At 44.7% G+C, this 144179-nt stretch overlaps 4 protein-coding genes across 10 annotated transcripts in view; 1 reads left to right on the top strand and 3 right to left on the bottom strand.

Moving 5' to 3' along the window:
• LOC109867986 (zinc finger SWIM domain-containing protein 6) overlaps window positions 1-44309 on the bottom strand; it is a 51783-nt gene extending 7474 nt beyond the window's left edge. Inside the window, exons 1-8 of one of the 2 annotated variants that reach the window (XM_020457332.2) lie at window positions 43834-44309; window positions 7574-7930; window positions 7044-7192; window positions 6580-6730; window positions 1737-1907; window positions 829-1020; window positions 546-692; window positions 314-460 (exon numbers count right to left, since the gene is read on the bottom strand). In XM_020457332.2, coding sequence (XP_020312921.1) covers window positions 314-460; window positions 546-692; window positions 829-1020; window positions 1737-1907; window positions 6580-6730; window positions 7044-7192; window positions 7574-7930; window positions 43834-44260 — 1741 coding nt within the window. In that variant the 5' untranslated portion in view covers window positions 44261-44309. Of the gene's footprint in view, window positions 1-313; window positions 461-545; window positions 693-828; window positions 1021-1736; window positions 1908-6579; window positions 6731-7043; window positions 7193-7573; window positions 7931-23208; window positions 23382-43833 lie in introns of those variants that run through there. The other variant, XM_031802947.1, reaches the window with a different exon arrangement.
• A 38235-nt stretch (window positions 44310-82544) lies between these two features.
• Window positions 82545-121390, bottom strand: LOC109868195 (uncharacterized). Of its 3 annotated transcripts, none has more exons than XM_031802958.1 (10): window positions 121052-121390; window positions 120858-120921; window positions 93696-93814; window positions 93516-93605; window positions 91264-91384; window positions 90999-91138; window positions 89348-89550; window positions 87691-87800; window positions 87342-87483; window positions 82545-87231 (listed from the first exon to the last, which is right to left on the bottom strand). In XM_031802958.1, exons 2-10 carry the CDS (start codon window positions 120904-120906, stop codon window positions 85641-85643), a joined length of 2565 nt encoding a protein of 854 aa, XP_031658818.1. In that variant the 5' UTR covers window positions 120907-120921; window positions 121052-121390; the 3' UTR covers window positions 82545-85640. The 3 variants fall into 3 exon arrangements, 2 of the variants coding, with proteins under 2 accessions (XP_031658818.1, XP_031658819.1); XR_004205006.1 differs by having other exon boundaries at window positions 84145-84435; window positions 84560-87231; window positions 120858-121390; XM_031802959.1 differs by lacking the exons at window positions 120858-120921; window positions 121052-121390 and adding an exon at window positions 120344-120394 and having other exon boundaries at window positions 93516-93814.
• A 7628-nt stretch (window positions 121391-129018) lies between these two features.
• LOC109868536 (vesicle-associated membrane protein 8) lies at window positions 129019-132352 on the top strand. 3 transcript variants are annotated; one of them, XM_020458165.2, is made up of 7 exons: window positions 129019-129145; window positions 129414-129556; window positions 129631-129701; window positions 129783-129879; window positions 130283-130384; window positions 131549-131710; window positions 131910-132352. In XM_020458165.2, exons 2-7 carry the CDS (start codon window positions 129479-129481, stop codon window positions 132051-132053), a joined length of 654 nt encoding a protein of 217 aa, XP_020313754.2. In that variant the 5' UTR covers window positions 129019-129145; window positions 129414-129478; the 3' UTR covers window positions 132054-132352. The 3 variants fall into 3 exon arrangements, with proteins under 3 accessions (XP_020313754.2, XP_020313753.2, XP_020313757.2); XM_020458164.2 differs by having other exon boundaries at window positions 129044-129278; XM_020458168.2 differs by lacking the exons at window positions 129019-129145; window positions 129414-129556; window positions 129631-129701; window positions 129783-129879; window positions 130283-130384 and adding an exon at window positions 130688-130850.
• Window positions 132353-139737: 7385 nt separating this feature from the next.
• Window positions 139738-144179, bottom strand: part of hnrnpdl (heterogeneous nuclear ribonucleoprotein D-like) — a 5173-nt gene continuing 731 nt past the window's right edge. The window contains exons 2-9 of one of the 2 annotated variants that reach the window (XR_002251871.2): window positions 143913-144081; window positions 143572-143733; window positions 143198-143329; window positions 142888-142999; window positions 142480-142641; window positions 141372-141478; window positions 140848-140951; window positions 139738-140093 (exon numbers count right to left, since the gene is read on the bottom strand). Coding sequence is in view for 1 of the 2 variants with exons in the window: in XM_020457358.2 (XP_020312947.1) it covers window positions 141408-141478; window positions 142480-142641; window positions 142888-142999; window positions 143198-143329; window positions 143572-143733; window positions 143913-144081 (808 nt within the window). In the remaining variant the exon portion in view is untranslated. The remainder of the gene's footprint in view (window positions 140094-140847; window positions 140952-141371; window positions 141479-142479; window positions 142642-142887; window positions 143000-143197; window positions 143330-143571; window positions 143734-143912; window positions 144082-144179) is intronic. The other variant, XM_020457358.2, reaches the window with a different exon arrangement.

Genomic DNA, 144179 nt, shown 5'->3' with positions numbered 1-144179 from the left:
ATGGGCCCACAGACATAACCCCCAGGAGGGGGGTTATAAGGAGGGGGGTTATAACCCCACAGACATAACCCCCCCCCCACACACACACACACACATACACACAGTTTCCAAGGCCATGGAACGCAAGTATCTATCTGACAGAACCAATCACACCCAATCATCACTGATGACATCACTAATTGTTCCTCAGCCATCCTCCAATCACAGCTCATGAATAAAAGATGGTGCAGGAAAAAAAACGATCCAATTAAAATGCAGAAAATATGCAGAAAAGGGAGAGAGAGAGAGAGAGCGAGGGTGTGCGTGCATTTACCTGAGAAGTCTAGGAAGGCGTTGCGCCCCTCCTCGTCTCCCCGTCCTGTGTCCAGTAAGGTGCTGAACAGAGTGCCTATAGGGTCCAGGGGGTGTCCCACCCAGCCCTCCATGTTGGTGACAGATGTCATGCCTTTATGGAGCAGCTCTGGAAAGGACAAAACCACACGCTGGTATTACTCTGCATTTACACACTTCATACCCAATTAAGACAGATGCAAATTCAAACAGACCTTTTTTGTGGCTGCGGAAGAGCTCAAGATGTTTCTGTTGCTGCCGTATGAGAGTGTTGACGATAGCGATGGCCAACAGCAAGGCCTCCCTGGGATAACCATGTGACCGCAGCGCATCCACCCTCGCACACGCTGTAGGGATGTGCTCTGCGAGAGGGAGGCGGGGCGGGAGGCTGTTACTTCCAACGCTACTCTAAATCTTTTTTTCTTCTTCTAAAAACGGGTCTTAGAAATCTAGCCCTCCTTTGCATTCGTCACTGCCAACACAAACACACACACTCACCGTGCCAGAGGGGCCAGCCACGGGCGTCGAACAGTGCCCCTGCACTGCCATGGTTGTCGTGGTGACAGTGTGCGTGTGAGTGCGTGTAGAGGTCATGTGTTATGATGCGCTGCAGGTGCGTGTCCTGCCAGTGCAGGTCGCAGGCCTCGATGGCCCTCGTAAACACTGTCCTGTGAGGACGAGACGACGAGTCTGGGAGAGAGGGAGAAAGAGGGATTACGGAGGGGAGGTGGTGAGGGAGGGAGGGAAAGAAGAGGACAAAGTTCCATTGAAAACATTTCTCTGATCGGCCACCTAAATCTACCTGGATGAAATGCTCATTCACTGCACTGTTGCTATTCAGAAGCCTGATAGACATTTTTTAAGGGCTTATATTTTCTAATTTAGCTCAGGCACAGACAAGGGGAGCAGAGGGCAGCCGTAACTGGAGGAACCCTCATGGGTTATTGGGCTTATTCCATCAGTCACACAGAAAGTAATAAGAACAGCTCGCAGGGCAGAGACATGGAGCGAGAGAAAGTTGATTAAAAGGCATGTAGACAGATGGAGAAACAGAAAAAGAGATCAACAGAGAGAAAATAGAGAAATAGTTGATGAAAAGAAAGTGGCTTTTCTCGCACAAACTTAGTGTGGTGGTCCCACTTGGTTTGGCCCTGAGGCACTGTGTTGGTCAGGTGTGTGTGTCTCTGTGTCTGTGTTTTCCCACTTGGGTTGACCCTGAGGCTCTGTGTTGGTCAGGTGTGTGTGTCTGTGTTTTCCCACTTGGGTTGGCCCTGAGGCACTGTGTTGGTCAGGTGTGTGTGTGTGTGTGTGTGTGTGTGTGTGTGTGTGTGTGTGTGTGTGTGTGTGTGTGTGTGTGTGTGTGTGTGTGTGTGTGTGTGTGTGTGTGTGTCTCTGTGTTTTCTCACCTGGGTTGCCGTGAGGCAGTGCGTGTGTGAGGTTGGGCAGTTCGTTGCTGTGGTTTCCGTCCTCCCAGGGACACACGTCAACACCGTTCCACCGTCTCAGCTGTCTCAGCCACACACACTTCTGCTCCGACTTACAGTGGGGGTTGAGCACAATACACATCCACAGGGCACCTACACACACACACACACACACACAATGTTTCTGTTATTGTTGTTCATCCTTGAATCATATAATTTGATTCTGTAAAAAGGAAAAAATAGATGCCATTAAAATGTTCCGGAGCATCAACAGTCTGTTATCTATTCAATAAACACATGCCTGCCGCACTCACGCTCACAGATACTCTAGTGACACACTGTGATTACCTGAAGCCTGAGCTGAAAGGGAGATGGGGTATGGATGAAGGGAGTGAGGGAAGGAGAGAGAGCTGGAGAGTGGGGGACGGAAGGCATGAAAAGAAATATGCCTCGAAAAACAGGGGTAAAGAGAAAAATGATGGAAAATGAAAACAGAACAGAAAGGGGGGACAGATGACAGAACGAGACAGGAGGAGGCAGAGAGAGGTGAAGCGAGAGAACAGGAGGAGGAGGAGAGGGGGATGAGAACAGGAGGAGGGAAGGAAGACGGGGGTGGGGATAGGAGTCGTTTTATCCTCTGTCTTTGTTTGGATGGCCTCAAGGACAAAAGAGGGATGAGAGAAGAGAGGGAAGAGAGAGGAGAAGGGACCAACAGACTGGCGATGAGATGGGAAGAGAACGGTGGGGAGTAAAGGAAAATAAAAGAGAAATAATAAATAAGGGGAGATTTTAGAAAGGAGAGGAGAAGGTGCATCCAGCAAGCAGGGCAAACGTGGAAAACATTCAAAACGTGAAAATGCATTCAAATTATACAGAAATAAGAGATGTACTTCCCTTAAAACAGAAAGAGAGAGAAACAACCAGCAAAACAGACAAAGAGACTGGGGGGGATATATAATACAGTTCCAACAATCAACTACCATGACAACAGGGTTGTGGTTATGGGATTTTGTTGCTAGGGTAGGTTACTATTGAATGTTGTTGCTAGGGTAGGTTACTATTGGATGTCGTTGCTAGACTAGTGTCTAGAGTCTCCCCCAATTACATGGAATAATCCCGAAAGCTGCCGTTTCGCTTTCCTGCTTATCCTGAATATGGACAGTGCACTGTTCAGTGTTCACACACACACACACACACACACACACACACACACACACACACACACACACACACACAAACACACACACACACACACAGTGGTGGTTCAATTATGACAGGATAAAGATAAGCCAAGGAAAGGAGGCGAGGACAGAGATCACAGAACAAACACATTCAACACAAATAAATGACAAGCATGTTCTACTGTTCATCACTTGCTAGCTGGCTGACGCCATTTGAAGATGGAAGTTTCAAGTTTTAATGCCTTGCCTCAAAACCCAACAATGCAATCATCAATAACAATGTAATACTCGGGGGGAAAACAGACGAGAAATAAGAAACACACAATAAGTAAGTAAGTAAGCATACAATATACAGGGTCAGTTCCAATACAGTGTTTACAGGTAAGGGGACTAGGCAACAGCATATAAGATAAACAGAGTAGCAGCATCTTGTATGTGAGTGGGGGTGTGAAGAGTCAGTATAAATGAATGGGCATGTGTGTGAGTGAGCAAATTATGGCCTTGTGAGCTTACACACATGCACACACACACACACACACCCGTCAGTAGTGAGAAAGCGTGGCCTATATTTCTCCCTCTCCAACCTAAGCCAGATGGGAACCGCTGTCTCAGACTACAAAGGATCAAACACACACATTCATTAAAACAATATTGGGTTCATCAAGATGGATTTAGCTCCTGACACACACACACACACACACACACACACACACACACACACACACTTCACCCGATCCCTCCCTTTATTTCCTTTGATGGGCCTACTCTGAGCCTTCAGTCCACATCTAATCTGTTCTGAGAGAGAGAAAGAGAGGGAGAGAGCGAGAAATACCCAGCTCACAATCTCCAAATCCATTTTAGGCTGTAAAAAGCATATATTTCACAAACCATCCAGCTCACACCCTACAGATAATGCCCAAAACATAACAGACTGACTAGGTCTGTTCAACGCTGGTCCCACCAATCTGATTCCACGCTTCAAGACTGCTTCGATCACGTGGATTGGGATATGTTCCGCATTGCGTCCGACAACAACATTGACGAATACGCTTAGTCGGTGAGCAAGATCATTAGAAAGTGCATTGACGATGTCGTACCCATAGCAACAAGTAAAACATTCCCAAACCAGAAACCGTGGATTGATGGCAGCATTCGCGTGAAACTGAAAGCGCAAACCACTGCTTTTAACCAGGGCAAGGTGACCGGAAACATGACCGAATACAAACCATGTAGCTATTCCCTCCGTAAGGTAATCAAACAAGCTAAGCATCAGTATAGAGACAAAGTAGAGTCGCATTTCAACGGCTCAGACACAAGAGGTATGTGGCAGGGTCTACAGTCAATCACGGATTACAAAAAGAAAACCAGCCCCGTCGCAGACCAGGATGGCTCCCAGACAGACTAAATAACTTTTTTGCTCGCTTTGAGGACAATACAGTGCCACTGACACGGCCCGCTACCAAAACCTGCGGACTCTCCTTCACTGCAGCCGACGTAAAACATTTAAACGTGTTAACCCTCGCAAGGCTGCAGGCCCAGACGGCATCCCCAGCCGCGTCCTCAGAGCATGCCAGCCAGCTGGTCTGTTTACGGACATATTCAATCAATCCTTATCCCAGTCTGCTGTTCCCACATGCTTCAAGAGGGCCACCATTGTCCCTGTTCCCAAGAAAGCTAAGGTAACTGAGCTAAACGACTAGCGACCCGTAGCACTCACTTCCATCATCCTGAAGTGCTTTGAGAGACTAGTCAAGGACCATATCACCTCCACCCTACCTGACACCCTAGACCCACTCCAATGTCCACAGACAACGCAATCGCAACCACACTGCACACTGCCCTAACCCATCTGGACAAGAGGAATACCTATCTGAGAATGCTGTTCATCGACTACAGCTCAGCATTTAAACCATAGTACCCTCCAAACTCGTCACCAAGCTTGAGACGCTGGGTCTCAACCCCGCCCTGTGCAACTGGGTCCTGGACTTCCTGATGGGCCGCCCCCAGGTGATGAGGGTAGGTAACAACATCTCCACCCCACTGATCCTCAACAATGGGGCCCCACAAGGGTGCGTTCTGAGCCCTCTCCTGTACTCCCTGTTCACCCACGACTGCGTGGCCATGCATGCCTCCAACTCAATCATCAAGTTTGCGGACGACACTACAGTGGTAGGCTTGATTACCAACAATGACGAGACGGCCTACAGGGAGGAGGTGAGGGCCCTCGGAGTGTGGTGTCAGGAAAATAACCTCATAGAAAATAACCTCATAGTCAACGTCAACAAAACAAAGATTGTGATTGTGGACTTCAGGAAACAGCAGAGGGAGCACCCCCCTATCCACACCGACGGGACAATAGTGGAGAGGGTAGTAAGTTTTAAGTTCCTCTGCGTACACATCACGGACAAACTGAATTGGTCCACCCACACAGACAGCGTCGTGAAGAAGGCACAGCAGCGCCTCTTCAACCTCAGGAGGCTGAAGAAATTTGGTTTGTCACCAAAAGCACTCACAAACTTATACAGATGCACAACCGAGAGCATCCAGTCGGGCTGTATCACCGCCTGGTACGGCAAATGCTCCGCCCACAACCGTAAGGCTCTCCAGAGGGTAGTGAGGTCTGCACAACGCATCACCGGGGGCAAACTACCTGCCCTCCAGGACAAACTACCTGCCCTCCAGGACACCTACACCACCCGATGTCACAGGAAGGCCATAAAGATCATCAAGGACAACAACCACCCGAGCCACTGCCTGTTCACCCCGCTATCATCCAGAAGGCGAGGTCAGTACAGGTGCATCAAAGCAGGGACCGAGGGACTGACAAACAGCTTCTATCTCAAGGCCATCAGACTGTTAAACAGCCACCACTAACATTGAGTGGCTGCTGCCAACACAGTGACTGAACTCCAGCCACTTTAATAATGGGAATTGATGGAAGTTGATGTAAAAATATATCACTAGCCACTTTAAACAATGCTACTTAATTTAATGTTTACATACCCTACATTACTCATCTCATATGTATATACTGTACTCTATATCATCTACTGCATCTTTATGTAATACATGTATCACTAGCCACTTTAAACTATGCCACTTTGTTTACATACCCTACATTACTCATCTCATATGTATATACTGTACTCTATACCATCTACTGCATCTTGCCTATGCCGTTCTGTACCATCACTCATTCATATATCTTTATGTACATATTCTTTATCCCACTATTCCCCTTGTGTGTATAAGGTAGTAGTTTTGGCATTGTTAGGTTAGTTCACTCGTTGGTTATTACTGCATTGTCGGAACTAGAAACACAAGCATTTCGCTACACTCGCATTATCATCTGCTAACCATGTGTATGTGACAAATAAATTTGATTTGATTTGATTTGATACAATACACTCCTGATACATACACACATACACACACCGGCATACAAGCAGCCATCATATCAGAAAGCATAGGGAGACACAGGTCTAACACAGCTGACCAACACACAAATCAAACAGTCAATCATAGCAGCACTTGAGTGACCGTCATATGTGTGCGTGTTTACTCTCTCTTGAACGGCTAGTCCGTCCAAGTGGTGTCTGTCCTTGTGCACACGCTTGTGTGACTTTGTGTGTGTTGTCTCTTACCTAGCTCATCCCACAGCTGTCTGTATTTGTCAGTCATGGTGGTTCCCTGTTGTCTCCACAGAGCCAGGCGAGGGTCGCCCATAAACTGTTCTGTGATCAGCGTTAACATTCTGGCACCGTTGGAGTCACGCATCTTCAACATCTCTCTCACCTAGAGGAGAAGGAGGGAGGGAGAGAGGTCATCAAGGGTGTGTGTGTGTGTGTGTGTGTGTGTGTGTGTGTGTGTGTGTGTGTGAGAGTGACAGGGTAGGGGTCAATTCAAATTGAGGGCAGTCAATTCAGGAAAGGATTTGAATTTAAAATACAAACAATTAAACACATTTTGAAATACATATATCTTCTACTTTTCAATGTATTAAGAAGTCATTGGAGAAAAAAAATCCCTTTTTTTCAATTATTGAATTGGAATGTCAGTTTACTCTGCTTCCTGAATTGACTCACTTCAACTAAAATTGATGCGTTACCTTGCTGAAGAGAAGGTTGAGTTGTTTCCCAGAGCCGTGGTAACCTCCCTGTGAGAGGAAGAGTTTCACCTGCTCCTGAACCTGCTCCTCATCCAGGTGCCAACAGTTCTCATCATCTACACTGGCCCCTGCCGTGGGGTCCGGGGCCCCTGCGCACACACACACACACAGGTTAGTTGAGACACACACAGTGCTCATCGTTTAGGCTGAGAAATGGAAAATGATTCAATGAAAGCACTGGGCTCTATGTCACAAACAAAAACAGAACAAGATGAACACCATGATATCGGCTTAAGTAAAGTGGGTCTAAAGTATCATCACACACTCTTCCCCACATCCTACATTACCGTTGAGCTTTCACACGGACGTGACTTGATCAAAGTGTTTCCCTCTCCAGTGATCTGCTTTACTGGAGCCAGACAGGGGGGAATCATTTCCAGGCACACACACTCACGCAAAAACACACACACACACACTTTTTCTTCCTCACACAATCTTTCTCTCGTCTACACATCATCCACCCCACTCACCGTGGACCTGGTTGATCTCAGAGTTGGTAGACAGAATCTCATCAGCTAGTTTCTGAGCCGTGGGCAACACCTCGGTGTGGTGTACTGTTATCAGGTACTGGACAAACTTCTGCAGCTGGTCTCTATTCATCTGGAACAGAGTCTCTGAGATGGGCAGGTGTAGTTTGACCTGCTCGGGCTTCCGTACACGGTACAGGGCCAGCGCTACAACGTGGGCGCAGTAGAAGATGTCCTTGTTGCCGCAGCCGCACGTTACCGCGGTGATCTTGCAGCGGTCGAAGCTGACGCTCACACTGCAGACGAGCTCGGGTTCCGACGCTGTGGCCGGTTCTGTTACCGTTCCACTGAGGTGGAACCCTGCAAGGAGAAAAACAAGAACCATTAGGCAATCAATCAAATTGTAACAGTTTTACACAAAAGTACTTGACAGAAGCTTACGTTCAAAATATTTGAACATTACAATGGCATTAATGTTCTTGTCATAACAACTCTGTGAGTGTGTGGCTCACTAGCCTACAGCTTACTACAAGCTCTTTGCAGACGCAACATTCTGTTTTGCAATTTCGATTAACGTCACAAAAGGGGCGACTCCCTGTAATTACAATCGAGCATTTGATGTACTTTTTTGACTACTTGAAAATTGAGACGCGGGTATCGTTCTTCCGCAGCCGTGGGGGCAGTGTTGTTGCTATTCATCAAAGTAGCCTATTTTGCATTGATAACCAAATATAATCTCAATGACTGTTCAAACAGTAAACCAAACATCAAGAATCCACTCAGAAATCAATTTGGTTGATATGTAATAACTAGTGATTACTAGGGCTGTGAATTGCCAGGGACCTCACGATACTATATTATCACGATACTTAGATGCAGATACGAGATTCTTACGATTCGGTCGCACCTCTGTCACTCGGTCGCGTCACGAATGTGCAATAATGGTGCATTAAAGTCTTGATAAACCCAGAAATTCTGGATGGAGGCTAACGACTGTTTCGTCTAAATTACACTACAGTGCCTGAAAATACGATTAAATTGCTAAAATAGTCAAATGTTTAGTAGGAAACAATTTTAGACAGATGGCAATGTTGTCATTAGCTAACAAAGTTTGTAAAAAAAAAAAAAGCGCTAGCAATGCTAACTTTAGCTAATTCAAATCCGGTTTCCTCCCCTCAATCTTAACTAACTAGCTAACGATATACCACAGATAGGACAACGAGACAGATATTTCACTGGACATATAAAAGGTGAAGCATCCGCTAGGCGTTTCCACTCACTACGAAACATGGTAGTGAGAAGAAGCCCAGTGGCCGGCAGCGGGAGAAGATGGAACCAGATGGATTTTGGCCGAAGTTCTGCAAATGTTCTCATTAATGAAACATTTGATCTCGATACAGTTCTGTTCACAAAACTAAAATCTGTTTCGAGCAGAGTGGACAACGTTTTGTAGACTTTACCCTTTGTCAAAGTTTTTTAAAATTGCATTGTTTAGAAGGAGTGCAAAGGCGAATTGAGCCATTGCACACAGGCACTTCACAGTAGGCGTTGACTAACGGAAATATGCAAATGTATGCTAGAAATCACCAAAAGGAACTAGCTAGCTCGTGCTTGGCTCTGTCCACCTCCTTGCTTGTTCTGCCCACTATGACTTGTTTGTTCCCATTGGAAACGACAGGCTGTGGTCTATCTTAGTTATACAAATCTTTGGTTATATACTGCACCTAAAGTCAATAAAGCGACATCAAAATGGTGACAAAAGGTTTTCCTTCTAATTATTTGCCTGTTTTGAATGGCATTGTATTTCCAAGCCACTGATGCGCTCATTGACAATGCATTGAGTAGAATTCTCAATTGGGCATCAGTCCAAACCGAACGTTCAAAACAATATTGTGACGAAACATGCAATCTATCAATATGTATTGCGATTCGTTGTTTTGATCAATCATCGTGGAAATAAAAGTGTTAAAAACAAATGTGCTCCTGATGAAAAAATCTGGAGTTAACTATGATGGAAAAACACTGGAGTTTTGGTGCAGGTGTAATGGATGTGAAACTGCTAGCTAGTTAGCGGTGGTGCGCGCTAAATAGCGTTTCAATCGGTGACGTCACTTGCTCTGAGACCTTGAAGTAGTGGTTCCCCTTGCTCTGCAAGGGCCGCGGCTTTTGTGGAGCGATGGGTAACGATGCTTCGTGGGTACAGCCAACTAGTGCAAAAATGATATTGCGAAATTGTCCCCAAAAAAATACATCAGCAAAAAGAACATCTGGATATGTAACTATCTATTTCCCCCCATCCCTAGTGATTACAGGCTATTCTGAAATGGTAGAACCTGTTGTAGCCAACTAGCTAGCCATGTACTTTTTTTCCTCCATGACAAAAACATTAAATACACAAGCAGCATATCAAACTGGGATAATGTTTTAGGTTACACCCGCAAGTATAAGAATATTTGTCAGGGCATGTTTTTTAGAATAAATCTGATTATTTCACATGGAGATGTGGGAAGCTAAAAAGGCTAGTTAGCTTGCTATGTTTTTAGCTCGGCTGCCACCAAGGTACTTCAAGCAAGGGAAGGTGACTCTTCCTTACTTTCACAAAACGAAGACCATTTTTTAAACTTTGCTATCGCCCCCTAGTGAATGGGAGTGGCACCGGCGAGGATATCATGTCATCAAAAGATGTCTGCTACTCCAACAATCCCACTTCACCCACGTGGACGTGGAGCTATGCTTGTTGTAACCTTAAGTGTGAAGAAGACCCATGGTACCAGCTAGCTACTAGTCAGACTATAACAGCAAGAGTGAGAGGAAGAGAAGGAGCAGTCCCTGAAGATGTCTCTCCTTTCTCTCTCTGGGGAAAAGGGCAAACTGCTGATCTCTAGAGGCCCTCAGTGTATCGACCTCCTAATGCAATAGAGCTCAGCCTTCACACACACACACACCCCACATGCAGCCCTGCGCGCACACACACGCACACACTTGGCCCCATGCAGCCCTGCACACACACGGCCCCCACACAGCCCTGCACACACACTGCACGCGCACACACACCCTGTTCTCCACTAGTTAGCACCAGTCTTCTATTTTCTAAAAACATGAAACATGAAATTCTCTGGTCACTCACTGGTCACACACACGCAGACACTTTCAGTCAGGCAGGAGAGCCAGCGAGATGTAAGAGTGAAACATTCTCATTTCCTTTCCACAACACGTCCCAATGCTTACCTGGTAATGCCTGGGTCATTAAACCTCCTCACAAACACACACCACCACACATACAGAGGCAAGAAAAAGTGTGTGAACCCTTTGGAATTACCTGGATTTCTGCATAAATTGGTCATCAAATTTGATCTGATCTTCATCTAAGTCACAACAATAGACAAACATAGTGCGCTTAAACTAATAACACACAAATTATTGTATTTTTCTTGTATATATTGAATACATAATTTAAACAGTAGGTTGGAAAAACTATGTGAACCCTTGGCTAATGACTTCTCCAAAAGCTAATTGGAGTCAGGAGTCAGCTAACCTGGAGTCCAATCAATGAGATGAGATTGGAGATGTTGGTTAGAGCTGCCTTGCCCTATAAAAAAACACTCACAAAATTTGAGTATGCTATTCACAAGAAGCATTGCCTGATGTGAACCATGCCTCAGAAGACCTAAAATTAAGAATTGTTGATTTGCATAAAGCTGGAAAGTGTTACAAAAGTATCTCTAAAAGCCTTGATGTTTATCAGTCCACGATAAAACAAATTGTCTATAAATTGAGAAAGTTCAGCACTGTTGCTACTCTCCCTAGGAGTGGCTGTCCTGCAAAGATGACTGCAAGAGCACAGTGCAGAACGCTCAATGATGTTAAGAAGAATCCTAGAGTGTCAGCTAAAGACTTACAGAAATCTCTGGAACATGCTAACATCTCTGTTGACGAGTCTACGAAACATAAAACACTAAACAAGAATGGTGTTCATGGGAGGACACCACGGAAGAAGCCACTGTTGTCCAAAAGAAACATTGTTGCACGTCTGAAGTTTGCAAAAGTGCACCTGGATGTTCCACAGCGCTACTGGCAAAATATTCTGTGGACAGCTGAAACTACAGTTGAGTCGTTTGGAAGAAACACACAACACTATGTGTGGAGAAAAAAAGACACAGCACACCAACATCAAAACCTCATACCAACTGTAAAGTATGGTGGAGGGAGCATCACGTTTTGGGGCTGCTTTGCTGCCTCAGGGCCTGGACAGCTTGCTATCATCAACGGAAAAATGAATTCCCAAGTTTATCAAGACATTTTGCAGCGGAATGTTAGGCTAATCTGTCCGCCAATTGAAGCTCAACAGAAGTTGGGTGATGCAACAGGACAAAGACCCAAAACACAGAAGTAAATCAACAACAGAATGGCTTCAACAGAAGAAAATACACCTTCTGGAGTGGCCCAGTCAGAGTCCTGACCTCAACCCTATTGAGATGCTGTGGCATGACCTCAAGAGAGCAGTTCACACCAGACATCTAAAGAATATTGCTGAACTGAAACAGTTTTGTAAAGAGGAATGGTCCAAAATTCCTCCTGACCAGACACACATGGAAAATGAAGAAAAATGTTGCTGATAATGCAGCAGGCCTCTGAAAACCACACTGAGAGCCAAAACTTATGGGATATGGACATCACTGAGAAACCCTCAAAATGGCCACCACAAATCCTGTCTGGTTGGGCCCGGGATCAGATCAGTTAACTCCAAAGAGGACAGAAGACAAACTGGATATAAAATGGCCATGTTAGAGAGAACATGAGACCAATAGCTCTAGATCAGGGAGGGGCAACTTTGAAGGGGGTGGGGGCCAACAAAAAAAAAGGAACTCATCATGAGGGGCTGCAGTGGCTCCTGGGTCTGCACCCCCCCCCCCCCCCACACCATTAGCAGTTTTACAGTGGCTAGGCAATCAGGATAGATAATAAACAGAGCGGCAGCAGCGTATGTGTAGTGTGAAAGTGTCAGTGTAGTATTTGTGATTGTTTGGGAGTCCAAGTGGTGACTGTGAAGATTTTAAAATAAAAAAATAAAAATTGTATACAATTCCATGGCCTGCATACTCATTTCCTGCAATTATACACATTTTGCAGCAAGCCACTAGACTAACTTATCAATCTGAAAAAAAATTGCTGACATGGGCTAATAAGTGACTGCTGATGCACAACTGGATTTCGAACTTCTTTCTGAAAGTAGCGCTCACGAGCCAAAAGTGGTCCCCGAAAATGGCTTACTACGTCACATCTCTCTCTCTGACACACACCACACACACACTCTCTCACACACACCGCACAAACACACACAACAGTAAAACAACCAATCCATATATTGTACCAATCCATGTGTTTTCCCTCCACTGTATTCAGGTTTCAAATACATTTTTATTTGTCACATGCGCCGAATATAACAGGTGTAGACTTTACCGTGAAATGCCTACTTATGAGCCCTTTCCCAGCAATGCAGAGTAAAAAATTAAATGTTGTGTTTGTGAGTGTGAGTGTTTTGTGTGTGTAAGCGTATGTGGTGTGTGTTTTGGAGTGTCAGTGCAGTATGTGGGTGGGTGGAGTCCAGTGAGTGTGCATAGAGTCAGTGCAAATAATAAGGGGATCAATGATTAACCATTCAGCAGTCTTACGGCTTGTGGGTAGAAGCCGTTCAGGAGCCTTTTGGTCCCAGACTTGGCTCTCCGGTACCGCTTGCCACCCACTCAACTACAGCTCCGTCGATGTGAATGGGGGAGTGCTCGGCCCTCCGTTTTCTATAGTCCACGATGCGGCCACGCAGTCGTGGGTGGCACTCTGGGTGGTCTACAGCTTATCATGAGGTATTGTAACTCAGGTGAGCAGAACCTCGATACTTACTTAATATTAGAGATCACACACCAGCTGTTGTAACCCCCCCCCCCCCCCCCCCTCCCAGAATTTGCCCAACGCTGCCATTCTGTCCTGCCGATGTACAGAAAGAAAATGATAGATTTGTCCTTGTTCAGCCACGACTCGGAGAAACATAGGATATTACAGTTCTTCAGATCAAGTTGATAGGCTGGTCTCCAGTTTATTCTCCAGTGATTGCATGTTCGCCAATAGAAGAGAGGGTAGAGGCGGTTGATGTCGTCTCGTCAGGTATCCTGCCCCGCCGACCTCAATAACGACGCCTCTTCCTTCTTTGGGTGTCAGGGATTCGGGCCTGGTCCGGGATGAGCAGTATGTCATTCGCCTCTGACTCATTGAAGTAAAAATCCTCATCCAAATTGATGTTAGCTGTTCTGATGTCCAGAAGCTCTTTTCAGTCATAGGAAATGATGGCGGAAACATTATGCACAAAAAAAGTTAAGATCAGCGCCAAAAACCCCCACAAAATAGCACAATCAGTCAGGTGACTGTAAAACGGTTGCTATTCCTTCCAACACCATTATTCCCTGAGGTGAAGAGGAGAAAGGAGAACACCGAATTAAGTATTTCGTTGTATTTTGGGCTTTCTCAAAGAACACACACATACTATACACCAGGAGGAGAGCGGGTCTGCTTCCCAGTACTAGAGGGTCTATCTCAGGTTCTTCTGTGTAGTGGGGCTCCCCTGGCCCCCTATGATATTGTGGCAGTCTATAATGCTACAGTATCACATTGCTACTTTCATGACTCTCTACCGAGAATCCTTGACAAGCCTCATATTGCCGAAATGGTACCTCTATACGACCGACCGTCCATAGTTTAGTGTGAAAAGCCTCAGATGGTCCTACAGCGTGGATCTAAGGTCAACTTTGCCTTAAATCTCTTAAGGGTTCAGGTTAGGCCTTGATCTGGCTAAGCTGATCCTAAATCAGTCCTTAAGCAGGGGACTTGAGCCTGGAGCAATGTTAAGATGGACAGCCCAATGGGAAACAAATAGTCCTAATGGTCTGAGATAGATTGAGCAAGTGAGATTTTACAAGAATTCAGTAACGGTCTCAAGGGAGGTCTGGGAGACAGCACACACACATACACTACATGTGTGTGCAATGAAAATACACACGCAGAAGAAAACAACGCACACATAGGTTTCGGTTCTCTCAACAGGCTTTTGCTCAATCAGAATGCTGGAAAGTCACACTGACAAACTGGAAGAACTGACTAACAGAAGACGGGGGGGGGGAGAAGAGAGATAGAAAATCATGTGACAGTTTCAAAGAGAGCAGAGAGAAAAGAGAGACAGCGGCTGCAGTCCAAACATATTTTTTACCCCCTCGCACTAGCCCCTTTCCCTTGGGGGAATCCCCGTCGAAACCGGATGCAGTTTGATTGCTATCTTAAGTGGAGGTCCAATTCGCAAACTTTGGCCCCTCGACCCTCGATTTAGTTTGAGGGAGCGAGTGAAGAACTTTGATCACTTGTGGGGTTGATATGACCTTCAATTCAATGCAAGCCTATAAAACGTAGCTAGCTTCGTAAATATATTTTTGGCAATTCTGAAGTGTATTGGAATAAATTACCAAAACTATAAAACTAGCTAGCCAGCTATGCATAACTGTAGCTAGCTAGCTACCTGACAGGAGTGCTAGCTAGCTACGTTAGCTTGCTAGGTACAATAATAGCTTAATAATAACCAATAATAGTTGGTTGTTTTTAAGTTCAACTTCAAGACTTCCACCAAGGATGTTGCCTCTCTGATCATCACTCTCCCTCGCTTGGGCAAGGGACATTTAAGGTACACTCGGATATGACGATGTAAAACGTCATTCGAGGGCTGAGGGTTGAGGGCCGAGGGCTGTCTACTTTGAGTTTGGACTGCAGCCAGAGAGAGGTTTAGAGCAAAAGAGAACCCGCCTTCTTTAACTCCTCCATTTCCTGCCTAGCAGTCAGCTGACACAACACCACAGGGGATCACATTTCACACACAAACAAATCCACCCGCTCTCTCACACACTACACCACATCACATCTGCTTGTGTAACACACACCCACACAGGCACATACTGTACATCCCCGGTTGGCAGTTGCTCCACAATGTAACAGTTTGCACGTGCGCAAGCGCGCGCACACACACACACACACACACACACACACACGGTAGTCCCCTGTACTGTATGGCCCAACCCGAGTCCTATATGGCCCACAGCTGAACTACTGACATCAGAGAGAGAAGAGGGAGAGGAAGGGAAAGACATAGGGAGGGAGAGATGTAAGAGGGAGAAAGAGAAAGAGGAAGGGAAAGACATAGGGAGGGAGCGGTAGGAGGGAGAACGAGAGAAAGAGGAAGGGAAAGACATAGGGAGGGAGCGGTAGGAGGGAGAAAGAGGGAGAGGCAGAGATAATTCCTAAACAGGGGAGGAGACCGCTGGGCTGGTGGGAAGCTTGGAAAGCCCTCAGCTGAGTGTGTGTGAGTGTATGTATGTATGTATGTATGTATGTATGTATGTATGTATGTATGTGTATGTGTATGTGTATGTGTGTGTGTGTGTGTGTGTGTGTGTGTGTGTGTGTGTGTGTGGAAAGGCCTGGCGGAGTGCCAGAGCCCTGAGCTCAGCATTCTGTAATGCACTTCCACTCTTCCTCTCTCTCTCTCTGCAGCTTGCATAATACTGCCAACCAGACTTAACCCTTAACTACCTACCATGGAAACCAGACTTAACCCTTAACTACCACTACAAACCATAATACTGCCTAACACTGCACGGCAACCAGACTTAACCCATAGCTATCAACCACAGAAACCAGACTTAACCCTCAGCTACCACTACAGACCATAATACTGCCTAGTGATGCACAGAAACCAGACTTAACCCTCACATACTATCTAGCAATGCATTAACCCTTAACTGCCTACCACAGATACCTTTTTTAATTTGTAATTTTAAGTAGGGGCGTGGATCAGAAAACCAGTCTGTATTTGGTGTGACAGATCTCCTTTGCATAGAGTTGATCAGGCTGTTGATTGTGACCTGTGGAAAGTTGTTCCCCTCCTTTTCAATGGCTGTGTCCGAAGTTGCTGGATATTGGGGGAGAACTGGAACGTTGATACAGAGCATCTGGTGAGTATGTAGGCCATGGGAATTGTGTACAGATCCTTTGCGAAATGGGGCAGTGCATTATCATGTTGAAACATGAGGTGATGGCGGTGATGAATGGCACGACAATGGGCCTCAGGATCCTGTCACGGTATCTCTGTGCATTCAAATTGCCATGGATAAAATGCAATTGTGTTCGTTGTCTGTAGCTTATGCCTGCCCATACCATAACCCCACTGCCATCACGGGGCACTCTGTTCACAACGTTGACATCAGCAAACGCCTCGCCCACACGATGCCATACACGTGGTCTACGGTGAGGCCGGTTGGACGTCTAAAACAACGTTGGAGACTGCTTATGGGTAGAAAAATTTACATTCAATTCTCTGGCAACAGCTCTGGTGGACATTCCTGCAGTCAGCATGCCAATTGCACGCTCCCTCAACTTGAGACATCTGAAGCATTGTGTTGTGTGACAAAACTGCACATTTTAGAGATGGCCTTTTATTGTCCTCAGCACAAGATGCACCTGTGTAATGATCATACCTTTTAATCAGCGTCTTGATATGCACCTGTCAGCTGGATGGATTATCTTGGCAAAGGAGAAATGCTCACTAACGGGGATATAGACTAATTTGGGCACAACATTTGAGAGAAATAAGCTTTTTGTGCGTGTGGAACATTTCTGGGATCTTTTATTTCAGCTCATGAAACCAACTCTTTACATGTTGTGTTTAGATTTTTGTTCAGTTTCCGATGTTATATCTGAATCGTTTAGTTATAACATTATAACTCCACATACAATGCAAGTCAAAGGATGGTTAACTATAGCTCCAGCAAATGGAAAACTGAGAAGGGTTTTTATTCTGGCATAATAAGGGTCACCCCGTGGCCTGTGAGATGTCAGTGGCACCCTATGGGGCGGTCTGTAAGGACCGTGTCATGCCAGAGGTTGTCCAGTTGGTTGCCCGTCGAGACGGCTGGCTAGAGTCATTCTGGTTCTCACAGCATTGTAACAAAGACCGCCTTTAACTTTGTATTTATTATACAATGGCCAGCTACCCTTCCATTCCTTACTTCTGCCACACAGCCAATAGGAGTAGAGCATGCTCTGTAGACAGAAACATTGAGAGGTGTGTGGAGGACAGGGGAGGGTGTGTGTGGGAGTGCACTAGCGGGAAACAGTGCATGGGGGGGGGGTGGGGGAATGCTCCGCTAAGCTTCAAATTGGGTCAATAAGGATTGGAGTAGAGTAGGCCAATCCGTGTCCCCCTGAAGACATCTCCTGGTGCTCCTCACTGTGCCTACCAATCAACACACACACACACACACACACACACACACACACCAATTAACAGAAAGTAATCTCTGACAGAGCTTCTGCAGTCGCTAAGTGTGTCATATTCAACCACTCCACCGAGCCTTTTCTCTTGAGTAATTTGTTTTCCTTTACACTGCTAGTCGCGAGTGGACTAGTCTGCAAACCCCACCGTTTGATAGACCTCAGAGAAGAAGAGATTCTTCACAACCAACCGGACAGAAATCCTGCAGCTCCATCTGAAAACCTCAGAAACAAACAGGAGAAAGTGGAGATAGACACCTGTAAATGACCTCAGGAAAAAGGAGGAGAGACAGCCTATTCCAACAAGCTCGACTCAAACCCCACACAGCGCTGGTTTAAAACCACCTCAGAAAAGGAGAGACACCGTGGAGAAAAGAGAGAAAGAGAGAGAAAGGTCCTCAACAACAGTGGAGGTGGTGTAAAGCGTTGGGCAGCTCAGAATGGACACAAGTGTAGCTGTGTTTTTATGGCGTCCATTTCACTGGCCAGAAAAGGGACCTACGGGTGAAATTTTGTGTCTAATTGAGAGAGGCCATTGGGGCTCTAGTGAACCCTGCCAGGTCTCTCTCACACACACACACTTTGATGAAGGAGCACACAAACAGCTCACTTAAACAGTGCTTCCCACGTCCCACTCGGACTGTTGCCCAACCCTGACACACACACACACACACGCACACGCACACACACAAGTTAACAAACAGTGAGTGCACTTCTCTCTCCAAGTTTCACTAGACAAGGACAATGGTCCTAAAGAGCCGAGGACAACAGACACTCAAGACTGCATCTCAATAGAGTGCTAGCAGGACAGAAAGCAGCCGGGATAGAGAGCAGCCGGGACAGAGAGCAGCCGGGACAGAGAGCAGCCGGGACAGAGAGCAGCCGGGATAGAGAGCAGCCGGGATAGAGAGCAGCCGGGATAGAGAGCAGCCGGGATAGAGAGCAGCCGGGATAGAGAGCAGCCGGGACAGAGAGCAGCCGGGACAGAGAGCAGCTGGGACAGAGAGCAGCCGGGACAGAGAGCAGCCAGGATAGAGAGCAGCCGGGATAGAGAGCAGCCGGGATAGAGAGCAGCCGGGATAGAGAGCGAGAGAGGAGAAGGAAATCAAGGAAACAGACAGAAAATGACAGAGAGGGAAAGGAGGGACAGATGAAGAATTGATGAACGAGCGCTTCAGCTAACCAACCTGAGAACAGCACAACGACATGTAAATCAGATCTGTCACACACATACACACGGACTGCACTGATTACCAGTCCAATTCCCGGAAACAACCAACTACTGAAACATTCAACTGTCAGTGGATCAGGTGGAAGAGGGGAACAAAAAAAGGCCGCCATTCGTTTTTACTTCTCTTTTTATTCAGTACCGCCTCCGTTCCCTGACCTACGCTGTCCAAGTAATTTGTTCAGCCTTCGAGTACCTTCACCAGGCAAGGCAACACACACACACACACACTGTGCAGGGAGCACAAATGCGTCTCTTCCCCAAAATGTCTCATTCCCACCACTCACCTAAAAAAAACAGTCAATAGATCCTTTCTGGTAGTGTTGTCAGGGGGAGCATGTTAAAGAATCTAAACTAGCTAAAGCGTTTTGACACAATAACAGATGAATGGCACCACAGAACCATACAGCGACCAAACAGTAACTACGCAGCCAAGAAATTTTAATGAGGCTGGGAAACATATTATATTCCGGAATCTGAATTAATTACACGAAGGTGTGACAGAAAGAGCAAGAGAGAGAAGGTAGAGAGAGTGTAGAGAGAGTAGGGAGAGAGAGAGAGTAGAGAGAGAGAGTAGGGAGAGGGAGAGAGAAGATAGGGAGGGTAGAGAGAGAGAGAGAGAGGGTAGGGAGAGAAAGAGGATAGGGAGAGAAGAGAGATAGAGTAGGGAGAGAGAGAGTAGGGAGAGAGGGAGAGAGTGAGGGTAGAGAGAGGATAGGGAGAGATAGAGGGTAGGGAGGGAGAGAGTAGGGAGAGGGTGGAGAGAGAGGGTAGGGAGAGAGAGGGATGGGAGAGGGTAGAGAGGGGATAGAGAGAGGGTGGAGAGAGAGGGTAGGGAGAGAGAGGGTTGGGAGAGGGAGAGGGTAGAGAGCGGATAGGGAGAGGGTGGAGAGAGAGAGTAGGGAGAGAGAATATGGCGAGATAGAGGGTAGAGAGGGAGAGAGTAGGGAGAGGGTGGGGGGAGAGAGAGGGTAGAGAGACAGAATAGGGAGAGATAGAGGGTAGAGAGAGAGGGTAGGGAGAGAGAGAGGGTAGGGAGAGAGTAGAGAGAGTGGGTAGGGAGAGAGAGGGTATGGAGAGAGTAGAGAGAGGGTAGAGAGAGTGGGTAGGGAGAGAGGGTAGGGAGAGTAGAGAGGGTAGAGAGTGGGTAGGTAGAGAGAGGGTAGGGAGTGGGTAGAGAGAGAGTGTAGGGAGAGAGAGAGAGGGTAGGGAGAGAGAGAGGGTAGAGAGAGTGGGTAGGGAGAGAGAGAGGGTAGGGAGAGAAAATATGGAGAGATAGAGGGTAGAGAGAGAGAGAGAGAGAGAGAGAGAGTAGAGTGGGTAGGGAGGGAGAGGGTAGAGAGAGAGTAGAGAGAGGGTAGGGAGAGAGTAGAGAGAGGGTAGAGAGAGGTGGTAGGGAGAGAGTAGAGAGAGGGTAGAGAGAGGTGGTAGGGAGAGAGTAGAGAGAGAGTAGAGAGGGGGTAGGGAGAGAGTAGAGAGAGGGGGGTAGGGAGAGAGAGGGTAAGGAGAAGGTAGAGAGGGGGTAGGGAGAGAGGGTAGAGAGAGGGGGTAGAGAGAGGGGGTAGGGAGAGAGAGGGTAGGGAGAGTGGGTAGGAAGAGAGAGGGTAGGGAGAGTGGGTAGGAAGAGAGAGGGTAGGTAGAGAGAGTTGGTAGAGAGGGAGAGACTAGGGAGAGGGTAGGTAGAGAGAGTAGGTAGAGAGAGTGGGTAGAGAGGGAGAGACTAGAGAGAGGGTAGGTAGAGAGAGTGGGTAGGGAGAGAGGGAGAGACTAGGGAGAGGGTGGAGAGAGAGAGGGTAGGTAGAGAGAGTGGGTAGGGAGAGAGGGAGAGACTAGGGAGAGGGTGGAGAGAGAGAGGGTAGGTAGAGAGAGTGGGTAGGGAGAGAGACTATTGGCACACTGTTACAACTGTCACGTTCTGACCTTTATTTCCTTTGTTTTGTATTTATTTAGTATGGTCAGGGCGTGAGTTAGGTGGGCAGTCTGTTTGATTTTCTATGATTTGGGATTTCTATGTTTCGGCCTAGTATGGTTCTCAATCAGAGGCAGGTGTCATTAGTTGTCTCTGATTGAGAATCATACTTAGGTAGCCTGGGTTGCACTGTTTGTTTGTGGGTGATTGTCTATGTTAGTGGCTTGTGTCAGCACAGGTCTCATTTCTGGCTTCACGGTCGTCATTGGTTTATTGTTTTTGTATAGTGTTGCAGTGTTCAGTGTTTTCTTTATTAAAATTCATGATGAACACATACCACGCCGCATTTTGGTCCTCTGATCCTTCTCGCCTCTCCTCTTCAGATGAAGAGGAGGAAGACCGTGACAACAACACTGTACATAGCCATAATATGACATTAGAAATGTCTCTATTTGTTTGAAACTTTTGTGAGTGCAATGTTTACGGTTCATTTAAAAAAAATGGTTTATTTCACTTTTGTTCATTATCCATTTCACTTGCTTTGGCAATGTAAACATATGTTTCCCAGGCCAAAACGGCCCTTGAATTGATTTGAGAGAGTGAGAGAGAAATAGAAAGAGAGAGATGGGGAAAGGCTGCAGGTCTGGGCTCTATAACAGAGATGTGTTTGCTAAACCACTCCAGTGTTGAGCTCTGGGACATGGAGCTCCCACAGCCTCTCAGAGCACAGCAGAGCAGCCTCCCAGGGAGCCGTGTTTGATCAGCTGTTATAATGGCCAACTGCAGAGAGGGGTCAATGTGTGTCTGAGTGTGCATATGTTACTGTCCATAACCTCGGGTTCTGTCCTAAAGTTGAGAAAAGTTAGGAACACACACACACACACCACCAAAACACACACGCACACACACATCTGCTGCACTGCATTTGAGAGGAGGGGTGGGGGGGGGGGGGGGGTCGCCCACATTAACTTTAACCTTTTCAACTTCAACAGGTGCTCATAAACAGATAATGGCGAATCCATCCCAGTGGAGGGGTGTGTGTGCATGTGTTGGTCTGTGTGTGTGAGACGAGGGTAGCACCTGTGGCCTCTTTCCATGATACCACAATCCCACCAGTCAGTTGACACAGAGCACCGGTGTCACGTCATTTCACTCCCCCCCCCCCCCGTTTGTTCCTGCCACCATGCAAGCTTCCACATGCATCCTTCAGTGTTAGGGTCTAGCCGTAACAACAGCAAATGTAATAACACTGGCAAGAGTAATAACTTCTAGATTTGTTATGTAATAAACCTAGTAAATGTAATAACACTGGCAAGAGTAATAACTTCTAGATTTGTTATGTAATAAACCTAGTAAATGTAATAACACTGGCAAGAGTAATAACTTCTAGATTTGTTATGTAATAAACCTAGTAAATGTAATAACACTGGCAAGAGTAATAACTTCTAGATTTGTTATGTAATAAACCTAGTAAATGTAATAACACTGGCAAGAGTAATAACTTCTAGATTTGTTATGTAATAAACCCAGTAAATGTAATAACTTGACGGTAAAGGTAATATCTTTCCCTGCTAAATGTAACAAGTTGATACATTAACCAGTGTTATTACATTAACAGGTGAGTAACAACCTTTTTCATGAATAATGTAATAAACGGCAACAAATCATGCAATAAATGTTTTTTTTTCCAAATGTTATGTATTACTTTGCTCTATTTGATGAACATACACCCCCCCACCCCCAATCGTACATAATCTAGACAGTCACAAGCACACATTGATATGCAGTCACACACAGGCACACGCACACACAAAAGAAAGACCTGAACAATCCCCGGGGAGTGTGCACATTTCAATGTGTGCTTGTGAGTGCCTAAATGAGTATTTCTGTATGATGTGCATGTGTTTGGATGTGTTGTAACTGGCAGTGGGTGGTGGGTGGTTTTCTGCAGAAAAACATTGATTTTGGTATGCTACTACATGATTGGTTGAAGTCATTACATTTGGTCAGAAAAACGTATTGCAGTCAGCGGGTTTATGAGATAAAACGTGAATAAATAGAAAAGCTATGACATTTACCGTTGTTTACAAGCCTCTTCCTCCTACTTGTCTAACGTTACACCAACATCCTGGTACTTACCGCTGGTATCCTGCTGTCGCAGAAACCCTTAACTGAACCGTCTCATGTCTCAACAAGCTGGAAATGAATGAGTAACTTATTTTTATGGCAATGACAAACCCCTACCCACAAGCATATCAGCTTTTGTTGATCTAATGCAAACGCACACAAGGGAGGGCCAGAACCGTACGGTACGCGACAGGGAGAAAACAGCGCGAGGCGATAAGCCACACGTGATGACAACACCCTAACATTTCCTCTGTGTCTCTGTCGTGTCATTCTGTGACTCAGATATGCTGACTGCCGTGTGTGCGTGCGTGTGTGTGTGTGCCCGCGCGTGTGTATAGGTTCTAACAGTGCGAGCGTGGGTGTGTGTGTATTCGTTAGTGATAACTCAGGCAGTTTATACAGTAGTGTTCAGTGGAACAATAACTGCCTGTCAGCCAGATGCCATTATAATGTAACAGAAAGCAGGCGTGGAAACACTATGGCTTTTGAGTATGACTAAGAATAACCGGTTCAACTGTGTGTGTGTGTGTGACATCAGAACGTCCAATGACACACCCAAAGATAACACCTTCCTAAACCATCATCATGCCCACCCCCACAAATACACAGGTGGGAGGGGTACAATCTGTCACCATTAAAGTGGGTCACATGGTTTCTCAATTGTACTAACCCCTAAACCATATCACCAGCTAAGCACTTCCCCTCCTTTCTGCTTTACTCAGTTTCGCTTCGGGCTGCTCTGGTTCTTTGATTCATGCATTCAGTTGACAATATGCATTCAAGCTAAGGGTGTGTGTGCGCGCTCCTAATCTCCAATTTATCCTTCATGAGTGAGTGAGTGAGTGAGTGTGAGTGTGAGAGTGAGGTCCCAGGTGGAAGTGATGCGTTAAAGCAGGAAGCAGGATATGACTGCTAATAGGTAACTGGGGGTTCCGGGGGTCAGTGAGCACACACACACTGGTGTGTTTGACGAGGTAATGTCGGCCATCAGGTCTCTCCATAGGCTCAGTAGAAGTGTTCTATAAATAAAGAGCAGGAACAGACGGAGTCATACACAGCCAACACCAGAGTCAAAGTACGGTCCAAACACCCGAGGCACCTACCTGGTACCTACCATCCTCTATGGCCATCCCCTGTCCTTCCCCCAGGATGCTGGCTAAACACACCGGTCATACGGCTGACATCCTGACGTGTGTGACGCACAAAGTGTCCCACACACACACACAGAGAAGGGACACAGTGGGGTAGAGATCTGGCACCTAAACATGCCAGCACTGTTTCTATTCCGAGAGAGGAGAGGAGAGCTAGGGATGTGTGTGAAACGAGAGGATGGAAAACCCAGGGTGACATTCTAAAATAGGTGTTGGGTGGATAGAGGTGAGAGAAGAGGGGGGACAGAAAGAGGGAGTAGTTGTTAGAGGGTGGATTTACTCATTCCGCTCCCTCCTCGACACACACCCCTCTCTCCCCCTCCCTCCCTGCAATAGTGATAAGGCCATCAGTCTTCATTAGGAAGAGCAGCAGCGGTAACATGCCTGTGATGGATCACTCTGCTAAGCTCCCATTAACAGGTAAGTATTGCTCATAAGCACCTTCTGATTAACAATCAGAGAGAGAGAGAGAGAGAGAGAGAGTGCAACACATCTCATTAAAAAGGTAAGCATTGCTCATAGAAGCTCTCATCTGCATCCCAAACTGTGGGGCGAGGGGTAAGGGACTCAGTCCGGCTGTTACGGTTTTCTTCCGTCGAAGGAGAAGCGGACCAAAATGCAGCGTGGTGGTTACTCATGTTCTTTAATGAAAACATGCACTATACATGAAATAACTTAAATATACAAAACAACAAACGGAACATGAAAACCTATACAGCCTATCTTGTGACAACAAACACAGAGAGACAGGAACAATCATCCACGAAACACTCAAAGAATATGGCTGCCTAAATATGGTTCCCAATCAGAGACAACGAGATTCACCTGCCTCTGATTGAGAACCGCCTCAGGCAACCATAGACTTTACTAGACAACCCTACTAAGCCACAATCCCAATACCTACTAAAACCCCAATACAAAAACACACCACAAAATAAACCCATGTCACACCCTGGCCTGGCCAAATAAAGAAAGAAAACACAAAATACTAAGACCAGGGCGTGACAGAACCCCCCCCAAGGTGCGGACTCCCGGCCGCACACCTAAACCCATAGGGGAGGGTCCGGGTGGGCGTCTGTCCACGGTGGCGGCTCCGGCTCGGGACGTGGACCCCACTCCAACCAAGTCTTAGTCCCCCTGTAACGCATCCTTTGATTGGCGACCCTCTCCGCCGACCTTGGCCTAGTAAACCTCACCAAGGACCCCACTGGACTGATGGACCGCTCGGGACTGAGGGGCAGCTCGGCACTGAGGGGAAGCTCAGTACTGAGAAGAAGCCCAGTACTGAGAGAATGCCTAGTACCAAGAGGAAGCCTAGTACTGAGAGAATGCCTAGTACCGAGAGGAAGCCCAGTACTGAGAGGAAGCCCAGTACTGAGAGGAAGCTCAGCCGGTTAGTTGGCTCTGGCAGATCCTGGCTAGCTGGTGGTTCTGGCAGATCCTGGCTGACTGGCGGTTCTGGAAGATCATGGCTGACTGGCGGATCTGGAAGATCCTGGCTGACTGGCGGATCTAGCTGCTCTGGCTGCTCCATGCAGACTGGCAGCTCTGGCTGCTCCATGCAGACTGGCATCTCTGGCTGCTCCATGCAGACTGGCAGCTCCATGCAGACTGGCAGCTCTGGCTGCTCCATGCAGACTGGCATCTCTGGCTGCTCCATGCAGACTGGCAGCTCTGGCTGCTACATGCAGACTGGCAGCTCTGGCTGCTACATGCAGACTGGCAGCTCTGGCTGCTACATGCAGACTGGCATCTCTGGCTGCTACATGCAGACTGACAGCTCTGGCTGCTCCATGCAGACTGGCTGCTCTGGCTGCTCCATGCAGACTGGCTGCTCCATGCAGACTGGCAGCTCTGGCTGCGCTGAACAGGCAGGAGACTCCGGCAGCGCTGGAGAGGAGGAAGGCTCTGGCAGCGCTAAACAGGCGGGAGACTCCGGCAGCGCTGGAGAGGAGGAAGGCTCTGGCAGCGCTAAACAGGCGGAAGACTCCGGCAGCGCTGGAGAGGAGGAAGGCTCTGATAGCGCTAGACAGGCGGGAGACTCCGGCAGCGCTGGAGAGGAGGAAGGCTCTGGCAGCGCTGAACAGGCAAGGCGCATTGAAGGCCTGGTGCGTGGTGCTGGCACTGGTGGTACTGGGCCGAGGACACGCACAGGAAGCCTGGTGCGGGGAGCTGCCACCGGAGGACTGGTGCGTGAAGGTGGCACAGGATGGACCGGACCATGAAAGCGTACTGGAGAGCCTGAGAGCAGGACTGGCACAGGACGTGCAAGACTAGGGAGGTGTACAGGAGGCCTGGTGCGTGAGGCTGGCACAATCTTCACCAGCCGACTAACACGCACCTCAGGACGAGTATGGAGCGCTGACCCAGGTGCCATCAAATCCCCGACACGCTCCATCGGGCGAATATCTTGCATACTACGCCAAATCAACTGCTCTCTCTCTTCACTCTCCTCCAATTCTATTAACACCTCCTCGAGTGTCTCATCATCTCCCATCCGTGCACTCTCCTCCATTCTGTCCAATAATTCCTCGACCCTCTCAGACTCAGCCCTCAGCTTCGCCGATAGCTCCGATAACATCCATGGCTCCTTACGGTAAACAGGGGGAGTTGGCTCAGGTCTGAACTCTGACTCTGCCACACTCTCCCTGAGCCCCCCCCCAATACATTTTTGGGGCTGACTCTCGGGCTTCCTTCTGCGCCGCCATGCTTGTCTCTTCAACTCCATTCTCCTATAGCCCTCCTCGCACTGCTCCAGCAAATCCCAGGCGGGCTCCGGCACTCTCTCTGGGTCGACCGCCCACCTGTCTATTTCCTCCCAAGTCGTATATTCCTACCTTCGTAGCTCCTGCTGCCGCCGCCTGTCACCACGCCGCTTGGTCCTGGTGTGGTGGGTGATTCTGTTACGGTTTTCTTCCGTCAAAGGAAAAAATGCACTATACATGAAATAACTTAAATATACAAAACAACAAACGGAACGTGAAAACCTATACCGCCTATCTTGTGACAACAAACACAGAGACAGGAACAATCACCCACGAAACACTCAAAGAATATGGCTGCCTAAATATGGTTCCCAATCAGAGACAACGAGAATCACCTGCCTCTGATTGAGAACCGCCTCAGGCAACCATAGACTTTACTAGACAACCCTACTAAGCCACAATCCCAATACCTATTACAACCCCAATACAAAAACACACCACAAAATAAACCCATGTCACACCCTGGCCTGGCCAAATAAAGAAAGAAAACACAAAATACTAAGACCAGGGCGTGACACCGGCTTTAAACTAACTCTTGAACGTCGTAATAGTAGCATGTACAAGGTGCAATTTGGAAACGAGGTAGTGCATCATCAGTTCCTCTTGTCATGTTAGTCAGTACTTAGAGTGGCAAGAAAAAGTGAACCCTTTGGAATTACCTGGATTTCTGCATAAATTGGTCATCAAATTTGATCTGATCTTCATCTAAGTCACAACAATAGACAAACACAGTGCGCTTAAACTAATAACGCACACATTATTGTATTTTCTTGTCTATATTGAATACATCATTTAAACATTGTCAGTCCAAAAGCTAATTGGAGTCAGGAGTCAGATAACCTGGAGACCAATCAATGAGAGGAGAATGGAGATGTTGGTTAGAGCTGCCTTGCCCTATAAAAACACTCACAAACGTTGAGCTTGCTATTCACAATTATGATGTGAACCGTGCCTCGAACAAAAGAGATCACAGAAGACCTAAAAATTACGAATTTTTGGCTTGCATATAAAGCTGGAAAGGGTTACAAAAGTATCTCTAAAACCCTTGATGTTCATCAGTCCATGGTAAAACAAATGGTCTATAAATTGAGAAAGTTCAGCACTGTTGCTACTCTCCCTATGAGTAGCTATCCTGCAAAGATGACTGCAAGAGCACAGTGCAGAACGCTCAATGAATTAAATTGAATCAAATTTGATTTGTCACATACACATGGTTAGCAGATGTTAATGCGAGTGTAGCGAAATGCTTGTGCTTCTAGTTCCGACAATGCAGTAATAACCAACAAGTAATCTAGCTAACAATTCCAAAACTACTACCTTATAGACACAAGTGTAAGGGGATAAAGAATATGTACATAAAGATATATGAATGAGTGATGGTACAGAGCGGCATAGGCAAGATACAGTAGATGGTATTGAGTGCAGTATATACAGTGCCTTGCGAAAGTATTCGGCCCCCTTGAACTTTGCGACCTTTTGCCACATTTCAGGTTTCAAACATAAAGATATAAAACTGTATTTTTTTGTGAAGAATCAACAACAAGTGGGACACAATCATGAAGTGGAACGACATTTATTGGATATTTCAAACTTTTTTAACAAATCAAAAACTGAAAAATTGGGCGTGCAAAATTATTCAGCCCCCTTAAGTTAATACTTTGTAGCGCCACCTTTTGCTGCGATTACAGCTGTAAGTCGCTTGGGGTATGTCTCTATCAGTTTTGCACATCGAGAGACTGAAATTTTTTCCCATTCCTTGCAAAACAGCTCAAGCTCAGTGAGGTTGGATGGAGAGCATTTGTGAACAGCAGTTTTCAGTTCTTTGCACAGATTCTCGATTGGATTAAGGTCTGGACTTTGACTTGACCATTCTAACACCTGGATATGTTTATTTTTGAACCATTCCATTGTAGATTTTGCTTTATGTTTTGGATCATTGTCTTGTTGGAAGACAAATCTCCGTCCCAGTCTCAGCTTTTGCAGACTCCATCAGGTTTTCTTCCAGAATGGTCCTGTATTTGGCTCCATCCATCTTCCCATCAATTTTAACCATCTTCCCTGTCCCTGCTGAAGAAAAGCAGGCCCAAACCATGATGCTGCCACCACCATGTTTGACAGTGGGGATGGTGGGGTCAGGGTGATGAGCTGTGTTGCTTTTACGCCAAACATAACGTTTTGCATTGTTGCCAAAAAGTTCCATTTTGGTTTCATCTGACCAGAGCACCTTCTTCCACATGTTTGGTGTGTCTCCCAGGTGGCTTGTGGCAAACTTTAAACAACACTTTTTATGGATATCTTTAAGAAATGGCTTTCTTCTTGCCACTCTTCCATAAAGGCCAGATTTGTGCAATATACGACTGATTGTTGTCCTATGGACAGAGTCTCCCACCTCAGCTGTAGATCTCTGCAGTTCATCCAGAGTGATCATGGGCCTCTTGGCTGCATCTCTGATCAGTCTTCTCCTTGTATGAGCTGAAAGTTTAGAGGGACGGCCAGGTCTTGGTAGATTTGCAGTGGTCTGATACTCCTTCCATTTCAATATTATCGCTTGCACAGTGCTCCTTGGGATGTTTAAAGCTTGGGAAATCTTTTTGTATTCAAATCCGGCTTTAAACTTCTTCACAACAGTATCTCGGACCTGCCTGGTGTGTTCCTTGTTCTTCATGATGCTCTCTGCGCTTTTAACGGACCTCTGAGACCATCACAGTGCAGGTGCATTTATACGGAGACTTGATTACACACAGGTGGATTGTATTTATCATCATTAGTCATTTAGGTCAACATTGGATCATTCAGAGATCCTCACTGAACTTCTGGAGAGAGTTTGCTGCACTGAAAGTAAAGGGGCTGAATAATTTTGCACGCCCAATTTTTCTGTTTTTGATTTGTTAAAAAAGTTTGAAATATCCAATAAATGTCGTTCCACTTCATGATTGTGTCCCACTTGTTGTTGATTCTTCACAAAAAAATACAGTTTTATATCTTTATGTTTGAAGCCTGAAATGTGGCAAAAGGTCGCAAAGTTCAAGGGGGCCGAATACTTTCGCAAGGCACTGTACATATGAGATGAGTATGTAAACAAAGTGGCATAGTTAAAGTGGCTAGTGATACATGTATTACATAAAGATGCAGTAGATGATATAGAGTACAGTATATACGTATACATATGAGATGGATAATGTAGGGTATGTAAACATTATATTAAGTAGCATTGTTTAAAGTGGCTAGTGATATATTTACATCATTTCCCATCAATTCCCATTATTAAAGTGGCTGAAGTTGAGTCAGTGTGTTGGCAGCAGCCACTCAATGTTAGTGGTGGCTGTTTAACAGTCTGATGGCCTTGAGATAGAAGCTGTTTTTCAGTCTCTCGGTCCCAGCTTTGACGCACCTGTACTAACCTCGCCTTCTGGATGATAGCGGGGTGAACAGGCAGTGGCTCGGGTGGTTGTTGTCCTTGATGATCTTTATGGCCTTCCTGTGACATCGGGTGGTGTAGGTGTCCTGGAGGGCAGGTAGTTTGCCCCCGGTGATGAGTTGTGCAGACCTCACTACCCTCTGGAGAGCCTTACGGTTGTGGGCGGAGCAGTTGCCGTACCAGGCGGTGATACAGCCCGACAGGATGCTCTCGATTGTGCATCTGTAGAAGTTTGTGAGTGCTTTTGGTGACAAGCCGAATTTCTTCAGCCTCCAGAGGTTGAAGAGGCGCTGCTGCGCCTTCTTCACGATGCTGTCTGTGTGGGTGGACCAATTCAGTTTGTCTGTGATGTGTACGCCGAGGAACTTAAAACTTACTACCCTCTCCACTACTGTTCCATCGATGTGGATAGGGGGGTGTTCCCTCTGCTGTTTCCTGAAGTCCACAATCATCTCCTTAGTTTTGTTGACGTTGAGTGTGAGGTTATTTTCCTGACACCACACTCCGAGGGCCCTCACCTCCTCCCTGTAGGCCGTCTCGTCGTTGTTGGTAATCAAGCCTACCACTGTTGTGTCGTCCGCAAACTTGATGATTGAGTTGGAGGCGTGCGTGGCCACGCAGTCGTGGGTGAACAGGGAGTACAGGAGAGGGCTCAGAACGCACCCTTGTGGGGCCCCAGTGTTGAGGATCAGCGGGGTGGAGATGTTGTTGCCTACCCTCACCACCCGGGGGCGGCCCGTCAGGAAGTCCAGTACCCAGTTGCACAGGGCGGGGTCGAGACCCAGGGTCTCGAGCTTGATGACGAGCTTTGAGGGCACTATGGTGTTAAATGCCGAGCTGTATCGATGAACAGCATTCTCACATAGGTATTCCTCTTGTCCAGATTGGTTAGGGCAGTGTGCAGTGTGGTTGAGATTGCATCGTCTGTGGACCTATTTGGGCGGTAAGAAAATTGGAGTGGGTCTAGGGTGTCAGGTAGGGTGGAGGTGATATGGTCCTTGACTAGTCTCTCAAAGCACTTCATGATGACGGAAGTGAGTGCTACGGGCGGTAGTCGTTTAGCTCAGTTATCTTAGCTTTCTTGGGAACAGGAACAATGGTGGCCCTCTTGAAGCATGTGGGAACAACAGACTGGGATAGGGATTGATTGAATATGTCCGTAAACACACCAGCCAGCTGGTCTGCGCATGCTCTGAGGGCGCGGCTGGGGATGCCGTCTGGGCCTGCAGCCTTGGGTTGACACGTTTAAATGTTTTCCTCACGTCGGCTGCAGTGAAGGAGAGTCCGCATGTTTTAGTTGCGGGCAGTGTCAGTGGAGCTGTATTTTCCTCAAAGCGGGCAAAAAAGTTATTTAGTCTGCCTGGGAGCAAGACATCCTGGTCCGTGACGGGGCTGGTTTTCTTTTTGTAATCCGTGATTGACTGTAGACCCTGCCACATACCTCTTGTGTCTGAGCCGTTGAATTGAGATTCTACTTTGTCTCTATACTGACGCTTAGCTTGTTTGATTGCCTTGCGGAGGGAATAGTTACACTGTTTGTATTCGGTCATGTTTCCGGTCACCTTGCCCTGATTAAAAGCAGTGGTTCGCGCTTTCAGTTTCACGCGAATGCTGCCATCAATCCACGGTTTCTGGTTTGGGAATGTTTTAATCGTTGCTATGGGAACGACATCTTCAACGCACGTTCTAGTGAACTCGCTCACCGAATCAGCGTATTCGTCAATGTTGTTGTCTGACGCAATACGAAACATATCCCAGTCCATGTGATGGAAGCAGTCTTGGAGTGTGGAATCAGATTGGTCGGACCAGCGTTGAACAGACCTCAGCGCGGGAGCTTCTTGTTTTAGTTTCTGTCTGTAGGCAGGGATCAACAAAATGGAGTCGTGGTCAGCTTTTCCGAAAGGAGAGCGGGGCTTCCTTATATGCGTCGCGGAAGTTGGAATAGCAATGATCCAAGGTTTTTCCAGCCCTGGTTGAGCAATCGATATGCTGATAAAATTTAGGGAGTCTTGTTTTCAGATTAGCCTTGCTAAAATCCCTAGCTACAATGAATGCAGCCTCCGGATATATGGATTCCAGTTTGCAAAGAGTCAAATAAAGTTCGTTCAGAGCCATCGATGTGTCTGCTTGGGGGGGAATATATACGGCTGTGATTATAGTCTAAGAGAATTCCCTTGGTAAATAATGCGGTCGACATTTGATTGTGAGGAATTCTAAATCAGGTGAACAGAAGGACTTGAGTTCCTGTATGTTGTTATGATAACACCACGTCACGTTAACCATGAAGCATACGCCCCCACCCCTCTTCTTACCAGAAATATGTTTGTTTCTGTCGGCGCGATGCGTGGAGAAACCAGCTGGCTGCACCGACTCCGATAGCGTCTCTCCAGTGAGCCATGTTTCCGTGAAGCAAAGAATGTTACAGTCTCTGATGTACCTCTGGAAATGCTACCCGTGCTCAGATTTCATCAACCTTGTTGTCAAGAGACTGGACATTGGCGAGAAGAATGCTAGGGAGTGGTGCACGATGTGCCCGTCTCCGGAGTCTGACCAGAACACCGCTTCGTTTCCCGCGAAGCGAGGTGGCCATCTCTGTCGGCGCCGGAAGTGGTCTGATGTTAAGAAGAATCCTAGAGTGTCAGCTAAAGACTTACAGAAATCTCTGGAACATGCTAACATCTCTGTTGACGAGTCTACGAAACGTAAAACACTAAACAAGAATGGTGTTCATGGGAGGACAACACAGAAGAAGCCACTGTTGTCCAAAAGAAACATTGTAGCACGTCTGAAGTTTACAAAAGTGCGCCTGGATGTTCCACAGCGCTGCTGGCAAAATATTCTGTGGACAGCTGAAACTACAGTTGAGTTGTTTGGAAGGAACACACCACACTATGTGTGGAGAAAAAAAGGCACAGCACACCAACATCAAAACCTCATACCAACTGTAAAGTATGGTGGAGGGAACATCATGGTTTGGGGCTGCTTTGTTGCCTCAGGGCCTGGACAGCTTGCTATCATCTACGGAAAAATGAATTCCTAAGTTTATCAAGACATTTTGCAGGGGAATGTTAGGCTATCTGTTCTCCCAATTGAAGCTCAACAGAAGTTGGGTGATGCAACAGGACAACAAAGAAGTAAATGAACAACAGAATGGCTTCAACAAAATACGCCTTCTGGAGTGGCCCAGTCAGAGTCCTGACCTCAACCCGATTGAGATGCTGTGGGATGACCTCAAGAGAACAGTTCACACCAGACATCCCAAGAATATTGCTGAACTGAAACAGTTTTGTAAAGAGGAATGGTCCAAAATTCCTTATTGTGCAGGTCTGATCCGCAACTACAGAAAACGTTTGGTTGAGGTTATTGCTTCCAAAGGAGGGTCAACCAGTTATTAAATTCAAGGGTTCACATACTTGTTCCACCCTGCATTGTGAATGTTTACACAGTGTGTTCAATAAAGACATGAAAACATATAATTGTTTGGGTGTTATTAGTTTAAACATACTGTGTTTTGTTGTGACCTAAATGGAGATCAGATACAATTTTATGAAATCCAGGTATTTCCAAAGGCTTCACATACATTTTCTTACCACTGTACCTTAGAGAGCTATTTTTTACTTGTCAGAAATGTCCGCTAAAGTCAGCTAATATTTTTATTTTATTTAGTTTTTTTAGCCCATCGATATTGTTGTAATTTTTTTGTCACTCAAATATCGCATGAATACACAGACGTGGCAAAATGTATAGAATGTAACATTCTCTCCACCAACAAGGGGGGTGTGAAGAGTTTGTGTCATGAACAGTGCTTGTGCCCATAAAAATACATGTGGGATGTTCCCCAATGCTGGAAGGGAGGACCCTGTTCCGGAATAGTGTCATGCATGGTGTGCTTGGAATGTTGCAGGCAGGCAGGTAGTTGTTGGCCCAGATAGGGGTTCCATAGTCCCAGAGTTCCATGCTGCCAGAGTTGGATGGGTGTTGCGTTTGTTGTTCTTTGGAGACCATTCCATGGGGCCCAGTATTCCCATGATGCTTTAGGAGCGGCAGGCTTTGACTTGCTCAGCGCTCTGTGGGAACAAATAATCCTCTACAGACACACATTCCCTTTAAGGGAGGCCAATGGGTGACAGTGTGTTTACTAGTTGTCAGTAGCAGCACCCGTGTGTGTGTGTGTGTGTGTGTGTGTGTGTGTGTGTGTGTGTGTGTGTGTGTGTGTGTGTGTGTGTGTGTGTGTGTGTGTGTGTGTGTGTGTGTGTGTGTGTGTGTGTGTGTGTGTGTGTGTGTGTGTGTGTGTGTGTGTGTGTGTGTGTGTAATAATGGGGTAATAGATGGGGTCTGTACATCTGATAAGAAGTGAGAGATAAAATCTAGACTGGGGTACATCTGCTTTCCCCTCTCCCATCCTCCCCTCTGATGAAGGTTAACGATGGACAGAGTTATGGTGGAGGGATACAGGTCAGGATGAGAGGGATGGAGAGATAGAGAGGAAAACAAACCTTCAGGTCTATGAGATTGATCAAACAGTAGCCTAACAAAAGAGAAAAAAACCTACCACACACACACACACAGCTAAAACACACATACACACACACCTGCTGACTGCAGAGACAAACATTCACCTACCATTATGCAGTGTGTATGTGTGTGTGTGTGTGTGTGTGTGTGTGTGTTTGCTTTCGCTCTCATCTGTACTTTTCCTCCTGAATCCAGGACTCAGGGGGTAAATTGTGTTGTTTGGGAATTTCAGCCACATTCCACACAGAGTCTGACACAGAGATGGAAAATACCTAGGCAGAACTCCAAAACTCAGAACGAAACAACAGGAAAACTAGACAGGATTTACACACGGGACACAATACCAAAGGAAACTTTTCACCTCCACCTCTATTCAACAGAATAAGATGGCGCTGACGGATGGCGCCTCCCCTCCAGCTCCTACAAAACATTGCGAGTTTCTACTTTTTCTAGTGTTGATCTACATGTTCTTACTCAGTTTGTTTTTGTGCATTACTTCATGCACCCAGGTAGAACTATTGGAATATGCATCAATGGGTGCTACGGTCTACCCGACCTTCCCAGAGACGGCGGAACAATGGTCTAGCTGGTCTGACCAATTAGAATCCATGCTCCAAGACTGTTTTGATCACGTGGGCTAGAATATGTTCCAGGTCGCCTCTGGGGATAACATCAATGAATACACCAACCCAGTTACCAGATTCATTTAAAAAATGCATAGATGACGTGATAGCGACAGTGTCTTTCAAAACATACCCGAATCAAAAACCGTGGATTGATGGCAAACTTGTCAGGGAACTGAAGGAGAGAGATGCTGCTTATAAACACAGCAAGCTGACCGGGGACAATTGTATGGTTAAACAGTACAAATACGACCTGCACAGATCGATCAAGATGGCGAGACACAAGTACAGGGACAAAGGGGACGAGCAACTCAGAGGGATGGATACGAGGCGTATGTGGCCGGGGCTTCTAACGATCACAGATTACAAAAAGAAAGCCAGTCCCGCCGAACACAAACGCCACCCTACCGAACAAGCTAAACACCTTTTTAATCGCGCTTCAAGCAAAACGACTGAGCTGCCGAGGAAAGCCCCTGAAGACAACCAGGGCTACGCGCTTACGTTCTCCACGAAGGACGTACGTAGGTCATTCAAACGTGTTAAGCCTCGCAAGGCAGCTGGCCCAGACGGCAACCCTAGCCGCGCCCTCTGTGCATGCGCAGGCCGGGTAGCTGTTGTGTTTTTGGACATTTTCAATCTCTCTCTGGCTCAGGCCGTTATCCCGACCTGCTTCAAGACATCCACTATCATCCCAGTGCCCAAGAAAGGGAAAGTAACTGAACTGAATGACTACTGACCCGCAGCTCTCACTTCTGTCATCATGAAGTGCTTTGAGAGGCCAGTCTAAGACTACATCACTTCCTCCCTCCCCAACACACTCCACCCTCTCCAATCCGCTCTCCTGTACTTCCTGTATACCCTTGACTGTGTGGTCTCTTCCAACTCCATCATCAAGTTCGCTGACGACACGACAGTAGTAGGCCTGATTACCAACTACGACGAGACGGCCGACAGGGAGGAGGTAGGCACTCTGACGGTGTGGTGCCAGGTAAACAACCTCCCCTTCAACATCAGCGAAACAAAAGGAGCTGATTGTGGAGTTCAGGAGGTACCAGGCTAGTAACCATCCTCCTCAACGGGTCAGCCATGGAGACACGTCTCTGAGGATCTGAAATGGTCAAACCACATGCCCACACCCCAATGGACATTTACATGTATCATTGTCAGTTGTAAACATGTATATATTATTATTATTATTATTATTATTTTATTTTTTTGGTTAATTCACACCTAAACTGTTGGAGCTCATGTGACTAAATAAAAATCTATCCTGGCAGCCTCTCTTCCTCCCCCTCTCCTTTCTATACCTCTTTTCCCACTCGCTTTTACTGTAATCCCTCCCTCCCATTGGCCTCTCTCTCTCTTTCATCCTCCCACTTGAACTAGCACTACTGCAGAACCACTACAATACTACAATACTAGCACATACAGTATTTTCTTTGCCACAATCTTATGAAATATTTACCTATCTAAGAAAAGACTAGATAGGTCCACATCTCCACCTCTGCCTGTTGGTAATGTATTTCAGACTAACTTGGAAGTCTCGAAAATGCTTCATATTTATGTAGGTTGTCCAGATCTATACTTTTCTGCTATAATGTGAGTGATGCCCCTTTCTGTGTGGTGCAGTTATGCCTCGGTTCACTGCCTATTCCTACTGCAGCTTCAATACAAATTGATCATATGAGGCACAAACAAAAGAGTCTCCATTTGCTCTCTCTCTCTGTGTGTGTGTGTGTGTGTGTGTGTGTGTTCGTTCGGAGGGTGCACTCCAGAACATTGATTGGGCAGATAATTATAGCCAGCATTAAATCGGTGCATATACTGTATCTGGTAGGGCCGCGGGGTTCACGTGCACTGCAGTGTGTGAATGTAGGTGTGTGCGTGAGAGAGAGAGAGGGGAAATGTGTGTATATCACTACTACCATTCTGGTCTTCTGAAACCCTATCCAAACAATAGCCTCATTAAACAAGTCTGTCTAGACGATCTGCATTATCCTATCTACATTCTATTCAGTGTACACTATTCTCTAGTCTCCATTCTGTTATGTACATTATATTGAGTGTACACTATTCTCTAGTCTCCATTCTGTTATGTACATTCTATTCAGTGTACACTATTCTCTAGTCTCCATTCTGTTATGTACATTCTATTGAGTGTACACTATTATCTAGTCTCCATTCTGTTATGTACATTCTATTCAGTGTACACTATTCTCTAGTCTCCATTCTGTTATGTACATTCTATTCAGTGTACACTATTCTCTAGTCTCCATTCTGTTATGTACATTCTATTCAGTGTACACTATTCTCTAGTCTCCATTCTGTTATGTACATTCTATTCAGTGTACACTATTCTCTAGTCTCCATTCTGTTATGTACATTCTATTCAGTGTACACTATTCTCTAGTCTCCATTCTGTTATGTACATTCTATTCAGTGTACACTATTCTCTAGTCTCCATTCTGTTATGTACATTCTATTGAGTGTATTCTATTGTGTGTTCAACGCCATCATTTCAAAATCTCCCCCCTCTACCTACCACAGTGGAATTCACCAACAGGCTGGGCCACATCTCTCACATAACAATCAGACACACACTACTAAAGCCTAGCCAACCTCCCCCACTCATACCGTACATATCCCCATAAGGCATTGTCTGGTGTGTGAGCCATAACCGGCTGTATAGAACTCTGCCATATGTACAGGTGTGTGTTATATAGATTCCATATGACAGGCCACACTTCAAAGCACTTGGGTTGGGGGTCAGGGAGCGTGCGTGTGTGTGTGTGTGTGCAGACCTCTTAACTGAGGTACTTAGCTGCTAATGAGTGTGAACAGGAGCAGCCATAATGATAGGAAGGGAAAGGTCAACACTGGTCTGACTGAGACACGATGGAGGATATGAACGTGTCATTATTAAACAATGTGACATTGTTCTACCATTATAGCATTATTACTCTGAACACTGGTCTGGTAGCTGGAGATCATATCAAGCCTGTTCTGCCATCCTGGTCTTCCTTTACTACTAAACCTTGTCTGGATCAAAACGTTAGCCTTCTGGCACACTGAACATTGGCCTTCTGGCTAACACTACAATGAACATAGGGTTCTGTGTGCCAGTAGCAAAATGGCATTCTAAATAAACGCATGGGATAAATAAAGGCTGATCTGTGCACAAAAAAAAGGCATCCTTTAGGTCAGGCTACGATTCTTAGGTCCAGAAGGAGTCGTCAGAGGTCCTTTCAAGAGGAACAAGGAAGGTAGCTGTAGGAGCTCCAATCTAAACGAGTGCGAGTGTACCGCGCTGTAGTCTGGTTTTAGCTAGATGTAGCAGGGGGACATCGATGCCCCGTGTGAGAGTCTGTGGTCTGAAGACGCGAGGTGAGATTTCACTGTGGGGTGACACTCCGCCATCCTCCACGCCAGGACCCGACCACAGCTCCCAGCTCGAACCACTGACCAACAGGATGCACTGAAGCCTCACATGTCAGGATGAAACGGAACCATGAGGAAGGCTGGGTCTATCTATATCTGCACCAGTGTGCCTTCCTCTTTCCCGTGTCTATGAAACATCAGAGGACTACCAGCTATAACAGCTCCGGCTTTGATACTGAGTTCCCAAGTATGCCCTTCATACCTTGCCTGTCCTCTCCTCCCCTCAACCCCATCAGCCCAGTGCCCCTACAGCCTCTACCTCAACAGGCCCATGCCAGATTTAAGTGCCAAGTATTAAATTCTGCACTTCTGTGTACGAAATGTCAGAAATGTCCACGCATGCCTATACAGGGCCTTCTGGAGGGGTAGCGCACTGGGTTAGTCGGGGTAGAGTCAGGGTAGAGACGGGGTAGAGTCGGGGTAGAGTCAGGGTAGAGCCGGCACACACACACACTCCTTTTAAATGAAGCCACGTCTTCCTCACAGTGAAGCGCTGCAATATAATATTGAATGAGTGATGATAACCTCAGTAATCTCAGTGATGTTCTTATGACGTTAGCCTGGGGTGAACAGAACAGAAAGTAGCTGTAGGCCTGAATAAGTGAGGTGTACAGAATAGAAGCTCTAAATAAAGAAGTATCTAACAGAAACACACAAGACAAAGTGGTTTTATTATGAGTTGCCAAACGCACTATTCTTAGCTTGGTGAAGCAGGGAGGGACAGTAGGAGCGGCACAGCTGACTCATTTATCTCACACACACACACACCCTCTGCGTCCTCTCCAACTGTACAGACCTGAAAAGAGTTGACGGGTCAAAGCGGCACGGCGGAGGCCCATCATGCCTTTCACCGGCTCATCTCTCTCAGATCAGCACAGAAGAAGGGCGGGAGACAGAAATGAAGTCACTTCAGAGGACAGAGAAACAGCCAGGCAGTTAGGTTCAAGCCTGTAGACCTTGGCCCTGATATGTGGATTCTGGCATTTCTGGGCTTAAAATGGCAGTGTGCTATGCTGCCATGCATGACTAGCGGTGCGTAGGGCCTGCATGGTTATAAAGAGCTCAGCCCACTGACAGAGAAAAGTGTAAATGCTGCTGGGGTTTACACAACAACTAAAAAAACAGGCCCGGCTCCCTGTCTGATGATAGGCTGGGTCTACATCACTCGCATATCTTATGTCGGACAGCCTTAATGCCAATCATTTCTGGATGAAGTTGCAACCCCAATGTTCCCCTTTCTGGCCCTGTGTCATATCGTCAGAGGCAACGTGGCCGCACGCACGTCTTGTATCTTTATGCTTGTATCTTTATCTAGCAACATATTCACCTGTAATGTCAGGTCATGTTAAATCTCCAAACAACACTATTGATACTGGTCAATGAAGAACTGAGAGCGAGTCACAGGTACACGCACTTCCCACTAGCCTGCAATCTGTCGACAAAAAATTTGTAACGACTTCACTAAGAGTAAAACTTCCCTATAAAACCTCTCTAGAATGTGATAATCATAACCAGAAGACGACATCATCCCCCCCCCCATACGCGCACACCACAACATCTCACTCGAATCCCCCAATGTTCTGACTCAGCAGTAGATGAGTAAGGAGTAGGGGGGAGGAGCTAGAGGCCATATTTCCCATCAATAAGACAGACACTCGCAGCTAATAGGATCAGTGTTGACAAACCCTGGCCTCCTAGAACAGATGGAAACAGACAGAGAGAGAGTGCGGGAGACAGAGAGCAAGACGGGTAATGGAGGTAAAGGAGAGGGGGAGGGGTTTAACGCGGCCCTGTGGGGTGTTGTGGGAGGGGCGTAAGAGCTGCTCTACAAGCTGAATAAATGTTGACGAGACATATGCTCAGAGAGGAGGCCAGGATAATGTATTTATAAAAGGGGATAATGAATATCAACTTCTAATAATGAGGTTATAAATGTTTGATCAATGATATACACCACAGACATTAATAATATATTTGTGAATAGAAAGACAATGGTGTATTACACGTTTATAATATTTCTAGCCCGTTATTGGAGGATGACAAGATAATGCATAATAATAACCTTGTAGGCCTGTATGAATTCATTGGTTATCAATAGGCTAATAGTTCTCTCTTCATATTCTTTATTTTCCGCCCACTTTCCTTTTCTAGATCCGTCTTATCACTGTACTGTGTGTCACATGCCCATATGGAAAAGGCCTCTGGTTGGCCTGCACGTGCTTGCATAGCGAACACACAGACACACGTGTATTTATTCACACAGACACACACTGCAACGTGTCGGTGTTCATAGACTGCTAACAGCAGTGGATAGATCTCTGAGAGAGAGAGAAGCGCCGGGCAGCCATATCCTGTCGGGTGTGTGTGGTGTGTGTGCGCGCGTGCGTCGAGGCAATCGTGTTCATGACATGTTTACTATGGGTTGGCTATCAGATAAGCAGCTTTCCAATCAGCAGGACCTGAGCAGGCCAGATAGGTAGAGCCTCTCCTATGGCCCTGGGATGAACCATACTGCCTGGGACACCTGACAGTGACCGTCAGGGTGTTTAGCGGAGTCATATATACCATAGAATGCAGTATGTCCTTTTTTCATCCAAAACCATGTTAAGGAATAATGTAATAATAATAATAATATGGTTGTTAAGCAGGCAGTTAACCTACACATATACTGTGTGTGTGTGTTTCCTGTGTAGAGAGGTTGTGTACTGTATACTATACTGTACATATGGATGTGTGCCAAACAGATGTGTAACTGATCTTCTCTCCCAGGTCTGATCACAGCGACCCAGTCTTTTCTTCTCTCCTTCGCTCTCTTCTCCCTTCCCTAGCTGCAGCCCGCGAGGGAAGATTGCATCTTTTATTTATCACTTCCTGGCACAATTTCTTCTGTCATTCTCCATTGCTAGCATGCAGATTGAGCACTATGTGCTATCGTGTGCAAGCTCACACACACAGAGAATATGTTTAGGTTAACTGCCTGCTTAACCACCATATTATTATTACATTATTGGCAGGCAAAATCATATTCCTTAACCTGGTTTTCGGTGGGAAAAAAATGACACACTGCATTCTAATGTGTATATATACACCTTATTATTTCTTCCCCAATAAAGAGTAGAGAGACAAGAGTAGATACTGTAGCTGTGCTTTGCCTATTTATTCATTTGTATTTTATTTAGCATATATACTAGACAAAGACACAGGCCTGCCTGGGCCTATAGTATCTGTTATATAGTCAGCAGCCTGGCGCCCTGTTGGCACTGTGGCTAGGGCACAAAGCCCAGCCAAGCCACTGCGACACGTTCAGAGGGAGGAGGGGACAGAGAGGGATGGATGGCCATGCAGAAAATTACGTTTGCAGATTGCATTACAATTCAGATTAACCACATAGAGTAATGGGATTAGAACGCTGAACGCTTTCCCAGGGCGGGGATGGAGAGCCCTAATGAACTAACTAAGGTGGTATATGAGTTGGAATACAGAGGGAGCCCAGCAGGTAGCTTACCATCAGTCAGGGGGTAAAATACATGGCCATGCGTTCATATGAGTATATATGCTACGTTTTGGTAGGTAGGGCCTGCTGGTGATTATTACAATTACGTGTCGGTGTTTTCCTGGTGTCAGAACATTTAGTAAAACAACAGTGAAAGAAAGAAACACACTTGACCCAATTAGCTGCAAATTGGTGCATTTCAATGTCCATTTAGAAATAGTCTATGTGGCTTTAAATCACCATTCCTCCCACCCTTTTCCAAAATAGCAGTAAAAATAAATTAAAAGACGCGTTTGTTGTTTGCCTTCCCTTTGGAGGATGACAGGAAGCTGAAAAGACACAAATGAACATGAAAATGGGAACAAAGTACCAATGCTTTCATTCGGAATGCCTCACGGCTGTTTGATATGCGCACTGGGTAAATACGACACCCAGTCAAGGCTGTGTTACGAAAACAACATGAAATACTGGTATTTCGCAGCTACTCAAATAGAAAATGCTTTGAATACACGACAGGTTGCTGTGTTATTGTTTCACTAAACATATTTCTAGTTATGAAATAGTTTGGCATATATGTAGAAAGAACTGTCAATTCAGCTGAGAGCTCTATGTTCTAGCTGGCTTAGCCAGAAATCCTCCCCCATGCCTTTCACTTCGGAAAATAAACACAGTCGACAAGGCTCAGCCCTGAACGTCTTCTCGACACACAGTGCCCAGAAAAGCATCGCCCCTTTCAGTTGAAAGTATACAAAAAAAACTATTTGAGGCTGGCTAAATGCGTATATGAATCAAATGTTCGAATGCGAGCCAAGTATACGGGCACATTTATTAAATCCCACCGTTTACTTCCGTAATGGTTATTTTTCACCCAAGCAACAACAACAAAAAAATCCCGTCATGCATAAGCAAACACATGTATTATGCTACATAGACATTTGGGCTAAATGTATCGACATAGAACATAGACAACTGTGCATAGGCTAATAATAGCTATTTCTATTGTTAGAGGAATGCATTTTGGTTTTAGTTTAAAAAAAGGAGCCTCGCCAACGTATCCGCGATGTAAAAGCTCCCTTTGTCGCCTCATTCAATCCTTTGTTGAAACCTAATTCAACACACTTCCTTTTTCATTTCTTGGTGCTTTTGAAAAATATTTCAAACTCTGGTTGTTTGCCATGAAAACTCCATAAATAAAATAACGTTATTTTTCATACGCTTGGGTCCATCCACTCACCGACTTGCAATACGTTGTCCACACAGTCGCTCTCCAACAGAGCGATACCTCGTCTGAAAGGCAGCCGCGTCTCATCACTATTTTCCCCGCTAGTTCCACTGTCCTCTCCCCCCGTATTGAACGAAGAATACATGCAGATCTCCCGTTCACTCCTGGGGAACGACCAGTAAACGATCCTTCTCTGTACAGGCTCCGGGATCCGTTCAAAACGCTCCTCTACCCGTTGAAACGGCCACTTCTCGGCCACTTTCCGGGCCGAGATATCCAACAGAGACTCCGGACTCAGGGTTTTGCTCGACCCACCTTGGGCCGCACCCGAACCGCCACATAACGTACCCCCGGCCCGTTGTCCCTGTCTACAATTCGTATTATAACCCGGTCTACAGCAGAGCCGTTTGGCTGGGGGCTGCTGAACGCGCTCCGCCATGATAGCACTGCTTTAACATCAACGGCGGAAGTGAACCTACCATATAAACGGGATAAGGAAGGGAAAATGTTACACTCGAATCGATTGTTTGCCGTGTATGGGCAAATGAACCTTATTTGGGCATGATGGGCGGTCCTTTAGCAGTGTTGTCAAATCCTCTTTGTGTTGACAAATGAAGAAAGGGGCGGGCCTATCCTGCTCTAAAAAAAGGAATGAAACGCGGAATTCCCGAACGTCGGCAAATCCTTTGTGAGGCGGACGGCTCGGACAGGAGCTGAGAGGGGGCCGGGAAAACGTAGCTTTTTCGTTCAGGATTTAAAGGCGGTGTAGTGAAATTGGTTGGCGCCCATGGATATTTCCCTCGTGATTGACAGACGGAGAAGGCATTCGTGGCCGCAAAACACGACAAAACGGAGGTGAAGGGGGGGATTAAAGCGGGTGAAGCCGTTGGGTGAAGACAGTGATTGTAACTGTCAGTTGGCCAGGCCTCGTGGAGAGGGGGCGGGCGTGCTCGGAACACAGAGACGCCCTCTGTGACGTAGGCTACAGTTCCAAAGGAATGTGGTTATCAGGCCTGAAGGCTGGAAGGAGACGTTCCTTGTTGGGAAACAAAAGCTGTGTATTTGGATCATGGCACAGCTGATTGGGTCTCTCGCCTCCTTTAACCATACCATAATGCATGTTTCTGAGGGGAAAAGACTGGAACATGGCCCTTGACAAGATTTATAACAGCTTAATTATTAGTGGATACACCTATATAATTACCCTGTGAAGTAGTCCTAGCCTTTTGCTTAGGCTGCAATATATCACAAATTGATTCTGGAACATGTTTTTGGCCTGTTATCAGTGTATGGAAATTAAGAAAAGGTGAAGAGGGGGAGAGAGGGAAAGTGAGAGAAATGAAAAAGAGGGAAAGGGAGGAGTTTGTGCAGAGAGGGGGGGGGGGGCATGGAAAGATGGAAAGGTAGAGAGAGAGAGAAAGAAGCATGAAAAGAGGGAAGGGTAGAGTGAGAGAGAGATGCAGAGCGGGGTTAATCTAATCTGGTGTGGGAGTCTCAGTGGTGTTCAGTAAAACCCTGCAACCAGGAGCCAGGCTTAATTGATTAGAAAATGTGATGTAACTAATTGCAACCGAAATAGGGAGTGTTGTAATCTTTGGACAATCAATGCAATGTCATTCGGTGCATCAGATTCAGACAAGTCTATTTTTCAGGATTATTTACGGTTATCTGTAGGTTATTTACTGTATGTTTCACAATGAATATTGACCCATCTGCATATCAGGGCAGGAGAATTCAGCTCTTTCTCCCTATATCTTAAGTCTTATTTTATTTTCTATGGTTTATCTTCATATGTTTTATTATTTTTATATTATTTATTCCAATCAACAGCAATGTTACACAAAGACAGATCCCCATGTTACCATTTCTCCCCTTACTGAGATGAGTAATTACACAGGAACAAGACAGACCAAGTCCCCCAGCTGCTGTCACTGGGCCTTAACGGACAGCCCTGCCCTGCCTCTCTACTCCCCTGAAGGCAGGCAGGAATCGACGGTGCAAAAGAGGTCATTTCTCATGGTTAACCTGCAGAAATGCCAAGGCATCTCCCAGTGTGATTCACAGCTCGATAGAGTGTGGAGAGAGCCAGGGGGAACCCAGAAGTGTCCTTCTGTTTTGTCCCCAGGGGAGAAATAAAGTTGTGTTGTACTGAATTGTTTGTGTGTTGGTGACACGGGTCAGCCAAGTGAAAGCCATACAGAAAAGAAAGTACATTTTTAACAAGGGGGACAGCGCGTGCATTTTTGTGTGGTTTTGGATATTTAGAAAAGTGTGTGTGTGCTTGGGTCCAACTCGGGCCTCATAAACACCACCATGCGGGTAACTTCTGCCCTAATCAGGATAATTGATCTGAGTATTTCCAGCCAAAACAAACTCATCTGATCTGACAAGTCCTGAAAGCATTTAAATGAAGCAACAGGGAACTTCCTCCGAGCTGGCCACTGATGTGTTGGCAAACCTCTGATCATAGTCGCGGGAAGTAGTTGAGTAGTTGGGGGTGGAGGTGCTGCAAAAAAACTGCAGAAAAATAATGCCTGCACTGAAGACGTCTATATTGGTCTTCTAATGCAGGACTAGTAATGGCCCAGTTTTTTTTATTTTTGTGAAAAAATGTCAACTAAATATATTTGGGTGTTTACCAGTATTTGTAACTTGAGTCTGATAATTATCTGTACAAAAGAGTTAATCTGATAATACATAAATACGTGCTTGATATGTTTTCCAGTTTCTTGACATACTTTGCTAGTGCAACGTATTTCAATGTGAAAACTGAAAAGTTTATTCTTCTTCCATTTTAGTAGACACTCTTATACAGAGCTACTTCCAGTAGGGAGTGTATACATTTTCATACTGGTACCCTATGGGAATCAAACCCACAACCCTAGCATGGCAAGCACCATGCTCTACCAACTGAGCCACATCATATCATCACAAACCTCTTGATGTCTCAATGTATTCAATGACTTTATTGGTCATTGTTTTTCTTCATGGTGATGGAAAGTCTACAGGTACAACCATAGATGACCAGCCTATGTACAGTGCAGTAATGCACATTTTCATTAAGTGTTGTTTTAAGGATGGTAAATTACTGCTGCACAAAAAGTGGTTGTTTTCCATGTTATTTGATCAAGAAAAATATTTAATTTGATGTGGATGTTTTGTGTCTGCCCATAACTTTGCATCTTTAAATGTTTGAGGACAGGGTTTTGTTCTTTCTGGATTCCATTAGGATGACAATAACAGAGAAATGGACAGGCAGGGCCATCCTTGGCGTTTTTCCGCCATAGGCCAGACCAAAAAAAATATTTTCCCGTGGCTATGCCTCTGATCAGCTTAGTATTGTTTGATTTCTTCATTGTGAGACAGGCAGCCATTAACTGGACTATGTTTGTTTACAGACCCTACTCTGGCTTTTCTGTGTCATCGGCCATTTTGATTCTCTGTTTTGACTTTACTGTTTTATTTCAGCTCTGCTGGTACTTCCTTCAAATAATTGAGTATACCTGGCACAAAATGGTGCATAGTGATGTTTATACAGTAGTTATTATCATCATCATCAATGCCCACAGAGCTAGCCTTGTGCTGTGTTGGTGTTGGCATACCTCTGGTATACCTCTGTATGTTACTTCTCTTATCAGCTTCATTTCATCAGCTACAATAAAAACCCTTCAAAATTCTTATGTTCCATCTAATGATTTTCCTCTCGTATATGTTAACATCCACTTACAGTTACATTACCGTCTGCCAATGCTTGCACACGGCAGTTTCTCCACGCTGGGTGAGTGATATGAGCCTGGTGTCTGAATATTTTCCCATTGTCTCATCTCACCCTGCAGTGACAGGCAGACACAGCCAGGCAGGCTCTGGGATGACTGAGCCTATTCCCTCAGCATGGGAGGAGCAGTGGGGTGCTGGGGAGAAATATACAGTGATCCACACATACAGATAAATGCACGTGCGCGCAGACACATGCAAACACACACACACAAACTTTATAATAAATGCACAAATACACATATTACGGATATCTTTTCTCAGAAATACAGCCGTTCGTGTTTTAAATATAATTCTGTATATTCATGTCATTGTACAGACTCTCAATTTAAATTAATTACTTTTTAATTATGGTAATATGGTCCTTACAATCTTTTTTCCACCCTGTATCTTTTCATCAGGCTGAAATCCCATTGAATAAACCATGCACTGTCCTCTCTTTCTCTCTCCAAGAATCTCACATGCAATGAGAACATGGCTGACATGAATCTGGAAATTCTGTATAAAATATATATAGATTTTTTAGTACTAGTCTAAAGTTTGGACACATCTACTCATTCAAGGCTTTTTCTTTGTTTGTACTATTTTCTACATTGTAGAATAATAGTGAAGACATCAAAACTATGAAATAACACATATGGAATTATGTAGTAACCAAAACAGTGTTAAACAAATCAAAATATATTGTATATTTGAGATTCTTCAAAGTAGCCATCCTTTACCTTAATGACAGCTTTGCACACTCTTGGCATTCTCTCAACCAGCTTCATGAGGTAGTCACCTGGAATGCTTATAAATTAACGGATGTGCCTTGTTAAAAGTTCATTTATGGATCTTCTTTCCTTCTTAATGCGTTTGAGCCAATCAGTTGTGTTGTGACAACTTAGGGGGGTATACAGAAGATGGCTCTATTTGGTAAAATACCAAGTTCATATTATGGCAAGAAATGCTCAAATAAGCAAAGACAAACGACAGTCCATCATTACTTTAAGACATGAAGGTCAGTCAATCCGGAACATTTCAAGAACTTTGAAAGTTTCTTCAAGTGCAGTCGCAAAAACCATCAAGCGCTATGATGAAACTGGCTTTCATGAGGACCGCCACAGGAAAGGAAGACCCAGGAAGACCCTCTGCTGCAGAGGTACAGTTCATTAGAGTTAACTGCACCTCAAATTGTAGCCCAAATAAATGCTTCACTGAGTTCAAGTAACAGACACATCTCCGCATCAATTGTTCAGAGGAGACTGAGTGAATCAGGCCTTCATGGTTGAATTGCTGCAAAGAAACCACTACTAAATGACATCAATAAGAAGAAGAGACTTGCTTGGGCCAAGAAACACGAGCAATGGACATTAGACCAGGGGAAATCTGTCTTTTGGTCTGATCCGCCGTGTCTTTGTGAGATGCAGAGTAGGTGAACGGATGATCTCTGCATGTGTGGTTCCCACCGTGAAACATGGAGGAGGAGGTGTGGGGGTGCTTTGCTGGTGACACTATCTGTGATTTATTTAGAATTCAAGGCACACTTAACCATCATGGCTACCACAACATTCTTCAGCGATACGCCATCCCATCTGGTTTGAGCTTAGTGGGACTATCATGACCCAACACACCTCTAGGCTCTGGAAGGGCTATTTGACCAAGAAGGAGAGTGATGGAGTGCTGCATCAGATGACCTGGCATCCACAATCACCCGACCTCAACCCAATTGAGATGGTTTGGGATGAGTTGGACCGCAGATTGGAGGAAGAGCAGCCAACAAGTGCTCAGCATATGTGGGATCTCATTCAAGACTGTTGGAAAAGCATTCTAGGTGAAGCTGGTTGCGAGAATGCTGTCATCAAATCAAATCAAATTTTATTTGTCACATACACATGGTTAGCAGATGTTAATGCGAGTGTAGCGAAATGCTTGTGCTTCTAGTTCCGACAATGCAGTAATAACCAACAAGTAATCTAACTAACAATTCCAAAACTACTGTCTTATACACAGTGTAAGGGGATAAAGAATATGTACATAAGGATATATGAATGAGTGATGGTACAGAGCAGCATAGGCAAGATACAGTAGATGGTATCGAGTACAGTATATACATATGAGATGAGTATGTAAACAAAGTGGCATAGTTAAAGTGGCTAGTGATACATGTATTGCATAAGGATGCAGTCGATGATATAGAGTACAGTATATACGTATGCATATGACATGAATAATGTAGGGTAAGTAACATTATATAAGGTAGCATTGTTTAAAGTGGCTAGTGATATATTTACATCATTTCCCATCAATTCCCATTATTAAAGTGGCTGGAGTTGAGTCAGTGTCAGTGTCAGTGTGTTGGCAGCAGCCACTCAATGTTAGTGGTGGCTGTTTAACAGTCTGATGGCCTTGAGATAGAAGCTGTTTTTCAGTCTCTCGGTCCCAGCTTTGATGCACCTGTACTGACCTCGCCTTCTGGATGATAGCGGGGTGAACAGGCAGTGGCTCAGGTGGTTGATGTCCTTGATGATCTTTATGGCCTTCCTGTAACATCGGGTGGTGTAGGTGTCCTGGAGGGCAGGTAGTTTGCCCCCGGTGATGAGTTGTGCAGACCTCACTACCCTCTGGAGAGCCTTACGGTTGAGGGCGGAGCAGTTGCCGTACCAGGCGGTGATACAGCCCGCCAGGATGCTCTCGATTGTGCATCTGTAGAAGTTTGTGAGTGCTTTTGGTGACAAGCCGAATTTCTTCAGCCTCCTGAGGTTGAAGAGGCGCTGCTGCGCCTTCTTCACGATGCTGTCTGTGTGGGTGGACCAATTCAGTTTGTCTGTGATGTGTATGCCGAGGAACTTAAAACTTGCTACCCTCTCTCTCCACTACTGTTCCATCGATGTGGATAGGGGGGTGTTCCCTCTGCTGTTTCCTGAAGTCCACAATCATCTCCTTAGTTTTGTTGACGTTGAGTGTGATGTTATTTTCCTGACACCACACTCCGAGGGCCCTCACCTCCTCCCTGTAGGCCGTCTCGTCGTTGTTGGTAATCAAGCCTACCATTGTTGTGTCATCCGCAAACTTGATGATTGAGTTGGAGGCGTGCGTGGCCACGCAGTCGTGGGTGAACAGGGAGTACAGGAGAGGGCTCAGAACGCACCCTTATGGGGCCCCAGTGTTGAGGATCAGCGGGGAGGAGATGTTGTTGCCTACCCTCACCACCTGGGGGCGGCCCGTCAGGAAGTCCAGTACCCAGTTGCACAGGGCGGGGTCGAGACCCAGGGTCTCGAGCTTGATGACGAGCTTGGAGGGTACTATGGTGTTGAATGCCGAGCTGTAGTCGATGAACAGCATTCTCACATAGGTATTCCTCTTGTCCAGATGGGTTAGGGCAGTGTGCAGTGTGGTTGAGATTGCATCGTCTGTGGACCTATTTGGGCGGTAAGCAAATTGGAGTGGGTCTAGGGTGTCAGGTAGGGTGGAGGTGATATGGTCCTTGACTAGTCTCTCAAAGCACTTCATGATGACGGAAGTGAGTGCTACGGGGCGGTAGTCGTTTAGCTCAGTTACCTTAGCTTTCTTGGGAACAGGAACAATGGTGGCCCTCTTGAAGCATGTGGGAACAGCAGACTGGTATAGGGATTGATTGAATATGTCCGTAAACACACCGGCCAGCTGGTCTGCGCATGCTCTGAGGGCGCGGCTGGGGATGCCGTCTGGGCCTGCAGCCTTGCGAGGGTTAACACGTTTAAATGTCTTACTCACCTCGGCTGCAGTGAAGGAGAGACCGCATGTTTTCGTTGCAGGCCGTGTCAGTGGCACTGTATTGTCCTCAAAGCGGGCAAAAAAGTTATTTAGTCTGCCTGGGAGCAAGACATCCTGGTCCGTGACTGGGCTGGATTTCTTCCTGTAGTCCGTGATTGACTGTAGACCCTGCCACATGCCTCTTGTGTCTGAGCCGTTGAATTGAGATTCTACTTTGTCTCTGTACTGACGCTTAGCTTGTTTGATAGCCTTGCGGAGGGAATAGCTGCACTGTTTGTATTCGGTCATGTTACCAGACACCTTGCCCTGATTAAAAGCAGTGGTTCGCGCTTTCAGTTTCACGCGAATGCTGCCATCAATCCACGGTTTCTGGTTAGGGAATGTTTTAATCTTTGCTATGGGAACGACATCTTCAACGCACGTTCTAATGAACTCGCACACCGAATCAGTGTATTCGTCAATATTGTTATCTGACGCAATACGAAACATATCCCAGTCCACGTGATGGAAGCAGTCTTGGAGTGTGGAGTCAGCTTGGTCGGACCAGCGTTGGACAGACCTCAGCGTGGGAGCCTCTTGTTTTAGTTTCTGTCTGTAGGCAGGGATCAACAAAATGGAGTCGTGGTCAGCTTTTCCAAAAGGGGGGCGGGGCAGGGCCTTATATGCGTCGCGGAAGTTAGAGTAACAATGATCCAAGGTCTTTCCACCCCTGGTTGCGCAATCGATATGCTGATAAAAATTTAGGGAGTCTTGTTATCAGATTAGCCTTGTTAAAATCCCCAGCTACAATGAATGCAGCCTCCGGATAAATGGTTTCCAGTTTGCAAAGAGTTAAATAAAGTTTGTTCAGAGCCATCGATGTGTCTGCTTGGGGGGGGGGAATACGGCTGTGATTATAATCGAAGAGAATTCTCTTGGTAGATAATGCGGTCTACATTTGATTGTGAGGAATTCTAAATCAGGTGAACAGAAGGATTTGAGTTCCTGTATGTTTCTTTCATCACACCATGTCTCGTTAGCCATAAGGCATACGCCCCCGCCCCTCTTCTTACCAGAAAGATGTTTGTTTCTGTCATGGAGAAACCCGTTGGCTGCACCGCCTCGGATAGCGTCTCTCCAGTGAGCCATGTTTCCGTGAAGCAAAGAACGTTACAGTCTCTGATGTCCCTCTGGAATGCTACCCTTGCTCGGATTTCATCAACCTTGTTGTCAAGAGACTGGACGTTGGCAAGAAGAATGCTAGGGAGTGGTGCACGGTGTGCCCGTCTCCGGAGTCTGACCAGAAGACCGCCTCGTTTCCCTCTTTTTCGGAGTCGATTTTTTGGGTCGCTGCATGGGATCCACTCCGTTGTCCTGTTTGTAAGGCAGAACACAGGATCCGCGTCACGAAAAACATATTCTTGGTCGCACTGATGGTGAGTTGACGCTGATCTTATATTCAGTAGTTCTTCTCGACTGTATGTAATGAAACCTAAGATGACCTGGGGTACTAATGTAAGGAATGCGAAGCGAGGCGGCCATCTCTGTCGGCGCCGGAAGTCACAGGCAAAGGGTGGCTACTTTGAAGAATCTAAAATATATTTTGATTTGTTTAAAACTTTTTGGGTTACTACATGATTCCATTTGTGTTATTGCATCGTTTCAATGTCTTCACTCTTATTCTACAATGTAGAAAATAGTAAAAAATAAAGAAAAAGCCTTGAACGAGTAGGTGTATCCAAATATTTGACTGGTTCTAGTTCTAGTTCTAGTCCTATGACTTTGACTGACTTAATTCATTAATGAATTTGATTTGATTTGGTAGATTCCTATTCTTTCCCGACACTGTTGTCCCTTATTGAATAAGGACATATACAGTATTTTCCGAAGAGCATATCAGTATTTTAAGCTTATTCAGACATCAAGGCTCCTCTCAAAGCTACATTAGAGATTTTTTCAATCACTTTGGTGCTATTCTCTCAAGTATGTGGTGAATTTCAAAAACTTCAACCCAGCAAGTCTCATATTCAAAGCGTATTATTGTGCATTTATTTAGTTTGAAGACATCTTTCACCCCACAACCATTGATTAAAAATACAAGTTTAGAGTGAAATGTCATGAGATCATTGATTTAATAACCAAATATTTTCAATTTAGTTTTTTTTAACAACCAGTTCAACCAATCGCAAAAAAAAACAAGATACAAGGTTCTACCAGCATATTTTGTGTTATTGACATAGCCCTGTTCTGTTAAACTTTCTCTACATACATAGTACTCCAAATTATCCAAATTCATGTTAAGTTCAAAAGAATACATGGAAAACAATTCTGACACTGTAACGGCTTTCTTCCGTCGAAGGAGAGTCGGACCAAAATGCAGCGTGGTTAAATCGAGACATCTTTAATGACGATAAATACGAAACATACAAAAACAACAAACGGAAAATATGAAAACCTAATACAGCCTGTCTGGTGACAACTAACACAGAGACAGGAACAATCACCCACGAAAACACTCACAGAATATGGCTGCCTAAATATGGTTCCCAATCAGAGACAACGATAATCACCTGACTCTGATTGAGAACCGCCTCAGGCAGCCATAGACTACGTAGACACCCCACAAAACCCCTAAGACAAAAACACACCACAATAACCCATGTCACACCCTGGCCTGACCAAATAATTAAAGAAAACACAAAATACTAAGACCAAGGCGTGACAGACACCATATACAAATCAACAAGGGTTTGGAACTTTAAAGCCAATTATTTCAGAATCATCTTTTTTTTGCAAACCGTAGTCTGGCTTTTTTATGGAGGTTTTGGAGCAGTGGCTTCTTCCTTGAAGAGCAGCCTTTCAGGTTATGTCAATATTGGACTCGTTTTACTGTGGATATAGATACTTTTGAACCTGTTTCCTCCAGCATCTTCACAAGATCCTTTGCTGTTGTTCTGGGATTGATTTGCACTATTCGCTCCAAAGTATGTTCATCTCTAGGAGACAGAATGCGTATTTTTCCTGAGCGGTATGACCACTGTGTGGTCCCGTGGTGTTTATACTTGCGTACTATTGTTTGTAAAGATGAACGTGGTTTTCTGGAATTTTCCAAGCTGTTTAAAGGCACAGTCAACTTAGTGTTTGTACATTTTTGACCCACTGGAATTGTGATACAGTGAATTATAAGTGAAATAATCTGTCTGTAAACAATTGTTGGCAAAATTATTTGTGTCATGCGCAAAGTAGATGTCCTAAACGACTTAACAAAACTATAGTTTGTTAACAAGAAATTTGTGGAGTGGTTGAAAAACAAGTTGTGTATGTGTGTATGTAAACTTCCGACTTCAACTGTACATTTTCATTATGTAGGTCAAAATCTTTATTAGACAAACAGATTAAAATCTATAGATTTAATAAATGGTTTAGTGATGATCAATTAAGAGGAGTCAGATAAAGTAATGGTAAAATGTATTTTTAACAAATGGCAAGAAAATCATATCAAAAGTCATGTGAGCATTGCATTGTGAAAGGCAATGACTTCATATGAATATGTACTGCAATGTAAAATATGTATTTCTAGATGAAGAAGTGACTGTATGATGTTGTTTTGCTGCAACTGCCTAGTTGATGATTGGTTTTGAGTTTTGTACTAAGAGTTGTGAAAATGTACCACATACAGTGCTTGTGGTTACATGATTTTTATAGCCAGACCCCTCTTACACTGCGGCTGAGACGGCTACTGAGGGAAATAACAGACGACACTGCTGCTGGCTCCAGGGGATCACACACACACACACACACACACACATACACACACACACATACACACACACACACACACACATACATACACATACACATACACACACATACACACACACACACACACACACACACACACACACACACACACACACACACACACACACACACATACATACACACACACACACACACATACACACACACACACACATACACACACACACACACATACACACACACATCCAGAGATCCTTCCTTTCATGCCGGGCTCATTTGCATCCTCATCAGTATGCATGAAATCTCGGGCTGAACTTTAATACCCTAACTGATGCATAATACACTCTAATGAGCATAAAAGTGAGCATGACAATTAAAACTCACATTAATCACTAAACGCTACTCTCAAGGAAGAAGGGCGAGAGGGGGGGGGGGGGTAGCAGAGGAGCAGTAGAGGGCGGGAGATAGAGAGATAGGAAGAGAGGTAGAGATAGAAGGATGGAGGCAAGAGAGGATGCTGGGGATAGGGGATAGAACGCTCTCTGGAGAGGAGAGGGAAGGAGAGGAAAAGAGATATGGAAAGAAGGGAGGGAAGATGGGAAGAAGTTTGGTAAGAGAGAGAGAGTAATAGAAGAATAAAGACAGGCCAGTGCTATGGAGGAGGAGGAGAAGAAGGATGAGAAGGGGAGGAAGATTAAAGAAGGGATGCTGAGAGTTACAGTTAAGCAGCAAAGTGTGTTTAGGGGCTGACAGAGTGGTCGCCACGGGAAAAGAGGGCTGTGTGTGGGTGTGTGTGTGTGTGTGTGTGTTTGTGCCCCCCCCCCCCCCCCCAGCTCTTTTCCTCGATTACTGAACACGGCGTGAATCTCTCAGGATGCTTCTATCATGCTCTCCTCCTCTCTCTCCCTCAAGCTATCTTTCCCCGTCCCGCACGGGTAAAATAGATACTCGAAAACGCCACAATTTCCTAATGAAACCATGAAAAGCTGTGCGTCTAAACTGAGATTTGAATGGGGGGTTTGAACGTAAGCCCAATGTTAGGCCTTGATTCAATCAGATCGAGCTTTGATCCAGCGTTGGCAGACATCTGCACAGCAGACGTGTTGGCGTGTTGCAGGTGTAAACGCGCTATAAACTGACATATCTGTGAGCGGCTGCTCTTGTGCGTGATAAACCATTCCTTTCCTCATCATCCCTACGGTGTCAGAAGTTGGAAAGTGGAGGCTAACGCGTGTCTTCCTGTTCATTTGGACGGTGGGATTTCAAGCCTATATCAGTCTAAGTCAGGTGTAGACAACAGAACATCACGCATTGTTTGAACTTGTGGGCTGCATTGGTTTTGTCAGAGTAGAGTCTGGGGTTTTCGTTGTTTCCAGTGGCAGTGTCCGCGATAAGTTAACGCGAGGAGCCGCTTGTGGATTTAACAGCTCTAACGCAGTTCCACCCCCGTGTTTATGAAGTACTCTGAAACATCCTAAATGGTTCCTCAATCTGACTTGGTGCTTGAGTGTTGTGAAATCAATCCGAAAAACGATCTGAATATTTGTGTTGGTGAAAAAAATATTGGTGATAAACAATCTGAATATTGGTGTTTGAGTGTTGTGAAAACACTTCTTCATGAAAGGGCATTCTGTACTTACAAACAGAGGCGAGTGGGTCTTCTTGGCAAAGAGGATTTACTCCAGTTCCGATATGAGCTGTTTCACTGTGACTTCTGAGGAGAATTCGTTTTCCTACCTTGAGGATTTACCATAATATGTAAATATATATTAATGCTGAACACATTTCATCATTCTCACACCTCACACACACATCCCCACACACGCACACGCCGCTGTTATCTGCGTCGAGGAGCTCACTTGGCTGAATCTTTCATTTCATTTTCCACTCTGGTCTTGTTGGATGCGTTCACACATTTGCATTTTGAGATTTGTGCCAAAATATGCAGTGCAGCCAGCAATGCATAAAAACACACTTACTCATTGTACACACACACACACACACACACACACACACACACACACACACACACACACACACACACACACACACACACACACACACACACACACACACACACACACACACACACACACACACACACACAAGGAATCCCTTTGTTACCATTGTCTTCATGATGTGTGTGTTGCTAACGCCTCATTATACAATTCCAGCATGTGTCCGTCAAGACAGAGGCATTACCAACTCTCTTTTTCTTCTCTCCGCAATAGGCCTCGACACCCAGACACACACACAGACACACACACGCACACACTTCATAACTTAATTACCATTTCCCCTGCAGAGTCGACACATTTTATACAGTATTTGACCCTCCTTTGTCCTTCTCTCTCCTCACTGCAGATCTGTCAATGCATCGAAGTGTGTGTGTGTGTGTCTGGGTGTATGTGTGTGTGTGTGTGTGTGTGTGTGTGTGTGTGTGTGTGTGTGTGTGTGTGTGTGTGTGTGTGTGTGTGTGTGTGTGTGTGTGTGTGTGTGTGAAGGGAGGGGTTGGGGCATAATAAAAGCCACATCTGCATTTCCATAAATCAGAGGGCAGATTTGTCCTTTCCAGCAAAGGGGCCCAAGAGCAAGGCCCCAGGCCTAGTGTGTGTGTGTGTGTGTGTGTGTGTGTGTGTGTGTGTGTGTGTGTGTGTGTGTGTGTGTGTGTGTGTGTGTGTGTGTGTGTGTTTGGACCTGTTATGGCCTCATAAGCCATTGTCACAACAGCCACGCGTCATCATCAATTCTGCATGCAGTTTATGTTTTAAACATTTTCTCTAGCCCCTCTTCCTTCCATCCCTTCACCCCTCCCTGCCTCTGACTCCCCCTCTACCCCTGCCCCTACCCCTGCCCCTGCCCCGTACCCCCTGCACTCCCACAGACAGAAACATAGACAGCACACACAATATGAACACATGCAGCCATGCCTACACATTCTCTCTTGTCTTTCTCTTAACTTCTCTCATTTCTCTCTTGCTGTCCCCAGCTTATGCTATCTCTCTTCTTTCACTCTCATCCCACTTTCCCTCTGTGATAAGTGATAGAGGAGTTGGTTGCTATGGTGACCTGGCCTGCCTGCTTGCCCCATCTTATGACTGATAACAGGTTGGCAAACCAGTCCCACCATGGACACACACCAAACCAAAAAAATTCACTGGCACACACTGTCCATATAACTTCAGCATGGGGGACAGACAACTGGACACCAGAGAAGATAGTGAAAGAGAGAGAAAGACACATAAAATAGAGCGATAAAGACAGAGAGAGAGAGAGAGAGAGAGAGAGAGAGAGAGAGAGAGAGAGAAAGAGAGAGAGATAAAGGCAGAGAGAGAGAGAGATAAAGGCAGAGAGAGAGAGAGAGAGATAAAGGCAGAGAGAGAGAGAGATAAAGGGAGAGAGAGAGATAAAGGCAGAGAGAGAGAGATAAAGGCAGAGAGAGAGAGAGATAAGGCAGAGAGAGAGAGAGATAAAGTCAGAGAGAGAGAGAGAGAGAGATAAAGGCAGAGAGAGAGAGAGATAAAGGCAGAGAGAGAGAGAGATAAAGGCAGAGAGAGAGAGAGAGAGAGATAAAGGCAGAGAGAGAGAGAGAGAGAAAGAGAGAGAGAGACAACCACCTCACCTGACGTGGTGGATTTACCGCGGTGAAACCGAGCCCTTTTGTTGGTTACACCAACAGACCCAAAGGAGCCGGAGATAAAAGAGAACAAGAAGAACAGAATAAGAGAATAAAGAGAAAGAGAAGAAGAGAGAGAGAGGGCTCTCTGTTCGTTCTCTCACTAAATAATAGAGCATGACGAAAGGCAGCAACAAAAGTGATTGTGCTGGTGGCTGATACAGGGATAGGATGCAGCGCTTCAGAAAGCTGCTTAAATTACAGATGAGTAAGGAAACATCTTTAAGTGTCTGTTAAACATTGATGATAACCAATCTACTGGGGAAGCAGACGATGTGAGGGGGAGCTACAAAGACCTGGCTCACTGTTTCACCACCCAAGAGCCAGCCAGGGTACAGCAACTGGAGGCTTGGTGTGTGTGTGCGTGTGTGGTGTGGTGTGTTTGTGTGTGTGTATGTGTGTGTGAAAACTCCTCTCGCACCGGGCAATGCTCCAAAATGGGCAATAACTGATCCGCACAATCCTATTGAACCTTTTTTCCTCCTTTTGAAATGTTTCTGTAAACTTCTTTAAACTCTTTAATTGCAAGGGGAAAACAAATGACACGCAAAAAAGATTGTATTTAAATTCCCAGAATATATTGAAACATAAATGTATAATGCATCTGACTAGGGGAAACTGGGGTGTAGTGTGAATAATTGACAGCGTTATATTGTATTGCTGTTGGAAACTCCTCAGCTACGCTACTTCAAAATGCTGCTGCTCATTTCATTGTTGTTCAGTTTTTTTTTCTTTTCATTAAAGCATCAGGAACATAATTGAAAGGATTGTGCATCTCTAAATATTTCATTTCCTCCCCTTCCTCCTCCTCCTCCTGTTCGTCCCTAAGATTCACGGTGTGAATGTTTGCACCCCCAAAAAAAAGGGACGCGATATGAGTTTTTCCGCTGGTTAAATATTTACGTCAGAGTGTTTGAGGCGGCGAGGCGAAGCTGGCAAACTAATATAAGATGCTAGGGCAGGGAGAGAGGCAGGTCTGAGAGGGACATTAGAAATGTATTATATAATATATTATTTACATAGAGAGCACCCATTAGGATTCATAGACAAAGGCTCTCTGGGGCGAGAGGTAGGGACGGAGGTGAGACGGAGAGTAAGGTGGAGAGAAGGAGGGATGGAAAGAGAGAGGGAGGGAGAGAGAGTCCTGCAGACACACGGGTCAGAAATGACAGATAGAAAGCACGACTTGTAGTAGCAGAAGCAGCAGCTCAGTGGCAAGCAAAACAACCTCCAGAGGAATCAGACTCATAGGTGCTGAGAAGTAGGGGAGGGAACAGATTTGGGAGGGATGGAGGGAAGCGGAGAAAGATGCCCCCCCCCCCCCCCCCCCTCCTCGCTCGTCTCTGTCAGCCACTCTAGCCTGGCAGGCAGACATGGAGTTCATGGTCTCTATGAAAATATGATAAATTCAATCAGGGGCTGCAAATTTCATGAACCAGACGTCTCACTACTGAATTTCTGAACGGGGTGTCAAAACAATCTCTTCTGTGACGTCTGACACACCGTGGCAGGCACTGAATCAGAGGACAACGAGAACCGACCAAGGCCTGACCTGAAACCCTTTCCACCTCACTCGTATGTATTGCCCCTCTCTCATGCTTATCGGACACCCCCTCATCCCCTTCCCCCCCTCACATCCTCATCCCTACACACCCCTTCATCCCCTCTCAGCACTCTATTTTGTAGCCACGTTGGTACGGTTCTGTTCAGACGGACCACTGTGTCTGTCCAATACAGTTCCGTTATCACTACCTCCTTTTCTATGATTCAATTTCTATATTCAATAGAGAATCCAACAGCGAGAACTCCTTTTTTAAATGTACGCCCTTCCTTCGCTTGCAGGGCACCCATGCTAATGGGACTGGATATGCCTGGAGGGCAGCAGAGGGTGCTCGGTGGCCAAATCCTCATCTCTCCACTCTTCCAAAAGAACCCATTAATATTTCACATTTATGCAAATAGCCTTAAATAGGGATTAATTGCCCTAAATCAAAATGCAATTACCGTTAAACGCTGATTGAAAATAGGTGAATCATTACATTGACAATGTCTCTGAGAGAAATGAAAACGCAGCTCTTAAGTGCGACTGAGTGGAAGACACAGACAGTTAACAAAGGAAAGGATTTTCAAACATTTAGATGAAAGAACCCAATTAATGTTCCAAATCTTTATTTTCTGTAAAGGAACCAACCTCCCTACTACCCTCCCTACTACCCTCCCTACTACCCTCCCTACTATCCTCCCTACTAACCTCCCTACTACCCTCCCTACTACCCTCCCTATACTACCCTCCCTACTACCCTCCCTACTATCCTCCCTACTACCCTCCCTACTACCCTCCCTACTACCCTCCCTATACTACCCTCCCTACTACCCTCCCTACTACCCTCCCTACTACCCTCCCTACTATCCTCCCTACTACCCTCCCTACTACCCTCCCTACTACCCTCCCTACTATCCTCCCTACTACCCTCCCTACTACCCTCCCTACTAACCTCCCTACTACCCTCCCTACTAACCTCCCTACTACCCTCCCTACTAACCTCCCTACTACCCTCCCTACTACCCTCCCTACTAACCTCCCTACTAACCTCCCTATACTAACCTCCCTACTACCCTCCCTACTACCCTCCCTACTACCCTCCCTACTATCCTCCCTACTACCCTCCCTACTACCATCCCTACTATCCTCCCTACTACCCTCCCTACTACCCTCCCTACTAACCTCCCTACTACCCTCCCTACTAACCTCCCTACTAACCTCCCTATACTAATCTCCCTACTACCCTCCCTACTACCCTCCCTACTACCCTCCCTACTAACCTCCCTATACTAACCTCCCTACTACCCTCCCTACTACCCTCCCTACGACCCTCCCTACTACCCTCCCTACTAACCTCCCTATACCAACCTCCCTACTACCCTCCCTACTACCCTCCCTACTACCCTCCCTACTATCCTCCCTACTACCCTCCCTACTAACCTCCCTATACCAACCTCCCTACTACCCTCCCTACTACCCTCCCTACTATCCTCCCTACTAACCTCCCTATACTAACCTCCCTACTACCCTCCCTACTACCCTCCCTACTAACCTCCCTATACTAACCTCCCTATACTAACCTCCCTACTAACCTCCCTATACTAATCTCCCTACTACCCTCCCTACTACCCTCCCTACTACCCTCCCTACTACCCTCCCTACAAACCTCCCTACTACCCTCCCTACTATCCTCCCTACTACCCTCCCTACTAACCTCCCTATACTAACCTCCCTACTACCCTCCCTACTACCCTCCCTACTACCCTCCCTACTATCCTCCCTACTACCCTCCCTACTAACCTCCCTATACCAACCTCCCTACTACCCTCCCTACTACCCTCCCTACTATCCTCCCTACTAACCTCCCTATACTAACCTCCCTACTACCCTCCCTACTACCCTCCCTACTAACCTCCCTATACTAACCTCCCTATACTAACCTCCCTATACTAACCTCCCTACTACCCTCCCTACTACCCTCCCTACTACCCTCCCTACTAACCTCCCTACTACCCTCCCTACTAACCTCCCTATACTAACCTCCCTACTACCCTCCCTACTAACCTTCCTATACTAACCTCCCTATACTAACCTCCCTATACTAACCTCCCTACTACCCTCCCTACTACCCTCCCTACTACCCTCCCTACTAACCTCCCTACTACCCTCCCTACTAACCTCCCTATACTAACCTCCCTACTACCCTCCCTACTACCCTCCCTACTAACCTCCCTATACTACCCTCCCTACTACCCTCCCTACTAACCTCCCTACTACCCTCCCTACTAACCTCCCTACTACCCTCCCTACTAATCTCCCTACTAACCTCCCTACTACCCTCCCTACTAACCTCCCTACTACCCTCCCTACTACCCTCCCTACTATCCTCCCTACTAACCTCCCTATACTAACCTCCCTACTACCCTCCCTACTACCCTCCCTACTAACCTCCCTACTAACCTCCCTACTACCCTCCCTACTACCCTCCCTACTATCCTCCCTACTAACCTCCCTATACTAACCTCCCTACTACCCTCCCTACTACCCTCCCTACTATCCTCCCTACTAACCTCCCTATACTAACCTCCCTACTACCCTCCCTACTACCCTCCCTACTAACCTCCCTACTATCCTCCCTACTATCCTCCCTACTAACCTCCCTACTACCCTCCCTACTACCCTCCCTACTAACCTCCCTACTATCCTCCCTACTATCCTCCCTACTAACCTCCATATACTAACCTCCCTACTACCCTCCCTACTACCCTCCCTACTAACCTCCCTATACTACCCTCCCTACTACCCTCCCTACTACCCTCCCTACTAACCTCCCTACTATCCTCCCTACTATCCTCCCTACTAACCTCCCTACTACCCTCCCTACTACCCTCCCTACTATCCTCCCTACTAACCTCCCTATACTAACCTCCCTACTACCCTCCCTACTACCCTCCCTACTAACCTCCCTACTATCCTCCCTACTATCCTCCCTACTAACCTCCCTATACTAACCTCCCTACTACCCTCCCTACTACCCTCCCTACTAACCTCCCTATACTACCCTCCCTACTACCCAGTGTACTCACCGGTCTGCATTTCTAAGAAATAAGAAAGCAGAAAGACATAATTACAAATGAGTACATTCTAATTATAGCTTTTATATGCATTTTCACCTAATAGTCTCATGATTTCAGGTGCAGAAGAATGAAGACATTTACAAGTAAGTATTTTTATATTTTGATTTGAAAGCACAAGTAGTTGAGTTTTGGAATGTATTTGTAAAATAGAGAAATCCCCTCCAATAATACTCAAATATACAGATCGTGTTAAAATACTACCATGCATTTGAACCCAGGTCTGCTGGCACGTTTCTTTTGTAGTATTTAGTAGGCTATTTATAGGATATTATGGGAAAAAATACTTTCAAATAGTTCCAATAGAAGTAGTTGATTTGGGCCACATTATTTGAAAATACTTAAATACACAGAAAATCAGTATTTAAATAAAACACCATCAAAAACACATGTATTTGAACCCAGGTCTGATGACTACAGAGGTAAACTCTAAAAACGTCACTCTATGGTGAGTTCATTCTCTATAACAGTGGCCTTTACCTGTGGAATAACTACGTATTCTCTCAGTTGTCACACTGATGTGATGACAGTGGAGTAGTTTGGAGAAGATACACCAGAGGGAGAGGTAGAAGGAGGTCACAAGGGGAGCGCAAGAGGGAGGTCACAGGGGGAGAGGGAGAGGTAGAAGGAGGTCACAAGGGGAGCGCAAGAGGGAGGTCACAGGGGGAGAGGGAGAGGTAGAAGGAGGTCACAAGGGGAGCGCAAGAGGGAGGTCACAGGGGGAGAGGGAGAGGTAGAAGGAGGTCACAAGGGGAGCGCAAGAGGGAGGTCACAGGGGGAGAGGGAGAGGTAGAAGGAGGTCACAAGAAGAGCGCAAGAGGGAGGTCACAGGGGGAGAGGGAGAGGTAGAAGGAGTTCACAAGGGGAGAGAAAGAGGGAGGTCACAGGGGGAGAGGTAGAAGGAGGTCACAAGGGGAGAGAAAGAGGGAGGTCACAGGGGCAGAGGGAGAGGTAGAAGGAGGTCACAAGGGGAGAGAAAGAGGGAGGCCACAGGGGCAGAGGGAGAGGTAGAAGGAGGTCACAAGGGGAGAGAAAGAGGGAGGTCACAGGGGCAGAGGGAGAGGTAGAAGGAGGTCACAAGGGGAGAGAAAGAGGGAGGTCACAGGGGCAGAGGGAGAGGTAGAAGGAGATCACAAGGGGAGAGAAAGAGGGAGGTCACAGGGGGAGAGGGAGAGGTAGAAGGAGGTCACAAGGGGAGCGCAAGAGGGAGGTCACAGGGGGAGAGGGAGAGGTAGAAGGAGGTCACAAGGGGAGCGCAAGAGGGAGGTCACAGGGGGAGAGGGAGAGGTAGAAGGAGGTCACAAGGGGAGCGCAAGAGGGAGGTCACAGGGGGAGAGGGAGAGGTAGAAGGAGGTCACAAGGGGAGCGCAAGAGGGAGGTCACAGGGGGAGAGGGAGAGGTAGAAGGAGGTCACAAGAAGAGCGCAAGAGGGAGGTCACAGGGGGAGAGGGAGAGGTAGAAGGAGTTCACAAGGGGAGAGAAAGAGGGAGGTCACAGGGGGAGAGGTAGAAGGAGGTCACAAGGGGAGAGAAAGAGGGAGGTCACAGGGGCAGAGGGAGAGGTAGAAGGAGGTCACAAGGGGAGAGAAAGAGGGAGGCCACAGGGGCAGAGGGAGAGGTAGAAGGAGGTCACAAGGGGAGAGAAAGAGGGAGGTCACAGGGGCAGAGGGAGAGGTAGAAGGAGGTCACAAGGGGAGAGAAAGAGGGAGGTCACAGGGGCAGAGGGAGAGGTAGAAGGAGATCACAAGGGGAGAGAAAGAGGGAGGTCACAGGGGCAGAGGGAGAGAAAGAGGGAGGTCACAGGGGGAGAGGGAGAGGTAGAATGAGGTCACAAGGGGAGAGAAAGAGAGAGGCCACAGGGGCAGAGGGAGAGGTAGAAGGAGGTCACAAGGGGAGAGAAAGAGGGAGGTCACAGGGGCAGAGGGAGAGGTAGAAGGAGGTCACAAGGGGAGAGAAAGAGAGAGGCCACAGGGGCAGAGGTAGAAGGAGGTCACAAGGGGAGAGAGAGAGGGAGGTCACAGGGAGAGGTAGAAGGAGGCCACAAGGGGAGAGAAAGACAGAGGCCACAGGGGCAGAGGGAGAGGTAGAAGGAGGTCACAAGGGGATAGAAAGAGGGAGGTCACAGGGGCAGAGGGAGAGGTAGAAGGAGGTCACAAGGGAAGAGAAAGAGAGAGGCCACAGGGGCAGAGGGAGAGGTAGTAGGAGGTCACAAGGGAGAGAAAGAGGGAGGGTCACAGGGGGAGAGGGGGAGGTAGAAGGAGGTCACAAGGGGAGAGAAAGAGAGAGGCCACAGGGGCAGAGGGAGAGGTAGAAGGAGGTCACAAGGGGAGAGAAAGAGGGAGGTCACAGGGGCAGAGGGAGAGGTAGAAGGAGGTCACAAGGGGAGAGAAAGAGGGAGGTGACAGGGGCAGAGGGAGAGGTAGAAGGAGGTCACAAGGGGAGAGAAAGAGGGAGGTGACAGGGGCAGAGGGAGAGGAAAGGAAGAGGGAGATCACAGGGGGAGAGGGAAAGGTAGAAAGAGGCCATAGGGAGAGGGAGAGGAAGAGGGAGATCACAGGGGGAGAGGGAGAGGGAGAGGGACAGGAAGAGGGATGGTAACAGGGGAGAGGGATAGGTAGAAGAGTCCACAGGGAGAGGGATAGGGAGAGGAAGAGGGAGGTCAAAGGAGGAAGGAAGAGGTAGAAGGAGATCACAAGAGGAGAAGGAGGGGTAGAAGGAGGACACAGGGGGAGAGGGAAAGGTAGGAAGGCACATGGGGAGAGGGAGAGGAAGATCACAGGGGGAGAGGGAAAGGAGGAGGGAGATCACAGGGGGAGAGGGAAAGGTAGAAGGAGGTCACAGGGGGAGAGGAGAGGAAGAGGGAGGTCACAGGGGGAGAGGGAAAGGTAGAAAGAGGTCACGGGGAGAGGAGAGGGAGAGGAGAGGAAGAGGGAGGTCACAGGGGGAGAGTGAGAGGGAGAGTGAGAGGGAGAGTGAGAGGGAGAGTGAGAGGGAGAGGGAGAGGGAGAGGGAGAGGGAGAGGGAGAGGGAGAGGGAGAGGGAGAGGGAGAGGGAGAGGAGGTCACAAGGGGAGAGAAAGAGGGAGGTCACAGGGGCAGAGGGAGAGGTAGAGGAGGTCACAAGGGGAGAGAAAGAGGGAGGTCACAGGGGCAGAGGGAGAGGTAAGGAAGAGGGAGATCACAGGGGGAGAGGGAAAGGTAGAAAGAGGCCATAGGGAGAGGGAGAGGAAGAGGGAGATCACAGGGGGAGAGGGAGAGGGAGAGAGGGACAGGAAGAGGGAGGTCACAGGGGGAGAGGGATAGGTAGAAAGAGTCCACAGGGAGAGGGATAGGGACAGGAAGAGGGAGGTCAAAAGGAGGAAGGAAGAGGTAGAAGGAGATCACAAGAGGAGAAGGAGGGGTAGAAGGAGGACACAGGGGAGAGGGAAAGGTAGGAAGGCACATGGGGAGAGGGAGAGGAAGATCACAGGGGGAGAGGGAAAGGAGGAGGGAGATCACAGGGGGAGAGGGAAAGGTAGAAAGAGGTCACAGGGAGAGGGAGAGGGAGAGGAGAGGAAGTGGGAGGTCACAGGGGAGAGTGAGAGTGAGAGTGAGAGTGAGAGTGAGAGTGAGAGGGAGAGGGAGAGGGAGAGGGAGAGGGAGGAGAGGAGAGGAGAGGGAGGTCACAGGGGAGAGGAGAGGAAGAGGGAGGTCACAGGGGAGAGGAGAGGGAGAGGGAGAGGGAGAGGGAGAGGGAGAGGGAGAGGGAGAGGGAGAGGGAGAGGGAGAGGGAGAGGGAGAGGGAGGTCACAAGGGGAGAGAAAGAGGGGACGGTCACAGGGGCAGAGGGATGAGGTAGAAGGAGGTCACAAGGGGAGAGAAAGAGGGAGGTCACAGGGGCAGAGGGAGAGAGAGGAAGAGGGAGGTCACAGGAGGAGAGAGAGAGGGCGAGGGAGAGGGTGAGGGAGAGGGAGAGGGAGAGGGAGAGGGAGAGGGAGAGGGAGAGGGAGAGGGAGAGGGAGAGGGAGAGGGAGAGGGAGGTCACAAGGGGAGAGAAAGAGGGAGTTCACAGGGGCAGAGGAGAGGTAGAAGGAGGGTCACAAGGGGAGAGAAAGAGGGAGGTCACAGGGGCAGAGGGAGAGGTAGAAGGAGGTCACAAGGGGAGAGAAAGAGGGAGGTGACAGGGGCAGAGGGAGAGGAAAGGAAGAGGGAGATCACAGGGGAGAGGGAAAGGTAGAAAGAGGCCATAGGGAGAGGGGAGAGGGAAGAGGGAGATCACAGGGGGAGAGGGAGAGGGACAGGGAAGAGGGAGGTCACAGGGGGAGAGGGATAGGTAGAAAGAGTCCACAGGGAGAGGGATAGGGAGAGGAAGAGGGAGGTCAAAAGGAGGAAGGAAGAGGTTAGAAGGAGATCACAAGAGGAGAAGGAGGGGTAGAAGGAGGACACAGGGGAGAGGGAAAGGTAGGAAGGCACATGGGGAGAGGGAGAGGAAGATCACAGGGGGAGAGGGAAAGGAGGAGGGAGATCACAGGGGGAGAGGGAAAGGTAGAAGGAGGTCACAGGGGGAGAGGGAGAGGAAGAGGGAGGTCACAGGGGGAGAGGGAAAGGTAGAAAGAGGTCACAGGGAGAGGGAGAGGGAGAGGAGAGGAAGTGGGAGGTCACAGGGGGAGAGTGAGAGTGAGAGTGAGAGTGAGAGGGAGAGGGAGAGGAGAGGGAGAGGGAGAGGGAGAGGGAGAGGGAGAGGAGAGGGAGGGAGAGGGAGAGGGAGAGGGAGAGGGAGAGGGAGAGGGAGAGGGATATCACAAGGGGAGAGAAAGAGGGAGGTCACAGGGGCAGAGAGGAGAGGTAGAAGGAGGTCACAAGGGGAGAGAAAGAGGGAGGTCACAGGGGCAGAGGGAGAGTTAGTTGGAGGTCACAAGGGGAGAGAAAGAGGGAGGTGACAGGGGCAGAGGGAGAGGAGAGGAAGAGGGAGGTCACAGGGGGAGAGAGAGAGGGAGAGGGAGAGGGTGAGGGAGAGGGTGAGGGAGAGGGAGAGGGAGAGGGAGAGGGAGAGGGAGAGGGAGAGGGAGAGGGAGAGGGAGAGGGAGAGGGAGGGAGGTCACAAGGGGAGAGAAAGAGGGAGGTCACAGGGGCAGAGGGAGAGGTAGAAGGAGGTCACAAGGGGGAGAGAAAGAGGGAGGTGACAGGGCAGAGGGAGAGGAAAGGAAGAGGGAGATCACAGGGGGAGAGGGAAAGGTAGAAAGAGGCCATAGGGAGAGGGAGAGGAAGAGGGAGATCACAGGGGGAGAGGGAGAGGGACAGGAAGAGGGAGGTCACAGGGGGAGAGGGATAGGTAGAAAGAGTCCACAGGGAGAGGGAGAGGGAGAGGAAGAGGGAGGTCAAAAGGAGGAAGGAAGAGGTAGAAGGAGATCACAAGAGGAGAAGGAGGGGTAGAAGGAGGACACAGGGGGAGAGGGAAAGGTAGGAAGGCACATGGGGAGAGGGAGAGGAAGATCACAGGGGGAGAGGGAAAGGAGGAGGGAGATCACAGGGGGAGAGGGAAAGGTAGAAGGAGGTCACAGGGGGAGAGGGAGAGGAAGAGGGAGGTCACAGGGGGAGAGGGAAAGGTTAGAAAGAGGTCATGGGGAGAGGGAGAGGGAGAGGAGAGGAAGTGGGAGGTCACAGGGGGAGAGTGAGAGGGAGAGTGAGAGGGAGAGGGAGAGGGAGAGGGAGAGGGAGAGGGAGAGGGAGAGGGAGAGGGAGAGGGAGAGGGAGAGGAGAGGGAGAGGGAGAGGGAGAGGGAGAGGGAGGTCACAGGGGGAGAGGAGAGGAAGAGGGAGGTCACAGGGGAGAGGGAGAGGAGAGGAAGAGGGAGGTCACAGGGGGAGAGGAGAGGAAGAGGGAGGTCACAGGGGAGAGGAGCGGAAGAGGGAGGTCACAGGGGGAGAAAGAGAGGAAGAGGGAGGTCACAGGGGGAGAGGAGAGGAAGGTCAAAAGGGGGGAGGAAGAGGTTAGAAGGGCACAGGGGGAGAGGGAGAGGAGGAAGAGGAAGAGGGATGTCACGGGGGAGAGGGAGAGAAAGAGGGATGTCAAAAGGGGGGAGGGAGAGGAAGAGGGAAGTCACGGGGGAGAGGGAAAGGAAGTGGGGGAGAGGAAGGTCAAAGGGGGGGTGGGAGAGGAGAGGAAGGTCACAGGAGAAGGAGAGGAGAGGCAGAGGGAGGTCACAGGGGGAGAGTCAGAGGGAGGTCACAGGGGGAGAGGAAGATCCCTAGTGTTCCAGGGGGAGAGGTAGGAGGGCACAGGGGGAGAGGGAGAGGAGAGGAAGAGGGACGTCACGGGGGAGAGGGAAAGGAAGAGGGGAGAGGAAGGTCAAGGGGGGGGGAGGAGAGCAAGGTCACAGGAGGAGGAGAGGCAGAGGGAGGTCACAGGGGGAGAGGCAGAAGGAGGTCACAGGGGGAGAGGAAGATCCCTAGTGTTCCAGCAGGTTATGATGGGTTCAGGTCTTGACCCAGAACGACCCCCCAGGGACAAGACTCTCCTGAGAGCCTCTCAGACATGACCAGGGGCAGAGCAGAGGAGCGAGGAGCTGTGTGTGTGTGTGTGTAGGTGTGTAGTAGGTGTGTGTGTAGGTGTGTGTGTGTGTGTGTGTGTGTGTGTGTGTGTGTGTGTGTGTGTGTGTGTGTGTGTGTGTGTGTGTGTGTGTGTGTGTGTGTGTGTGTGTGTGTGTGTGTGTGTGTGTGTGTGTGTGTGTTTGGTGACAGTCAGTCATATGTTGTTATGTGGAAAACAAACCTTCAGTACTATTATCTGGCAGAAGACTGAGACCTGAGGGTAACAATTAAAATCAGGAAAAATATTCGGCACATATCTATCTATCTAAAATATACATATCTCTGTATCCATAGCTGTTATCTTGTTTTTGGGCATAGCATAACAATAGATGATGTTTTGGGTTTTCATACATTAAATGTGCAACCCATATTCTACTACAGCAGTGGTCACCAACCTTTTCTCAAGAGTCCAGACGACTTTCACAGTCAAAAAGCAAGCCGAGATCTACCGCTCAGAGCTGTTTTAAACCTGAGTTAAAAAATGTAACATTAACTTAATAAAAACAGTTCTGTAGGAATGAGGCTTGTGAAGTAGGCATAATACATTATCACAGAATATTGGCTATATGCCTGGCCTGACAATGTTGTTCTTCTCAGAGCATATTTTATTTCAAAACTCGAGCTTTGGTAACAAAACAGATCAGTTGGTGCAGCACGTGCGAGGCAGGGCTGAGCATAAACTGAAATAAATTGCTTTTTTATTTTACTGGACTGATGGTACCTGCATCTCATGGGCATGGTGCTTTCAAGACAACTGGGAACTCGGAAGAAGAAGAAAAAGTACAATTATGATGTCAGGTGATCTTCAGGTCGGAACTCTAGAAAGTTGCCTGAGTTTCAGACTTGGAATTCCGAGTTGGATGACCGTTCAAAACGATTTGAGTTCTCAGTTGTCTTGAACCCACTGAAGTCGGAACTCGGAGATGTCCGAGTTCCCAGTTGTTTTGAACATGGCATTAGTCTCAGTGGACGGAGGGAGAGAGCAGTCCGTCTCTCATGGTCCCTGCTCTCTCCTCCTTTCCTAAGGTGAGACTTGCCAGACAGAGGGTCCTCCTCTCATGGTCCCTGCTCTCTCCTCCTTTCCTAAGGTGAGACTGGCCAGACAGAGGGTCCGCCTCTCATGGTCCCTGCTCTCTCCTCCTTTCCTAAGGTGAGACTGGCCAGACAGAGGGTCCGCCTCTCATGGTCCCTGCTCTCTCCTCCTTTCCTAAGGTGAGACTGGCCAGACAGAGGGTCCGCCTCTCATGGTTCCTGCTCTCTCCTCCTTTCCTAAGGTGAGACTGGCCAGAGGGGACACCGTCTTCCACCTGATGGCGAAACTCGAGATGCACTGCATCCGCCTCATGCACAAATTCATGTTCTTCCTGACCAGAAAAAGTTAAATATTCCTCGATATTAAAATAGAGACGACGAGGGCTACCAATACGCAGGGCTACCGATACACTTGGCAACTATTTTATGATAGTTGAATTAAAATAGTGTTGATAGTTCTGAATAAAAACTTAAACATGAACTCACTCATGTAGGCTAGTATAAAACTTTGATGGAAGTTGTAGGCACGGTGATTTGATGCTATCCAACAGGCCAGCACAGTAAAAGCACTCGATTTAGCCACAGATATTATAGTCTGCCGATATTTGTCTTTTCAGACAAATGAAAAGGTTCAAAATGGGAACACACTGCCTATCCGGTGCACAGGGCTTCTGAATCAAACGCACCTACCGGCTACCGGCTAACGCAAGCCTTTATCTGCACAAAATGTAGAAAACCCCTGGGTGGCTGTTCCTGTTCAGCTTTCACCCATGTTACACTGTTGCCTTGCCAACAGCAACTGGGCAGTCATTCTGCTCTCTTCTTCCCATGTCACCTTCTCTCTCTAGCTAGTTTATTACCCCCCCCCCCCCCCCCCCCCCCCCATTTCAATTTAAGGGTCTTTACTGGCATGGGAAACATTGAAATAGATAATAAACAAAAGTGAAAATAATCAATAAAAATGAACAGTAAACATTACACTCACAAAAGTTGCAAAAGATTAAATACATTTCAAATGTCATATTATGTATTTATACAGTGTTGTAACGTAGTGCAAATAGTTCAAGTACAAAAGGGAAAATAAATACACATATAAATCCAGGTTGTATTTACAATGGTGTTTGTTCTTCACTGGTTGCCCTTTTCTTGTGACAACAGGTCACAAATCCTGCGGCTGTGATGGCACACTGTGGTATTTCACCCAATAGATATGGGAGTTGATCAAAATTGGATTTTGTTTTCACAAATTCTTTGTGGGTCTGTGTAATCCCAGAGAAATATGTGCCTCTCCATCCTGGAGGTCAAAGGTCAAAGATTTACTGAGTGTGTGACCATACAGGTCATGACCCCCAGTGTGTCTGTGTTGTTTGGGGACTGTGGACACAGACAGACAGACAAACAGAATGTCCTGCTGAAATAACATTACCCCAGTTCCTTCAGAAAATGCTCCCACACACTTCAAGTCTCTCACACACGGCTATGTCTTCAATGGTTCAACGGTTCAAAGGTAGCCCCATCCAGCTTCTAACACCAATGTAGCAAATTTGGGAGGGGGGGGGGGGTAACTCAAGTTTTACATGCACAGCCAGTGCAATAGGATTGTACCCCGGGCCCACCAGAGGGCATCGTAGGTCAGTGTACTGGAGATGTAGAGATCCCTTCTTCTCACTGATTCAGGAGATAGAGAAGGACTGACTGCTGAGGGGAGGGTGCACCGTGGGTTTGTGTTGTTTTTGCATGGAGCCTCTATAGTACGTAAACATTACACCAATGAAAGACACATGACAATACATCAAGTGGCCTGGGCAAAATTCTTGTTGTGATCAGGACAAACAGCAAAGTTAACCATTAACAACGTAACAGCTTCGTCAAGGATCTGTGTTTTTGAGGTTGTGGATATTGGAGGGGCTAGCTAGGGCACTGGATCCCAACCTTTTTGCGGTTACTGTACATTTTGCTCTGCCCAGAGTACCCTGGAAGTACCCGCTCATATGCATTTTACCAGTAAGCCTATGATCTCATGCATCTTCTCAAGTACCCCCTGTGAATAGGCCAAGTACCCCCAGGGGTCCTAGTACTCCCTGGTTGAGAAACACTGTGCCTAGAGGACAATGGGATCATTGTGGCAAGAGAGAGAGAGAACGGAACTCTCCGGAGGAAAATGATATCACCTAACCACAGGGGGCGTTAATAACACAATGAAAACAGACCTGGTTTGAGAGGAGAGTTGAAGAGTTACATGCCCATCATGAGTGAAACATGACATGCAGTGAGTTATCATACGAGCTTAATACGCGGTCATAAGGTCTCATGAGGCGTTAACGTATGTTAGACAATTAAGATGTTCATGAATCATAGGCCAACATTCAAAGGTTTTCATCATTGTCAAACACAATTGGTAATTTCCTTCTTCAAAAAAATTGAGAATCAAGATAGTATCTTCACCCTCTTCCTCCTCTCCCTTACTCACCACTGGACAAATTCCCCTCCTCTCCCTTACTCACCACTGAACTAACTCCCTCCTCTCCCTTACTCACCACTGGACAAACTCCCCTCCTCTCCCTTACTCACCACTGAACTAACTCCCTCCTCTCCCTTACTCACCACTGAACTAACTCCCTCCTCTCCCTTACTCACCACTGAACTAACTCCCTCCTCTCCCTTACTCACCACTGAACTAACTCCCTCCTCTCCCTTACTCACCACTGAACTAACTCCCTCCTCTCCCTTACTCACCACTGAACTAACTCCCTCCTCTCCCTTACTCACCACTGAACTAACTCCCTCCTCTCCCTTACCCACCACTGAACTAACTCCCTCCTCTCCCTCCCCACCACTGGACAAACTCCCCTCCTCTCCCTTACTCACCACTGAACTAACTCTCTCCTCTCCCTTACTCACCACTGAACTAACTCCCTCCTCTCCCTTACTCACCACTGAACTAACTCTCTCCTCTCCCTAACCCACCACTGAACTAACTCCCTCCTCTCCCTCCCCACCACTGGACAAACTCCCCTCCTCTCCCTTACTCACCACTGAACTAACTCTCTCCTCTCCCTTACTCACCACTGAACTAACTCTCTCCTCTCCCTTACTCACCACTGAACTAACTCCCTCCTCTCCCTTACTCACCACTGAACTAACTCCCTCCTCTCCCTTACTCACCACTGAACTAACTCCCTCCTCTCCATTACTCACCACTGAACTAACTCCCTCCTCTCCCTTACCCACCACTGAACTAACTCCCTCCTCTCCCTCCCCACCACTGGACAAACTCCCCTCCTCTCCCTTACTCACCACTGAACTAACTCCCTCCTCTCCCTTACTCACCACTGAACTAACTCCGTCCTCTCCCTTACTCACCACTGAACTAACTCCCTCCTCTCCCTTACCCACCACTGAACTAACTCTCTCCTCTCCCTTACCCACCACTGGACAAACTCCTCTCTCTCTCTCTCTCTCTGTCTCTCCCTCTCTCACCTCTCTCTCTTTTTCTCCCTCTCTCTATCTCCCTCTCTCACCTCTCTCTTTTTCTCCCTCTCTCTCTCTCCCTCTCTCACCTCTCTCTCTCTCTCTCTCTCTCTCTCTCAATTCAATTCAATTCAAGGGCTTTATTGGCATGGGAAACATGTGTTAACATTGCCAAAGCAAGTGAGGTAGATAATATATAAAGTGAAATAAACAATAAAAATTAACAGTAAACATTACACATACAGAAATTTCAAAACAACAAAGACATTACAAATGTCATATTATATATATACAGTGTTTTTAACAATGTACAAATGGTAAAGGACACAATATAAAAATAAATAAGCATAAATATGGGTCGTATTTACAATGGTGTGTGTTCTTCACTGGTTGCCCTTTTCTCGTGGCAACAGGTCACAAATCTTGCTGCTGTGATGGCACACTGTGGAATTTCACCCAGTAGGATGAAATGGGAGTTTATCAAAATTGGATTTGTTTTTGAATTCTTTGTGGATCTGTGTAATCTGAGGGAAATATGTCTCTCTAATATGGTCATACATTGGGCAGGAGGTTAGGAAGTGCAGCTCAGTTTCCACCTCATTTTGTGGGCAGTGAGCACATAGCCTGTCTTCTCTTGAGAGCCATGTCTGCCTACGGCGGTCTTTCTCAATAGCAAGGCTATGCTCACTGAGTCTGTACATAGTCAAAGCTTTCCTTAATTTTGGGTCAGTCACAGTGGTCAGGTATTCTGCCGCTGTGTACTCTCTGTGTAGGGCCAAATAGCATTCTAGTTTGCTCTGTTTTTTTGTTAATTCTTTCCAATGTGTCAAGTAATTATCTTTTTGTTTTCTCATGATTTGGTTGGGTCTAATTGTGCTGCTGTCCTGGGGCTCTGTAGGGTGTGTTTGTGTTTGTGAACAGAGCCCCAGGACCAGCTTGCTTAGGGGACTCTTCTCCAGGTTCATCTCTCTGTAGGTGATGGCTTTGTTGTGGAAGGTTTGGGAATTGCTTCCTTTTAAGTGGTTATAGAATTTAACGGCTCTTTTCTGGATTTTGATAATTAGTGGGTATCGGCCTAATTCTGCTCTGCTCTCTCTCTCTCTCTAGCCCCCTCTCTCTCTCTCTAGCCCTCTCTCTCTTTCTAGCCCTCTCTCTCTCTAGCCCTCTCTCTCTCTCTCTAGCCCTCTCTCTCTCTAGCCCTCTCTCTCTCTAGCCCTCTCCCTCTCTAGCCCTCTCTCTCTCTAGCCCTCTCTCTCTCTCTCTCCCTCTCAATTCAATTCAATTCAATTCAAGGGCTTTATTGGCATGGGAAACATGTGTTAACATTGCCAAAGCAAGTGAGGTAGATAATATATAAAGTGAAATAAACAATAAACATTTACAGTAAACATTAAACATACAGAAGTTTCAAAACAACAAAGACATTACAAATGTCATATTATATATATATACAGTGTTTTAACAATGTACAAATGGTAAAGGACACAAGATAAAATAAATAAGCATGAATATGGTTGTATTTACAATGGTGTGTGTTCTTCACTGGGTGCCCTTTTCTCGTGGCAACAGGTCACAAATCTTGCTGCTGTGATGGCACACTGTGGAATTTCACCCAGTAGATATGGGAGTTTTTCAAAATTGGATTTGTTTTCGAATTCTTTGTGGATCTGTGTAATCTGAGGGAAATATGTGTATCTAATATGGTCATACATTTGGCAGGAGGCTAAGAAGTGCAGCTCAATTTCCACCTCATTTTGTGGGCAATGTGCACATAGCCTGTCTTCTCTTCAGAGCCATTTCTGCCTATGGCGGCCTTTCTCAATAGCAAGGCTATGCTCACTGAGTCTGTACATAGTCAAGAACTTTCTTAATTTAGGGTCAGTCACGGTGGTCAGGTATTCTGCCACTGTGTCTACCTTACGAAGCTTCTCTCTATGCCGAGACCTTAAAACTGAGGTATAGTCCTCATTCTGATCTGGGTGCTTTGTTTGGGGTTTTGTGTTGTACACTAAGTATATTTTTGCAGAATTCTGCATGCAGAGTCTCAATTGGGTGTTTGTCCCATTTTGTGATTTCTTGTTTGGTGAGTGGAACCCAGGCCTCACAACCATAGACGGCAATGGGTACAGTAACTGGTTGAAGTATTTTTAGCCAGATCCTAATTGGAATGTTGAGTTTTATTTTCCTTCTGACGGCATAGAAGGCCCTTCTTGCCTTGTCTCTGAGATCGTTCACAGCCCTGTGGAAGTTACCAGTGGTGTCGATGTTTAGGACGAGTTAGGTGTAATTTTCTGTGTGCTCTAGGGCAACAGTGTCTAGATAGAATTTGTATTTATTGTCTTGGCTACTGGACATTTTTTGGAACAGCATTATTTTTTGTCTTACTGAGATTCATTGCCAGATAGCTCATGCATTATCTCAACAGGTCTTGTTATATATCTGATGTTGTTGTCCTTTCTAGCATGGCCATCTCCTGAGTTCCATATCTCCCCCTCCTTCTTCTTCCATGTCTTTAAGGACTGACGGCAGCCATCTTTACTCTGTCAGAGCCGTTCAGAGACAAGGCCCGGGGTGCTCTCTAATTCCTTGTTCACTGTCACGTTTGCTCCCGTTCTTCTCTCCCCCTGGCGCTTGAGGGCGCCAGATTGCCTTGCATCGCGCACTCCTGCTATCCATCACGCACACCTACTTTCCCTCGTCACGCGCATCAGCGTTATTGGACTCACTTGGACTCACTAATCAAATGATTATTTCCTCCCCTATATTTGTCAGTTCCTCAGCTCTGTTCCCCGCTGCTGCATTGAGTGTTTTCCGCCTTTGTTTTCTGACGCTGTTCCTGTCTCGGTTTATGTCCGTTATTTATAAAACGTTACTCCCCGTACCTGCTTCGTCTCTCCAGCGTCAATCCATGTGACAGTTCACACTGCGGCATTAACGCTCAAATCCGTTTTGGAATAATGACTGTGCAAACATCAAGTTACAAGTGACCAAATCGCATTTGTGTGTGTGTGTGTGTGTGTGCAGACAGCAGTCATGGCTACCCTAGTTGTCATAGTTATGATAGTGTGTGCGCAGTGGTGTAGGCTGATTGGTGGTGGTGCTCATGCTTTCTGTCACTCAGAAGGTGACAATGCCTGCCTGGGACTTTTCCCAGTTTCTTTGAATGTTCAACATCATCGTGTAAGAACAATTGTAAAGCCTCAAAGGATAAGATGATACAACTTTCAAAATGAGTCCTTTTTGGCTAGCCACAGCAGTCAACTTTCTAGTACATTCACTCATTTGTTTGTAAACAATTAACAAGCTAGTTAGCTAGTACTACGTCATGTTCTGGTCAAACTGTCAGCAGTTTAGCTAGCTAGCAACAAGATACGCCAAATAACAGTCTAAAAACCACTTGAGGTCAAATAAATCCGATTTGACAGTTCAGACACAAGTTGCATGGCCAGGAATCAGATTTGTATCCCGACTTCAAATCACATATGAAGGTGTAGCTTGAAATATCGGATTCCATGTGGCTTTTGGCTGTTCAGACTGCAGGAAAAAGTGCAGATTTGAATAGGATATGCAAAGAAATAGGATTTGAGTCACTTCAAATGGCCAATGTGAACAAGGCTTTAGGACACAGAGCTTATAGTGGATGGATAGGGTGATAGGGGAGAGAAAGAGAATGACGAAGGGAGAGACAGAGACTGACAGATGAGATAAAGGGATGCAGGCAGATACATAAAGGGGTTGTGGGAACACAGCAGGTTGTGGGAACACAGCGTCTCCTGAGAGAGTGATGAGGGAGAAGGAAGAGAAAAAACACAGTGGAAACACGTTAACGAGTATCAGTCTGGACACCTGGACCTTGTAAGATATACTTGGAGGAAGCTTAATCAAGCTAGCCGGATTGATTATTTTCTGGTATCTTTTTCTATGGTGCTAAAATTGGAAAAAAATATTGATTGAATCAGACCATCAACTTATATCCCTTCAGATAACAGACTTTACACGAGGATGGGATATTGGAAATGTGACCAGGGTTAATTGACAGACAGTACTTAACAGAAATGAAGGAATTCATAACAGATTTTTTATAGGCCACCCAATTTAGTTTTTATCATTCCCCCCCACCCCACCCCACCCAAAAAATTGTTTCGGTCAGTGGAGAAATTACTTACAACAGAAACAGAAAAATGTTTCAGTACATATCAATGATGTTGATGAATGTACTACAGTAGCACTGAATAATCTAGGTGCAGAACAAAATGAGTTTGAGGAACTTATTCAGGAAGCACCAGGTTTCATTTATCAAAAAAAAAAAAAAGCATATTAAATGGAGAACGACAAAAAATGTATAAAGTTTTTCCTAAACCTTCAACATAGAAACACGACCAGAAATAACCTACAGAAAATAGTTACAAACGATGGAGAAATCCTTATTCTCATTTTGAACGAAAAAATGTAAACAAACTCACTTAACGATGAGTTTTTCGATGAGTCCTTCTCCCAAAAATTCATGTTAAACTCTGTGAAACCCCAAAAATATTGTAATAGCGTTATTACACAGGACAAACATTTGGCAATTGGTTCCTTTTAGACGGGGAAAAAAAAACCTGGCCTAGATATATCAAACTTTTAATGAACTACTGATAGATCCACTACTATCAGACACACAAAAAGAAGATTGATCTCTTTCCTACTGAAGCAGGAGCCAGGAAGCAATTTTTATTTTATTTTATTTTATTTATTTTATTTTACCTTTATTTAACCAGGTAGTTGAGAACAAGTTCTCATTTACAATTGCGACCAGGCCAAGATAAAGCAAAGCAGTTCGACAGATACAACGACACAGAGTTACACATGGAGTAAAACAAACATACAGTCAATAATACAGTATAAACAAGTCTATATACAATGTGAGCAAATGAGGTGAGAAGGGAGGTAAAGACAAAAAAGGCCATGGTGGCAAAGTAAATACAATATAGCAAGTAAAACACGGGAATGGTAGTTTTGCAACGGAAGAATGTGCAAAGTAGAAATAAAAATAATGGGGTGCAAAGGAGCAAAATAAATAAATCAATTAAATACAGTTGGGAGAGAGGTAGTTGTTTGGGCTAAATTATAGGTGGGCTATGTACAGGTGCAGTAATCTGTGAGCTGCTCTGACAGTTGGTGCTTAAAGCTAGTGAGGGAGATAAGTGTTTCCAGTTTCAGATATTTTTGTAGATTGTTCCAGTCTTTGGCAGCAGAGAACTGGAAGGAGAGGCGGCCAAAGAAAGAATTGGTTTTGGGGGTGACTAGAGAGATATACCTGCTGGAGCGTGTGCTACAGGTGGGAGATGTTATGGTGACCAGCGAGCTGAGATAAGGGGGGACTTTACCTAGCAGGGTCTTGTAGATGACATGGAGCCAGTGGGTTTGGCGATGAGTATGAAGCGAGGGCCAGCCAACGGGAGCGTACAGGTCGCAATAGTGGGTAGTATATGGGGCTTTGGTGACAAAACGGATTGCACTGTGATAGACTGCATCCAATTTGTTGAGTAGGGTATTGGAGGCTATTTTGTAAATGACATCGCCAAAGTCGAGGATTGGTAGGATGGTCAGTTTTACAAGGGTATATACAAAGACCCAGTGTATATATATATTTTTTAGGCCTATCACCATTGAACGTTGCAACGCCAAAGCATTGGCAAAGTGTATTGCTCATAGAATTAAAAAGGTCCTACCGGACATTATTCATCTCGATCAGACGGGATTCTTAAAAGGAATACACACTACATGACCAAAAGTATGTGGACATCTGCTTGTCGGACATCTCATTCCAAAATCACGGGCATTAATATGGAGTTGGTCCCCTCTTTGCTGCTAAAAACAGCCTACACTCTTCTGGGAAGGCTTTCCACTAGACGCCACTGGGATTTGCTTCCATTCAGCCACAAGAGCATTAGTGAGGCTGATCTCGACAAACCAATTCTGTATGGACCTCGCTTTGTGCACGGAGGCATTGTCATGCTGAAAAAGGAAAGGGCCATCCCCAAACTGTTGCCACAAAGTTGTAAGCACATAAATGTCTAGAATGTCATTGTATGCTGTAGCGTTAAGACTTCCCTTCACTGGAACTAAGGTGCCTAGCCCAAACCATGAAAAACAGCCCCAAACTTTAATCCTCCTCCACCAAACATTACAGTTGGTTGATGCAGAGTCAATATTTGCAGTGTTGACCCTTCTTTTTCAAGACCTCTGCAATCCGCCCTGGCATGCTGTCAGTTTAACTTCTGGGCCACATCCTGACTGATGGCAGCCCATCTTGCATAATCAATGCTTGGAGTTTGTCAGAATTTGTGGATTTTTGTTTGTCCACCCGCTTCTTGAGGATTGACCACAAGTTCTCAATGGGATTAAGGTCTGGGGAGTTTCCTGGCCATGGACACAAAATATCGATGTTTTGTTCCCCGAGCCACTTAGTTATCACTTTTGGCTTATCGCAAGGTGCTCCATCATGCTGGAAAAGGCATTGTTCGTCACCAAACTGTTCCTGGATGGTTGGGAGAAGTTGCTCTCGGAGGATGTGTTGGTATCATTCTTTATTCATGGCTGTGTTCTTAGGCAAAATTGTGAGTGAGCCCACTCCCTTCGCTGAGATGCAACCCAACACATGAATGGTCTCAGGATGCTTTACTGTTGGCATGACACAGGACTGATGGTAGCGCTCACCTTGTCTTCTCCGGACAAGCTTTTTTCTGGGTGCCTCAAACAATCGGAAAGGGGAAAATGACTTTACCCCAGTCCTCAGCAGTCCAATCCCTGTACCTTTTGCAGAATATCCGTCTGTCCCTGATGTTTTTCCTGGAGAAAAGTGGCTTCTTTGCTGCCCTTCTTGACACCAGGCCATCCTCCAAAAGTCTTTGCCTCACTGTACGTGCAGATGCACTCACACCTGTCTGTTAAATTGGATATTAGCTAGGTTGAATTTGGTTATTTAAATCACCTTTTTCACATGCTTTTTAAAAGAGAGGTTGGAATCAAGTATGATGTCAAGGTACTTAAAATCAGATACCACCTGGAGCTTCTCCCTGAACACATAGACATCTGGCTCAGTAGCATCTGTTGCCCTCTTTGTGAAGAACATGCTAACATTTTTTTCCACATTGAGATGCAAATACGAGTCACTGAGCCACTTTGTAACCTGGACCATTAACAGTAGTGAGTTTGTGTGCAGCTTGTTGTTTGCTCTTTGCATGCACATATATCACTGTATCATCTGCATACATTTGAACTTCAGATCCAAGTACAGATAAAAGGCAGATCATTAATGTACAAGCTGAACAGGAGGGGCCCCAGTATTAACCCTTGGGGCACGCCCACATCATAGCTAAGAGTGGGCGACAGTTCATTGCTCACTCTGACACACTGAGTTCTGCCTTCAAGGTATGATTTCATCCATCTCAAGGCATCGGGGGGAAAAGTTCAACTTGAACAATTTTGTGATGAGAATCTCATGGTTAACAGTATCAAAAGCCTTCCTTAGGTCCAGAAACACAGCCCCAACAACACCCCCTTTGTCCATCTTGGACTTCACATTTTCCAGAAGAAAAAAGATGGCTGTTTCTGTGGAGTGTTTCACTCTGAAGCCAAACTGCATGGAGTGTAATGTGAAGGGGCTGTTGTTGAGGTGGGCAATCAGTTGTTCTGCTACACACTTTTCAACAACCTTTGACACCACAGGTAGTATACTAATGGGCCTGTAGTTACTCACGTCAACAGGGTCGCCCGATTTAAAGATGGCCGTTATTATGGCCGATTTCCATACCCTTCCATATTCTGGAGTATATGCAAATTGCCATCATACAAACTGAGGCAGCAGAATTTGTGAAAATGAATATTTGCATCATTCTCAAAACTTTTGGCCACGACTGTAGGCTGTAGAGATGAGGTAGACATTAAAAATGCATGTTAAACACTATTATTGCACACAGAGTGAGTCCACGCAACTTACTATGTGACCTAAGCTCATTTTTACTCCTGCACTTGCCATAACAAATGGGTTGAATACTCAAAACAATTCAGCTTTTCATTTTTAATTCATATGTACACATTTTCAGAAACATAGTTCCATTTTGACATTATTGGGTATTGTGTGTCGGCCAGTGTCACAAAATCTCAATTGAATCTATTTTAAAATCAGAAAATGAAAAAGTCAAGGGGTGTGAATACTTTCTGAAGGCACTGTATGTATTCATGGCTCTACTGACTCCAGGAGGATCATGTGAAAATATTTTTCCTCCTTTTTATCTAAAATAGAAAACCAGACAAAGTTCAATATAAAGGCAATACATCTCTCAATATAAGCCAATATACCAAAAATATATCGAAATCCAAACTGCTTTTCCAGCAGGTTACTTACTAAGAGAGGCACATCCAATATCCAAAAAGGGGTCTCTTTGCCATTATACAGATTAAAACCAACCATTTCCGGTGGATTGACAATGGAATCCTGTTTAAAGTATCCTCCTTTCTAAATGAAGCCATACAGAGTTGGTTATAATTACAATTTCATCCTCCAGAAGAAGCAGAACAAATATTACAGATATTATATTAATAATAATAATAGCTCAACTCCAACACACTGATAGAGGAAAGCCACACTTTCTTGGATGGATAAGGAAGGTATGTTTATGTCTTACAGAACAAGCAAAAAAGGTGCATGGAGATGCATGCTCAATACAAAAAGTATAACCAACTCAATGCAGCTCTGCCACAAAAATCGAAGAGGCAATTACTCAAAAGAGAAAGGAATGAGTTTGTTTGTCTGACTCCAATCAAAACCCTGCGTGGCTTAAAATGACTAGTGTAAAAAGGTTGAGAGGTTTGATAACTATAAGGCATAAAAGTCAAGATAGTTGAGAACAGATTTTTTGATGTCTCAGTACCATGGGATCATGTTTATGAACTGATATACAAAACAACATTTGACGCATCAATCCGTTCTTTTCTATTTAAATTATTATATTCAGTGCATTCGGAAAGTGTTCAGACCCCTTGACTAATTCCACAGTGACGTTACAGCCTTATTCTAAAATGATTTTTATTTTTTAAATCCCCTCCAATCTACACAAATACCCCATAATGATAAAGCAAAAATTGAAATATTACATTTACTGTACATATGTATTCAGACCCTTTACTCATTACTTTGTTGAAGCACCTTTGGCAGTGATTACAGCCTCGAGTCTTCTTGGGTTTGACGCTACAAGCTTGGCACAGCTGTATTTTTGGTGAGTTTCTCCCATTCTTTTCTGCAGATCCTCTCAAACTCTGTCAGGTTGGATGGGGTGCGTCGCTGCACAGCTATTTTCAGGTCTCTCCAGAGATGTTCGATCAGGTTCAAGTCCGGGCTTGGATATGTGCTTAGTGTTATTGTCATGTTGGAAGGTGAACCTTCACCCCAGTCTGAGGTTCTGAGTGCTCTGGAGCAGGTTTTCATCAAGGATCTCTTCGCAATTTGCACCGTTCATCTTTCCCTTGATCCTAACTAGTCTCCCACTCCCTGCCGCTGAAAAACATCCCCACAGCATGATGCTGCCACCACACTGCTTCTCCGTAGGGATGGTGCCAGGTTTCCTTCAGACATGACGCTTGTCATTCAGGCCATAGAGTTCAATCTTGGTTTCATCAGACCAGAGAATCTTGTTTCTCATGGTCTGAGTTCTTGTAGGTACCTTTTGGCAAACTCCAAGCAGGCTGTCATATGCCTTTTACTGACAAGTGTCTTCTGTCTGGATACTCTATCATAAAGGCCTGACTAGTGGAGTGCTGCAGATATGATTGTCCTTCTGGAAGGTTCTCCCACCTCCACAGAGGAACTCTGGAGATCTAAGAGTGACTAGGCTTCAGGCTAGACTAGGCTAACTGTTTCCTTCCTTTGTGTGTGTGTGTGTCTTCACAGCTAAAGCCTGAACAGAAACAATAATGTCAATACAAGATCTCTGAAGACCAAAACAGCACGACATCAAACAAGTTCAAAACAAACAAACATGACGAAGCATAAAAACAGTGTACACTCCTTTTTATGCTTACCATAACAACCTGGACATTCACTCATACACAAACAGCTGTATTTGAGCAACTTCCAAAAACACTACCGCCCATCTGTCTTTAAAGCTTGTTTCTTGAAATGGAAACTAACAAAATATCATATTATCCAGCTCCAAGGACCAGTCTCCGAAAGAGGTGAGATTTTTTGTACAGTTGTATTCCTCCAGGAGATGTCGCTGGTGCCACGGTGGAGATGGTTTGTTGTATTCCTCCAGGAGATGTTGGTGGTGCCACGGTGGAGATGGTTTGTTGTATTCCTCCAGGAGATGTTGGTGGTGCCACGGTGGAGATGGTTTGTTGTATTCCTCCAGGAGATGTTGGTGGTGCCACAGTGGAGATGGTTTGATGTATTCCTCCAGGAGGTGTTGGTGGTGCCACGGTGGAGATGGTTTGTTGTATTCCTCCAGGAGATGTTGATGGTGCCACGGTGGAGATGGTTTGTTGTATTCCTCTAAGTTCAAGAGTCTAGGAGATGTTGGTGGTTCTATTAGCCAGGCCAGTGAAGAGAAAAGGATCCGCATCACTGTTTGGAACTGCTAGGGACCTATGGAGGGACAGATGAAGACACACTTCACATTGGAGGGTCATTGTAGGTCACATTCCAGTACCTACAAGTCTTGTGAGGATGGGAGGCCCCCCAGAACCTTGCTAAAACAGTAGTAAAATGGATTGTAGCACTCTCACATGTGTAGAATAAAGATGATTGTACAGATCCGTTCTCAGGAGGAAACCCTGGCATTGGACATCCAGAAAAAAGGCTGCCTTCCAACCCCCTCTCACCCAGCGTCAAGCTCCCTTCACTGGGATTATTACAGCTGCCATCCCCCCTGGAGCTCCGGGGAACCAGCTGGGGGCTGGGAAAGGGGCCTGGGAGATGCTTCATGCCCAGGTATGGAGCCCCAGACCAGGCAGGGAGAGCTGCCATGCCCTCCCCTGGCTGAGCCCCTTTGGATAGGGCAGGGATGGGGTTAGGGATGGCGGCTGTGGGGTAGGTTGGGTTAGGAATGGAGGTTTGGGGGTAAGAAGGTCTTGGGATTAGAGATGCTTCAGGGTAAGGCACAAATCATTTGGGGGCCTGGGTAGAGAAGCTGATTCTACAGTCATTGGAAAGAATGGGAGTGGGTCTGGGTCCATTGGACTGAGTTGGGGCAGGTATGGGACCGTGTGACCTGTTTTGGGCAGGTGTAAGGCCACTGATATTTGAAGGCCTTTTTTCAAACATACAGTTGCCTGAGGGTGTGTGTGTGAGTGTTTGAGTTCTGGATGCGTTATTGGACGGTATGTGTGTGGTGTGTTTGGGGTGTGTGTGACGGAGTCCATTTACTGGCTTTGCTGGAAAACACTGTGGTATCTGCCAAGGTTGCCATTGTGTACTTTGCCGTGGCTGTTGCCAAGACTGCCTTGGGTCCTGATATGAAGGACCCGGACAGGGCTGCCCTGAGAACTGCCTTTTTGCATCTCCAGTCCCAGAGTGGTATAACTCCAGGCTGGGCTGCATGGTTTGGTCAAAGGCCTCAGGGAGAATATTGTAGAAGTTTGGGAGAGGAACAGGGCTGTGGTTATTAAGGATAATATTTTGGATGGAGGGTATCCAGGATTCCGGTTGGTTGTTAATATGGGATGGTTGTGGGACCGTTCGGTTGCCATGGAGATAGCCGCCACTTCCTTGAGTCCGTTGCCCTGCAAACGTGTGAGCAGCCTTGGGTAGTATGTTTGTGTTTACAACGCTGCGTGGCTCTCTAACAATCCCAGGACTACACTCCACCCCGTGCTCCATGCCACTAACAACTCCATTACCCAGCAGCCTCTGCTCTTCATAGCTGTTGAGTTTAGAGGTCATGTGTGGACCACCCATCTGCCATCGGTTCTCACTGTGTGAGCCGTTCCCGCCATTGAAGCCCTTGTTGCCTGGCAATAAGGAACTCTGGGAGTGAGGGAACACGCCCAGTGTGTTCGGATTGGCAGTGTTGTGAGCAGGGAGTCTGTTTATTGGCTCAGTGGCCTGTCTCAAGCTGCCTATCACACATCCACCATCATTCTCCCTCATCAGAGCCTCCTCCACATACGAGAACACATCATTGGCTAAGATATCATCCATCTTCCCCGTCACATCCTGCTGTTCCATGTTGATCCTGAAGAGGGTGCTCTCCCACTCCCTCAGCTCTGTCTCCTTCAACCTCAGCCCCTCCAGGCCCTCCGCCCCCATCTTCCCCAGGATCTCCCCCAGAGAGTCCATCATGGTTTGGGCTGTGGGGTCTACCAAGCTGGGCCTATGGGGAACCTGGAGCTCCCCGGGGACACTCAGCAGAGTGTGGCTGTCCAGGAAGGCTCTCTCCAGGCCTGGGTCCTGGTCCTGGGGGAAGGCTAGGTTTAAGTCCGGGGAAAGGTCCTGGAGGTCCAGGCTAGGGTCCTGGGGCTGAGTGTAGACAGAGCGGTCTTGACAGAGTAGGGACCCCAGGAGAGAGGTAGAGTCCAGGTGCTTGTCCTCAGGGCTGGAGCCTGGGGGAGTGAGGCCTGGGGGGATGGGTGGTCCTGGAGGCATAACGGCAGTATCCAGAGAGGAACAGGACTCATACAGCAGAGCCTCCCCAGTGGCAAAGTTGAAGGGAAGCTCTATTCTCCGCTGACGCAGGTGCTCCTCGCCCTCCTGGTTCCTGTAGATGGGTGACAAAGGTCAAAGGCCACTAAAACATACTTTATGTAAAACATAGCATGGAATGATATAACTATTTTGAGTAAAGATAAATGTCAACAGTAGGCTCACATCAGGGCTTTCTGTCGAACGACGATGAAGTCGGGTCTCCCTGCCTTGAAGACGACCCTGGCGTTGGCCTGAACCCACACCCACACACCTGCCTTAGTCAGCAGCCTAAAAATTGTGAAACCAGTCTCTCCTGTTTTTATCACTACAGAGAGATAGAGGGGAGGAGAGAGAGATATAGCGAGGAGGAGAGAGATATAGAGGGGAGGTGAGAGAGATATAGAGGGGAGGTGAGAGAAAGGAGTCAGACTCTGCATCATACTGAGTGTTGGCTTTCAAAACACCAGATGTAAGCTTCAGAAAATGTTTACTCATATGCGTGTGTGTAATGAGTAACTACAATCTAACTCACTTTTGAGGTGGTTGTCTGCGCAGTACATCATGTCAGCAGCATGGATGAACTGGTAACCTGAGCCTCTAGTGACCAACTCTGTCTCAGAGTAACCCAGCACCACTTTACCTCTGGAGGGGATAGAAGAGACACATGGCACACACACACGGCACACACACACACGCGGCACACACACACGGATGTGCAGAGACACACACACAGGTCAATTTATGAAGGTCCGATGCTGTAGCACATATTATTAGAAGAAAACCAACATTGTCCTCTCAAGTTCCCTCTATGTTAGTCCCAGGGAGGGTACAATGTTGTCAGTGATGCTGTGAGATGTGATGGGAGATTGCACACATTGCTTCCCCTTCTTTCAGTACAGTACCTGGTGTCTATACCCATAGGGTTAGGGTAAGGGTTAACACACTACAGGGTTTGGGGGTTACTCTAGTACCTGGTGTCTATACCCATAGGGTTAGGGTTAACACACTACAGGGTTTGGGGGTTAATCCAGTACCTGGTGTCTATACCCATAGGGTTAGGGTTAACACACTACAGGGTTTGGGGGTTACTCCAGTACCTGGTGTCTATACCCATAGGGTTAGGGTAAGGGTTAACACACTACAGGGTTTGGGGGTTACTCCAGTACCTGGTGTCTATACCCATAGGGTTAGGGTAAGGGTTAACACACTACAGGGTTTGGGGGTTACTCTAGTACCTGGTGTCTATACCCATAGGGTTAGGGTAAGGGTTAACACACTACAGGGTTTGGGGGTTACTCCAGTACCTGGTGTCTATACCCATAGGGTTAGGGTTAACACACTACAGGGTTTGGGGGTTACTCCAGTACCTGGTGTCTATACCCATAGGGTTAGGGTAAGGGTTAACACACTACAGGGTTTGGGGGTTACTCCAGTACCTGGTGTCTATACCCATAGGGTTAGGGTAAGGGTTAACACACTACAGGGTTTGGGGGTTACTCCAGTACCTGGTGTCTATACCCATAGGGTTAGGGTAAGGGTTAACACACTACAGGGTTTGGGGGTTACTCTAGTACCTGGTGTCTATACCCATAGGGTTAGGGTAAGGGTTAACACACTACAGGGTTTGGGGGTTACTCCAGTACCTGGTGTCTATACCCATAGGGTTAGGGTAAGGGTTAACACACTACAGGGTTTGGGGGTTACTCCAGTACCTGGTGTCTATACCCATAGGGTTAGGGTTAACACACTACAGGGTTTGGGGGTTACTCCAGTACCTGGTGTCTATACCCATAGGGTTAGGGTAAGGGTTAACACACTACAGGGTTTGGGGGTTACTCCAGTACCTGGTGTCTATACCCATAGGGTTAGGGTAAGGGTTAACACACTTCAGGGTTTGGGGGTTACTCCAGTACCTGGTGTCTATACCCATAGGGTTAGGGTAAGGGTTAACACACTACAGGGTTTGGGGGTTACTCCAGTACCTGGTGTCTATACCCATAGGGTTAGGGTAAGGGTTAACACACTACAGGGTTTGGGGGTTACTCCAGTACCTGGTGTCTATACCCATAGGGTTAGGGTAAGGGTTAACACACTACAGGGTTTGGGGGTTACTCCAGTACCTGGTGTCTATACCCATAGGGTTAGGGTAAGGGTTAACACACTACAGGGTTTGGGGGTTACTCCAGTACCTGGTGTCTATACCCATGGGGGCGAAGTCCAGTCTGTGTTTGGTCTGGAAGAGGAGAGTCTTGGTCCTGATCTCCATGACAGCCGGGGGCTGCAGGGGCGCAGCGATGGCAAGGAGGGCCAGCTGAGCGGGGGTCGTGGCCCCGTCATCCGCCAGCCTCCCCTGACCACACACATACTTCAGACGCCCCTGGAACTTCAACGCCTAGAGGAGAGAGAGAGAGCTCGTGTTGCATACAGTAGTTCATTCACATGTATTTTTAGGCGAGTGCTCTCCATATCATTAATGGATTATGGTTAACCTATGGATCACATTTGATACAGTTGAAGTCAGAAGTTTACATACACCTTAGCCAAATACATTTAAACTCACAATTCCTGACATTAAATCCTAGTAAGAATTCCCTTTCTTAGGTCAGTTAGGATCACCACTTTATTTTAAGAATGTGAAATGTCAGAATAATAGTAGATAAATCATTCTATTTCACCTTTTATTTCTTCAAATGGGAAGACCCATTTGCGACCAAGCTTTAACTTCCTGACTGATGTGATTGAGATGTTGCTTCAATATATCCATATAATTTTGATTCCTCATGATGCCATCTATTCTATGAAGTGCACCAGTCCCTCTTGCAGCAAAGCACCTCCACAACATGATGCTGCCACCCCTCTGCTTCACAGTTGGGATGGTATACTTCGGCTTGCAAGCCTCCCCCTTTTTCCTCCAAACATAACGATGGTCATTATGGCCAAACAGTTCTATTTTCGTTTCATCAGACCAGAGGACATTTCTCCAAAAAGTATGATCTTTGACCCCATATGCAGTTGCAAACCGTAGTCTGGCTTTTTTATGGCGGTTTTGTAGCGGTGGCTTCTTCCTTGCTGAGCGGCCTTTCAAGATATGTCGATAAAAGATTCGTTTTACTGTGGATATAGATATTTTTGAACCCGTTTCCTCCAGCATCTTCACAAGGTCCTTTGCTGTTGTTCTGGGATTGATTTGCACTTTTCACACCAAAGTACGCTCATCTCTAGGAGACAGAACGCGTCTCCTTCCTGAGTGGTATGATGGCTGTGTGGTCCCATGGTGTTTATACTTGCATACTATTGTTTGTACAGATGAACGTGGTACCTTGTGGCATTTGGAAATTGCTCCCAAGGATGAACCAGACTTGTGGAGGTCTACAATTCTTTTTCTGGTGTCTTGGCTGATTCCTTTTGATTTTCCCATGATGTCAAGCAAAGAGGCGCTGAGTTTGAAGGTAGGCCTTGAAATACATCCGCAGGTACACCTCCAATTGACTCAAATTATGTCAATTAGCCTATGAGAAGCTTCTAAAGCCATTACATCATTTTCTGGAATTTTCCAAGCTGTTTAAAGGCACAGTCAACTTAGTGTATGTAAACTTCTGACCCACTGGAATTGTGATACAGTAAATTATAAGTGAAATAGTCTGTCTGTAAACAATTATTGGAAAAATGACTTGTGTCATGCACAAATTAGATGTCCTAACCGACTTGGGAAAACTATAGTTTGTTAACAAGAAACTTGTGGAGTGGTTGGAAAACGAGTTTTAATGACTCCAACCTAAGTGTATGTAAACGTCCGACTTCAACCGTATATGTATTTATCATATCTGTATGTGGTCCTACCAGGAAGCCGGAAGTGTTGTCTAGCAGACAGCGGAAGCGACAGCAGAAGCTTCTCTCTAGGAAGAAGCTGTTGTCTGGAGGAATGTGCTGGGGCAGGTAGCTCATAGACTCACCATCAGGCCTGCTGCTTGATTGCCTGGCTGCAGAAGACAGATGACATTCCAATTAGATACATGTTTGAGATACTTGGGACTGTCCTATTAATAGCTGACCAACCACTAAAATAAACATTTTCAGAGTGCTGTGGTCCATGTACTGTACACACCGTCTGGTCCGGCCTCTGAGTCATTCTGGTTGGGGTTGAGAGTGACGTGAAGCTGACACCGGAACATGGCTCTGTCATCTATGTGGATCAGGTCGTACACACTCTGGTGCACCACATCAGACTGGGCAGCATTATATTCATCCAGAAATGAACCCAGAGTTAACATGCAGAATGCTACAAGTGTCATAAACATAGTGCCCAAGACGTCCATAATTGTACATTGAACGATTCCATAATCAATAAGTTATGATCAGTGCCTTCGGAAAGTATTGACGCCTTGACTTCTCCCACATTGTGTTACGTTACAGCCTTATTCTAAAATGGATTACATCGTTGTTTTCCCTTATCAATCTACACACAATACCCCATAATGAAAAAGCAAAAACTGTTTTTATGACATTTTTGCTAATTTAAGTATTCAGTCCCTTTACTCAGTACTTTGTTGAAGCACCTTTGGCAGCGATTACAGCCTCATGTCCTGTTGGGTATGAAGCTACAAGCTTGGCACACCTGTATTTGGGGAGTTTCTCCCATTCTTCTCTGCAGATCCTCTCAAGCTCTGTCAGGTTGGATGGGGAGCGTCGCTGCACAGCTATTTTCAGGTCTCTCCAGAGATGTTTGATCGGGTTCAAGTCTGGCTGGACCACTTAAGGACATTCAAAGAGTTGTCCCAAAGAGACTTGTCCACTCTTGTGTTGTCTTGGCTGTGTGCTTAGGGTCGTTGTCCTGTTGGAAGGTGAACCTTTGCCTCTGAGTCTTGAGAGCTCTGGAGCAGATTTTCATCAAGGATCTCTCTGCACTTTGCTCCGTTCATCTTTGCCTTGATCTTGACTAGTCTCCCAGTCCCTGCTGCTGAAAAACACCACCACAGCATGATGCTGCCACCCCCATGCTTTACCGTAGGGATGGTGCCAGGTTTCCTCCAGACGTGGCGCTTGGCATTCAGGCCAAAAAGTTCAATCTTGTTTTCATCAGACCAGAGAATCTTGTTTCTCATGGTCTGAGTCCTTTAGGTGCCTTTTGGCAAACTCCAAGCTGGCTGTCATGTATGTACCTTTCTGTCACGACTTCCACCGACGGTGGTTCCTCTCCTTGTTCGGGCGACGCTCGGGGGTCGGCGTTGCCGGCCTACTTACCATCCCCGATCCATGTATCCTTTTCCGTTTGTTTTGTCTTTGGTTCATTCACACCTGGTTTTCATTTGCTTTCATTTCTGTGTGTATATTTACCTATGTTTCCCCGCTTAGGTTTGTGCGGGTTTATTTTCTTGTTGCTTGTGGAGGCTTTCCTCAGTGTATTTCGCGTGTGTTTATTATAGTAAGGTGCGTTGTGTTTTTGTGCCTTATGGGAGTACTGTTAGTTCCCGTTGTCTTGGGCGTTGTTTTTGGGTATTGTACTGTACAATTTTTTTGGACTTGCCTTTATTAAAATATACGCTACACTGACATCTCTGCTCTCCTGCGTTTGACTCCTTTACCTACCTTCAGTGCGTAAACGCAACACTTTTACTGAGGAGTGTTTTCCATCTGGATATTCTACCATAAAGACCTGATTGGTAGTGTGCTGCAGAGACGATTGTCCTTCTGGAAGGTTCTCCCACCTCCACTGAGGAGCTCTGAGAGTGACCATCAGGTTCTTGGTCACCTCCGTGACCAAAGCCCTTCTCCCCCGATTATTCAGTTGGGCTGGGAGGCCAGCTCTAGGAAGTATCTTGGTGGTTCCAAACTTCTTTCATTTAAGAATGATGGAGGCCATTGTGTTCCTGGGGACCTTCAGAGCTGCTGAAATGTTTTGGTACCCTTCCCCATATCAGTGCCTCGACACAATCCTGTCTTAGAGCTCTACGGACCATTTATTCAACCTCATGGCTTGGTTTTTGCTCTGACATGTACTGTCAACTGTGGGACCTTATATAGACAGGTGTGCGCCTTTCCAAATCATGTCCAATCAATGGAATTTACCACAGGTGGACTCCAATTAAGTTGTATACCCATCTCAACAGGATGCATGGAAACAGGATGCACCTGAGCTCAATTTTGAGTCTCATGTCAAAAGATCTGAATACGTGTTAATGTGATATTTCATTTTTTATTTTGAAATAAAAAAAACATGTTTCCGCTTTGTCATTATGGGGTATTGTGTGCAGATTGCTGAACATTTTTATTTGTTGTATCCATTTTAGAATAAGGCTGTAACGTAACAAAATGTGGAAAGAGTCAAGGGGTCTGAATATTTTCCCGAAGGCGCTGTACCTGGTGGAAGCCCAGGTAGTCCTGGATGGTTGGAGAGGCGTAGAAGATGGAGCCATCAGTGGTCACCACCAGGACAAAACCATTCAGGGCCTACGCAGAGAGAGAGAGAGAGAGAGAGAGGATACATGAGACACACACACATGGAATACCTGTCACACACACACACACACACAGCTATACCTGCAGCAGTAGGTTTCCCTCTGAGAGGCTAACTCCGTCTATAGAAGTGGATGTCCATCCTTTCCTCCCGTTCCCACTGACGAGGGCGGCCGGACACTCACTCTTCTTCTGGAGGGTCGCTGCAACACAGGAGAGGAGATAAAACACGACTTTGTTCGTTAGTCCTTAAATGTATTTCTAGAGTACAGTATATTCCTGAGATGGAGACATGGCTGTCTGAAGCATTTGAGACCCTGGGGGAATGCACACTGGCATTTTTTAGGTAAATATTTAAAGCCCCTATTAAGCTAATAAATGATGGGTTTATACGCATAAGATTCTAACAAAGTACAAATCGCTGTCTTTAGAATAACTGTTTGGCCGTTTGAAAGAAGAGAAAACGCACGACGTTGTGATCACATCCAACTTAGATGAAAAAAGCAACTTTCTGAAATCATCCGACAGAGGTTCATCCAGGTCTGATTTTTTTAAATGAGGACATGGGCTCAAAAATGAGGACATGTGCTGTAAGGCTGTGCAGGAAGTGCAGCTCAGTTTCCACCTCATTTTGTGGGCAGTGTGCACATACCCTGTCTTCTCTTGAGAGCCAGGTCTGCCTACAGCAGCCTTTCTTTTTTGGGGCGGCAGGGTAGCCTAGTGGTTAGAGCGTTGGACTAGTAACCAGAAGGCTGCAAGTTCAAACCCCCGCGCTGACAAGGTACAGATCTGTCCTTCTACCCACTGTTCCTAGGCCATCATTGAAAATAAGAATTTGTTCTTAACTGACTTGCCTTGTTAAGTAAAACATTTTTTTTTTAAGTAGCAAGACTATGCTCACTGAGTCTGTACATAGTCAAAGCTTTCCTTAAGTTTGGGTCAGTCACAGTGGTCAGGTATTCTGCCACTGTGTAGTCTCTGTTTAGGGCCAAATAGCATACTATTTTGCTCAGTTTTTTTGTTAATTCTTTCCAATGTGTCAAGCAATTATCTTTTTGTTTTCTCATGATTTGGTTGGGTCTAATTGTGTTGCTGTCCTGAGGCTCTGTGGGGTGTGTTTGTGTTTGTGAACAGAGCCCCAGGACAAGCCTGCTTATGGGACTCTTCTCCAGGTTCATCTGTCTGTAGGTGATGGCTTTGTTATGGAAGGTTCGGGAATCGCTTCCTTTTAGGTGGTTGTAGAATTTAAGGGCTCTTATCTGGATTTTGATAATTAGCGGGTATCGGCCTAATTCTGCTCTGCATGCATTATTTGGTGTTTTACGTTGTACGTGGAGGATATTTTAGCAGTCTCAATTTGGTTTTTGTCCCATTTTGTGAATTCCTGGTTGGTGAGCTATAACTGATTCAAGTATTTTTAGCCAGATTGTAATTGGTATGTCAAATTTTATGTTCCTTTTGATGGCATAGAAGGCTCTTCTTGCATTGTCTCTCAGATCGTTCACAGCTTTGTGGAAGTTATCCGAGGCGCTAATGTATAGGCCGAGGTATGTATCGTTTTTTTGTGTGCTCTAGGGCAACGGTGTCTAGATGGATATTGTACTTGTGGTCCTGGCTACTGGACCTTTTTTGGAACACCATTTTTTCTGTTTTACTGAGATTTACTGTCAGGACCCAGATCTGACAGAATCTGTGCAGAAGATCTACAGTTGACGTCAGAAGTTTACATCCACTTATGTTGGAGTCATTAAAACTCATTTTTCAACCACTCCACAAATTTCTTGTTAACAAACTATAGTTTTGGCAAGTCGGTTAGGACATCTACTTCGTGCATGACACAAGTAATTTTTCCAACAATTGTTTACAGACAGATTATTTAACTTATAATTCACTGTATCACAATTCCAGTGGGTCAGAAGTTTACATACACTAAGTTGCCTGTGCCTTGAAACAGCTTGGAAAATTCCAGAAAATGATGTAATGGCTTTAGAAGCTTCTGAAAGGCTAATTGACATCATTTGAGTCAATTGGAGGTGTACCTGTGGATGTATTTCAAGGCTTACCTTCAATCTCACTGCCTCTTTGCTTGACATCATGAGAAAATCAAACGAAATCAGCCAAGACCTCAGAAAAACAATTGTAGACCTCCACAAGTCTGGTTCATCCTTGGGAGCAATTTCCAAACGCCTGAAGGTACCACGTTCATCTGTACAAACAATAGTACAGTGTGTATGTACTATTGGGACCACGCAGCCGTCATACCGCTCAGGAAGGAGACGCGTTCTGTCTGCTAGAGATTAACGTACTTTGGTGCGAAAAGTGCAAATCAATCACAGAACAACAGCAAAGGACCTTTTGAAGAGGCTGGAGGAAACGGGTACAAAAATATCTATTTCCACAGTAAAACGAGTCCTATATCGACATAACCTGAAAGGCAGCTCTTCAAGGAAGAAGCCACTGCTCCAAAACAGCCATAAAAAAGCCAGACTACGGTTTGCAACTGCACATGAGGACAAAGATCGTACTTTTTGGAGAAATGTCCTCTGGTCTGATGAAACAAAAATAGAACTCTTTGGCCATAATGACCATCGTTATGTTTGGAGGGAAAAGGGGGAGACTTGCAAGCCAAAGAACACCATCCCAACCGTGAAGCACCGGGATGGCAGCATCATGTTGTGGGGGTGCTTTGCCGCAGGAGGGACTGGTGCACTTCACAAAATAGATTACATCATGAGGATGGAACGTATGTGGATATATTGAAGCAACATCTCAAGACATCAGTCAGTAAGTTAAAGCTTGGTCGCAAATGGGTCTTCCAAATAGACAATGACCCCAAGCATACTTCCAAAGTTATGGCAAAAAGACTTAAGGACAACAAAGTAAAGGCATTGGAGTGGCCATCACAAAGCCCTGACCTCAATCCTATAGAACATTTGTGGGCAGACCTGAAAAAGCGTGTGCGAGCAAGGAGGCCTACAAACCTGATTCAGTGACACCAGCTCTGTCAGGAGGAATGGGCCAAAATTCACCCAACTTATTGGGGGAAGCTTGTGGAAGGCTACCCCAAACGTTTGACCCAAGTGAAACAATTTAAAGGCAATGCTACCAAATACTAATTGAGTGTATGTAAACTTCTGACCTACTGGGAATGTGATGAAAGAAATAAAAACTGAAATAAATCACTCTCTACTATTATTCTGACATTTCACATTCTTAAAATAAAGTGCTGATCCTAACTGACCTAAGACAGGGATTTTTTTACGAGGATTAAATGTCAGGAATTGTGAAAAACTGAGTTTAAATGTATCTGGCTAAGGTGTATGTAAACTTCCAACTTCAACTGTAGGTGCTGCTGTAGGCCCTCCTTGGTTGAGGACAGAAGCACCAGATCATCAGCAAACAGTAGACAATTGACTTCAGATTCTAGTTCACTGCAATACGTCCCTGATCATGTTTCACTGTGCTATTTCTGGAACAGACAAGAGTATCAGTGACTTCCTACAGGCCTTACACACACACTAGCAGCTAGAGGTCAACCGATCATGATTTTTCAACGCCGATACCGATACCGATTATCGGAGGACCAAAAAAGCAGATAACGATTAAATCGGTATTTGTAATAATGACAATTACAACTATACTGAATGAACACTTATTTTAACTTAATATAATACATCAATAAAATCAATTTAGCCTCAAATAAATAATGAAACATGTTCAATTTGGTTTAAATAATGCAAAAACAAAGTGTTGGAGAAGAAAGTAAAAGTGCAATATGTGCCATGTAAGAAAGCTAACGTTTAAGTTCCTTGCTCAGAACATGAGAACATATGAAAGTTGGTGGTTCCATTTAACATGAGACTTCAATACTCCAAGGTAAGAGGTTTAGGTTGTAGTTAATATAGTATTTATAGGACTATTTCCCTCTATACCATTTGTATTTCATATACCTTTGACTAATGGATGTTCTTATAGGCACTATAGTATTGCCAGTGTAACAGTATAGCTTCCATCCCTACATGGGCTCGAACCAGGAACACATCGACAACAGCCACACTCAAAGCATCGTTACCCATCGCTCCACAAAAGCCTGCGGCCCTTGCAGAGCAAGGGGAATAACTACTCCAAGTCTCAGAGCGAGTGACGTTTGAAACGCTATTAGCACCCAGCAAACTAGCTAGCCATTTCACATCAGTTACACGAGCCATTAGGCTGATAAGCTTGAAGTCATAAACATCGCTGTGCTTGCAAAGAGCTGCTGGCAAAACGCACGAAAGTGCTGTTTGAATGAATGATTACGAGCCTGCTACTGCTCAGTCAGACTGCTCTATCAAATCAGACTTAATTATAACATAATAACACACAGAAATACGAGCCTTTGGTCATGAATATGGTCGAATCTGTAAACTATCATTTCGAAAACAAAACATTTATTATTTCAGTGAAATACAGAACCGTTCTGTAATTTATCTAACGGGTGGCATCCCTAAGTCTAAATATTCTTGTTACATTGCACAACCTTCAATGTTATATCTTAATTCCGTAAAATTCTGGCAAATTAGTTTGCAATGAGCCAGGCTTCCCAAACTGTTGCATATACCCTGACTCTGCGAGCAATGAACGCAAGAGAAATGACGCAATTTCACCTGGTTAATATTGCCTGCTAACCTGGATTAGTAGTTATAACTAGTGATTATGATTGATTGATTGTTTTTTATACGATAAGTTTAATGCTAGCTAGCAACTTACCTTGGCTTCTACTGCATTCACGTAACAGGCAGGCTCCTCGTGGAGTGCAATGGTTAGAGCGTTGGATCAGTTAACTGTAAGGTTGCAAGATTGGATCCCCCGAGCTGACAAGTTGAAAATCTGTCGCACAGCCCCTGAACAAGGCAGTTAACCCACCGTTCCTAGGCCGTCATTGAAAATAAGAATGTGCTCTTAACTGACTTGCCTAATTAAATAAAGGTCTAAAAAAATATATATATTATTATTCAAAAAAATTTAAATCTGAAATTAGCCCCCAAAAATACAGATTTCCGATTGTTATGAAATCGGCCCTAATTAATCGGCCATTCTGATTAATCGGTAGACCTCTACTAGCAGCCCTCCCCTGTGTGAGTATGACAACAGGACATGGCAGAAAGCATAGAAAATGATTATCGCTTCATATGAGCCGTGTGTGTGGAGGGTCACCAGATAACTCATGGAGGTCGTTTGGGTTGAAAGCGGCAGCAGTTTTATGGCTGTAGTCCTTAGCTTGAAGTCTGTATTCGTCTGGCTTCTGGTTCTTAAAGGAAGTAGTTGAAGGTCTGTGTTCTCTAGGCCAGTTGTAATCTAATCTCTGTTCTCTGGCTGGCGTTCATTCAGCACTGAGATCCTCCTTTCCTTCTCCCAATGACTCAACGGCACGGCAACAAACTCCCCCGTCTTGACTCTTTATCTCCAAGCCCCCTTCCCCTCCTTACAAAATAAAAGACTCTTTGATGAACTAGCATCTCTCCACAACCTAAAAACTAAAAGAGTCAGGACGATGTACACACTTCTTTCACTGCAGACTCAAAGCATCATAATGTCACCTAATACATCCAGCATTGCAAAAGTTGTGAGCACACAGGGCTGTACAAAATGTGAAATATTTAACTTCATTCAATGAAACATAACAAATTGGAAAGATTTAGTAACTTTCCACTTTCACAACTTGTCGCTCTACACAGTAACCCTATACCCTCTGTCTAACCTCCCTCCTCCCTTGCTTTGGTTTTGCCCCCCTTCACTCACATCCCTTCCTGCCTCCCTTCCTCTTCCTCTACTCTCTCTCCATCCTCTACTGGGCTCTGTGTGCTGGCGAGGTGAAGAGTTCACACAAACACGCTGCACGCCACGCCAGAGAGATGTGGTCTGTGAGACGGGAGGGGGGCTAAACTGGCTTTCTACACTACACTACAATACAGGACAGGATATGCAGCTTTACTTGATATTCAATTTGGGTTAGATCTGGTTTCAGGTCTGGTTTCAGGTATCCTAGAGACAGAGGCGTGGGAGACTACAGTACAGTACTGTACATTCAGAGAGTTAGTTTACGTTAAGTTTAGCTTTCAGTTCAACACATCACCATGCCCTGTCCTGTTCTCCTACCCTGTCCTGTCATATACTGTCCTTTCCTGTCATATACTGTCCTGTCCTGTCATATACTGTCCTGTTCTCCTACACTGCCCTGTCCTGTCATATACTGCCCTGTCCTGTCATATACTGTCCTGTTCTCCTACACTGCCCTGTCATGTGGTCCTATACTGTCCTGTCATATACTGCCCTGTCCTGTCATATACTGTCCTGTTCTCCTACACTGCCCTGTCATATCCTGACCTGTCCTGTCATATACTGCCCTGTCCTGTCATATACTGTCCTGTTCTCCTACACTGCCCTGTCATATCCTGCCCTGTCCTGTCATATCCTGCCCTGTCCTGTGGTCCTATACTGTCCTGTCATATACTGTCCTGTCCTGTCATATACTGTCCTGTCATATACTGTCCTGTCATATACTGACCTGTCCTGTCATATACTGCCCTGTCCTGTCATGTCCTGTCATATACTGTTCTGTCCTGTCATATACTGCCCTGTCCTGTCATATACTGTCCTGTCCTGTCATATACTGTCCTGTCCTGTCATATACTTCCCTGTCCTGTCATGTCCTGTCATATACTGCCCTGTCCTATACTGCCCTGTCCTGTCATATACTGTCATGTCCTGTCATATACTGCCCTGTCCTGTCATATACTGCCCTGTCCTGTCATATACTGTCCTGTCCTGTCATATACTGTCCTGTTCTCCTACACTGCCCTGTCCTATAAATATTCTGCCCTGTCCTGTCATATACTGTCCTGTTCTCCTACACTGCCCTGTCATGTGGTCCTATACTGTCCTGTCATATACTGCCCTGTCCTGTCATATACTGTCCTGTTCTCCTACACTGCCCTGTCATATCCTGCCCTGTCCTGTCATATCCTGCCCTGTCCTGTGGTCCTATACTGTCCTGTCATATACTGTCCTGTCCTGTCATATCATATACTTCCCTGTCCTGTCATGTCCTGTCATATACTGCCCTGTCCTGTCATATACTGCCCTGTCCTGTCATATACTGCCCTGTCCTGTCATATACTGCCCTGTCCTGTCATATACTGTCCTGTCCTGTCATATACTGCCCTGTCCTGTCATATACTGTCCTGTCCTCTCATATACTGTCCTGTCCTGTCATATACTACCCTGTCCTGTCATATACTGTCCTGTCCTGTCATATACTGTCCTGTCCTGTCATATACTACCCTGTCCTGTCATATACTGCCCTGTCCTGTCATATACTGTCCTGTCATATCCTGCCCTGTCCTGTGGTCCTATACTGTCCTGTCATATACTGTCCTGTTGTCCTATACTGTCCTGTCATATTCTGCCCTGTCCTGTCATATACTGTCCTGTCATATCCTGCCCTGTCCTGTGGTCCTATACTGTCCTGTCATATACTGTCCTGTTCTCCTATACTGTCCTGTCATATACTGCCCTGTCCTGTGGTCCTATACTGTCCTGTCATATACCGCCCTGTCCTGTTGTCCTCTACTGTCCTGTCATGTCATATATTGTCCTGTCATATACTGCCCTGTCCTGTTCTCCTATACTGTCCTGTCATATAGTGTCCTGTCACATACTGTCCTGTCCTGTTCTCCTATACCATTCTGTCCTGTCCTCCAATACTGTCATGTCCTCCTATACTGTCATGTATTTTACTGTCCTGTCCTCCAATACTGTCATGTCCTCCTATACTGTCCTGTCTCGTATTTTACTGTCCTGTCCTCCTATACTGTCCTGTCTTGTCTTTTACTGTCCTCCAATACTGTCCTGTCCTCCTATACTGTCCCGTCTTGTCTTTTACTGTCCTGTCCTCCAATACTGTCATGTCCTCCTATACCGTCATGTCCTATACTGTCCCGTCCTCCTATAGTGTCCTGTCTTGTCTTTTACTGTCCTGTCCTGTCATATACTGTCCTGTGTGTCCTTTCCTCCTATACTGTCCAGTCCTCCTATATTGTCCTTTACTGTCCTGTCCTCCTGTCCTGTCCTATACTATCCTGTCTTTTTCATTTTTCTTTTAAAGTTATTGAGGGGCCCCTTAGGGTAGTTAGTACAGCACATACATAACCTGTGTACCAGCCCCCAGGCTCTCTCACACCACACAAAGGTCATACACATACTGTACACATACAGTACACCAGTGGAGGCTGGCTCATATTAATGGGTGGAATGGAATGGTATCAACCACATGGAAACCACGTGTTTTATGTGTTTGATACCATTCCATTGACTCCATTCTCGCCATTATTATGAGCTGTCCTCCCCTCAGTGTGTACAGCCCCCCCACTGCTGTACACTCACTGTACACATACTGTACACATACTGTACACACAACAAATCCTGACTTGAAATATTGGCTTGTGCCTGTCTGCAACCAGTTGGTGCTAAACATTGGTAGGCTAAGTACGTCAAAGACACTTTAATCACTTGGTGTAACAGAGGTAGTACAGTCACCTCCTGGCAGCAGAGGCAGTTGTGACAGACAGTACGCACTAAACTAGAGCATGTAGTTATCAGGAGTTGACTGTTCATCTTAACAATATCCAATCCATTAGAGGATTGTGAACAACTCAACTCAATTCAAAGGGGCTTTTTGGCGTGGGAAACCTATGTGGGCGTTGCCAAAGCAAGTGAAATAAACAACTAAAAATGACAGTGGAAACTGTGGTGTGGTAGGCCAGGGTTAGGTTAATGACTGAACTAACTGGGCCTCAACCCTGCTCACCCCTCCCCCTTACCCCCTCACCTTTTCTTATCAACAAACACAGGAAACAGAGGCCTCATGATTAGCCAGGCACGTAGGGATGTGCATCTTTCCCTTTCAAGACGATTCGATATGTATCTAGATACTTGTGCTCCAATACGATACAGGAATGATACATTTTGGTTTGAAACGATTCAATGCAATTCGGTTTGATTAGAGGAACGAATCAATGTGATTCGGTTTGATGCGATAAGATTCGATGCATTAACAGTTATTGCATAAACACATACATTTTTCATTCTAAATTACAATCTGCTGCTGATGGAGTTCTTTAGCTGGGCCTCTCTGAGCTAGATCTGTCTGAGCTTACTTCTCTGTGTGTGTGTGTGTGTGCAAATGATGTACAGAGTTTACAAAACATAAAAACATTAGGAACACCTTCCTAATATTAAGTTGCACTCCATTTTGCCTCAGAACAGCCTCAATTCGTCGGGGCATCAAACCGTTGGGACTACAAGGCATAGAAAACGTTCCACAGGGATGCTTCTCCAAGTTGGCTGGATGCCTTTGGGTGGTGGGCCATTCTTGGTACACAAGGGAAACTGTTGAGCGTGAAAAACCCAGCAGCATTGCAGTTCTTGACACAATCAAACCGGTGCATCTGGCACCTTACTACCATACCCCTTTCAAAGGCACTTAAATATTTTGCCTTGCCCATAGACCCTCTGAATGGTACACATACACAATCCATGTCTCAACTGTCTCAAGGCTTAAAAATCATTCTTTAACCGGTCTCCTCCCCTTCATCTACGCTGATTGAAGTGACATCAATAAGATATTATAACTTTCACCTGGATTCATGTCATGGAAATGTTTTGTACGCTCAGTGTATATGTCTATGGTGGATGTAGTCACCTGAGCTGAGCCATAAGGGAGACTAGTGGGCATCTACCACCCCACTACCAGATTGTGGGGGGGGGGGGGGGGGCAATGCAAACTGTTTTTTTCTCCCCTCACTTTTGATCTGAAATTCACCATCACTTACTTGTCATTTTTTCAGATTAAAATTGTCTGAGCTAGTAATGTGTAGATATTTAACTTTACAAATGATCTATGACATAGCCAATGAATATAGAGCCTTGAATTTCACCCTCGTCTCAAAATCGAATGGTTTTGACTGTTTGAAAGTTTTTATGAAGCGCTTCTCCTCCTGCTTGGACCATGTAGTGCCGCTTACAAAAGTGATTGCTGTCCTCGTTTTGAAATGATCAACTTTACCCTGTACAGTGGGGCAAAAAAGTATTTAGTCAGCCAACAATTGTGCAAGTTCTCCCACTTAAAAAGATGAGAGAGGCCTGTAATTTTCATCATAGGTACACTTCAACTATGACAGACAAAATGAGAAGAAAAAAATCCAGAAAATCACATTGTAGGATTGTTAATGAATTTATTTGCAAATTATGGTGGAAAATAAGTATTTGGTCAATAACAAAAGTTTATCTCAATACTTTGTACATACCTTTTTTTGGCAATGACAGGTCAAATGTTTTCTGTAAGTCTTCACAAGGTTTTCACACACTGTTGCTGGTATTTTGGCCCATTCCTCCATGCAGATCTCCTCTAGAGCAGTGATGTTTTGGGGCTGTTGCTGGGCAACACAGACTTTCAACTCCCTCCAAAGATTTTCTATGGGGTTGAGATCTGGAGACTGGCTAGGCCAATCCAGGACCCTGAAATGCTTCTTACGAAGCCACTCCTTCGTTGCCCGGGCGGTGTGTTTGGGATCATTGTCATGCTGAAAGAGCCAGCCACGTTTCATCTTCAATGCCCTTGCTGATGGAAGGAGGTTTTCACTCAAAATCTCACGACACATGGCCCCATTCATTCTTTCCTTTACATGGATCAGTCGTCCTGGTCCCTTTGCAGAAAAACTGCCCCAAAGCATGATGTTTCCACCCCCATGCTTCACAGTAGGTATGGTGTTCTTTGGATGCAACTCAGCATTCTTTGTCCTCCAAACACAACGAGTTGAGTTTTTACCAAAAAGTTATATTTTGGTTTCATCTGACCATATGACATTCTCCCAATCTTCTTCTGGATCATTCAAATGCTCTCTAGCAAACTTCAGACGGGCCTGGACATGTACTGGCTTAAGCAGGGAGACACGTCTGGCACTGCAGGATTTGAGTCCCTGGCGGCATAGTGTGTTACTTTGGTCCCAGCTCTCTGCAGGTCATTCACTAGGTCCCCCCATGTGGTTCTGGGATTTTTGCTCACCGTTCTTGTGATCATTTTGACCCCACGGGGTGAGATCTTGCGTGGAGCCCCAGATCGAGGGAGATTATCAGTGGTCTTGTATGTCTTCCATTTCCTAATAATTGCTCCCACAGTTGATTTCTTCAAACCAAGCTGCTTACCTTTTGCAGATTCAGTCTTCCCAGCCTGGTGCAGGTCTACAATTTTGTTTCTGGTGTCCTTTGACAGCTCTTTGGTCTTGGTCATAGTGGAGTTTGGAGTGTGACTGTTGGAGGTTGTGGACAGGTGTCTTTTATACTAATAACAAGTTCAAACAGGTGCCAATAATACAGGTTAATGAGTGTAGGACAGAGGAGCCTCTTAAAGAAGAAGTTACAGGTCTGTGAGAGACAGAAATCTCCTGCTTGTATGTGACAAAATACTTATTTTCCACCATAATTTGCAAATAAATTCATTAAAAATTAATTCTCATTTTGTCTGTCATAGTTGAAGTGTACCTATGATGAAAATACCGGCCTCTCTCATCTTTTTAAGTGGGAGAACTTGCACAATTGGTGGCTGACTAAAGACTTTTTTGAACCACTGTATATCTAAAAATGACCATATACACAGATTGTTTAAAGCAAAAACACAATTTTCTATTTCAAATGACATTCATTCAAATTTACAACAGTGCACAGTTTGACTCGGGGTTGATTGGCATGCAAAATGACTTGTAGATCAATGACTGTCAACGCAGTTACATGTTTAGTTCATACACTGAAGGAGAGGACAGTTGTCACAAAATATGAGATGTATTTTTGGAAGGTAGAAAGAAATTAATATGAGCACAAAATGTCAGTGAAATGACAATTCGTAACGTTTGAATCGATTTTCTGACCAACGAAGCTAAATTTGTATCGGTTTGGGATCCCACAGACCGATGCACTCATCTTAAACATTTGAACCTGTGGGGATTCGTTACATCCTTACAGCCAGGCCAAAACACACACAGCTGCACCAACGCTCAGATACACACATCTGACTGGCCCTGGGGGCTGATGACAGCACAACCTCAAATAACAAAAGTGAATGTAGCCAGTGGGCAACAACAACAACATCATAATAAAGGTTCTCTGGATAAGTATAAGCTAAGGCTCCCTGTTGCTATGGGGAGAGGGAGTAACCATAGTAACCAACACTAGGCGATGTGGATATAGCCTCACCTGGGGCTTATTCACAAGGGTGCCATGTTTATAGAGTGCTTAGATAGAAATGTGTTATCTAGAACAGACATGGTACTAAGAATAACAAATCCTATCAGCTCTATACTGTATATTTCTATCTGCAATGTTTCTGATCTATACATTGGCTTAACTTAAAAGCACAGACCTTTAGTCACCTAAGTATACATCAGTGGCAGTCAGTGCCATTTAAGATGAGGAAGGACAATTTAAAAAATGATGAGCATGGCCTTATTTCTAATACAGCATATTGGGTGACTGTCATTCATATTCCATTCATCCAGTCGCACAATCAATACCACCTTGCACACTCATGCCTGCATCTAGCTGATCTAGGGTGCAATTCTATTGGACAAATTAATGTACAGTGGGGAGAACAAGTATTTGATACACTGCCGATTTTGCAGGTTTTCCTACTTATAAAGCATGTAGAGGTCTGTAATTGTTATCATAGGTACACTTCAACTGTGAGAGAAAAAAATCCAGAAAATCACATTGTATGATTTTGAATGAATGAATTTGCATTTTATTGCATGACATAAGTATTTGATCACCTACCAAACAGTAAGAATTCCGGCTCTCACAGACCTGTTAGTTTTTCTTTAAGAAGCCCTCCTGTTCTCCACTCATTACCTGTATTAACTGCACCTGTTTGAACTCGTTACCTGTATAAAAGACACCTGTCCACAAACTCAATCAAACAGACTCCAACCTCTCCACAATGGCCAAGACCAGAGAGCTGTGTAAGGACATCAGGATAAGGACATCAGGATATAATTATAGACCTGCACAAGGCTGGGATGGGCTACAGGACAATAGGCAAGCAGCTTTGTGAGAAGGCAACAACTGTTGGCGCAATTATTAGAAAATGGAAGAAGTTCAAGATGACGGTCAATCACCCTCGGTCTGGGGCTCCATGCAAGATCTCACCTCGTGGGGCATCAATGATCATGAGGAAGGTGAGGGATCAGCCCAAAACTACACGGCAGGACCTGGTCAATGACCTGAAGAGAGCTGGTACCACAGTCTCAAAGAAAACCATTAGTAACACACTATGCCGTCATGGATTAAAATCCTGCAGCGCACGCAAGGTCCCCCTGCTCAAGCCAGTGCATGTCCAGGCCCGTCTGAAGTTTGCCAATGACCATCTGGATGATCCAGAGGAGGAATGGGAGAAGGTTATGTGGTCTGATGAGACAAAATAGAGCTTTTTGGTCTAAACTCCACTCGCCATGTTTGGAGGAATAAGAAGGATGAGTACAACCCCAAGAACACCATCCCAACCGTGAAGCATGGAGGTGGAAACATCATTTTGATTTGATTTGATTAATATACAGATTTTTAAAGGATTTATACTTTTACTTTTGATACTTGAATACATTTAAAACCAAAATACTTTTAGACTTTTACTCAAGTAGAATTTCACTGGCTGACTTTTTATTAAGGTATCTAAACTTTTAGTCAAGTATGACAATTGGGTACTTTTCTCACCACTGCCAGTTTGTCGCGTGCGGCTTTGCAGTAACACATACCACATGGCTACGCAGACACGCTTGTACATTTATTTTGCAACGCTCACGCTTGCAAACGTGGCCGGTGAGATTTGCATGTTAGGCTGGAGACGGATAACAGGTTGTTACAGGATGACATACGGTGGAAAGGATACAGCCGCTCAGCAGAGGGGATTGGAGCAGTGGGGACATGTATCAGAGAGGCCTGATCTAATGCTCCTCCAGGTGGAGGGAGTCAGTCTCTTCTGCACTCTCTTTCTTTCCCAGTCTTTTTCCACCTCAGACCTTTTCACTCTCTCTCCCTCTCGGTCTCTCTACTTTTCCCTCTCTCTCTCAAGTCTCGCTATCTCTCACTATCTTTCAGTGTTCCGATCCTTGATAAAACTCTTCCTATTGCACTACTTTTGGCCAGACCATAAGGTGCCATTTCAGATATGTCCATGGACTTAGCCGTTCTCAGTAGGCTGGAAACTTGAATTTCTCTCACACAGGTTCTGAGTGAACGTTTGAGTTGCAGAGTACTTATCTTCAGATAGGATTCTTCCCTCTAACAAAACATATAAACTCTACAACACATCCTGCTCTGTGACTGACTAGTTAACTGGGGAAGTAGCTGCATATTTGGCAGCTGTATGTCAGTATCAAGAGGCCTAAGTCTCCATACAGTAGCAGCCTGTGTTGTCTGTGGCTACAGTGGATGTAGAAAGCTGTAGGACTACGACAACCGCTACAGAATATGGCGTCATCGTCCCATGGACTGGTCTGACATGTTGATGTTTGTTAGAGTTTCGCTATCACCTAGGTGCTGGAAAGCCCCCCCCCCCCCCAACTCACATCCACACACACAAACACACACTCACAACACACACACTCACAACACATACACAAACACACACTCACAACATATACACACACCCTTGTCAAGAACCCGCATTTTGTGCCACTGTTCTTCAGAGCTTCTAGGACTCCTCCCCCCTACCTCCCCTCTTGATACCTCCCCCTGTCTCACCCCGCCTCCCCCATGAGCTCCATCAACAGCACTGCTCAGCAGCTTGATAACAGTACCTAAGAGACTTTCGTCATTGTTGGTAATCAGGCCTACTACAGTCTGCAGACAACACAACAGTAGTAGGCCTGATTACCAACAATGACGAGACAGCCTACAGGGAGGAGGTGAGGGCCCTGGGAGTGTGGTGCCAGAAAAACAACCTCTCACCCAACGTCAACAAAACAAAGGAGCTGATCATGGACTTCAGGAAACAGCAGAGGGAGCACCCCCCTATCCACATCGACGGGACCGCAGTGGAGAAGGTGGAAAGCTTCAAGTTCCGAGGGCCCTCACCTCCTCCCTGTAGGCCGTCTCGTCGTTGTTGGTAATCAATCCTACCACTGTTGTGTCGTCCGCAAACTTGATGATTGAGTTGGAGGCGTGTGTGGCCACGCAGTTGTGGGTGAACAGGGAGTACAGGAGAGGGCTCAGAACGCACCCTTGTAGGGCCCCAGTGTTGAGGATCAGCGGGGTGGAGATGTTGTTACCTACCCTCACCACCTGGGGGCGGCCCGTCAGGAAGTCCAGTACCCAGTTGCACAGGGCAATAGGGTCTCGAGCTTGATGACTTGTTTGGAGGGTACTATGGTGTTAAATGCTGAGCTGTAGTCGATGAACAGCATTCTCACATAGGTATTCCTCTTGTCCAGATGGGTTAGGGCAGTGTGCAGTGTGGTTGAGATTGCATCGTCTGTGGACCTATTTGGGCGGTAAGCAAATTGGAGTGGGTCTAGGGTGTCAGGTAGGGTGGAGGTGATATGGTCCTTGACTAGTCTCTCAAAGCACTTCATGATGACGGAGGTGAGTGCTACGGGTCGGTAGTCATTTAGCTTTGTTACCTTAGCTTTCTTGGAAACAGGAACAATGGTGGCCCTCTTGAAGCATGTGGGAACAGCAGACTGGGATAGGGATCGATTGAATATGTCCGTAAACACACCAGCCAGCTGGTCTGCGCATGCTCTGAGGGCGCGGCTGGGGATGCTGTCTGGGCCTGCAGCCTTGCGAGGGTTATCACGTTTAAATGTTTTACTCGCCTCGGTTGCAGTGAAGGAGAGTCCGCATGTTTTGGTTGCGGGCCGTGTCAGTGGCACTGTATTGTCCTCAAAGTGGGCAAAAAAGTTATTTAGTCTGCCTGGGAGCAAAGCATCCTGGTCCGTGATTGGGCTGGTTTTCTTTTTGTAATCCGTGATTGACTGTAGACCCTGCCACATACCTCGTGTCTGAGCCGTTGAATTGCGATTCTACTTTGTCTCTATACTGAGGCTTAGCTTGTTTGATTGCCTTTCGGAGGGAATAGCTACACTGTTTGTATTCGGTCATGTTTCCGGTCACCTTGCCCTGATTAAAAGCAGTGGTTCGCGCTTTCAGTTTCACGCGAATGCTGCCATCAATCCACGGTTTCTGGTTTGGGAATGTTTTAATCGTTGCTATGGGAACGACATCTTCAACACACGTTCTAATGAACTCGCTCACCGAATCAGCGTATTCGTCAATGTTGTTGTCTGACGCAATACGAAACATATCCCAGTCCACGTGATGGAAGCAGTCTTGGAGCGTGGAATCAGATTGGTCGGACCAGCGTTGAACAGACCTCAGTGTGGGGGCTTCTTGTTTTAGCTTCTGTCTGTAGGCAGGGAGCAACAAAATGGAGTCGTGGTCAGCTTTTCCGAAGGGAGGGCGGGAGAGGGCCTTATATGCATCGCGGAAGTTAGAATAGCAATGATGCAAGGTTTTACCAGCCCTGGTTGCGCAATCGATATGCTGAAACAGTTTAGGTCTTGTTTTCAGATTAGCCTTGTTAAAATCCCCTGCTGCAATGAATGCAGCCTCAGGATATATGGATTCCAGTTTGCAAAGAGTCAAATAAAGTTCGTTCAGAGCCATCGATGTGTCTGCTTGGGGGGGAATATATACGGCTGTGATTATAATCAAAGAGAATTCCCTTGGTAGATAATGCGGTCGACATTTGATTGTGAGGAATTCTCAAACCAGCTGGCTGCACCGACTCCGATAGCGTCTCTCGAGTGAGCCATGTTTCCATGAAGCAAAGAACGTTACAGTCCCTGATGTCCCTCTGGAATGCTACCCTTGCTCGGATTTCATCAACCTTGTTGTCAAGAGACTGGACATTGGCGAGTAGTATGCTAGGGAGTGGCGCGCGATGTGTCCGTCTCCGGAGCCTGACAAGAAGACCGCTTCGTTTGCCTCTTTTACGACGTCGTTGTTTTGGGTCGCAGGCTGGGATTCACTCTGTTGTCCTGGGTGAAAGGCAGAACACAGGATCCGCTCCGGGAAAGTCATATTCTTGGTCGTACTGATGGTGAGTTGACGCTGCACTTATATTCAGTAGTTCTTCTCGACTGTATGTAATGAAACCTAAGATGACCTGGGGTACCAATGTAAGAAATAACACGTAAAAAAAACAAAAAACTGCATAGTTTCCAAACTCCACTATGACCAAGACCAAAGAGCTGTCAAAGGACACCAGAAACAAAATTGTAAACCTGCACCAGGCTGGGAAGACTGAATCTGCAAAAGGTAAGCAGCTTGGTTTGAAGAAATCAACTGTTGGAGCAATTATTAGGAAATGGAAGACATACAAGACCACTGATAATCTCCCTCGATCTGGGGCTCCATGCAAGATCTCACCCCGTGGGGTCATAATGATCACAAGAACGGTGAGCAAAAATCCCAGAACCACACGGGGGGACCTAGTGAATGACCTGCAGAGAGCTGGGACCAAAGTAACAAAGCCTACCATCAGTAACACACTACGCCGCCAGGGAGTCAAATCCTGCAGTGCCAGACGTGTCCCTCTGCTTAAGCCAGTACATGTCCAGGCCCGTCTGAAGTTTGCTAGAGAGCATTTGGATGATCCAGAAGAAGATTTGGAGAATGTCATATGGTCAGATGAAACCAAAATAGAACTTTTTGGTAAAAACACAACTCGTCGCATCCAAAGAACACCATACCTACTGTGAAGCATGGGGGTGGAAACATCATGCTTTGTGGCTGTTTTTCTGCAAAGGGACCAGGACGACTGATCCATGTAAAGGAACGAATGAATGGGGCCATGTGTCGTGAGATTTTGAGTGAAAACCTCCTTCCATCAGCAAGGGCATTGAAGATGAAACGTGGCTGGGTCTTTCAGCATGACAATGATCCCAAACACACCACCCGGGCAACGAAGGAGTGGCTTCGTAAGAAGCAAAATAAATTCAATAAAAATCCTACAATGTGATTTTCTGGATTTTTTTTCTCATTTTGTCTGTCATAGTTGAAGTGTACCTATGATGAAAATTACAGGCCTCTCTCATCTTTCTAAGTGGGAGAACTTGCACAATTGGTGGCTGACTAAATACTTTTTTTGCCCCACTGTATATCATTTTGTTGTTGTATTGTTTGTATTACTTTTTAGTTGCATTGTCTGTATATCATTGTATTTTAAATGTGTGTGACTTTCCTTGTCTATCAGTGTTAAGTTACTTTTGATGTTTTGTGGACCCCAGGAAGAGTAGCTGGGATCCAAACTAACAAAAGAGAGAGAGAGAGAGAGAGAGAGAGAGAGAGAGAGAGAGACGAAGGGTATAGGAAGAAAAACAAAAGGACAGTAGAGAGAAAGGGAGAGAGGAGGAATAAAAAAGAAAAAGAGTGTGGAGAAAGAAGGGGTTGTTTGAGGAGAAAACAACAACCTTCATCCAAATCTGACAAAAAAGAAAAGAAGCCTTCAAAAGTTTAGGATGACTCTCGTAACAATCCCAACCCAAAATGGCATCTATGTGCCACAGTAGTGGGTTGGGTAAGACTGGGGTCTTTTTCCCCAAAAAATGTTACGTCAGTCTAGAGAATATACCATTATTAACATGCTCTATTTTAGTTGCCTCAGTCACATTCTAATGCCTTGATTCCATCCGAAATACACAGCAAATTTATTTAATACTTTACCCCCCAGATTGGTAAAATGAGTTGTGGTATTGAGTAGAAACTACAATTTAATTACTGAAAATGTGCGAATTCAGTGTATTGTTAATTATTTTGGATATCATCTAGGCCTATAAGCAGGACCATTTACTAAGCGGAGAACATTAAACCTCTTTTAACATTAAACCTGTCTTTCCTAGAGATGAAAGTCTTATTTACAGTTTTACTGCAATATACACTACCAGTCAAAAATTTTAGATCACCTAAAGTTTTTTAAATTTATTTTGTACTATTTTATACATTGTAGAATAATAGTGAGGACATCTAAACTGTGAAATAACACACATGGAATCATTTAGTAAACCAAAAAAGTGTTAAATACATCAAGATATATTTTATTTTTTAGATTCTTCAAGTTAGCCACCCTTCGCCTTGATAACAGCTTTAACACTCTTGGAATTTTCTCAACCAGCTTCACCTGGAATGCTTTTCCAACAGTCTTGAAGGAGTAGCCACATATGTTGAGCACTTGTTGGCTGCTTTTCCTTCACTCTGTGGTCCGACTCATCCAAAACTATCTCAATTTGGTTGAGGTTGGGGGATTGTGGAGGCCAGGTCATCTGATGCAGCACTACATCACTTTCCTTCTTGGTAAAATAGCCATTACACAGCCTGGAGGTGTGTTGGGTCTTTGTCCCGTTGAAAAACAAATGATAGTCCCACTAAGCCCAAACCAGATGGGATGGCGTATCGCTGCAGAATGCTGTGGTGGCCATGCTGGTTAAGTGTGCCTTGAATTCTAAATAAATCACAGTGTCACCAGCAAAGCAATTAGGAATCTACTGAACACAGACTGGAGTAATGCATGTGATTGTCAGAGGCTTTAGCTCGGTGAGCTAACACAATCTTGTGGTGCACAGATGACCCAGGTTCAAAACTAGTCAGTCAGTCATTATTGACATGATCTGGATACCTTGAGGTGATGCCCATCAGCTATTGGGGCCATTCAGGAGAGGAGGAGGTCAAAGGAGGTGAAGTATAATAGATTTGATACCTGGTCAGTCAAACATATGTTTATGTCATCTGTAGTGTCCCTGTAGTCAACAGCAGGCTGAGATACTGTTTCAGAGCAATTTCTCTACACCAGATCCTTGACTAAACAACAAAAGGCGTGTTCACACTGCACCTTAGCCCAGGGCTAGCTGGCCCAGCTCAGGAGCTCCAGAATCACGGTGTCAAAATCGTCAGTGACACGGGTCAAGAACAACATATAGAATTTTCACCATAACAAAAAAGATTGCAATTTTGAAACTGCAGTAAAAGTGAAGAAACTGCAGTCGACTGTGTGATTTTAGATGCAGTATTTGCAGCATACTGCAGTTAAACTGCACTCTAACTGCAGTTGTACTGCAGTGTACTGCAGTTATACTGCACTCTGACAGTAATATTTTTTCATAAGGGCACTGTCCAAACACTGCACTTTCACCCAAATTGCATATGCTTGTAATACCTGTGATGCGTTCTGCATGCTATTTTACATTATAAAGTACATTTATACTATTTTCATCCTTTCATCTGAGGACAAAATCCTGACAAAAAACAAAATACTTTAATCATTGCAAAAATATTGGTTGCTATGGCTAATTATGACAATTTGTTAGTTACTCTATCCTTATGAACCTCATAGCATATCATTACAGCAGTATGTACCGGTAAAAGAAACGTCCTCTCACTGTCAACTGAGTATATTTTCAGCAAACTTAACGTGTAAATATTTGTATGAACATAACAAGATTCAACAACTGAGACATTGTTGGAGGAAATTATGGTTGAAATGATTAATAATGTATACATTTCAATTAGAACCATTTATTCTAATACTATTATGTTATGGTATGAAATGTATGGGCTCTTGGTTAAGCTGTTACTGAAAATGTAAGTAATACGAATTATTTGTCTGGACCTTGCGGGAAGTTTAAGGGAGAGGGATGATATATCTTTTCTGACAGATAAGAATGGTCCGTTAGTGGAGGAGAAGATATCTTTTAGACAGATTGGAATGTCTGGTTTATGAGGGGAGTAGAATACATCTCCAGACCTGAAAACACTGTGCTATTGTGTGGATCGGAGAGAGTGTGAGAAACTGATGATGTCATTTCATGTCCTCTCTTTAAAATGTAAGGTTCTTTGTATTTTGCTTCAGTCCTCTCTTGAATTAAACGCTGCTACCTGACTTTTAAGACCGGGACTCTGTCCATTTCTTATAAAAATATTGGGTCTTACAATCCCTTTAGAATGCATTGACAGAGTAATAATTCTGATTGGGAAATAATACAGAGGAATTTAGAATTCCACTAACAGACATAAACTGAACAAGTACCACAGACATGTGACTAACATAAATGGAATAATGTGTCCCTGAACAAAGGAGGGGGGGGGGGGTCAAAATAAAAAATAACAGTCAGTATTTGGTGTGGCCACCAGCTGCATTAAGTACTGCAGTGCATCTCCTCCTCATGGACTATTTCCACCAAGGTACCTGCAAGTTCCCGGACATTTCTGGGGGGAATAGCCCTAGCCCTCTCCCTCCGATCCAACAGGTCCCAGACATGCTTAATGACCGTTCCACAGGTGCATGTTCATTAATTGTTTATAGTTCATTGAACAAGCATGGGAAACAGTGTTTAAACACTTTACAATGAAGACCTGTGAAGTTATTTGGATTTTTATGAATTATCTTTGAAAGACAGGGCCCTGAAAAAGGGACATTTATTTTTTTGCTGAGTTTATGTTAGCTAGCTGCCTAACGTTAGCTGGCTACTAATATATCAAATCTTCCAGTATATGAACTATATGCTATTCAACTACCCAACATTTATTGACTTGATTATTCATGTCACCCTTACCTTAGCTAAATTTCAATGTACCAGAGCGCAGAATAACGGATGAATTTACAAACACTCAACACCCGATGAATATGGCCAACGTTGGGGGAAAATAACGTAATTCAATTCTTGCCAGCAGCACAGTTAGTCACCAATGTTTTGGATAACATGAAAAAAGCCTTACCAGCTTGGTGTTCTCTTATTTGTGTCTGGAAGTAGCTGGCAAGCTAGCCAACTTTAGCATGTTAGTTTGGGTGCTTGACTGCCTTTGTTAGGTCAGAGAGCTTGGATCAACCCTGCTCCTTGGCCAGAGCGGGCAGTGTACGCTCTGAACAGTCTGAATTTCCAAAACACCCAAATTCATAAAATGTCTAACTAGTCATTTGTTATGCTAACAAGCTAGCAATAGGCTGCATAGCAACAACATCAATTTCCGGTAGATATGCGATGCTCAACTGAAAGGTTACCATTTGTTTACAGTATACTAAAATGAATGAACTAATAGTATATAGTGTGAAGTATATACTCATTAAGCATATAGTATATTAGTATGGGTATTCGAACACAGCTTGGGTTTGTGAAAAAAAAGAAGTATTATATTTAGTGGGGACACAGGCAGAATCAAAAACGGTTGGTCAACCGTGCCCGTAATTGTTTATTTGGGGTATTAGGTTGATTGTGGAGGTCTGCACACTGCGAAATGTATAGTTATTTAGACTAATAATGCATGGAGATACCAATCCTTAATTACCACAAGTGATGAGAATAGTTCATGTTGGGAATATAAGATGAATATACTGTTTGTAAATGTACATTTTAACCGTGACGATGAGTGCTAAGTTGAGGGTCTTGAATTTGAGTGATAGACTCAACGTGGAGCATTGAAGACAGTCATTCTAAATGTGGGTTGTATAACTTTGATAGTAGGGGTTTTGTTTTACCATGTTATCAGAATTCTAATGTTAAAATCGCATTAATACATATGGCTTTCTGGATGATACAGCACAATTGACTTGAGCATGTTTTAGTGTGTTTATAACTATATAAGTGGACTAGCAGTAGGGACTAACGTGTTATGGGTTAGATAGAATGATTCATTGTGCAAAATATATTTGTAGCCGGAGGCTAAGTACACACAGGGACAGAATGTTTGCATAAGAGTGTGCCAAATGATAGGTGACCATTGCTGTACATTCATACCCCAGGGTGAGGTTAACTTGACTATTGTAGTGGAGCATCTGAAAGAGCTCAGTGGTGATCTCGCAAAAGAACACCAACCAGACAACGATTGGAATCGGTTTGGATGGGTTATTATTTGGTGTTATGGGAGCTACAATATATCATAGGTTGATTTATGGCATAGTTTCTTTTTTACAATAATACTTATTATAGTCGACTACATCACCTGTTAAGAAATTGTGCAGCAAAGCCATTGAGTCTATTCTTGCCATGTCATTACTAACCCCTGAAGGAAGCACTCAGAACCCTATTTACCTGATTTATTTCCTGATTACATGTCTGATGAAGACGATGATAATCCATAACACCAAGGTAAAAACATTCAGTTAATAGTGCAGCCTGTCCATGCCCAAAGAGGGATGGGGGTTATGTGAATGGTGCTCCCAAGGTAGAGTTAAGGCCCTACCATCATGGTGACCCTGTGGCAATATGGACAGTCTTAACGAAGTGATTTCCTTGTGTGTGGTGATAAAGTATGTAGTGATGTTTAAATTCATATGTTCCTTTCCCCCTTCTGAGAGTGAATTGCACTATGTGAAGTGTTGAAACTCAATGACAACGGAAGTAACTTACAATTGTAATGTACTAAGTGTAAGAAAGTATTTCCTCGTCCCTCATGTTAATGCTTGTTTAATGAAAATGCTTGTAAGTCACTTTCTATAAGGTTGATACTTAGTCTCAAAAGGGAGGAAATGTCATGGAAAATTAAATAATTTGTCATGCTATCCTGTGTTTTACTGCTGTGGTTGGAGTCGAAGGAGTCAACTCTTGCTCCACCCCCAAAACACGCTGAAATGGATGCGCACACGTACACACCACCTTGTTATTGCAGAGTCCTACTAGGAAGCAGGGCCAGTCCGGGCCATTCTGCCACCCTAGGCGAGACCTAAAGATTGCCTATTTTCCAGATGTTGAAGTTAGGTGCAATTTAAATTCTGAATGAAAGACATAATTTATAGATGTCTGTGTTTGGGCCAAATCAAGGCTGATCCAGACCGGACCAAATCGGAACCAAACATAGACATCTATGATTGGTTCAGATATGACCAAAAACCAAAGTCCGTGGACATGGAAATCAAGGCATGCACCAAAAACATATGTCCAAAAGGCGTCGGCCCCTGCTTACTGAGGTATAGCCTACCATTTTGGCCCCCAATGGAATTTTATGAATGCCCATCCATGTGGTAGGCCCACCGTTTATAAAACAGGCCATTGCATTGGCTTTATTAGACCTGATTCCTGAGATTAATCAATTTGGCTATTTAAGCTCTGAATATCAGCTACCCAACTTTATCAGGAGTAGTTATCCTGAGCCTATTTGTAATGTGTTTACACAGGAAATGCAGAAGTATTTTCTTTTTGACTATCATCAGCTCGTCAAAAAATTTAAATCAATGATCATGACAATTGAGCCCATGGGATGAAACTCCCGGACAGCAGTTGTGAGTAGCTTGATTGTACATTCCATATTGTTCATTTTAATTTGACCGGTCTTGTTTTTAGGATAGGATAGGCTATGATGTTTGTTAACATGTCAGCTCATTCTTTATTTGATTGGGAGCCCTTTATGTTAGGCTATTTGATCGGAGAAACCTGCATTATGTAAAAAATGAATCTCATTACATTGTCATTCATTTTCTCTCCAGCCTGTAGTCTACAGAAAAGGCCACATACTCTTTCTGATAGAGGATTTGTTAGATAATTTTTTTGACATAACGTTGGTGGAGCGCTGCATCTCTCCAACAGCACCTGCAAGAGGTGCGCTGGGAATGGACTGGATTATTGGAGGACCAAAAAAGCCGATTAATCGGCGGATTTTAAAAAAAAAATTATTTGTAATAATGACAATTACAACAATACTGAATTAAGACTTATTTTAACTTAATATAATACATCAATAAAATCAATTTAGCCTCAAGTAAATAATGAAATATGTTCAATTTGGTTTAAATAATGCAAAAACAAAGTGTTGGAGAAGAACGTAAAAGTGCAATATGTGCTATGTAAGAAAGCTAATGTTTCAGTTCCTTGCTCAGAACATGATAACACATGAAAGCTGGTGGTTCCTTTTAACATGAGTCTTCAATATTCCCAGGTAAGAAGTTTTAGGTTGTAGTTATTATAGGACTATTTCCCTCTATACCATTTGTATTTCATTAACCTTTGACTATTGGATGTTCTTATAGGCACTTTAGTATTGCCAGTGGAACAGTATAGCTTCCGTCCCTCTCCTCGCTCCTCCCTGGGCTCCCTGGACTCGAACCAGCAACACAGCGGTCGTAACACAGTCGTTATTGCGTTGGACTAGTTAACTGTAAGGTTGCAAGATTGGATCCCCCGAGCTGACAAGGTGAAAATTGGTCTTTCTGCCCCTGAACGAGGCAGTTAACCCACCGTTCCTAGGCCGTCATTGAAAATAAGTATGTGTTCTTAACTGACTTGCCTAGTTAAATAAAGATTAAATAAAGGTGTAAAAAATAAATTACATTAATTTTTAAAAATGGAATTAATTAAAAAAATCGGCAAATCGGCGCCCAAAAATACAGATTGCCGATTGTTACGAAAACTTTAAATCGGCCCTAATTAATCGGCCATTCCATTAATCGGTCGACCTCTAGAATGGACAAGATAAATATTTTGCGTCCCTGTTTCATGTGTTGTTGGAGGTGACTCTTGGTCAGTTTAGCTCAGAAAATGCCGCCCTCGTCAATCTGCCGCCATAGGCATCCTCCTAATCCTGCCTTATGAGCGGGCCGGCCCTGCTAGGAAGACTACATCTCTTCTAGAGGACTGACATGAGCATGATGCTGGCCATTAGCTCATCAACTTAGCCTATAAAAGGCCTATTTTCTTTGAATATAGAAGGTGATGTGTAGGAACTACAATATTTCAGTGATATTTCTGCTGTGCACAGTCTTAACGGATCCCATGGGATGATGAAATATCGGCCCGTGCAGAGAAGCGCAAGACTGAATTTTACTCAACTTTCTAGAGTTTTCCCCCTTAGTTAACACTATCAATGTTTCCCTTTACTGTGGGAATTGTGATTGAATCAACTCAATATTAGCCACTTTCAATGCAACATACCGAAACAAAACGAACTATGCGAGACTTAGTATGTAAAACTATGCATGTTAAAATGTTATGCGACACATTTTCTCCATTGTTTTTGATGGAAGGCCACTCTGGTAGGCCTACAAAATCTAATCAAACACTTCATGAGGGCCCATGAGCTCATGTTGCGCAACATTTTTAAAGGCTATGCAATTGCTTGAGAAAACGGAGTGATGGCCTTGATTAAAAAGAGGAGGATCACATCAGCTTTATATAGACTAGGCCTACTATATTTATTTCTCGACTTTACTAATATTAAGCACATTGCTTCTCTTTAACAGGAACTTTGTATTGTTCAAAGGGGAGGGAAACACATTGCACAGCCTTTGGTTCTCCCAAATACCACTTACACGATTTTATAGAAATATTTGAAAGTATATCATTTCAATAGCTCTTCAACCAAGCTTAGCAACCTAATTTCAACTCGCATTTGTTCCTTACATAGAGAGCTATGTTGCACAAAATCATTGCACTTGTTTTTTTATATATCTATATTTATACAAAGTCACCTAAAATTCAATAGCTAATTGACCATGTGACCTAGACACCTCAAACTAACGTTGGAATGATCACAGGAGAGGGACAGCGCATTTTGGAAAGTATTCAGACTCTTGTCCTCATCAATTTACAGGCAATACCCCATAATGACAAAGCAAAACAGGTTTTTAGATATTTTTGCAAATGTATTAAAAATAAAAACAGAAATACCTTATTTACATAAGTATTCAGACCCTTTGCTATGAGACTCAGGTGCATCCTGTTTCCATTGTTCATCCTTGAGACGTTTCTACAACTTGATTGGAGTCCACCTGTGGTAAATTCAATTGATTGGAGATGATTTGGAAAAGGCACACACCTGCCTATATAAGGTCCCACAGTTGACAGTGCATGTCAGAGCAAAAACCAAGCCATGAGGTCGAATAAATGGTCTGTAGAGCGCCGAGACAGGATTGTGTCGAGGCACAGATATGAGGAAGGGTACCAAAACATTTCAGCAGCTCTGAAGGTCCCCAGGAACACAATGGCCTCCATCGTTCTTAAATGAAAGAAGTTTAGAACCACCAACACTCTTCCTAGAGATATATCGAAACTCAAACCAACTTTACCACGGTCCGGAACCGAAATGGGACACTAATGAATTTGGACCTAATCTAAGAGACGTGCATGACCAGAAGAGGAAAGCAGTGAATACACCCTACATTTATAAGCATATTATGCTTACCTTTTCTGGACGGGTTTCTTCCTCTTCTTCGCCGCATAGATCCCCTCATCCCCCAACATGGTGACTTTTCAAAATAAATACAAATCAATCAAGTTTAAGTTTTCCTCCACAGTTTATCCGCGTAACGAACATTAAACGCAAAACACACGTGAAGTAGCCGACAATTCCAAATGCGAACAGAGAAGTTCGCATACTTTCTGCTGGTCCAAACGCCCTTGGCTATCTGCTCTGTTGTTTTGCGGTCGATAAAACGTTGGTCTGACGGTGGTCCTACTCCTACTTGTCCACTCCAAAGTCACCAAATCTCCACTTCAGTCCTTCAAACGTGAAAATTGTCCAGTCTGTTCCTCAAAGCAAGCTCGACCCGATAAACTAAAAGGGTTTTCTTTCCGGGACGAGGTTTGTCACACCGAATATTATTGGTGTAAATTCACTAACGTTGCCATTGTTCTTGGTAAGAGCATTATATTCTGCAGCAGTAGAGACGACATCAACGACGTCTGAGACAGAGAGCAGTACAGAGTCAGTGTGCGGTGATGGTGAATATTGTGCCTTTCACTTTTCTCGAGGCATATGTAATAAGTGTGTAACAATAACCTCTGCTGGCAGGGCCATAGCTAGGGGTTTTCGGTTTATAGTCTGGGTTTTAGTGAGGTCCGGGCTGGGTCTTCCCATCCTATACATTTTTTAAACGTTTAAGCTAATTTAGACTACTGCATTTCTATAGGCTACAATTTAAAAACTCTAAAATGCTATTTTGAGAAAAGCAAAAACTATGAGTTTCAAAAGTTAAAGCACCTAACAATGAAATAAATAAAATAAGGTCAGGGGTTACAAATGTACAAACCTATGAGAGTTCAAATCAAATCAAACTTTATTTGTCACGAAAACAACAGGTGTAGTAGACCTTACCGTGAAATGCTTACTTACAAGCCCTTAACCAACAATGCAGTTAAAAATCATGTAGGTAGGGGTAAAGTGACTATGTATAGATAATGAACAGCGAGTAGCAGCAGTGTAAAAACAAATGGGGGGTGGGGGGGGGTTGGGTTTGGCCGGGGTAGGCCGTCGTTGTAAATAAGAATTTGTTCTTAACTGACTTGCCTAGTTAAATAAAGGTTAAATGCAAATAAAATAAATATAGGTCCTGGTTGGCAGGAAGCTTGGCCCCAGTGATGTACTGGGCTGTACGCACTACCCTCTGTATCGCCTTACGGTCAGATGCCGAGCAGTTGCCATGCCAGGCGATGATGCCACCGGTCAGGATGCTCTCGATTGTGTAGCTGTATAATTTTTGAGGATCTGGGGACCCATGCCTAATCTTTTCAGTCTCCTGAGGGGGAAAATGTGTCGTGCCCTCTACACGACTGTCTTGATGTGTTTGGACAATGGTAGTTTGTTGGTGATGTGGACACCAAGGAACTTTAAACTCTCGACCTACTCCACTACAGCCGCGTCAATGTTAATGGGGGCCTAGTCCACAATCAGCTCCTTTGTCTTGCTCACATTGAGGGAGAGGTTGTTGTCCTGGCACCACACTGCCAGGTCTCTGACCTCCTCCCTATAGGCTGTCTCATCGTTGTCGATAATGAGGCCTACCACTGTTGTGTAGTCAGCAAACTTAATGATGGCATTGGAGTCGTGGTTGGCCACACAGTCGTGGGTAAACAGGGAGTACAGGAAGGGACTAAGCACGGACCCCTGAGGGGCCCCCGTGTTGAGGATCAGCGTGGCAGACGTGTTATTACCTACCTTTAACACCTGGGGAATACAGTGGCTTTTTGTTATTTGTTTTTAATTAAATATTGGATTTCAAAAAAATATATATTGCATTTTGGGACAGATTTCTAATATATGTTTTTGTGCATATAACATTTACCAGAGAGAATGAAGAAGTTAACGACAAATTCTGTAGTTTTTTTTTCATTTGAATAATAACATATTACATCTTTCATTGTACATACATGGGTCTCATTAATGAAATAATAAATGTAGATACTTAACTCGCTCATTAAAAAAAAGTCACACTCGTAAAAAAATGGTATAATTGTTTTCCCTTCTTTACCACAGAAAAGGCATATGTCCTCTAAGTTCATGAATTTAGACAAGTTATTGCAAGGGTATATTTTGTGCACAATTTTAAAGTGAATTTATTTGACTTTATTTGATATACAAAATTTGTGAGGGAGCAACCAAGCTTTCTTTCATTAAATTTCAGTAATATATGCATTCCAGAAGAATTTCCCTCTAGCAGATCTTGTTTTTGGAGGCTCTCTTACGAATGTATTATTACATTTCTTATCCAGCAGAGGGCAACCTTCTAACATAAATTGTGCATCTATCTTAATTTGTGCATCTATGTTCTCCAAAGCACAGATGAGATTTCATTAATTGAGTAAGTCCTGAAGGTATTGCTTTGCGTATAGAATTAAATTATTTTTAATCTATTGGGAAGTTAGATGTTTGTAAGAACTTTCTATAAGAGAGTATATTTCCTTCTTTATCAAATAAATCAAGCACAAATATAATATTTCTTTCAAACCACTTAGGGAAGAACAAAGACTTGTATTTAACAACGATGTCTTTGTTGTTCCACAGAAGTGCCTTGTGTGGGGAGGAGTTGTGGACATAACAGTGTTCCCAGGCTAAAAGGGCTTGTTCATGAAATTTGAACAGTTTGGAGCCAGTTATTAGTTATTTAAGATGGATTTTGTTTTCTTTAATCTCTGAAAGAAATGTAGATGTTGATGGACAATACGTTTTTTTGCCATGTGCACCCCTAAATATTTCACATGATCTTTCACTGGAATATGCTCAACAGATTGGTAATTTGAGTTATGTATGGCGAATATTTCACATTTATTAAGTAACGTTACAGACGAGAAGCTGAACAGAATGATTTGATAATTTTAAGTGCAATAGCAACTTGATCCTTATCTTTTAGAAACAGAGCTGTGTCGTCTGCTAATTGAGATATTTGATTTCATTTTCCAAATATTAAAATACCTCTCAGGGTTGTTTAAAATCTTAATATATAGTAATTCTACAACTAAAATGAATACGAAAGTTGAAATAGGGCAACCCTGGCGTACACTACGGTGAATATTACATATTTTAGATGTGTTATGATGAATCATAATATAACTTTTAATATCTTTCTAAAACACATTGATAACAGACACAAAGCTAGTCCCGAAACCAGAAGTGTACAACGACTGTATTAGGAATTTGTGTTCAGTTGTATCAAATGCTTTACAAAAGTCGAGGAATAAAATCATAGCCTCTGAGTCAATTGAATCAGTGTAATCAATCAAGTCTAAAACGAACCCAATGTTACAGCTGATGTGGCGACCTTTCATGAAACCAGTTTGAGTTTCATGAATAAGATGATTTAGGCCCATTGTAAGTCTATTGGCATATGCTAAAGTAATCCATTTATAATCTGTATTTAATAATGTAATGGGTCTCCAATGATCTATGAAAAGGGGATCTTTATCAAGCTTTGGTATTAAGGAAATAACCCCTTGTTTCATGGTAGTAATCATCTCACCCTTAGCTAGGCATTCTTGGAACATGTTGAATACTGGTCCCTCTACATGTTCCCAAAAGTGTAAATAACATTCTGCAGAAAGACCATCTGTTTCAGGTGCTTTGCCCTTCTTCATAGATTTAAGTGCATCTCTATTCTCCACTAAAGAAAACTCATCTTCCCATATGGACTTGAACTCATCAGAAATCATTGGAACATGACCATGGACATGTTTTATAAAACGTTCCCATTCAATCCCATTAAATGTATACAGATTGTCATAGAAAGAATACACAAAGCTAGTGATGCTCGTAGGGTCTTTACACAAGATGTTGTCAGTATTTAAGGCAGAAAGAGATTTGGTCTTATAGTTTCTTTTTTCAAGAGCAAAAAAAACAGCCTGTGTTTTTCACACCCTCCTCAACCCATTTTCCTCTAGATTTAATAAAGGCCCCTTTAGCTACATTAATTTACATTTGATCTACTTCTATTCGAGATGTATTCAAATCTGTTTCTTCCTCTGCTGAAATGGTATCATTTTCTAAAAAGAACATTCAATTTATTCATAAGCTCATCGTCTATCAAACATTTTTGCTCCTATAGTTCCTTACTGCTTGTAATGCCGATAGATCTTACCTTAAATATGAAACATTTCCCATTTACTTCCATGCTTTGGTTCTAAATCATCTGAATTAAACAAGTCTATGAGCAAGTTCTTTATACTCTTGTTAAAGACTGGATCATTTAGGAGTGAATTACTAAGTTTCCGGTATCCTCGAACGCCACTGGATTTTTCAGAACATTCTAACTTCAAAATATCATTTTATGATCAATCGAAGGAGCATGTTTATGACTTACTTCTTGTACATACTGTAAAAGTGGGGTAGAAATGAGAAACAAATCAATTCTGGATCTGACCATCATTGACCTATTACACCAGGTATAATCGTTTAAGTTTGTATTAAAGAAACACCCTGGCAGTTATAAGCCATGCATTTGTATACTTGTTTTCCAGCTCAGTAAGCTTATCAGCAAGATCCAAAATAAAGTATTATTTGAGGTGGGAGAATTGTACCCATACACATTGAATATAAAAAAACAAAACATTATCTAGTTTGGAGATCAATATAACTCATCTCCCGTCTTTGGACACACAAGACTCTGAAATATCACCTCTAAACTTATGAAGCAATATCATATAACCAGCTGAGTGGCTAGACCCGTGACTATAATAAACAGTATTTCCCAATTGTGATTTCCAAAAACGTATAAGGGCACAAGACGAGACACAAATGCAGACACAGGAGGCAGATGGTTGAGCTCCGATATTTATTGTACCAAAAGGGGTAGGCAAAAGGCAGGTCTGGGACAGGCGAGAGTTCATAAACCAGGTCAGAGTCCAAACAGTACCAGGGGATAGGCAGGCTCGAGGTCAGAACAGGCAGAGTGGTCAGGCAGGCGGATTCGGCATCAGGGCAGGCAAGGGTCAAAACCAGGAGGGCTAACAATTAAAATACTATCAAATGAAAAAACAGAGACTGGGAAAAATAGGAGCTAGGAGAAATGCTGGTTGACTTGGCAATACAAGACAAACTGGCACAGAGAGACAGGAAACACAGGGATAAATACACCGGGGACTAATGGGGAAAACAGGAGACACCTGGAGGTGGGTGGAGACAATCACATAGACAGGTGAAACAGATCAGGGCGTTACAAAACTAGAATCTGAATGTACAATATTTTAGTGCATTGAATTCAAAACATTTCATAACCTGAAAAACATTCAATAAAATAATAAATAAGTACAGTGTAGTGATATGAATAACCCAAGCCATTATCACATTGGTTGCTACTGCGCAGGTTGACTCACAAGCCACGGTTATTAAATATTATCAGTGGCGATTTTAGCATGTAAATCTTGGTGGGGCAAAAAACATTTTTTTAGATGCATGCCAGCAAAGCCACTACACAACACTAAACAATACATTCATTGCACTATAATGGTGACAAACTGTTAGGGCCTACATAAAGCTGTCCCAACAGCAGTCCTAAAACCTTACCACTGCTACACCTGGCTATCAGTGGAGCCTTGTCTGGCAGCGAAATAGTTCATTCAGCCTCATTTACTGCCTTTAAAAAAAAAACATAGCTGATATGGCTGACTTGCTTAATTAAGGATCCCCCCCTTTTTTTAAATTTTTGCACAAAATGACATACCCAAATCTAACTGCCTGTAACTCAGGCCCTGAAGCAAGGATATGCATATTCTTGGTACCATTTGAAAGGAAACGTTCTTGTGTATTTTTTTAAAACCATCATCTTTGAAAGGTAAGAGAAAGGCCATAATGTATATTCCAGCCCAGGCACAATTTTGATTTTGTCCACTAGATGGCAGCAGTTTATGTGCAAAGTTTTAGACTGATCTAATGAACCATTGCATTTCTGTTCAAAATGTTGTATCAAGACTGCCCAAATGACAAAGTTTGATGACAAAATTTTCCCACGAAGGACCGCCACTCCACCTTCCTGTTCAAGTGAGCACAGTACAACATGGTGTGTCCAAAAATGTATTGTATACTGCTGCATAAATGTTGTAATATGCCAGGGAGATATGTGTACTATAGCGAAGAAAGTAATACTGAGTCTATGTTGTGTAGTAAGATGTTAGTAGCACATGAGCCTCACCCTAATCATTTCGCTTGGTGGTGCACATGGTGGTGCACATGTAGCCTATAACCTGTTTTAGAGAAATGTAATCATTGAATATAGTAAGAGATTTCATTGTCTGCTTATGTGCCCCCATTATTTATCCTATGGTTCTGACTTGGTGTACAGGGGCCCATACTGTAAGAAGGGCCCATGTTCTGAATTCTATCGCTGTACATTTCAAAAGTGCTAAACAAATAGTTATATTGACTACGTCTGTCCTAGCTCGCTCATTAATGTCTTAATCGAAATCACGGATTGCCTCTTATCCGCTTGTCGTCCCCTTATAGCATAGTTTGTACATCTCAATTGTCATTAGAAGCCACATTTGTTAAAGCAAGTCAGCCATATATCAGCTATGTTTTTTTAAAGGGCAGTAAATAAGGCTGAATGATCTGTTTCGCTGCCAGACAGCTTTATGTAAGCCCTAACAGTTTGCGGGCACCGTTTGTCACCGTTATAGTGTAATTAATGTATTGTTTAGTGTTGTGTAGTGGCTTGCATCCCACTTTAGTATTTTTTTGCCCCACCAAGATTTACATGCTAAAATCGCCACTGAGGTCAAACTATGTTATAAGTCAAACCATGCAGTATAGGAGACAGTAGTCAAATAGAGAAAGACAGTGACACAGTTTCCTCTTATAGTCAAACCCCGGAGGAAACAGTTCCACCTCTTACAGTCCAACCCTGGAAGACACAGCCGCCTTACATTACTGTCACTTTCACGTACACATTGACCTCGTGATGTAGGCTATCACTAGAAACCAATTTACTATATTTTCAAATTAAATTGTGGACCGATGTTGTCTTGCAAAGATGTACCATTGCTAAATGCATAAACAGTCTGGTACCCTGGCTGAGGCTAACTCTGCTCTGTGAATAACTGTACCTGTGGAGGAGCGAACGTAACCGATCTTCTTAGCGGTGTTCCTGACCACCTCCACGAGAGCCACTATAGCCTTGGAGGTGACCTCTCCTCACAACATAACCATACCCGTCTTCATAACAGGCTATAGTGCACAAAGAGTTCGGTAATGTTGAGGTGTTATCAAACTGGACCTGTTGCCGCTGGGATTCATCTTCAGTTGGTCGGTTAAACAAGTGCTTCAATCAAAAGCTTGACTTGGATTTGAGGTTAGAACGGAAACAGGTGCCATACATACTATTGATGAATGATTATTACATTTATACATCTAGAGTAGGCGAAGATTGAAGTTCACTGCATATAGGACACATCACTGCACTCTATTCTACTCTGTAAACTGATCATCTCTGTATATCCGTCGCCAAGACCCACTGGTTGATGCTTATTTATAAAACCCTCTTAGGCCTCACTCCCCCCTATCTGAGATATCTACTGCAGCCCTCATCCTCCACATACAACACCCGTTCTGCTAGTCACATTCTGTTAAAGGTCCCCAAAGCACACACATCCCTGGGTTCAGTTCGCTGCAGCTAGTGACTGGAACGAGCTGCAACAAACACTCAAACGGGACAGTTTTATCTCAATCTCTTCATTCAAAGACTCAATCATGGACACTCTTACTGCTTCGTGTGATGTATTGTTGTCTCTACCTTCTTGCCCTTTGTGCTGTTGTCTGTGTCCAATAATGTTTGTACCATGTTGTTGTTATGTTGTGTTGCTACCATGCTGTGTTGTCATGTGTTGCTGCCTTGCTATGTTGTTGTCTTAGGTCTCTCTTTATGTAGTGTTGTCTCTAATTATGTGTGTTTTGTCCTATATTTATATTGTATTTCATTTTAATTGTTTTCATACCAGGCCCCGTCTCCGCAGGAGGGCTTTTGCCTTTTTGTAGGCCGTCATTGTAAATAAGAATTTGTTCTTTAACTGACTTGCCTAGTTAAATAAAGATCCTAAATAAAATACAAAATAAAAATAGCGCCGTCTGTTGGCCATGATATGATGTGCATGCATCCAGCTGTTGGTCAACTTGATGATGGATGTGCCTTCGAATCCTGAGTAAAATGTCTCGTGACATTCTAACGTCCCCTGGAAACGGAACGGTCTAGCCATTTTGCTAGCTAACAAAATGTACGTTACTATTTCTGTTTTAAACTATCTAACGTTATGCTTTTACATATGCTTTTGAATCCAACATAGGCCTAACTAGATTATATCAAATAAAGTGTTACAAAGTAACAGTGACAAGCGCACAGGCTACAAGGTAGGGTCATCAGACGGACAAAGATAACCGTAGCAACAAAGTGAAATTGCTGCAAACCTATGCAATTTCTGAGTTTAGCGTATCATAAATTCATTGGTGATTAACCAAGCAATAATTACTCTCCTCAAATGACAGATTTACCGACAAGAACACTGCAGCACAGATGAGTAATTGTGACTATTTGTAACCAACCAAAAACCATGCCAATAGTGTATTGCTGTGTGGAAAGAAGCAACATCATCCTTGCTGATCTTGCGCTCAGAGGTGGAAGGTTTCAGGTAGGCTAGTTTGTGTGTGTAAGAGGGAGGGGGATTATTCCTAACACAGCTGTAGATGTATTTCTGGGTTGTAGGAGGCAGCATTGAGTTTTCTGAGACCGCTTCCGTTTGGAGCTCTGTATCGAAGGTCCATACAATTGGATGGGTGAGATAACAATTACCAAACTACATCATTGCAAAATTTAATTCCAAGTGCTGGCCATAATGTGTTTGTTTTAAAAATCAGGTTCAGATACCACATCCTGTCAGAGGATGGCGTGTCCTACGTCTGTGTCACAGAGCTCAGCTATGAGTCCAGGAGGGCCCATGAATTCCTTAACCAGGTCAGTTTACATGTACAATCTTTTACTGTAGTGTCTTACATAACGAGTTACAATGGCAGAGTTCACCACAAGACATAGGGTACTGGTACAGTTTGATGGCCAAAGAAATGGTTTCTTTATTTTCTTCAAGTTATACCCTCTTTAAAGAAGTCACTAAGTTATACAATTCATTCTAAACCATCCTGTGATACCTAAACAGTAACACTTAAGCATGTCAAAACAACTAGATCAAATAAGTCTCTTTAAAATAACAAGAGCAGAGCTTATTTCCATAAATATAGTGTATGCCCTGCTCTTCCTGGTGCTAGCCTCATGTTTTGAACAGAAAGCTCTGAATGTGACCAGCCATGGAAATCAGGTGTAGCTTATGTACCAAGCGACTTCACTTCTTATTGCCTTCCAGATCTGCAGTTTCTTTGCTAACAGCCCCCTGATAAAGAAAGCGGCCTTTGCCCAGCCGTATGAATTCAGCTCTGACCTGCATCAGGTGCTTGGACAGCTGATGGTATGTCTTAAAGACACATAGAATTAGTAGAATGAGAATTCCTGATCAGAACAACATGACATACATTCTTATCACATCGTCTCAGTCAGATTTCCTCTTTCTATCTGAAGTGCTCTACGTGCAATATTGGGTGTGCCATAGAAATATATAACGTTATGAAGATCTTCATGGGGTGGGTTTAAGAGCAATGTCTTTTCTACTAATCCTAGTTCTATGTAAAGAGATAAGTGACTGTTGGGCCAATGGTAGCGACCCGGTGCAGCAGCAGAAGTTAATGTGTAACTACAGGGAGGGGAGGCGCCCTGTGAAACCTGTGTCTCAACCTACAGCTGCCTGAGACCGACTTTACCTGTCTCGACTTTATTTACTATGCTTGTCGTCAGTCTGGATAAAACGTCTTTGTGAAACCGTTACCCTCTGAAGTGGTTGTGGATGTATATTAATTGTGTTCTACTATTCTGACATGGTAAGTAGTTTGACTTTTGTCAAGTGGAGGTCGTGAGGCAGTTTTAGGCCTTGAGGGCACACTAATGATCTGAACTGTTAGCACTATGGTGAGCAGCGCATTAGTGGTTAAAGACTCGGGAGACTAGGAACAACAGACTGTGAATACAATTGTTTACATGTGACTTGCATGTGTCAGTAAATGTCTGAGTCCAGTGATCTCGTAACATTGCAAGAAGCTTTTGGACTAAACAAGTCAGTGACCTAGCTGTGAGAAGGATTTTCTTGTCAGGAGAGTGTCAATAAAGGAATGGTTGAGGCTGAGGGCTAAAGCAACATTCACTTGGCCCTGCTTTCAGATACAGTATGTTCATATGATATATCCTGGAATGTCATGGAATTGCATTCTGCCCCATCATGTATTGGCTCCTATATTTTGCACATTTTCTTTAAGTGAATTGATATTGACGAGTCCTCTTAATGTTGCTACTGTTATCATTGCTAAGTCAGATGCAAATTTCCACACTGTGAACAAATGCAGTTTTTCCATTCCCTTCTGTCTATGTGATGATCTGTGGTGAAATTGGTCATAAAAATGGTTCTCCTACAGTAATGATACGTGTCATGTTATTCTGACGACAATGTTTACACAGTATGCCATACCTAATATGTTGATGTTATTCAGAGAGGATTCTCTCCCCTTCCTCCTCCTCTCTGTAGGCTGTCTACAGTTCTCAACAGCCAGCCTCCTCTAAGCTGGACTCGGTGCAGGGCCAAGTCAACGAAGTCAAAGTTATACTCAAAGACAACATTAACAAAGTGCTGGAGAGGGGAGAGAGGTTAGATGACTTGGTTGACAAGACACATGACCTACAAGCAACCGTAAGTATTCTAAAAAAGACAATTGTGTTTTTTTTTCTTTTCTTATCCTGTCAAGGTGATAAGGAAGTGCGGTTCCTGTAGGTTGGAGAATGGCTGTAAACAGCCAAGCTGCATTTGCTTTCCTGTCTCTTCCTTCTTTAGCTTACTTGAAACACAATTATATTCGAGTTAACTTTTCATCATTTCCTCCCATTTTCAGGCAGACTCCTTTCAGAGGACATCCACGCGGGTAGCCCGGAAGTACTGGTGGAAGAACGCCAAGATGATGATCATCATTGGAGTGATAGTTCTGATCATTCTCATCCTCATCATCCTGTTTGCTACTGGTGTCATCCCCAGTTAAATCACCTCACAGACTCCTACAGTACTACATTATCAACACGAGGAAAAGGACAAACCATGATCACCGAGTCATTTTTTGAATTTTATTTTAGTCTCCTCCAAGGCGGATTGTGCATAGTAACGTGACAAAATATCATTTCACATTACGACTTCTGTAAATAAGCTTCCTGGAATTTGTTTGGTTGTTTTTGGATTATATGGATCTGTTCATTTGATATTTAATAAGATACATTTCATAATGTTTGTTTGTCAATTTTTTTTATTTTTAAATACACAATATAAACTCAGCAAAAAAAGAAACGCCCTCTCAACTGCGTTTATTTTCAGCAAACTTAACATGTGTAAATATTTGTATGAACACAAGAAGATTCAACAACTGAGAGACAAACTGAACAAGTTCCACAGACATGTGACTAACAGAAATGGAATAATGTGTCCCTGAACATAGGGTGGGTCAAAATCAAAAGTAAGAGTCAGTATCTGGTGTGGCCACCAGCTGCATTAAGTACTGCAGTGCATCTCCTCCTCATGGACTGCACCAGATTTGCCCGTTCTTGCTGTGAGATGTTACCTCACTCTTCCACCAAAGCATCTGCAAGTTCCCGGACATTTCTGGGGGGAATGGCCCTACGCCTCACACTCCAATACAACAGGTCCCAGACATGCTCAATGGGATTGAGATCTGGGCTCTTCGCTGGCCATGGCAGAACACTGACATTCCTGTATTGCAGGAAATCACGTACAGAACGAGCAGTATGGCTGTTGGCATTGTCATGCTTGAGGGTCATGTCAGGATGAGCCTGCAGGAAGGGTACCACATGAGGGAGGAGGATATCTTCCCTGTAACGCACAGCGTTGAGATTGCCTGCAATGACAACGAGCTCAGTCCGATGATGCTGTGACACACCACCCCAGACCATGACGGACCCTCCACCTCCAAATTGATCCCGTTCCAGAGTACAGGCCTCGGTGTAACGCTCATTCCTTCGACGATATTCACAAATTCGACCATCAAGGCACCTGCAAGTTCCCGGACATTTCTGGGGAGGAATGGCCCTACGCCTCACACTCCAATACAACAGAACCGCGACTCGTCAGTGAAGAGCACTTTTTGCCAGTCCTGTCTGCTCCAGCGACGGTGGGTTTGTGCCCATAGGCGACGTTGTTTCCGGTGATATCTGGTGATGACCTGCCTTACACAGGCCTACAAGCCCTCAGTCCAACCTCTCTCAGCCTATTGCGGACAGTCTGAGCACTGATGGAGGGATTGTGCATTCCTGGTGTAACTCGGGCAGTTTCTGTTGCCATCCTGTACCTCTCCCGCAGGTGTGATGTTCGGTTGTACCGATCCTGTGCAGGTGTTGTTACACATGGTCTGCCACTGCGAGGACGATCAGCTGTCCGTCCTGTCTCCCTGTAGCGCTGTCTTAGGCGTCTCACAGTACGGACATTGCAATTTATTGCCTTGGCCACATCTGCAGTCCTCATGCCTCCTTGCAGCATGCCTAAGGCACGTTCACGCAGATAAGCAAGGACCCTGGGCATCTTTCTTTTACTGTTTTTCAGAGTCAGTAGAAAGGCCTCTTTAAGTGTCCTAAGTTTTCATAACTGTGACCTTAATTACCTACCGTCTGTAAGCTGTTAGTGTCTTAACGACCGTTCCACAGGTGCATGTTCATTAATAGTTTATGGTTCATTGAACAAGCATGGGAAACAGTGTTTAAACCCTTTACAATGAAGATCTGTCAAGTTATTTGGATTTTTACAAATTATCTTTGAAAGACAGGGTCCTGAAAAAAGAGTTTAGAACATTTCTCACCACTAACGTTACAGTTTAGGGACCTCATCCCACAGTATAAAGGTGTATTGAATTCCTTAAACTGGATGATTTTCATATTTGTAAATGGTGGCCACCTCTGGCAGCCATAATAGTTCACTCCATTACCGTGTAGTTACACTCCACTAGCAATGAGTTACAGTCACCGACCAGTTTATTAGGTACATCCATCTAGTAACTGGCCGGACCCCACTTTGCCACCAGAACAGCCTGAATTCTTCAGGAAATTGATTCTACAAGGTGTTAAAAACGTTTGTTGCTCAATTGGTATCAAAGGACCTAAAGTGTGCCAGAAAAATATTCCCTACACCAGTACATCAATGCCACCAGCCTGTACCGTTGACACCAGGCAGGATGGGTCCATGGACTCATGCTGCTTACACCAAATCCTGACTCTGCCATCAGCATGACACAACAAGAACCAGAATCGTCGGAGCAGACAATGTTTTTCCACTCAATTGTCCAGCGTCAGTGAACGCGTGGTCATCTGCTGCAATAAAATTTGATTTGATTTGATTTGATAACCCAGCCGTGACAAGGATCGACAAGTTGTGCGTTCCGAGATTACATTCTGCACAAGATTGTTGTACTGTGACATTATTTGTTTGTGGCCCGCCTGTTAGCTTGCACGATTCTTGCCATTTTCCTTCATCCTCTCTCATCATCGAGCTGTTTTCACCCACAGGAACTCCGCTGACTGGAAGTTTTTTGTTTGTCGCTCCACTCTCAGTGAACCCTAGACACTGTCATGTGTGAAAAGCCCAGGTGGGCAGCCATTTCTGAGATACTGGATCTCGCATACCTGGCACCGATGATTGTACCACGCTCAAAGTCGCTTAGGTCACTCGTTCAATCAAACAGTAACTGGATGCCTGTCTGCCTGCTTTATATAGCAAGCTACAGCCACTTATCAATTTTCGGGGTGGTGTACCTAATAAAATTGCCGGTGAGTGTACTGTCCAAGGGTAAAGCATAATGTACCAAAAAGTTCACACTACTTCAAAAACAAAAATACATCTATTTCAAATTAAATTCCAGATAAATGTATTTGATTTTTTTCTGGTGCATTTTGGAATATTCTAGAATCTTGTATACATACATTGTATTCGTAACATTTTGTTACGTTACAGCCGTATTCTTCAAATGTATTAAATTGTTTTTTCCCCTCAACAATCTACACACAATACCACAAAATGATAAAGTAATAACTTTTTTTTAGAAATGTTTACAAATTAATAAAAAATACAAAACTGAAATATGACATTTACATACAGTTGAAGTCAGAAGTTTACATACACCTTAGCCAAATACATTTTTTTTTTTTACAATTCCTGACATTTAATCCTAGTAAAAATTCACTGTCTTAGGTCAGTTAGAATCACCACTTTATTTTAATTATTTGAAATGTCAGAATAATAGTAGAGAGAAGGATTTATTTCAGCTTTTATTTCTTTCATCACATTCCCAGTGGGTCAGAAGTTTACATACACTCAATTAGTATTTGGTAGCATTACCTTTAAATTGTTTAACTTGGGTCAAATATTTTGAGTGGCCTTCCACAAGCTTCCCACAATATGTTGGGTGAATTTTGGCCCATTCCTCCTGACAGAGCTGGTGTAACGGAGTCAGGTTTGTTGGCCTCCTTGCTCACACAAGCTTTTTCAGTTCTGCCCACAAATTCTCTATAGAATTGAGGTCAGGGCTTTGTGATGGCCACTCCAATACATTGACTTTGTTGTCCTTGAGCCATTTTGCCACTTTGGAAGTATGCTTGGGGTCATTGTCCATTTGGAAGACCCATTTGCGACCAAGCTTTAACTTCCTGACTGATGTCTTGAGATGTTGCTTCAATATATCCACATAAGTTCCATCCTCATGATGCCATCTATTTTGTGAAGTGCACCAGTCCCTCCTGCAGGAAAGCACCCCACAACATGATGCTGCAAGCCTCCCCCTTTTTCCTCCAAACATAACGATGTCCAAACAGTTCTATTTTTGTTTCATCAGACCAGAGGACATTTCTCCAAAAAGTTGGATCTTTGTCCCCATGTGCAGTTGCAAACCGTAATCTGGCTTTTTTATGGCGGTTTTGGAGCAGTGGCTTCTTCCTTGCTGAGCAGGTTATTTCAGGTTATGTCGATATAGGACTCGTTTTTACTGTGGATATAGATACTTTTGTACCTGTTTCCCCCAGCATCTTCACAAGGTCCTTTGCTGTTGTTCTGGGATTGATTTGAACTTTTCGCACCAAAGTACATGAATCTCTAGGAGACGGAACGCGTCTCCTTCCTGAGCGGTATGACGGCTGCGTGGTCCCATGGTGTTTATACTTGCGTACTATTGTTTGTACAGATGAAAGTGGTACCTTCAAGTGTTTGCAAATTGCTCCCATGGATGAACCAGACTTGTGGGGGTCTACAATTTTTTTTATGAGGTCTTGGCGGAATTTGTTTTTCTTCCCCATGTCAAGCAAAGAGGCACTGAGTTTGAAGTTAGGCCTTGAAATACATCCACAGGTACACCTCCAAGGGAAGCCATGATGTACTGTACCTTCCTAAATCCTATATTGTTGTACTTTCTCTCCACAATCTTCTTCACTCGCTCCTCCTCTTTGAAAGGTGACGAAGCAGAAGCCCCGTCTCTTGTTGCTTTTGGTTTCTATGGGGAGCTCAATGGACTCCAACTGTTCACACAGACAACTCAGGAATAGAATAATCCATTGTACAACAAGGTTTGAACGTTTTGGTCAACTTGCACACACAGGCCGCGAGAAAACAGAGTAAATATCAGCTCTTTCAGGTAATTGCTTTGGACTGATCTGATTCAATCGTTCAGATTGGCACCCAGGCGAGCACACTCTCTAAAGAACATCTGACCATGTCAAATGTAAGTCTACTGTAGCCTACCTCTCCAAAGGTACCAAATTATTCCCTGATCTTCTCCTCGGGGGTGTCTGGAGAAAGACCTCCTACAAAGACTTTCCTGTTTGGCTCCTTGTTCTTCATGGCCTTGACCTTCTTCAAATCAAATCCAATCAAATTTTATTTGTCACATACACATGGTTAGCAGATGTTAATGCGAGTGTAGCGAAATGCTTGTGCTTCTAGTTCCGACAATGCAGTAATAACCAACAAGTAATCTAACTAACAATTCCAAAACGACTGTCTTATACACACAAGTGTAAGGGGATAAAGAATATGTACATAAAGATATATGAATGAGTGATGGTACAGAGCGGCATAGGCAAGATGCAGTAGATGGTATCGAGTACAGTATATACGTATACATATGAGATGAATAATGGGTCGATCACCTTCCCATTCAGCTTGTGGAAAAATGATAATAAAGAAACTGATTGGGCAGAAAAGACTCACATCCCATTGCTGTCATGTCATATTCACAACATTTACAATCAGTTAATAAAGAAACTGATTGGGCAGAAAAGACTCACATCCCATTGCTGTCATGTCATATTCACAACATATACAATCAGTTAATAAAGAAACTGATTGGGCAGAAAAGACTCACATCCCATTGCTGTCATGTCATATTCACAACATATACAATCAGTTAATAAAGAAACTGATTTGGCAGAAAAGACTCACATCCCATTGCTGTCATGTCATATTCACAACATATACAATCAGTTAATAAAGAAACTGATTGGGCAGAAAAGACTCACATCCCATTGCTGTCATGTCATATTCACAACATATACAATCAGTTAATAAAGAAACTGATTGGGCAGAAAAGACTCACATCCCATTGCTGCCATGTCATATTCACAACATATACAATCAGGAATAGCTTATCAACGCTGTCAGCTGCTTTGAACAGGACAAAGTCAAACCCCCGAGACCGACCTATCATGGGGTCAAGCTTCAGGGTGCAGTCTACCACCTCCCCAAACTTGAAGTAATCCTTCAAATCCTTCTTTGTTGTGTCCCAGCTCCAGACCAACACACATTTTCCTGCATTTAAAGATTTAAATTCTGAATATCAATTCCTAACACAAGGACTCTGGCTGTGTTCCAATTCCCTTTCTCATCTGCTTTCCTTTCACCCATCAGTGAGAAAGAGGGAAAGGAGTTGAAGCCATTACATTAGAGAAGGAACACAGCCAGAGTCTTGGATTAGGGTCAATGTTATCATTAGAGATATGATTATGATAATTAACAAGAGCATGCTTGGATAATGCGTACAGCAGCATTTACAAGATGTAAAGGATTTTTAAAATGTGATTTATTAGGATGCTCATTAGCCAACACCAATGGTGACAGCTAGTCTTACTATGGTCCGGCATATAACGAAAAAAAACATTACAAACAACACTTTACAATTTACATACATTTAAAAACATGAACATGTAGTGTGTGTGTGTGTGTGTGTATCTATCAGTTACACATACATGTCAGTACATACACACAACAAGTAGTTCACATGAGGGAGAGGCATCATTCTTTGGGGTGTTGCTTTATTCGTTTTTTGTAACCAGGTTTGCTGTTCATTTGTGCTATATAAGATGGGAGTTCCATGCACTCATGGCTCTGTATAATACTGTACTTTCCCTTGAATTTGTTCTGGACCTGGGGACTGTGAAAAGACCCCTGGTGGCATGGCTGATGAGGTAAGTGTGTGTGTCAGTGCTGTGTGTAAGTTGACTATGCAAACCATTTGGAATTTTCAAAACATTGATTCTATTCTCGTTTATTATGTGGTGACGGGTGTAACTAATAGCAATCTACACATACACAACTCTACATCCAACAAGAGCTGATGGACGCGACAGCCACAATAGTTACCCGATCTACCCTAAAGGTGAGTTTTAGCTAGCTAGGTACTGGCATTTAAAAAAAAAAGTGATTCATCATAGAAGTTACCCAACGATGCGAGGAAATACCAAAAGTATTCAACAAAATAGCTACTTGTCACTTATTCGACGCTGAGCTAACTAGCAATATAGGTAACATCAGTTATCCAACGTTAGCTAGCGGTCTCAGTCACCCCTCATCCTCTTCGTTTTTTGCTGGCATCAATCTTTGATCCCTTGGATTCTCCTGACTGACCGCTCTCTGCAACCGTTGGTATCTGCTCCTCGCTGCTAGCCTGTCCGTCCGTGCTCAATTTCCCCCACAGTTGGATCTTCGCGGGTTTCAAGACCCTTCGACATGTTGGTGTTGCTCAAATAACTAGTTGATCAGCTGCTGTCGATGATGCGTGCTAGCGAGCGTGTTTCTGTTTCGTCTTGTCTGAATTGCTTTCGAATCGGAAATCGTTATATGTTTTCCCCCCAGGTTAGTAACATTATCTTGCTAAAGACCAGACACAAAACAAATATTAGGCACCACGGATGAGCCATCCTTCTGGTTTCGCTGACTATTACCGACGGTCCTACTTCATCTAGTATATTTTGCAAGATAACGGCAGTTGACAGCTTGCTTTCTCGCTAGCTACGTAAACATAATGGCGTCATGTATAAAATGGTGGAAACTAGCTTGAGGGAGGTGCACATTTTTCTAGACCTCTTAAAACCAAATAGCACAAATGTAATTATATGCTTTGAATCGCACTGCGGTCACAACAGTTTGGATGATAGGGGAGTTGTCATCTAACTCACAGGTTCCATGCACGGATGTCAAAAACTGACATCCTAGAAAAAAATAAGGCAGTGTTTATTCTCAGTAGATAAATGTTGTGTGAATCAAAACATTATTTCACGTGTAATGATTATTGCACCTAGGCTGAAGTCGTACCTACAGGCCTAATGTTCAAGTCAATGACTAGAGCAGCAGCTATGGTTTGGTGTTATGAAATGCAAAACAGAATATCAAGTACAAAGTCAAGCACATCTCTTTTGTACCCTCTTTAATAATACCTTTATCCAAAACACTGCAGAAAAATCCAAGTTTAAAACAGAAAAACAGGCTAAGTTAAATCAAGGTAATAAGAACACATTAAATCATGATGAAACCTAGACCTACAACCTCAGCACAGTACAAGATGAAGGGAAGTGGGGGGGACAAGAACCCCCCAAAATGTCAACCTCGCTATTTACAAAGTCAGAAGCGCTGCATGTCTTCATCTCAGGAAGAGGATTCTGGTGTTTAAAACATGAGCTGATCTGAGGACACGATAGGATTCATCCCCCAATGCTGCCACATGGGTACAGGGTCATTCTCCAGTCCACCAGCCAGCCCAGTCCATCTGCAAACAAGGACACAACACAGTAGGTGTTACCAACTCTGGAGCTCTGTAGGGCACAGTGAACCTTGCACGTCCATGTTTCACTGTTTAACTTCTGCTTGTGCTGTCAACTTTAAACTATTAATAGTTTGTTTCTCTCCATTCCGTTTTAAAGATCATATGTAGAACTCGCAGCTTCACCAAGGTTCTGTAGCCTGTTCTGTAACAGCTCACCGGCCAGCAAAAGCTTCAGCTCCAATGAATTGGTGGCTCAATTTCACCATTAAGGAGCACGCCCAAACATGACCATATCTAAACTATAAAAAGGTAAAAACATTTGGTGGAAGTTTCAAGCCAGCTACACAAATGGCTCAAATATTACATTTTGAGTCGTCAGCTTTTTATGGCATCATAAAGCTGGTTTACATATGATCTTTAACACCTAAGTTAAATAAAAAAAAGTTGTGTTTATCAAGTGAAGTTCTCTAAGGGCTATAAAGAAAAAGCAAGCATTGAGTTTAAGAAAGGGGTTCATTATAGAAACAAACAAAAAAACCACTGAAGCTCCAGAACTGAAACACAAGACCACTAAAATTAAGACAATACATAAATACAAGTCAAGGTACATTTGTACTGTTTCATATTAATATCCTGTAAAAAATCCATTTGACAAATCGTTAAAGCAAACACTTAAACTGAAAAAGAGATTTGTCCTTTTTCTTATGTTTCTTTTTGTTTAAAATCGCTGGTTACAGGAAGTGTGAAGAGACCATACCGCAGGACAGCGTTTTCTTGTGCATGCCGTGCTCTCTGCCCGCTATGTGCGACGCCCAGAGATTGTCGTGGTCAGGTGACACACGGCCTGCAATGAAGTCCCCGCTGGCAGGTACAAACAAGGTACAACATCAGAGTTAGGAAAAGAAAAGGAAAACTTAGGATAGGTCCTTACTCTGTACCCTTAGCAGTACTTTACCTGTTAACAATGCTATCAAGTCTCTTTATGTTATTTCCTTATGAACACCTGTTAAAAAGCAAGGGGGAAAAGGACAATCTACAGAAAAACGCTTACGTTTTTTCTGGAGAGCTTAATAAAAAAGGCAAACCACTACAGAAGCATTTTTTCCATTAAAGATCTATAGACATGACTCTTTAGATGTATCTGTCAGAATGGGGGGTGCATGGTAATAGAAACCACTTGCTTTCTCTATTGATAGGTTTTAGAATAATTGTTTAGTGTCTATTGATCTTTAAGTGTTTTATTTTTTTTGTAGGTCAGGCCGAAGGTGAGTGTGGTCTTACCAGAGGTCTAAGCAGGTCTTGTTGGATTAGATCAGCTCAGTAAGGCTGGTAGTTGTTCTGGTGGGTTGTGACCTCTCGAGAGGCCTTCCCATAGCTGCTCTGCTGGCCTATGGGGAAGGTCAAGGGTTAGAGGTCAGGAAGATTAAGGGTCACAGGAGAACTTCACAGAAACAAAACAGTTGTAGGAGGAAATCCTATCAAGGTGTTATCAATTGAAGTTCAGTTGACATGAGAGTTTAAGTTCACTTTCCTTTATGGGGTAAATGGCAGCAAGAAATCATAAATAATCAGTAGTAATGTAGTCTGTAGTGTTTGTGTACCTAATTGTTTTTTTTTTCTTGGACTTTCAAATGGAATGTTATTGTATCTGTACTGAGATGGAATTATGTGTCAATATTGGGCAGCAGGTAGCATAGCAGTTCAAGCATTAGGCCATTAGCCAAAAGGTCAATACCATCCAAATATGGCTGACCCTGTACATTTCACTGCGCCTATTTGGTGTACATGACAAAACAATTCAAATATGCTAAAGAGACTCTGTACATTAAGGTATTTACTCTATATACCCAGGAATGTAACTACAAGTACTCTTAATTGTGTGTGCCATACAAATGTAATCTTGGGGGGCGGCAGTGTAGCCTAGTGGTTAGAGCATTGGACTAGTAACCGAAAGGTTGCAAGTTCAAATCCCCGAGCTGACAATGTACAAAATCTGTCGTTCTGCCCTTGAACAGGCAGTTAACCCACTGTTCCTAGGCCGTCATTGAAAATAAGAATTTGTTCTTAACTGACTTGCCTAGTAAAATAAAGGTACAAACATTTTTTTCTTATAGAACTGTATATGGGCTCAATGATCATTAATGTTCCCTATCAAATAACAAAGTGCACTGCCTGGATATGGAGGACCCCTCACAAACATGCACCAGAGCAAAGAAACCCAAGGCAGGCAGCATTACAGACATCCGTTTTATTATTTTTTTCCAGAGCTATTGAGTACATACAAGAAGACATTTTTCCACCTGTTGTCTTAGCTATAGGTACAAGAGTTGTTGCTGGGGGCTGAAAGGCACTGCTTGTTTCGATAGTTGCCATCAACAGTGTAGCTTACCATTGTAGTCGTCGTATCCCTGTCCATAACCATAACTATTATAGTTGTAGCCAGAGTAGTCATAGCCTGTGTAGCCATTGTATCCCTGGTTGTATCCGTTGCCGTAGCTACCATAGTTCTGGCTATAGTAGCCATTGTAACCCTGGTTGTAGCTACTCTGACCTGCACAGAGACAATGGAAAGGTTTAGTGTGACAAGTCTGTATTGTAGTTTCAAAGACACTTGTATGTCTTTTTCTTTTCAATATACTGCAATGCATGCCCTGTTCAGTCATCAGCATGGTCATTGTTGCATGTGTCAAATGCCACACAAGAAATTCCCTTGTGGAAGAATAAAGTTGATTGAATTTAAAGATATTCTTCTGATGTGCATTCTTCAGTGCCATAGGCTAGATGTAGCTGTACATACCTCCTCGTCCCCGGCCCCTGTATCCTCCGCCTCCACTGTAGCCCCCCCTCTCTCCTCTGTGTTGTTGCTGCTGTCTGTACACTTCTTTGGGTTGGGCCACTTTGATTTCACACTGCAGAGAAAACACACCATGAACCAAAACACTTCTGAAAAACAGTGCTGACATTTTCTTGAAGTTATTTGTCTACAAACATAATTCTACAAAATCACTGTCTAAACTAAGTTGATTAAATAGCATAGAAAGAATAGCTTTGCCTATCAGCGCAAGCTGGGTGACAGGGTTCACTGTTAATAAGTGGACTTCAGCTACCTTTCCGCCCCCGACTTGGTGGTATCTGCACTCCAACAACTTCTGGACAGGGATCTCCTCACAGTAGGTCACGAAGCAGAAACCGCGCCGCTCATTGGTTTTGGTATCCATGGGAAGCTCGACGCTGTCAATCTGGAAACAACACAAGAGTTTCTCTCAGTTAGCTGCTATGAAGACAGTAATCATAACATTCTGCAAATCTCCCAGTCTTTGTACCATGTTAAAAGGATAGTTGATCATACAATGATCATACAATAGCATTAGCTCTAGCTCCATTACACCAACACTTGCTCAGTGGACATACAACTTCCTAAAAGCATGGGTCTACCATATGTAAAACATGAATATATTGGACAGTACAAGCATTCGCTCACATCTCCAAAAGCTCCAAAGTATTCCCTGATCTCCTCCTCCGGGGTGTCTGGGCTGAGGCCTCCGACAAACACCTTCTTGGGTGGCTCTTTTCCCTTCATGGCTTTGGCCCTCTTTGGGTCGATCAGCTTCCCGTCCAGCTTGTGCTCCTTCAGCTCCAAAACCTGCACACAGGACAAAGTGTCAGTGAAACTGGGTGTGCGTGTGATTGTTCAAGTAAAGTGAGTGGATGCCAACTATGTAAGTCTTCAAACCTATCTAGTTATTTCACATCTGTGCAGATTTAAGAAAACAAGACAAATAGAGGCATCATGCCCTGTCCTCAGTCTGTTCTAGTGCCTACCCTGTCTACGCTCTCTGCGTCTTTGAAGAGGACAAAGCCAAAGCCCCGGGACCGGCCCGTCATCAGGTCTGTTTTGATGGTGCAGTCTAGAACCTCTCCAAACTTGGACAGGTAATCCATGAGGTCCGTTTTGCTGGTGTCCCAACTGAGCCCACCGATGAACATCTTGCTGTGAATGGAGAATGAAGGAGACTAATACAGGCGACATCAGACAGTCATAACTACATCCTTGGGGGGGGGGGACCATTAACACTAACGTTACACCAA

This window comes from Oncorhynchus kisutch, linkage group LG23, assembly GCF_002021735.2.
Source record: "Oncorhynchus kisutch isolate 150728-3 linkage group LG23, Okis_V2, whole genome shotgun sequence".
NCBI lineage: Eukaryota > Metazoa > Chordata > Actinopteri > Salmoniformes > Salmonidae > Oncorhynchus > Oncorhynchus kisutch.
The sequence above is the reverse complement of the archived record's forward strand: the minus strand, read 5'-3'. Positions and strand labels throughout refer to the sequence as shown.

What these genes read in the sequence shown, in the direction of transcription:
- LOC109868195 (XM_031802958.1), bottom strand. Translation starts at nt 120,906, where the DNA reads ATGAGGGGATCTATGCGGCGAAGAAGAGGAAGAAACCCGTCCAGAAAA. An exon ending in CCCATGGGTATAGACACCAG is followed by an intron (nt 87,801 to 89,347) that starts GTACTGGAGTAA and finishes TATCCCCTCCAG; the next exon opens with AGGTAAAGTGGTGCTGGGTT. An exon ending in CGCAGACAACCACCTCAAAA is followed by an intron (nt 87,484 to 87,690) that starts GTGAGTTAGATT and finishes ATCTCTCTGTAG; the next exon opens with TGATAAAAACAGGAGAGACT.
- LOC109868536 (XM_020458165.2), top strand. Translation starts at nt 129,479, where the DNA reads ATGCCAATAGTGTATTGCTGTGTGGAAAGAAGCAACATCATCCTTGCT. An exon ending in AGGTCCATACAATTGGATGG is followed by an intron (nt 129,702 to 129,782) that starts GTGAGATAACAA and finishes TTTAAAAATCAG; the next exon opens with GTTCAGATACCACATCCTGT. An exon ending in AGGTGCTTGGACAGCTGATG is followed by an intron (nt 130,385 to 131,548) that starts GTATGTCTTAAA and finishes TCCTCTCTGTAG; the next exon opens with GCTGTCTACAGTTCTCAACA.